At 39.2% G+C, this 116,078-nt stretch overlaps 1 protein-coding gene and 1 long non-coding RNA gene across 4 annotated transcripts; one reads left to right on the top strand and one right to left on the bottom strand.

Annotated features, from left to right (window-relative positions):
- Positions 1-23,666: 23,666 nt before the first annotated feature.
- On the bottom strand, positions 23,667-114,513 carry sema3b (sema domain, immunoglobulin domain (Ig), short basic domain, secreted, (semaphorin) 3B). Of its 3 annotated transcripts, none has more exons than XM_026155271.1 (18): positions 113,981-114,513; positions 45,739-46,257; positions 43,581-43,738; positions 41,865-41,927; positions 35,796-35,915; positions 34,712-34,805; positions 34,460-34,579; positions 34,198-34,340; positions 33,992-34,106; positions 31,538-31,607; positions 31,264-31,408; positions 29,717-29,936; positions 29,536-29,627; positions 29,113-29,154; positions 28,584-28,741; positions 28,405-28,460; positions 27,434-27,573; positions 23,667-27,212 (listed from the first exon to the last, which is right to left on the bottom strand). In XM_026155271.1, the coding sequence occupies exons 2-18, from the start codon at positions 45,926-45,928 to the stop codon at positions 26,721-26,723; spliced, it is 2,418 nt and encodes an 805-aa protein (XP_026011056.1). In that variant the 5' UTR covers positions 45,929-46,257; positions 113,981-114,513; the 3' UTR covers positions 23,667-26,720. The 3 variants fall into 3 exon arrangements, with proteins under 3 accessions (XP_026011056.1, XP_026011057.1, XP_026011055.1); XM_026155272.1 differs by lacking the exon at positions 113,981-114,513 and adding an exon at positions 84,827-85,745; XM_026155270.1 differs by lacking the exon at positions 113,981-114,513 and adding an exon at positions 52,992-53,931.
- LOC113013994 (uncharacterized) lies at positions 103,871-106,433 on the top strand. The gene is made up of 2 exons (XR_003270901.1): positions 103,871-103,942; positions 105,796-106,433. It is a non-coding gene; the product is annotated as an uncharacterized LOC113013994 (long non-coding RNA).
- Positions 114,514-116,078: the final 1,565 nt, after the last annotated feature.

Raw genomic sequence — 116,078 nt, 5'->3', positions numbered from 1 at the left:
TAACTAATGCTATTAATTACACCTGTGTTTAAGCAGAAACAATCTGTCAAAATGAACCTTTCTGAGGCAGGAGGCTTGTTTCAGTGTTTACACCCTCTGGCAAAAAATTATAGCATCATTGCATGTGGAGGATCTTCATTCAACTCCTTTACCTTGTAGCAAATAAACAAACTGTGTCACAAAACTGTTTTTGTTTAATAGTGGAACATGAAAGATACCTCAAGCACATTAAATAATTGTAATTAATGTATTTGGTTTTTTCAAAATCAAGTAGTGGAAGAGAAGCTGTTGCACCTGGCTGATTGAAAGGAGGCAAGCCCCCAACAAGAGAGCTGTCAGTTAAATCAAACTCATTGCCAGAAGAATCCAACACTAAGTGTAGCTAAAGATGTTTGTTCCCAGTCAACCGTGTCTATAACTTGGAGTAAGTACAACCGAAATGGGAAAGTTCTAGGAGGAAAACTTGCAGGTAGACAGGAGATGTCAAAGTGTCAGGATAGAAAATCAGAGCAGTACGCCCTGAAAATGGAAAATGTTCAAAAATGTTAACAAATGGGCCGTAATGTTTGTGACAGAATTATAAAAATTAAATGGGATCTACATACAGAAAACCAAAAGGAAAACCAGCACTAACATCCATACAGAAACAAGGTTACAGTGAGCTAAAAAGAGAATGAAAGGCTATCTCGCTCTCTCTCTCTCTCAATCTTGGGACTATAGATGATTGGATGTAAGTGACTCCAGTGATAAATCACAAAGTCAGCCAACTAGGCAAGGAAAAGATACCCTGATGCTGTTCCAATGACACATATATGAAGATGACTGCTTGATGAAAACAAGCAAACTTTATCAAATAAAAGGCCCGGGGAAGATGGCAATCATTACTTCAGCAGTAAATGCAGAAGTGTACACTCAGATTTTCGTACCCTTCTAATCAGAAAGCCGGTTTGGTGATGATAATAGAGTCATTTAATCAGAAAAGGCCCATTACCTCAGTGCTATGGACACAAAAAAAGGGTTAAGATTTCAATCTGACTGAAAATTTATGGTGAAAAACTGAGCTCAGCTGTTATTTGAAAAAGTTGGAATTAACCAGATGGAGAGTATTGCTTTTCATTAGTGAGCTCCATGCCTCAAACCTTTTGGGGCGTCATAAAAGCCTGAGGAGGTACTAAATTGAGATGATTTCCTCAACAGTGATTCCATTTTTTTCCCCTCCACATGATCTTGAACAGAAATGTCATGTATTAAAATAGTTGAAATTAATTTGTTTGAGGTATGATTCATGAAGCCAGAATGTTCAGCTAATGAATAAAATAGTTCTGTGTCATATCTCTGATTTATTATTGTGCCGTGATACCATAGTTTTGCCGGGGGCTGTAGCTGCTCCTCCTGAATTTGACAGAAGTCTGCACATGCTCTAAACTCCACAGTTAAAGTGCATTAAGAAACAAAATGCAAAATGTGGTTTATCAGTTATACAATAGAAAAGCCTGTAGTTCAGTAGTTGCAGTCCAGCTAGCACATAATCATTTTAAACCTGAAGGGTTCTTGAAGCATGTTTTTAACCGTAAGGATTCTTCAGCTAATAATACTTTGCTTTGTGAAGTTTCCCATTATTATGTGGTTTAAAAAAGTGTGCTGGTTTTAGACTCTGGCAGAAAGAGTCTTATTTAAATGTATATTTAAATACTATTTAAATGTCTTTCTATCCTGCATGCTATGAACTTGTAAGCTATTTAACACAATTAAAAGTTTTTAACATCAGGTGATCCATGACTGGCTGCTTTACTTTAACTTTATTCACAGACTGCAGTGAACATACTTTGACTTTGGTTGACTTTGTAGTGTTGTGGGAGGATTAGACTAATGGGACCAGTGACATAAATGTGGATAAATAGCAATGCCTTAAATCTAATCACTCATCTAGACGGCAACATTTACTGTACTGAAACCAAGACATGCTCTATTTCATACTCAGCAACAAGCACCATGGAGCACACTGGCGATGAAGCACTAAATGTCACAGTACAAGACACTGACTCTATTTTAATATTGTTAAGACCTAAAGCATTGTTTTTTAGCTCAACCCAACCTTAAAGTTAGAAAATACATACAGCTAAAAGAGGTTTTCATACTATAACAAATATCTCAGTGCAATTGTATACGCTCTTCACATGCTCATGAGTGTGTGCGTGTGTGTATGTGTGTGTGTGCACTCGCTCAAAAGTCTTCATAATAGCAGGAAAACATATGTGGGTCATTGGAGACTTAGAGACCAAGTGTCTGCCTATTTTACTGCCCGGTTACTGGTTCTGGCCATGCGTGTGATTGGAGGGTAATTGGGCTGTAACATCACTGGAAATGTGGGGTAACAATGGCTGCTTGTCGCTTCAGCAAACAGACCATCTCATAAAAATCAAACCTGCAACTGAACCCACTAAACGACTTCACACCCTGTCAATTACTACAACCACAGAGCAAACAAGCCCGAGTGAACGTTGGCTCGTGCGTTTGACGTGCAGATGAGAAATTCTAGCGTGCACACAGCTCGCTATAAAACTTCAAAATACCAGTTCTGACGTCAGTCAACGTGTAAAAGAGAGTAAAGCGGCCTCGGTTTGTTGAAGTAAGTTTGAGGATTTACTGATGTGCAAGAAATCAACAAAGGGAAACCAACAGGAGCCTCAGGAGGTTCCTGTCTGCGGATTCCAAAATGTTCAAATTCTGGACACATCTCATTAACATGTAAAAGTCTTACAGCCTGCAGAAAATAGCTTTATGCTTTGGTTTCCAGTGATTTAATGGGAGATTTCATTTAGTTGTGCAGAGATTTACCTCCAGGCTATGGGCACATCAAGCAGAAATCTCTGAGGTTGAAAAGTTAAGTTAACTTTGTCAGGAAGGTACATTTTGTTTTGAGTCTTGCATATTACGTTTAATGTCACAGCGACTTATGGAAAACTAGCATGGGGGAATATTAACTGGCAGATTAAAATGATTTTATCCAAATACAGCGATGTCCTGTTTTGAAAATAATAAAGGTGAACTGAAATAACAAGCTCAAGGGTTCAAAATGAGAGCCCACAAAACCAATGGATGCCATGACACTGGCCACATCCATCTTTGTATCACTGATAGACATAAACATGGTCAGCTATTACTGAAAAAAGAGATATAAATTTTCTAATGATCAAATTCACCTTGGCTGTTTAACCTCTATTATTGACTATATATTGATTATTGTACAAGTGTAACAAACACAATAGACTTCCCAGTATTAAACATATAAATCAAGTCTAAGCAAAGGCTAAAGCTAAGGATATTTCCAGTATATGTTTATTATATTTTACTTTATTTTACTGTCTTTTTTATATCAGTTAACTAAATTGTTGTTTTACACTTTACTTTAATTTTAGTTAACTAAAATAATCCTGATCCACAACAGCATTATTGATGCTGCTGCACTGCCACCGCCAGCCCCATCTCTCTACGTTGAGTTATGACCTACATTTGCTTCCTGTTATGACTACAGCTCAGAGGGAGCTGTTGCTGTCTCCTGTAATAACAATTAAATTCAAGTGCTAAAATGGTAAAATAATATTTATATTCTTTTGTCTGTGACATGTTCAGGTGTATCCTAGACATTTAAATCATAACAAAATCTGTCCTGTTATATAATGCTACAGATTTCAATGTGCCTCCCAACAGATGTTTAAATATAATGGCTCATCGTTCTTGGTTCTTTGCTAGCTTTGTGGTAGCATGCTGTGTGTACTTGCAAAGAGCTGAAGCTCTGTTAGGAGCATAACATGATTGTTTATGTCCCAGATACCATTTGCATTATTTGCATTTTACTATAACACTCATGTCCTACTTTTCAGTGAAAAAAAGGAAAAAAAAGAAAGAAACTACTTGCAGCAGCCAGTGGTACCTTTCAGCCTCCTAAAAATGTGTACATATGTACGAATACATATGTGTGCATATACACCTTTGGTATCAGTTTCAAAATCTTAGCATTCACAAGATTTTCTGAAATCTTGAAATCTGACCCCTGACCTTGAGTGTTGAGGTCACTGAGATCTGAAATATTCTGAGATTTTTAGTACATAGAAATTTTGCAGAAACGATTGGACTGTATAGAACTAGATATGTGTCTTTTTTTTTTTTTTAGCTTAAATGCAACTTTGCATTTCTACAATATTTTGTAAAAGAAAACTTAATTTTAATTTGAAAATAGATGCATCAACAACTACATAATTAATTCCTCTGTCACTCCTGTGGGTGGTCTTTATCCTTCAAGCTCAGGTCCTCTACCACAGACCTGGGAGCTTGAGAGTCCTGCGCAGTATCTCTGCTGTTCCTAGGTCTGTGCTCTTCTGGACAGAGATCTCGGATGTTGTTCCTGGGATCTGCTGGAGCCACTCGCCTATCTTGGGAGTCACTGCACCAAGTGCTCCAATCACCACTGGGACCACTGTTACCTTCATCCTCCACATCTTCTTGAGCTCTTCTCTTAGCCCTTGGTACTTCTATTCTTTCAGGTCTTTCAGATCTTACAATAAGTTATTTGTACTTTTTAAAATTTTCTTTGTGTATGCACTGCATACTAATACTAAAGCTTTTTCTCTCTCAGAGAAAATAACCATTACATGCACTGGTATCAACAGTCTTGACAAACATACTAACATGTTTATGAGGAATGAAATGAACTTTAACGACCAGGGCTCAGACAGTTTCCCATATTCACAGACAATTAACTATTGAAAATAGTGTTTTTGATCATGTTGTATTCGTTTCCTCTATTCACAGTTCCTGTAACCATAAAATTTATAATGTGAATCTGAATGATAACACTTTGTTATAAATTACACGCCATAAAAATCCATCAGATGATTTAAAGCTGACTGATTGAAGCCACTTTAGATTAAAAAGAGGAATGTCTGAGTTTCCATGTCTTCATCAGCTCGGACTGCATTGTTTCGCTTAGATGGATTAAAGCTTTTTTTCTAGTTCGCAGTTGAATTTTTTAGAAGCAAGAATCTACATGGATCAGCTTGGCCACCATTACAGATCTGATTCACATATGCACACATATAATGTTTCATTTGAAACTGTTGTACACAGCCCTCTTATGCCTGACTAAACTGTGACCATATGGAAAAACACTTGGCCTGTTAAAGTCAAATTTTGGGTATGTTTATATACTTATATACTGATATTAAATTAGCTGATCAGGGATATATTTAATAGCTATAATGGATCACACTGGAAGGACTTTAATTATCTTAATAATAACATGCCCACTGCTGAGCAGTTAATGCAATGCATCACTTTTTACCAGTAAAAAGAATAAAAAGGAAAAGAGAGACAAATATAATAGAACAATATTTGACACCACTGTGGTTAAATTCATATAATCAAGAGCAATCATTTATTCCAGTGAAAAGATTGCTGCTGAAGGCTGGCGGCTCCCGGGGCAATAAACATGTTTTAAAAGTAGTAAACGTTGGAAAGAAAATACAGCACACGACTGCTGTTTTATGCTTTTGCTGCATTTCTAGAAAAGGTATATATTATCTCGGTAATAGATGAACCTTCATGTTTCTGCCACCACTGTTTCCTTTTGCTAAGACCCAAAATATGTTGCGATACTGTCTCTTCAACTTTCCCAGGATGGATTTAGCCACAGTCCGGTGTTGAGGTGTCATTTGCGTTCAAATAGGTTGGGCTAAGCAGCTTTATAGCCTCTGATTTAACTTTACCACAGCACCTCAACAACAACTTTATAGCTCAGTTTTCCCACCTCACCATGTTGGCCTCAGTAGGTCCACTTTTTTGTCTGGAGGACTACAAACAAGTGTCCACTTGTTGAGCTTATTTTGCTGTTTCAGGAGCAGTCTAAACTCACTGATCATAATGGGTTAGGCTGTCTTTTAAATTCTGTGCGCTGGAAAGTGTCACCCGGACTGACTGCAGAGCATGACCTGCCCAATACTGCCACCATTTCTATAACATCATATTAAATGATATATTAAACAATTTAATTTCATTTTAATTTTTGGCTTCATTGTGATTTTTTTCTGCCTCGAATCCACGTTTTGCTTCCAAGTTTAGCAACCTGTTTACAAAAAAGAGATTTTGAAAAGATCAGTACACATTTACTATGGTGCCTGTATTATTTCAGATTATCTGCATCCCTGCTGTCCTATCCTTCTTTCATAACAGCAGCATGTTTCACATGTGGGCAGATTCACTACCGTTGAGCTTTCCGGTATTTGTCTTTGGAGAGCCATATTTTACTGACTTACTTATTTCTTTATTATGTTCTGCGTTTTGTGCAAAACATACCTTTGCAGTAAGGATATAATACAATATCTTCAAACAGAGCTATCTGCATTAGATGTATTGGCTCTCACTAGAAAATGTATGCTGATTGCACTTTGCTAAAAGCAGATGAGAAGCTTTTGTGAGCTTTAGATTAGGCTGGTAGTGATTACATTCTGAGAGGAAATCATAAAGAGACACAGGTGTGTGTGTGTGTGTGTGTGTGTGTGTGTGTGTGTGTGTGTGTGTGTGTGTGTGTGTGTGTGTGTGTGTGTGTGTGTGTGTGTGTGTGTGTGTGTGTGTGTGAAGTACTGGCATGCTCAAGCAATCTACAGGGAGCTGGCTATAGATGTGGAGGCTCCATTTTGACTGATGAAGATTAATCCACAGAGACGGGGCCGGCTGTGCTGGATAGATGGTGAAGTGATATTTCATTTTGGAACATTCTGGTTTTTGTATAACTTTCCTCTAAAGTAAAATATCACCCATCAGCAGCAAAACCAGGCTGCCCTGGGGACTTGACATCAGCAACACTTTAAAAAAACAAGTCTAAAAATCCACATGTGTTTGTAGTACGCTGAAGTGGATGACATCTGTCTTCATTCTAAAACATTTTTTCCTGTTGCTACCATGGTAGTTATTGTGAAATGGGGAGCTTTCATTCATATGTGTCAATTTAAAAGGATGTTTCTAATATTTTTTCTGACTCGTTTTTTGAACATTTTGATAAAATCCCATTTTTAGAATAACCACTTTTCATTTTCTTTTTTCTTTTTGTAAGGGAAGCTCTCAACAGACTACTTTTTTACAGCTCAACTTAAAGCAGCTATGAAAACAGAACAAAGCCAAATGAAATGTCACATTGTCTTTAACTTCCACATGTCAGGATCTCTCCCAACATGCATACATGACTGCTATTTTTTCTTAACTGTAAACCAGTGGACTGTGGATATGCACATATCATCCTAATTGTATCAAAGCAACAAGTTTGGACTAGCAGGAGAGAAATAGTACACAAAGGAAACGGAGGAGGAAAACATAATAGTATGTGTGTGGGGGTATGGGTGGGGTACACTTGATAGTAAATTTTTGAAAAGAAAGTGATGATCAAGGGCAAACAAGGGAAATGGCCAAGGGAAGAAGGAAGACTCATGAGAAATGAAGCCGAGCTTGAGCATCAGTCTTTTATGTTTGGTCTCAGTCATCCCGAAGGAAAGAAATAAAAGACATTTCAAAATAAAAGATTATTTTGTGTCAAAGCCTTTAGCAGAATGGGAGTGGGACTCTGTATACAACAGAACCATCACTCATTAATGTCATTATCCCACGGTGTTACAGGAAACGCAGTCCCTGGACGCACTTAAACACTGTGGCCCACTTTCAGCTGGACTATATATTACTTATCTTTCAGTACACAGTCCAGGTTCATTTATCTCTCACTGACCCTCCTTGATGTTTCACATAACCAAAGAACGTCCTTAGGCTTGCATACTTCATAAAACCACAAAAGAAGTCACTGATGCAACTTGAAAGGATGCTTAATTAAAATAGTGTGGAAATCGTTTTTTTTTAATCCGTGCGGACTTAAGTTTCATTTGAAAAAGAACAGAGCTCTAAAAAAAATCCTCCAGACACATAATCTGTTCGCTGAGAAGTTTTTTTTCCTTTTTAAGATTTAAGATGACAAGACTTGATTGCAGCTTCAAAGTTAATAAGACAAATAATAGGTTTGTTGCAGGGTCACCAAAGATGTATCCTATAGAAAAAGGGGGCAAGGAACATCTGGCTGAAAAACACAGAGTTGATCGATTTTCTGTTTAATGAATAATGTAGTTCAAGTTGTTAACTCAATCCCAAGCAACATTTTTTTAATGTTTTCCCCCATATTTATAACTAATATCAAGTTTAACTTCCTGTGGAAATAGATGCTGTGGATTAGTCTGTCATCACTTGCTAAAAAATTCCATTAAATGCACCTCCCTAACTGAAAACCTTTCCCATGAGCATGTGCTCCAGTTTAATTACTCAGATCTCTCTGAATTTAGTAAAAGGTTGTGTTTGGTGTAAAAAAAAAAAAAAAAAAAAATCAGATTTTACTGTCTTGAAGATAAACTAGGACTGTTAAATTCAATCCCAGCAGTTTCTTTTGTCTTATGTTAGTGAACTTGGAGAGAAGCACAAGGAAGCAAGAATCTTTTGAATCGTTTTGTTTGTGTCTTTGATGAGTGACAGGAAACCCACGACAAACCTCTTGACTTTAAGACTATCCCCGATATGGAGACGTCTGGAGTCATTCTGCTGCTGGAATCAAGTTGATCATAATTCGCTGTGACACATTTATTTGATGTTGAATTTGACTTCTTCTGGAAATCTCACTGAGACCAACATCTCTTTTGAATATGAAAAACATCATATTAGATGCTGACGTTTCCACCCACTTTCTTAGTCACACTTTATGAAGAGTCTACATGTCTGTAAATTGTGAGAATTTCTTAGTTCCTGGAAGCACAGATGGATTATAAAGGCTTAATGACTTCTGAAGAGCACAAATAAGGCAAGTGAATTCTAACTAACAACTTCAACTTATTAATAAACAAAATAAAACATCCATTCAAATCTGGTCACTAGGCAGGAGGAATAGATTAGTGGATTTGTGTTTGGGTGAAAGGTGAAAGTCTAATACTTCAATAGTAAAGCACAAGACTTTACATTAACAGTTGCTGCTGTAGATATGCTGTCTGGGTCAGTGGCAAAGGCGAGGAGAGGGAGGGTGTAAACGTTGTCCTGATTGTGGTGATAGACTTGAAGTTATGGACCTGGGTAAGATGAGTAAGGAAGCATAGGATAAATTTACTACTGCACCATTTCAGTTTATCTGCTGGTATTGAAAGAAAATATGAGAGACAGAGCAATTTGCTTCACCTCTGTGGTGGTGAGGCGCTAACTTGGCTGCATCTGGGGTGTAGTGACACTGTGGCCCGTTCCTGCTCCGCGCTGAGTTCATGTCTGGACGTGTAGACTTAAAGCAAAACAGATTATTAATAGTCCAGAATCCAGACTCAGAATATTCACCCACCCCTTGCATACCTGATCCTGAACATGATTTATAGCACATCAGCGTTTATGAGTCATCACTGAGGTTAGCACTTCATTTGCACTGTTTACCAAGCAGATGACAGGGCTTTTGTATCATCACTGTATAACGCAGCCTGTCATCAAGAGATATACATGATGATGTTTGGGCTTTTTAATTTCCTGATATTAGCAAGATTTTTTGTTTTGTTTTTGACCCTTGAACAGATGTTTGCTGCACGGATAAAAAGAAAATGTGTTTTCATGTGGGTTGGCAAGGAGAGTCATCTGTTAGGCATTGGAAACTGATTGGATCGGAGACAAAGTAATACTGTAGTTACGCAAAACACATCTCAGAGAAGAACAAACACCTGGTTATTTAAAGTGGAAGTAAACAGTACAACAACACACATGTTCGTGCCAAATGTTTGAATAAATCTGGAAACTCCGGTGAATAACAGACATACCACTGGTTGTTTACCGTCACACACACTTTCAGTCTACTTCCTGCTCTTTTTCCTGTTTGGGATCAGTGCTGCATTAGGATTTTGTCCTTTCCAGATTGTCCTTATTATGTCAAAGGTAATGAACAGTCTCAGAGCACTGGGCAGTTGTGTGTGTGTTTGATTGCTACAACAACTGTACCTGGTAAGAGAGCAGATATGGTGATGAAGAGAAGAAGAAGAAAAACCCCGCATTATTTTCCCACCGTCTCGCATATAATTCAGTACACAGTTCACTGCTGTAATGTTTTGATCAAAACATATTGGATAATTATCTAAATAAGGATTCATATAGTGATTTAATAAGCTTATCTGCTTGTTTTCCTCTTGTCCCTTGTTTTTCCTCTTTCAAAAGCCTTACAGTCCATGCAGATGTGTTTTCTTTTACATTTCAGTGAAGTTCAGCTGTGTGTTCAACTGCCATGTGCTTTGTGTATATAAGTGTAATCCATTATCCACGTTTATATATGTGCGTCTGTCAAGGGAAGTGTCTTGTATAGAACGCAGCGGTCATTCAGCTGTTTCCTTCCTGTAGGAACAGTCACACCTTGATCAACAGGAAATGTTGCTTCCTATAAGTACTTGTAAAGATATTTGTCATCCAGAGATTTGTGTGCAGCTTTGTGTCAGTGCATGCTAGTTGTTGACTTATTGCTATTTTTATGTTATATGGTTTTCTGAAACATATCATTCCATATTTAGATACATACACTAATACACCGTCCACTTAGTGTTTCTCTTCTGTGATGTGTTATTGTCAAGCTTTGTTTCAAAGAATATTTTGATTGTCTTCTTCTTTTCCCTCCTTTTAACTCTTGCACTACCTACTGCCTTTTAGTGACCTTGGTAGCTTATTTCAGCTATACCCTGTAAATGACTGAAAGTTGCTTTTCTTTTCTTTGTGTGTGTGTGTGTGTGTGTGTGTGTGCGTGCGTGCGTGTGTGTGTGTGTGTGTGTGTGTGTGTGTGTGTGTGTGTGTGTGTGTGTGTGTGTGTGTGTGTGTGTGTGTGTGAGTGAATAGCTATAAAATCTGGTACATTTTGACTGTGTAATTATTGCTGGGGATTTTAACATTCATGTGGACAACCCTCAGGACAAAGGGACTAAAGACCTGAGTAACACTCTGGGCAACTTTGGGCTGACTCAGCATGTAACAGAGGCCACACATAATAGAGGACACACTCTTGACCTACTGATCTCCAAAGGCCTGAGCATTTCAAAGGTTACTGTGTCTGATGTGGGCCTGTCTGATCATTACTGTGTTTTCTTTGAAAGTAAAATCTCAGCCCACACAAATATATCAACAACAGTGATCACAAAACGGTGTATAACTGAACACAGTAGTGCAATTTTTAACCAGGTCTTCCCATTAACACCTGACCTGCCCAGAGGGTCAGTCAATGAGCTCGTCAATAGCTTCAATGCTAACATGTTAAATGTAATGGACACTATTGCTCCCATTAAGGTGAAGGTTATCTCTGGAAGGAAAAAGTCTCCATGGAGAAACTCCACACTGGTGAAAAATGAAAAAAGAGAGTGTAGGAAAGCTGAGCGCAGATGGAGAAAAACAAACCTCCAGGTTCATTATGACATTTATAAAGAGAAACTTCACAATTATAATTTACAACTGAGGAATGCAAGGAGGTCCTACTTCTCTGACATCATCACTAAAAACAGCCATAATGCTCGGGTCTTATTTTCTACAGTTGACAGGCTAACAAACCCTCCTGTGTCAGTGGCAGCTGAACTTCATTCGACCATGGCCTGCAATGACTTTGCCAAATTCTTCACTGAAAAAATCCAAAAAATTAGACAAGCAATTGGTACATCAACAGCAGATCCAGGATATGTACTGTGTCCACCAAAAAACTGTTTAAACACCATGAAACAGTTTCAACCTATTAACAGCAAAGACCTGGAGGACATCTTAGGTCAACTGAACTCCTCCTCCTGCTGTTTAGATGTCCTGCCAACAAGTTTTTTCAAAAAGGTCTCAAAGACTTTAGAGTCAGACCTGTTACAGATCGTCAACTTTTCTTTATTATCAGGTGTGTTTCCAGAATCACTAAAAACTGCTGTAATCAAACCTATACTGAAAAAGGACAATCTTGACAAGACACAAATGAACAACTACAGGCCGATCTCAAATCTCCCGTTTTTAAGTAAGATCATTGAAAAAGCAGTTTCTCAACAGCTCAGTTACTTCTTAAAACAGAATAATTGCTACGATGCCTTCCAGTCAGGTTTTAGACAGAACCACAGCACTGAAACCGCTCTGACCAAAGTGTTTAATGACATATGTCTGAATACAGACAGTGGAAAAATGTCAGTCCTAGTTTTACTGGATCTCAGTGCAGCATTTGATACAGTTGACCACAACATATTACTCAAACGACTGGAGAACTGGACAGGTCTTTCAGGAACTGTACTAAACTGGTTCAAAACATAAGTAGAAAACAGGAAATACTTTGTATCAATAGGTAACTTCACATCTGAGCAGACAAGTATCACATGTGGAGTTCCCCAAGGTTCCATCTTGGGACCCCTTCTGTTTAACATCTACATGCTCCCACTGGCACAGATTATAAACAACAACAAAATAAACTATCACAGCTATGCAGATGACACACAAATATATATCACAATGTCACCAGGAGACCGAGGCCCTGTACAGGCTCTTGGTAAATGCATTGAGGAAATCAATGACTGGTTGTGCCACAATTTTCTCCAGCTAAACAAAAACAAAACTGAGGTAATAGTCTTTGGCGCCAAAGAAAAACGATTACAGGTCACCAGAGAACTTCAATCTATACATCTAAAAACCACAAACCAGGCGAGAAATTTGGGTGTAGTGATGGATGCAGACCTAAACTTAGAAAAACACATTAAGACAATAACAAAGTCAGCTTACTATCACCTCAAGAATATATCAAGGATAAAAGATCTGATGTCTCAACAGGACCTGGAAAAACTAGTCCATGCATTCATCTTTAGTAGGCTTGATTACTGTAACAGCATCTTTACAGGTCTACCTAAAAAATCAGTCAGACAACTACAGCTCATTCAGAACTCTGCTGCTCGAGTCCTCACTAAGACCAAAAAAGTGGACCACATCAGTCCAGCTCTGAGGTCCTTACACTGGCTGCCTGTCCGTCAGAGGATAGACTTTAAAGTTCTGATGCTGGCCTATAAAGCTCTGAATGGTTTAGGACCAAAATACATCAATGACCTCCTGACCCAGTATGAACCATCCAGATCCCTCAGGTCATCTGGATCCGGTCTTTTATCAGTTCCCAGAGTCAGAACCAGACACGGAGAAGCTGCATTCAGCTTTTATGCTCCTTATATCTGGAACAAACTCCCAGAAAGCCTCAGATCAGCTGAAACACTCAGTTTATTTAAATCCAGGTTGAAGACTCACCTGTTCTCAGCTGCATTTGAATAAAGCACCAAATCCACACTTTAAGCTTAAATTTCAAAACTTACTACTGTTCTGATTTTATCTGTTTTGATTTTATATACTGTTGTTTGTTTGTTTGTTTGTTTGTTAATTAGTTAGTTAGTTTATTTGCTTGTTTTATTCAATTTTAAATCATGCTTTTTATTTGTTCTTGTTTCTAATGTCTCTGTAAAGCACTTTGAATCACCTTGTTGTTGAATTGTGCTATACAAATAAACTTGCCTTGCCTTGCCTTGCCTTACATGTTTTCAAGTTCATTATCATGAGCAGAACTTCCTCTAGCACCACCTTCAGTTCAAAACTGATCAAACACTTTGGTCTACGATCAAACACCTGGAATGTGATAGATTTACACAAACATCATTTCAGTCAGAATCAATGTAGTCACAATAAGTTTTGTTTTGTCCATATGCAGTGGAGCATCAGCAGGATGCTAGCACAGAACATAGCAAGCATCAGTGAAAAGAGATTTGACACCTAGTTTGGAATGGAAATGAGGGTTTTCCTATCTTAGAGTAACATTGGGATGAAAGAATTCCACATCCAAGAGAGTCTGACTATGGAGATATCATTTTTAATTTGGTCTTCCCTCTATCTAGATATGGGCCTCTTTAACATCTATAACCAAGTAGTCTTCTTACCTTATAGAGGTTTTTTCTTTGGAAAATATATAGTTGTGTGTCACTTTGGAAAGTACCGGCAAACCACCTATTTCACCACGCGGTATGAACTTTTCACTTAACTCCCATTTTCCCTTTATAAAGTAAATAGTTGGTCAAATGAGGTGTGTTTCAGGGACACAGCTAACCCTTCACTGGCATAGATGATTAAATAACCTGATTTTGCTCATGGGATATTTGATTTTGGCAGGACATATGCACGAGTCCATATACTTTTTTTTTAACAGAGCTTAGAAATAGCCTGATTTTCATGGTCTGCTCTCAACTTACACACAATACATGGTGCAAACACTAAGTAACACACTCTCAGTATTAGATTACATTTGTGGTTTTGGAGTACAGTATTCTTCAAAATGAAAAGACATGCTCTGACTGGTTCTAGGTCAAAACATGATGTATAATTATGTCCAAGCAGAGTAGAACGTATTTTTGGCCAACGGTCAGCATTTCAGGTCAAACAAGCATTTGGAAGCATTTTCTGTAATCTTAATCTTAAATAGAATCAGTCTTAATAGATCTCAATCTTAATCTTGTAATAGAATCAATCCTTTTCAAAAGGGCGTCTTTGCTTTTGTATGAAGTCGTTCTGTCTCGTGTCTGAGCCACTTGTGTTCTGTAGAAACAATTTGCTGTTTGTTTGTGTTGTCAGGGTGGTAGGTTTCCATCACCACAAATCTGGCACTGGCTCGAAGTCGGTGTGTGTGCGTTTGAATGAGTGACTATGGTTATTTAGTGGGAACCATGTCTCGGTTGTGCCAACAGGCTTTTTAACTTGTTAAGGCTAATCACCAAGGTAATTACTTTTAATTAGGCTCATTAATCATTATACTTGTCAGTGAGTTTTACTGTGTGTGTGTTTGTTTGTGCGTGTGTGTGTGTGGGAGGAGGTCTTGGTTGTGGACATGGAAATGCAAATGAAAGTGTCCCTGTGGGTGTTTTTTGAGGAATGCTTAGGAAGCATGGAATATCAGGCCCACTGTTACAGGCCAGTCAATCACTGTACAACGGGAACAAGAGTTTGGTTTGCATTGCTGGTAAAATGTCAGACTGATTCCCTGTGTGACGCTGGACACCACCAGGGCTGCCCTATGCTGTAATATTTCAGGAAGCTGGTAACATGGTCCTTCAGTCTTCTGTGCACCTGATTCATTTCTACGTAACTCTTCTCATCATGGTCTCTCTTCTTTCCCTCTGTGAGTGTGCGTTTATTTCTTTCCTTCCTTTTTCTCACCTTTGCTTGAGATAATGAACTCACCTGTGGCAATCCTATGACTGACTGCCTGCTATTCAAGATGTAGGAAACCCCTCAGTTGATGCCTGATCGTTGAACTGGCAACAGTGCTGTTGGCTTCATTGTCAGTACTGCTGTATGCTCTGGTTTTTGTTGTTGCCTTACCTTTGTCTCTTCTCTGCGCAGGAATTGTGGTTATGTCTTGTTGAGTTACTAAGAGAGAGATTTTCTCATGTTAAGGGATAATCTCTGCCATAGACCCAACAACCCATTACATTAGCATTAAATGAGTAGAGGCACTGGTTGGAAGAGGCCAAACAACCTTTGGTGGAGTGAACTCATTATAGGAGCTTGCATCCAAACCACTAAAAGGTCAAACTCCTGTCAGGCTAGCTGAGTTTTGTCACTTACTGCTCTGGCTTCATCTGTTAAGTCTGACACCGTCTTTCAGCAGTTTTCTCTTAGGGAGAAACCATCCTCAGAAACCATCATTTCCCTTGTGGGAGGCCTTGATTGAGCCAAGCAGAGGACCCAGACCAAGTGGAAGCCCCGCTATTTATTTACCCCTTCCTAAACGCCTGCAGCTGTGGAGACTACCAGTCTGCCTGTGCAGCACGTGTTCCGCCTTCATGACAAGGATAGCTTGACTTCAGGGTTTCACCCAAAGAATAATGAACTATCTGAACAAGCAAATCAAGCATTAGAGGCAGCCTTACGTTGTGTCACATCCTCCAACAAATCCACCTAAAGCTCTCATCTTCACTACCACTAGGCTGAGTCAGTGATAGAAAACAGGATGGATCCATGATTTCATGTTATTTACACCGAGTTTTGACCCTACCGTCTGCATGTCACAGCCGAACTCAAGATCATCAGACTTATGTTGTATAATTTTAGTGAGCTTGTGTGAACTGTAGCTTCAGTTTCCTGTTCTTAGCTGACAGGCGTGGCACCTGGTGTGGTCTTCTGCTGCTGCAGCTCATCTGCTTCAAGTTTCCATGTGTTGTGTGTTCAAAGATGCTCTGCTGCATATCTCTGACCATTTTCATTAAAAACTGACATACTCAGATCTGACCGTCTGACCTGCCAGATTCAGCTCTGAACTTCAGCAGGTTATCTTGGACATGTTTACATAACCAGATGCGTTGAGTTGTCGCCATGTGACTGACTGACAACAACCTGCTGAACTGGTGTACCTAACAAAGTGGCTGGTGAGCATACTGTTTGTTTTTTGTTTTTGTTTACCTTACCTGTATATCCTTGAAGTTGAAGTTCTGTTTATCCTCAGATTTCCAAAGAGTTATGTTTATATTAACTCAATTTTTTAGATATTTTTTCTAAAGGTAATTTGTTTTTTTAAATTTACAAATAAAAATTTTAATGGAGGAATCTCGGCAGCACACATCCTAACAAAAAGAGATTTTATTAGTAGCACACAACTCTGTGTCTCTCTTTGGTTGTGAAAGTATGAAAGGCTTAAAGTAAAAGGTTATCCAGGTTTACAATTAATTATGTACTCAATATTCTAAACTAAGTTTGATGTTTTTTAATATAAAGATTTTAGTGATACAACATGATTTTACTGTTGCATTTAATGTAAACTATATTAAAGCCTTCAACAGAACCAGACACAGTGATCACATGATCGTAATAATGTTAATGTATTAATAAAGATTATCTTAACATTATACTTCTGAAGGGTGTAAAGTTTTGCAGCACGGTGGTGCAGTGATAAGCACTGATTCCTCACAGCAAGCAGCTTCCTAGTTCAAGTCTGCTACCAGGCTGGGGTCTTTCTCCAGATACTCTAGCTTCCACCCATAGGCTGAAGACATGCAGTTAGTGGGGTTAGGTTAATTGCTGATTTTTAATTGTCCGTGAGTGAGAGTATGAATGGTGACAGACTGGTGAACCTTCCAGAGTTTACCCTGCCTCTCGCCCTAAGACAGCTCCAGACCCTCCCCGACTAACTCTGAAATGGATAACAGAGTGGAGGATCTAAGGAAGCAAAGTTGATACACTAATAAGCTTAAAAGAAAATGTAATTTTTTGCATGGTGGGAAGTTTCTGAAATTTTGTTGATGCAAGCTATTGATTATGTCTCTGGATGTTTCTCAGTACTGGAGTGCAGTGTCTTTGTGTATGCTCTCCTCTCTCAATACAAGCTGCCATGGATATATCCTTTCGCTACACTGTTGCAAGTCCAAAAACTTTCCAATATATTTAAATATTTCTCCATCAACACTACAGAGTTGTGTCTTATATCCACTGCCTTACTTTTAGATCAAAATATTGTTTTTTTTATTGTTATTTAAAATATGTTATGAGATCACTAATGTACAGGATTCAACTCTTTTTAGTATTGGTGGGACAAATTGAATGAAAACAGTGAATATAGGGGGCATTAGTTTGCGTGTGTAGGAGTCTCAGTGATATCATGTTTCCTGTAGGTCACTGTGTGCCAGCTTCCATTCATTCCATCATGATGCTCTCTGTATAGCTATATATGAAAATACAGTTCTGTGTGAAAGTAATATTTGCTATATAGCTTTCTTGTAATTTCTTTAATTAGTCTTCAGGAATAGTTTTTCAGGCGTCTCAAAGGACATTCAAAGCTCTTCTTTGGATCTTTCCTCCTTTTGTTCTGTTCTCTGTTGAGCTGATCCCAAACTGCTTCAATAATGTTGAGGTCCAATCCATGACTGATAGTGTTCAATTGTGTGTTTTTTGCATCTAGGTATGCTTTTACTGCATTGGCAGTGCATTTGGGATCATTGCCATGATAAAATATGAAGCTGTTTCCAATCAAACAGTTTCCAGATGGTATGCACCGTGTTGCACGGTGGATCAAAATCTGACGGCACTTTTCTTCAATTTTGACAAGATCTCCAACACCACTGGCTGAACTGCAGCCCCGAACCGCAGAGCCACAGTGCCTCCACCGCATTTTACGGACGACTGTCTGGATCTGGAGTACTTAAGCAGAAATTCTGTATTTAAGTAGCACAGATACTTACATTTAAAAATACTCCAAAAGCTGAAGTACTGATTAAACGTCTTTACTCAAGTACAAGTGAAAAAGTAAAGGCTCTGAAATGTACTCAAAGAAAGAAAGTAAAGGACAATTCTACTAACCATTTTCTTCTGCACAAGTTGTGTTCATTATTAACTAGTTATCACAAAAAATCTCTGCAAATCTATCAGCTCACTTTTTTTGGAAAAAAAAGTCTTGATATCCTGTGTCTGTGTACAGAGCAGGGGGGAACCTCTAGGATCAAACTTTTCGGGAGGGCTCAGGCCCTGATCATAAAGTCATATTTACACTGCCTTGCAAAAATTATTAATGGAATATGTTGTTTGCAAAAAATATTCAGTCCTTTTCACATTTACACACCTTAAATCAATCAAGTACACATTAAAATATGACTTTTAACAGCAACCTAATTGCCAATTAGTACCCATTGTGGTGTTTAAGAAAAAACAAAAATTTTAAAGAGTGGCACTTTAGTTATAAAATCTAAGGGAAAGGTTCAGTAATGTGATCACAATATTCCAAATTGAAGGAATTGTTTATAGCAAATGAGATAAGCAGAGAAAAGTGCACAGTGTTTATTTTCAGTCTCTTAACAACACAAAGGCAGTACATTTTACCTAAAGCAATTAAAAACTCACACTTCTACTCTATGCATCAGGACATAATGCTAACTAATTGCTTTTACATTAAAGTTTTCTCATTCATATACTGTAAATCTTCCTGTTTTTGTGCAGAATAAACACAGGATATCACATTGGAGACTGTTTTTGTGGTCTGTCACTAAAATGTAATGCATGTTTATAGTGATACGAATTCAGTTAAAAGCTACATTCATGTCAACTCATATCATAACAGAAGCTACCCTAGCTATATAATTTTATTGACAGTGATTGCATGTCCACTTTTACTTGCTTCTTTTTGTCCAGTGCAGTACTCTTAGACTTTGACTTAGAGCTTTTTACTCACTGCAGTAACTAGTGTCATTTTAGAAAACTGTCTTCATTGATTGTTTTTCTCCATCTGTCTTAGATTCCCTCTGGTGTGCCCAAAGAAAACAATCCTTCTCTGTGGGAAAGAACAACTCACTTGTGGATGTTCACCTGTCTGCCTTTGGCTGCAACACCTTCTCTTGTGTAATAAAACTTCTAAACCTGGTTCACCTCTCATCATCTGCCTGTGGCTCCAAAAACCTGTGCTGGTTTTGACTTTTGCAATGAATTAAACTTGATGTTTCTGCTATTTTTGTGGAAAGCTACCTGAACCTTGCGCTATGTAAATCAGAATACATACTTTACATCTTTAAATTTTAATTGTAATAAAGTTACTCAGCTTGAATCAGTTAAATAGAACATCAGCAGAAAAAAAAGAAGTAAACCGTTCTTAACAATCCTCTATTTTCTGTTGCCAAAATGGTAGAAGGTGACTTTGCCTTTGAACAGAAAATGAGTAGGGAAGGGGTTAACGTGAAATTCAGCATGTGGGGTAATTAATATCTCTCGTACTGACTAGAGGAGTTAGTTGAAGGTTTAAAATTCCAGTGTTGCACATAGCACTGAGCAGTCCTTGCCTTATAAATATGATCTATCCTGTCTTTCTTATCTTTCTCCATCTCTGAGTGAAGTTTGCTCTCTTTTTTTTCTCTCCCTGTGAAAACCAGCAGCTGGACCTTTAGCTAGCAACACACTGTGCGACAAACTGCACGCAAAGTTTGTGTTTGCTGATGTTTGTTAAGCTGATAGAAACGCTGCATTTGAAATTACCTGCTACTTAAAACATGACTCCATTTATGCTTCTCACTCCAATTATGTAGTGCTAGCTAGATCCTGAGGTTTCGCAACCACAATTGATGAACATCTGCATTCATCACAGTGTTCTGCTAAAAAACATAAAAACACTTTAACCCCTTACTGTGTCACTTGATTTTGCCTCGTTGATCTGCCTTTCATGTGTAACTCAGGCTCAGACTGGTTTGATATATGAAGGCCCACAATGACATAAAAATTACTTGAAACAACTGTTTTAAACCAAAAGCCTGTTTTGAAGTAGTAGAAAGTACAGATATTTGTTTAAAAATGTAAGGAGTAAAAGTAAAAAGCTGTCCAAAAAATAAATACACAAGTAAAGTACAGATACCTGAACATTTTACTTAAGTAGAGTGACGAAGTACTTGTACTTAAGAAATGATCTAGCAAAGACCTGACAAAAGACCTGCGAGATCCATCCGGCCCTTCAGTTGCTTCAACTACTGTTCACTGAACCCTCATCAGAAGACCAATTTCCTCAAAACGTTTAAAGAAACACTCCACAGCATGCTATGATATGCTAAACTTTCACCTAATAGCTCTTTGGGAATCACGTTGTTGTTATAAAAATACTGTTTTATGTCACTTAAACTGTCCTATCTTTGACATTGTTCGTGGATTTAACTAAATGAGAACAAATTATGACATTTTAATAGGCTGCTGGTAACAAATTTTAGCAAAAAGTTGTCTACTATGTGTTAACAGATCACTGGCTCATACCTTTTGTTAACTAGAGAACGACCCAGAGCCAATGATTGATGCAGACACATACAGATCGGTATCTTGATAAAGATACACAGTTAGAAACATACAGTGTACATACACATGCACATAAGTACTGACCATTGCACCCTACAATGGTTCCTCAGTTTAAGAAGACAGGTAACTGTGTGTATGTTTAATCCACGTTCTTATCATTAAACCCCTGTTGCTTCATTAGTGAACCAACAATTGACTTCTTTTCTTTCAAAATAACCTCACTCTTTAATCTCAACCCTGACTCAACATACGAGTCAGGGAACACATAAATAGGAACAGAGTGGTAAATAGTAACCAGTAAAATCAGTATACCTCAATTATAACTCCACAGAGCACAGCAGACCCATTTTAACACTTGCAGAATAATGCAGCTCATTGAGAGCACTGGGGAACTAATGGGTTGCCAGTTTGAGTAATATGGACCAAATTTGCCTTCCTATGTGTTTATGACTGGTGACCGCATACTCCATTTGTGTGTGTAAGCGTCTGAAAACTTGAACATATGTGAATGTTTTTCATGCGTAAAGGAATGGTCGTGGTCTTGCTCGTTTCTTTGTGTGCGCTGTGTTGTAAGTCCCAGTGTGCATGTGTGTTCATGTTCCCATTGCTAAGCGGCCTGCCGTGACGATTTCAGGATGAAGAATGTGGGTCCACATGTCAAAGATGTAGATGCAGTTAAACAGTTAAATAGGGAGAGCTACAAAAAGAGAGGTCAACCATGCAAAGCAGCTGTCTGCTGCTTTCTCTATTCGACATGTCTGTGCTAAATGTGTATTTGTGTTTGTTTGCACTAACACCACTGATTATCTGAACAAGTAACAATTTTCATCAGCAATAACAGGACAGTCAGTGGGCTTAATAGTAGTAAGACAACAATTAGCAGCTTGTTGTTGGTGTGTTTTTATTGAGTGCTATAGTTCACTTTTTGGCAGCTGGAAATCCAAATGATGTGTTTCTGCTTCCGATTTCTAGGAATGATTAACACTGTTAATGTTACACATCTATCAGTTTTACTATATAAAACATCACCATTCAGCCTTTCCAATGTCCAGCCCTGTATGTGGAGTCTCAGTTTTATAGCAGCGTAGTCATAGCGACTAGAACAAAAATGATCGTTCTTACACTGCCACCATGTGGTCAAAACACAGATGACACTCCAGTCCTGGTAAATTACAGTTTTTTCTGATTGCTTAAGCACATTTATTGTAACTATTGGCTAATTTTGCAAAACTCTTCACACAAATAAGAAAACCTGTCAACCAATAATCAAAACATTGTAGTTCTCTTGCAAAAGCAAACACAGCTAGATTAACTCTTCACACCTTCGTAAAAATGGTGTTTCCGTATCAAACAGTACACACAAGCCATCATCTACTAAGCACACAATGCGCCAACTGCACACTGATGGTATGAATACAAAACACATCTGGCTTTTGCTTTCCCTGTGCACAAGGTAGGCTATGTCAGTTTGAGCTCATACTTCTGTCATAGATCCATAAGCATAGAGGGATCCAAACTTCAAGTACATCAAAACAAACACAAGTGTTTATTTCCAAGTATAGGATTATTTGCAATCGCCATAATGACTATATGGGTTACTTGGTCTGCAGTGAACATGCTTCCTCTGCCCCAGCATCTGGTCATCTAGCAATTCTGTAAAGTAACAATTTCAGTATTTTTACATCAATGGTGTTGGTGTGTTTCTCATTGGCATATGGCAGTGCTACAAATCTTTGTGCAAAGTGACTGTACTAACCGATTCTCATTTCAAGATGTCCTTATGGTACTTGCTACAGTGTAGCGGCTCGAGTTAGGCTGGACCCGTTGGCCAGCTACCCTCAGGGTCATTCCACGGTTGATTACATGGTCCACTATTGTAGCTCTGATGTCATCAGCAATTCTATTTCTTACTCTTCCTACCCTTCCTCTCCCCCCTCCTCATCTTCCTCTCCCCCCTCCTCGTCTTCCTCTTGCTCCTCCTTGTCCTTGTCGTCCTCTTCATCCTACTTCTTCACCTCCACGTCCTCTTCCTCGGCCTCCTCTTCTTCTCACTCTTTCTGCTCCCTCCATTGTACTCCGCAAACACAGCTTACCTGTATTATAGTGCTTAGGCTGATTGCAAAGTGAACTAATTATCTAAAGAAGTTTTCACATGTGACAGTGTGCCAGACAGTTGGCAAATTAGTGTTAATGATAGCCATACATGTGTATACTTTTGCTAGGAGTGTGTTGGAAATTTGGTAATTGAGTGTTGTGCAGTGAATTGTGCCTACAGTTTTGCAAAGTGTGTGTTACAAAATTGCAAACTGAGTGCAAAGCAGTTTTTGTGCTTTTAGTTTTGCAAACTCAGTGAGTGGTTTTGCTATAAGTCTGAATAGTTTTAGAGATTGTGCTACAGGAATCACAGTTAGGGTTTAAGCATTCAGAAAAAACTGTAAAAGTTGAAATAAACTAAATTTAATAAAAGATTGATCTAAATGTATCTCTCTGTAAAACATATAAAACAAGTAAGTCACTTAAAAATGTAATATTTACACTTCTTTAACCTGCAAGGAGACTAAAAATCAGTGTTTGAAATTTAGTTGTTTCCTTTTTTCTGTTCTTTAAAATTGTCATCATTTTTATTGGACCATCATTCTGAGGTACTGAGAACCTGTAGTTGAATGTTTTTGTAGTGTGAAGTGCATTTAGTTACTATTTTATGTGCAGCTAATTTCCTGTTTTTTCATATTTATGTAACTTCATGAAATCAGTTCATTCTGATAGTTGAACAGGAGAGATTACAAGCAAATGTGGAAGTAACTGCATATTTTTATTGTGTTAATGAAAAAAAACATGACAAGACATTTCACAAATAACTGGGAGTATTACAGTGCACCACGTTACTTTGGCCTTCGACCTTTGAACTTTCATCTACAGACCACTCTACACACAGCTGTTCCTTTGCCATTATATACAGAGCTTTGCTTCCCCCCCCCCCCGAGACTCACACACGGACACACACGCATAAAACAGAAGCATACAATTCACCCACCCTCACACACACACACACACACACACAAACACACACATACAAGCTTCTCCTTGTGAGCTGTTGAACAGGGGTGCGTCACATGACATGGAATCCAACAGGACTATTTGATTGGAGGACTGTGTGCACATCAAAGACTCTAAGTGGACACTGTCTTTAAGGAAGAGCTTCTCCATTGGCTGTAATGTACAAAATTGTTGGGGATGAGTAATTTTAAGCAAAACACAAACAACACAGATGTAAATCTACATGTATAGGAAAAATAAAAATCCACCACAACATATCAGCTTATCTTTGCACATAAATACATACGAATAATAATAATAATATTCAACATTGTGCTTTCTTTCTCCCCATCTCTTTCTTGCCACCACACCTTTGTCAAATGCATTAGCCACTAACATTGGTCATGCAATTTCAAGCACAAAACAACAGCTGGGTTAAAAGGAATACTCAGGCAGTTTGACATCACTACCAGTGTAAAAAAAATGCAGTTTTGTAAGAAGGAAAACCCCTATAGAGTTAATATTAGCACAACTTAAGTAGTTCTGTGAATAAAAAGCAGGCGTTGGCACATGCAGAGACTAGCAACATGCTCCTGCAATGAAAATCAGTTTACTTATTTACTTATGCAGTCACCCCTCTCTACCTGGACGTGGTGTCAAAATGCAGAGTGTCCCTTTTACAGGCGTCAGTCGGTTCAGTTCAGTTTAACGAGTTAATTACATCTCTATAAAGAAGGTATATAAATAACAGCAACAATGAATCCAAACATCAAAAGTCCACTCACAGGTCTAGTTTATGCCATGAAACATAAACAGACCACATATTCATCATGAAAAACAGACTGAACGCAAATAAAAAGCATGTTTTATTTTACAAGGCCAGCCAGTTTCACTTTCTTTCATGTGGATAGACTATGATACATTAAAGTATGGTACCACAGGTAGGCTTCACCTAAGCCTGTACACACAATGGACACTAGGGGCAGGGCTACACACACAATGTTAGCACAGACAACCAACAAACAAAGACTTCTATACAGACAGTACACAGCGAGAGATTAGACTAAGACATGAGAAGGAAGACCTTATAGTACTAATTGTCCATTATGTAGGGATGACATCATTAAGCAGCAGAAATCAGTAATACTAATGACCGGAACACCAAACCGAGAAGTGATTACAACAGTGTATGAAGTCAGATAGAGTTGTTTTTCTTTTCTGTTGCAGTGAAAATGCGCTGTGGTTTTTATAACCGTGCTAGACGAAGAATCTGTGACTCGCTTAATTTAAATCTTTGCATAACTATTTAAAAACAAACAATATATGCAAGAACAGTGTAAAACAAAAGAAGTACCGCTTCGAATACCAAAAAAAAAAAAAAAATTAAAATTAAAATTATAGACTCACTCATAAATATCATGCTAATATATATACCGCAACGTAGCCCAGAAACACAGGTTGTCATACTTGGAGTCCACCAATATCTTTCCTTTTCCTCTTCATCCTGCTTGCCATATTAATGCTCCTCACCCAAAAAACACCCGTCATCATTTCGTCTTAATGTTTACGCACAAAATGTTGAAATCAGCTAATTTTTAATCTTTGGAGTGAGGTTTTGGATTATGTCAGAGCTCTTCCTACTGTATTTCTTGTATTTTTACACATAACAGATACCAGGTTAGTTTTAGACATACTTATTTAGGTTATTATTTGCTTTCAAACTGATTTCTTTGTGCTCCATCTGTGTCTTTGTACTGTAAACATCTTTTTGTCATTTCATGGAATTCCAAGTAGATTTTCCTCTACTCTTTCTACAGTGGTTCAAGCCAGTATGTAAAACAATATATGTAATCACATCAGGCCAAATATGCTTGCTCTCTAAGTATGACCACCTGCTTTGCATTGTTTAATTTAGTTTGCTGTGACATGCCTTAAATTGCCCGAGGAAACTGCAAAATATATTTTTTTAAACAGCAAAATATAACATAACCAGTTATTTGCTGTGATGCCAGGATGCCAGCTCTTTCTTTTGTGACAGCTTTATGTAATATGCGCAAAACCATGGAAAGGTGACATTATTATGAATGCACTTGCTGTGTACAACACCACAGGAAGTTGTTCATTTCTATGAACAAGTTTCAAATGTTACTTTTTTTTTTAACTGCCTGTGCAATTGAACTTAAATAGTAATGTGTTTCCAGTTACTTTTTTGTACGTTCCAGTTGCTCCGTTCGGTCCCATTGTGCATAAAACAAGAGTCCACACTTTTGCTACGCTGGCAGGAAATCTTCAGGGCAGAAAAGCCGTTTGGAGTTAATCCAAAATTTTTGGGCTTACATTTGTTTCTGTGGTTCAGTCCTTTAAAACAGTGTGCACACTGTGACGCACTAACTACACGCAATGTGTAATTGGATTTTTTGAGATGTGGAAATCCTTTGCTATGAACCCATGACAGGTAAGTGAGTTTATTGCTCACACATAAAGGTGTGTTTACTCCCATGTATCTGCTAGTAAACTCACTAATCTAGTGGAACTATAAAGGGATCGTGCAGAATCAGTTAGAGCAGCACATGCAGGGACTGGCCAGTGGGATGAGGACTCAGGGATTGGACTACCATATAGTGGGGGCATCCATAGATAAATATACACAATAGAGGAGGTGCTGTGTGTGTCCGTGTGTGTAAGTGTGTGCGTATGTGGGTGTATCTGTATGCGTGAACACCTCCAGGAGTTCTTGGTTTCTCAGTCTCTGTCGTTCTCCTGCTTTCTTCTTGTTTCAGTCATTCTTTTCTCCCTCCATTTCTTTCTCCACATCGTTACTCCCCTGCACTGCGTGGCGCACGCGGGTTTGGTTTCCCATCGTGGGTCCGACGGTTTCTCCCCTTCCTTATCTCCTGAAGATGCTTCCATTTCTTATTAGGTGGGCGGACAGCAGGACGCAGAGGTGCGATGTCCTTACCCACCTGGTCACCACCGGTGTTCCTGCGTGCCCAAACCTGCTCACAAATCTGGTCAACTGTGTTTAGGTTCGGATGGTCCACCAGCTGCATGAAGTCCCGGTACCAAAGCTTTTGATTGGTCATTGGGGGTCCGCCTCCGCTGCGGGGGTCTAATCGAACAGGGGCATCGGAGGGTAGATTGGAGACAAATGAAGGTGTGGAAGGTACGAGTTCTAAGGTGATGCCTAGTAAAGTTTGGGTGAAGCCGTGCTCCATTGCATGGCACTGGTAGATGCCAATATCTCTTTTCAGGACACGGCGAATCAGAAGACCTCTGTCTGTCTGGAGTATGCGATCATCTAGACGGACCTATAAGCAAGAAAAAAATCAACTTAAATCATGAAAAGAAATAAGCTCTAAAGCTGCAAAGCTGTTGTTTGCTAAAGTAATTATAAACGAAAGAATTTGATTTCTGATCTGATCTGATGATGCAAACACACACAAAACATTTTCATTACCTATAAATGCCACAGTATACTTTAATGACTTTTCGGTCATCATCTCTGGCCAGTGTCAGCCATTCCTCTCACCTCTTCTCGTCGATTCTGTGGATGTTTCTGGAAGGTCCAGGTGATTCTGGCCTGAAGGGATTTGGGGACGCACTCTAAGAAAGTGCTACTTCCCTCTACACCATACAGCTTCTTCTCTGCAATACGATGCTTATGATGATCTGCAGGGGGCAGCAGAGACAAACACAAAATGAGTCAATGTAGAGCAGCACATGTGCTCACTAATAACAAAACATGTCCAGGTTAGAATAAGACAGAGGAACCTGGAAGGATAGGATGGTGAATCCAGAAATGTTACTAGAAAAAACAGACAGGCAGACACAGGTTTGAGAGTAACGAAATTTCTATTCTCTGTATGTCCTGTACATGTGGCAGAATTGACAAATAAAGTTGACTTGACTTGACTTGATAACATTTTCTAAAATGAGTGATATGACCCTAAATCTTAACCACAGCCATAAAATTGCACAAAAGTACTCAAAGACTTAAAAGTCAGCCTACATCAAGGCCAGAGGTGGGGAGAGGATTACACAGATTACTGGTGAAACAATGGTCTACAAACTGCCAAACAGACTCCTGATCAGCATTTTATGGTACTTTGGGGTAGTGCCGATCTCATCACAGACAATTACTCTGACCTTCATTAGTTTTACACAACACAGCTTGCATGCCAAATGATGTAATCGCATTACTCAGGAGCTCCTTCAGTTTGAGCGATTAGCCTGATTCAGTTTTGTGGCAGCAAGACAGCAACAAAATGCTGGTATTGTGGCCTGAGCGGACAGAGGTCACCAGGGGTGAAAGCGGGGGATATTTTAGATTATTTGGCATAAGGACTGTAAGATTTCAGATGGCAAGCTTCTCAGTGAGTCCAAGAAGCATCAGACTACAGCTTGCATAGTTTAGTCTTAACAAATAGGATTAACACCAGTTTTCCTAACATGTCTACAAAAATCATTGTTGTAGATATGGAAATGATGAAAGAATTGTACCTCCTGAGCACAGAGTGTTAGGGTCTCCATTTCTTACATCCTGGCGGCGAAAACGTCTGTAACAAGTTTGACATTTTAGTTTAAGAAAAGGAATGTTTTATTGCATGACAGTATTTGCAAATTCACTTTTTTCTTTTAAGTAAAGATCATCTGTTATAGGTCATGTTAATGTCGAAGACCTCTTTGTGTTTGGCAGGTAGCGAGTACAGGAAGTTCCATCCCAGGCACAGTACGGGTCTCTGGCCAGGCAACACTCAGCGCAGGCCTTCCCGTATACACTGCAGCGGTGAAGTGGAATCTGGGCAAGGCCTGTGTCAGAGCCGACATACAGCTGTTGCTGTGAAAACAAAGCAAGCAAAGAGAAGCATTTAAAACATGCTTTATTCTGAAACAGCACAACAGCTTATGTGCCAGAAATACCATCCATGTGTCCATTATGGCAATTTATGTTGGCTCTCTTTGGTTATATTGTGCAATATCCATCATCACCATTCTGATTTAGTACAGCCTCAGATACTATATTGCTCTTTCGGGGCATATAAATATATTGCTGTGCAGATAAACAGGTCGATTAATTTCTAAGTCTAGATATGTCAACCATTTCCACTGTGAAGAGGAAATAATTGACTAAAGATAATACAGTGCTGCACTGTTTGACATACTCTTAAAAACATGATTTTGGGGCTTTTAAGAATTAAACAAGCATACCCGCTTTGAGGAGATCTGCATGTTGATGATAGATGAGGCGTCCTGGGAAGGAGAAGAGATGTACCAAACTAAATAACATACTTTTTAGATTTGACCAAAATTATCAGTATGTAGTTCAATTTTATTTATATGGCACCAAATCAAAACTTCAAGGTGCTTTATATTGTAAGGTAAATATACTACAATAATACAATAAACAATGGATGTATACATGCATATGTATACAATGTTCTTTCAAACTATCCTTTGTTTTCCTCTTTAGGTCGTGTCCAGGGAGTACAGTACACTTAATAAAAGGCATGCAAGTTTGAATGATCCATTAATTTCAACACTTCATTGAGATTTAATGCTTGTAAGAATACAACATGTCATGATGACTAAATGTGCTAAATACATGTAATTTCATGTACACAGTTTTCTTACTTTGAAAACTTCCAACTCCTCCAGTAAAAGTTCCTCCATGTTGTTCCAGCTCTCCTTGGGGACACTGATCACCTTTAGTACTGTCCCTTTATCTGAAATTTCACACACACAACCGCTTAATAACTAATTTCATCATTTTCCTGTTTAACCCTAGAGTTAGAAATGATTACTGCTCATTCACCTGTGCCAATGAACATGACATCGTACTGTCCATCAGCAGCATTGACTCTGTCCACAGCGATCTGTGTAAAGCTGTAGTCCACATTGGTCCTGATGAAGATGGGCCTTCGGCTCATAGGGTAGACCGGGTTGTACATTAGAGGGTGGTGACGCGCGAACTGAATCACATCATCTGGGAAACCCTTTGTTGACTCAAAGCTGCCGAATGTCTTGCTGGGGCACTAAAGAAGGGCAGAAAAAATCGAATTAGTATTTTGGGAACTTAAAAAGTTTACATTGAGGTTAGTGCACTTTACTGAACATCAGTGGGGATACAAATAAAAAGAGGATTTTAAAAAACTACTACTACAGTGAAACTACAGTGAGTACACATTTTCTCTCAGGACCTGAATGCGTGAACGTGCATGCATGCGGCTGCTGTAAAGCTCTGCAAAAAACAGCTGACTCTGAGTCAGTGCTCTCCTATTTACTATGTTTGGACTCGGTCATTGCACAATGACTGATATTTGATGAGTAAACTTGTTTTGTCTTTCTGGATGTAAACTGAAATTAAATGCCGAACTTCTCAGCACTTTAGCTGACCTGAAGTACACAAAGCACAGTTCAACAGAGAGGTGATTATGGTGTGATGGGTCTCAAGGACTTAAAAGAGATTTACACCAGGTCAGAGTCCAGCCACTCTCTTTAATTAAAATTCCAGTCCTGGATTTTCTAAATGCTGAAAACTCAATTTAGCATCATGCAGCGTCTATTCTCATACAATTCCACGTTTTTCTTTTTACTAATTTGCACTTTATTGAGCCACACTGTTTGGTTTTTTTTTTTTTTTGTGGGTTATGCATTTTAAATCAGAATGTGCATTATGTGCACTTTTTGCGTAAATGTACTTGTAAGCAAGATCGCGTTCTTAAAATCTGATTTGTTCTGCTAATTTTACAATCCAGCGAGGTAATGATGGCGTGAGGGAGGGTTTTCTGTAGGCCAAATACAATTAGTATTCTGCATTCATACAATAGGGATTGTTCTCCAGCAGCAGTAACAGCTGAAGCTCTGCATAACAAATCATGCTGATGCTACACTTGTGTGCTTAGCTGAATGGAAAGGCCCATAATGAGCACATATTGATTGAAAGGAAAGGGGGTTTGGAAGAAAAAAATATTTAATATTGAATACTGTCTCAATGTGACTATGAGGCCATTTTTTTACAACTTTTTTGTTTTGTTTTGAGTTTTAGTTTGAGGCAACAAATTCAACACTGAAGACATACTAAAGAATATTCCACTGTATGTGATGGTCTAGCATTATTAATTTATTGGGTCATTAAATCTATGGCAATGTGCTATATATTATAGGATGTATATATGTTTTGTACTTAAAATCAGATTTTAAGTAATAACTAAACATTAACGTAATCTAAAATATACACTTCCAAGTAAAAGTTTCTCACAATTACGCAAATATGTGTACATTTACTTGATCAGCCAACACTGCACTTCTGGAAACTCTAGATACTGTGACGCTGATGCGCTTTTATGATTACTGACATACCATTCCGGGGCGGGGATAGGGCACTTTTCCCTGGAAGGGGACCCACTGGTAGTTGGGCCCCTCTTTGTGAGCAAATGGCCCCAGGAAGGCCCTCCGGATGTCATTCATGGAGTAGAGACACACAGCTGAGCCTTTAAATACACTGCTGCTGGTGGACAGAGGGAGTTGGGTTAGATGCAACAAAAACACGCAAAACACGCAAAATACACAAAAACGTCTCTCCTCACACACAGACATGCACAAACATACACACGTAATATGAACAGATTCTGACCTGGAAGTGGAGAAGACGGTGTAAACCAGAGGGTTCTTTCTGTCTCTCGTCTGCAGCAGGAAAACATCGCCTAAGGATGCACACACACACACACACTGGTCAGGTGGCAGTAGACTAACGGTCAAAGGTTGAGTGAAAGATAAACAAAACCCTTTGGCCATGTCTAAGAACCTTAACGAGACATGTTACTGATAACTGAGGGTCATGACATGGAACAAAATCCACCACAGGTTCATGCAGCTTATAAAAATCTTTTAAACAAACTGAGTTTCATTAAGTTTTTGCTTCAATTGTCAGGTTTGAGATCTCCATAATAAACAAGAGCGTATTTCTTAGTCTTGAGCCACAAAATGTGTTTCCATGTACTTTAATGAAATTCCTGCTTCTAAAGACATAACATGGTGCACATACTTTAATAGAACAAAAACTTCAGATTAACAATTATTTATTTTTACATGGATATAGTTGGAAAAAATCAAGGTCAAGACAAGAGACTGAAAGTTCATGAGGGAATGTGATGGACAGATGTGGCCAAAGGGTAATTTAGACTTTAGCCTAAACCACTTACTTTTCCTTTCACTATGTCATGAGATAAGCACAAAGACAGATCATATTATAGCCCACAGATACAGCCAAGAAAGCTCTATCGGAAACATCTTGAGAGCTGAAACTCGTGCAGCTGCTCAGCAAACCACATGACTGCAGGTTCGGGGAGTAGTTGTATAACAACAAATAGCTCCTTCTTTTAAAAATATATTCCAATAATAATTTTATTAATACGTATAAGTAATTTCTCATTTTGGTAAAAGTAAATCCTGAATTCCAGATAGAGTGAAACAAACCAAAAGCAACTTGTTTTTTATTTGAAAGAAATCTCTGGTCATCTCAGGTATAGTTAGCTAAATAACTGGCCTGCATGTCTTTTTATTACACCTAACTGACTCATTATGAAGGTGAAAACCCCATAAAAAGGTTCCTAAATGCTTTATTGTTTATATTTTAAAGCACTATTGCTGATTTTAAAAATTACAACAGAAAAATTCTGAATGTCGACTGTAAATCATGTTTGAATGTCAGGTCTCTGATAAAAACTCAGACTTTGTGCTAAAGTGATACTGAGGTCTTCTGATCTTCATGACAGACTCACTGTTAGTGTCTATTCTCTGATGGAATAACTTCCACAATTAGTTTTTGCACTGCGGGTTAATGCTAAATTTATTATAAACAGGACTATTTCAGTTTATAAAAAAAACAAAAAACAAGATGAGGAGTGCCAAACTACCAAACATCACAGCTATGTCCATTTTGTATTCACAGATAGCTTTAAAAGGCAAAAAATGTGCCTAACATTGCTCTTAGGATACTCATCAGCTTGACTTGCATTTTATAACTTCTTATGGGTATGGGTACTGGACACTGCTCTGAGGATGGGTTCAATAAAGGGTCATTTTTTTCCAGAGAAACAAACATGATTTACATTTGTCCTCTGAGTCCAAGGATCCCTCATAGAATCACACTATATTTCACCAGACATTCATTTTATTACAACTGCAAAATGTGGTTAGAAATTGGCGTCTATGCGCCAAACTCATAAATCTCCTCCTGGAGCCAAAGGATAGGGGTTGAAAGAGTGGCACCGTCATGTCAGAGGAAGATATGGAAGGTTTTGGAGCTTAAACAGACCACAAAACTGGGAATGTGTGCTTGGTGTGCAAGGTGTACAGGACAGTCTTTAGAAAAGGCTTTTAAAAATATACACATATATACATATATATATAATGAAAAGTATAACTTCTCGGTGGAAATTCATATAGGTTTACAGGAAAATTGTGGTTTCTTTGTCATTTGATATGCTTTATAAATTTAGTCTCACTTCTGGATTTCATCTCCTGAAAACACATTATAGGTTTTTGTCATATGAAGAGTTACCAGAGACGAGCCTCTAACTTTCTCTAAACCCACAGCAAAAACATTGGCTTTCGATCAGGCCAGAATCTATTACCAATTAATCTGTCACTCATGCTTGCTCCAAGTCTGCAGGAATGTTAGACTGAATGGTAATCTACAATTGAGGTCAGAAATCCTTTTTTTTTTTTATTATGCGTTCCAGGACCTTTTCTCCATTTGCCCGCAGAATGTCCTTCTGGATAAAAATCCAAAAAGGAAAATCAGCACTTTTTTTTTTGCTTTTCTGTTCTCTGTCTACTGAAAAGTGAGACTACCAGATTATAATGCACAATATCTTAGAAGCGGTGACAGGAAAAACAAAACGTTAGTAATGACCAAAGTTTTTTGGTGAAAGTGGCAAACAACCTAACAGGAGGAGGATGTCGAGTGAAAGCTTTGTTTACTTCATTTATGTTATAGCATATTTTTACTCAGCACAATTTTCATCTTAAAATAGTTCACACAGTACATACTTGTACTTCTGACAGTTTGCACAGCTGTACTTACGCAGCTCATCGAAGTACGTGTCGCTGCCATCAGCTCCTGGTACCGAGCAGATCAGACGGGTCTTCAGAAATGTTGTCCACTTGTTCACCAGGCTTCGCTGACCGCCCATATCATTCTGATTGGAGAAAAAATAGCCAAGATAAATTTAAGAGGATATTTTATTTATATTTGTCAACAATCCAGCTGGAATTGCTGCTGGATTTTACCCTGCACAGCTGTCCGATTCTGGAGTAGGTAGATTTTCCCAACCCTTGAGCCTCAACCGCTGTCTCCCGGAAGAAGAAAAAGACCTTATCGTCATCTGGGTTCTCACTTTCAGGGACCCAAAAGGACCCAACAAACTTTGGTTCTGGTAAAGAAAATCAAAGAAAAAAATTAGTCAAAAATAACCTTTCCTATCAACACAGTGTAATTCTTCATGTGAGTCGTCTCAACACATAATCTGATAAAAAAAAGACAAAAGTGCACCATTAAGCCATCTTGAATCATGCTGTTCAGTGCGGATAGAGGGGCGTTTCCCCAGGCTTCTGAAGATGGTGAAGTCCCTTCCCATTAAATCTGTGGCCACGCCTGCATACAGCTCATCACCTAGGAGACAGAATTAGTCAACGACTGTTTGGATAATATATTTGTAGTACGTCAAATCAGCCCAATTTCAAGACCCATTAAATGAACGTTCTTATTCAGTCATCTCATATTAGTTTGCATGGGTGCAATTACCGACGAGCACAGATGCAGCGTTGTGTCGAGGATCATACGGACTCTTTCCTTTCCCGTCCTCCACTTCAGAGGGGTCAATCCTGAACACGTGGTCCTGATGGACAGAGGAGGGAAGGGATTTTACAGCGTGATTATATTTGCATAGTCCTTCTATAAAATGCCAAATTCTTTATACACTTAACCCTCCTGCCATCCTTTAAAAAACTCACACCCATCACCCTAGGGACCATTCTCAGCCACGCCATAAAAAGACCATATATCCATATTTTATTCCACTTTAAATTAGCCAACCTTGTAAAACTACTTCTCCCTGAAATATTCATGTAAAGTTTTAATTATATTTTCGTTGTTTTAACCCTTCAAATCCCAGTGTTATTACATGAGCGCCCTGTGTTATAAGCCCCAAAAACCAAAAAACGAAACTAAATATTTCCACAAAAAACCAGTTGAAGTAATATGTGATTGTCATTATAAGTAGGCCTTTAGATGGACCAAAGATTGGCACCAACATACATTTTGACCTGCCATTATTTTTTTTGCATTTTTTTTGCAATTTAAAAATTAAAACTTCAAGGCCCTGAGTCTTCATTGACATCCAAGAAAAGAAGAAAAAATAAAATCATATGATGATAATTTGGGGTTGAAAAATAGCGTTTATAATGGAAGTCAATGGGCAGAAAATGGTCCCCAGGGTGATGGGTGTGGGGATTTCTGCTGCTCAGCCATTTTAGGCTGATTTAAGGAATTCACACTGGAATATTAACATTGACAGGTAAAAACTATCCTGTGGCAAGTTTGGTTATATTCCACTGAACACAGTGGAAATGGCAGCCATTTAACACATAGCAGTGGCACAAAAAGGTCCCAAGAAGGCAGGAAGGTTAAGACCATATTTTAAGGGTCTGTCGACAGGTACACTGAATAGAGACTAAATTGGTTGGCAGAGGACTGAAGTTTCTGTGTTTGAAACATCTTATTTTCAGCAGATGAGAACAGATAAAGACATTGTATAATATTTTTAGACTTTCTTGTTACACTGTTGCATAGTGAGTGTCGTGTAGGTTGTGTTTTGTACATTCCTCACCTCCATCCTGTGTCCCACCTCGACAAAGGCACAGGTGGGGTGGAAAGCACCCGTTCCACAGGCGTATAAGTGGGTGCGGTTATAGTGGTGTACAATCTTCACGTAGTTCACGCAGTCAGACTGAAAGACACACACACATATAGTACTTATTATTAACTTAAAGGCTGATCTTTAGGAAGTTTTAGGAAGGAAACTGTTTTGTGATTGGCACTCTACAAATTCTGAGACAGAGTGTTAGGTACACTACTGAAACACAATTCTTGCATGAAATACAATGCCCTTTTTTCCAAGCCTGACATAGTGGTAGTGTTTACCTTTAAATACAGTAAATAGCTGTCTGCCATTTAGTCTATGATGTCCCCAGATCCATCTCCTACTCACAGGTTTGACATCATGTGTGTCCTGGTTAATACGACTGACTAACAATCAAATGGTCAAATGAATATCCACACGTAATTTAACCATGTTTCCTAAACTGCTATAATATCACCAATCTCTATAATAACCTTGCTGTCAAGTTTCTTTGACTTATATGTATACATTTATAGAAAAGAATGCAAAATAGTTACATAAAGAAATAAGATAAACTTATATTTCATTATCCATTTTATTTTTGCCAGACTTATATCTTTTCAAACCATTTTAATCTTTGTTCTATGTCTTCTTATTTCCATTATCCTGGCTTCTTTCTAATAACAAGCGAGCATGTTATTGATTCATAGACACATCTGTTCATCTCAGAATCAGGTTACACTGAGATGGATCTCAAGAGAGTGCTGGAAAAAAAGGATTTACTGTATACTAAGATAATGGATGGTACATTTTTCTTCCTGTCTTCAAACACCACGCTTTGAGGTGATTAGCCCATAAAGAGATGATACTATATGTGGACTGCTGTGGATACTACAATTATTGCCATTATCATGAGAATCTCACACCACAGATTTATATTGAATATGAATTTTTATAAATGATTTTCTGTATTGTGATTACGAAAGTGTTCAAAACAACATGTCATCAGTACATTGTTTATTTCTTATATATTCACACACTGTAGCACACATTTAAGCTTTTATCTTTCCATTTTGCGCTTGTCTACTTCTCCCCAGACAGGTCACTGTAACATCTGTCTGTCGATTGTTGTGAGTATTGGTGGATCTAAAGGTTTGGAAAGACATGAATCTCACTGTCAACAGCAGACAGTCATAATGCAAACAGCTCAGAGCCTGGATCATTTGGACAATTAAAAGACAAATTAATCATTTTTGGAGTAAATATGCAGAATATCAGTTTCTGTGTAAGCGTTCATAGAAAGTGAATTGTTTGGCCTGCTGTTTTCCAGGTCTCCTGCACGGCAACAGTTTAGTCAGCCAATCGATTGGTTAAACACCTTTATGTGTGCGTGTATACACTACAACAAGTAAACTTGTGTATTCACACAACAACTCCATCTCTAATCCCCTGGTAGGTTTTAAAGGCTGAATGGCAAGCCTTTGTTCTAAACCACTGAAGGTTATAGATATGTGTGTGTGTGTCTCAGGGGGCAGAGAAAGGTGAGGCACTCAGCAGAGCAGGAGGCTGACAGAGAAAAGTCTTTGATGTGACAAAGGAGAGAGATCAGGAGGGTAGGGAAAAGATGCATGAGCGACCCTGAAAAGATACAAAAAGAATGAGGTGAAATGATGACAGCAATCACTTTTTCTCATTGTCTGATCAGTGTGTGTGTGTGTGTGCATACATACAGAAGGGTTTGGGTGTGTGTGTGTGTGGGGGGGGGGGTTAACGGGTTCCCTGGACAACCTTTGACATGCCACTGACTCATTAGTTGAAACAGTGAGCAAAATGAGGGCTGTGACCTTACAGCAGCTTGAGCTCTAAGTCTTGCCTTCACGTTTTATAATGCTGCATTGTTCTGCTGTAGATGTCTTTTTCTCTGTTTCTCTTTGTTCCTTCTGTTGATGATTAACCTGATCTACAGCATTAATGTAGTATTTTAGCCACTATCTGTGCTCTGTTTATGGTATTTGGCTCCATATCGATTGCTATCATATAAACTATGCTTCTTTGAGCATTTTATGTGAAGTGTAACGTGTTCTGGTTCAGTGGCTATTTTTGTGTTTGTCAGGTGCATAAAATTTAATCTACCAGGATGTCCTTGAACTAAATCAGATTTTTTCATTTGTCCTCGACATCTGAAACACTTCAAGTAAGGATTACTTAAATATATATACAGGGTAGTTTGCTTTTGAAATACAAATAAAATCCATAATACGATCAGAGAGATCAGGAAGAGTGTGGAAGTAGAAACATCACTGACTTTTCACTGAGACTGGAGTGTTGACTGTGAGACCATTTTTATGTTTTGCTTTCACTTGTTGTTTGGTTAGGCTGAGGCACCAAAGCTATTTGGCTAGCTCGTTCCACTGGCTAAGTTACCAGGGTGCCTAGATGCACTCCATCTAAGACATGACATGGTTTCTGGAGGTCACTTAACTTTAAAAAACAACTAGGCTGTTATAAAAGCTGCTGGAAGCTTGTATTTTCCATTTGGTTAAAACCAGAACAAACTGTTTGAATTTGTGTAAAAGCAAAGATTCCAAGAGATGCAGGAAGCTTTAATAAAGTTAATGGCAGAGAGGGTTTGACTTGATGGGAATGGTGATGTTCATTAGATACACAACATATCACAGTGTAATAACATAGGAATGCCTTTGATCATCTCTGTGAAACGGGACAATGCAGTATCAGGGGATACTGGCAGGCCACATTTCTCCTAAAAATGGACTGATTTCTGGAATCCAACTCTCTAAGTGATATACATAAGAGGGTGCCTTCTTTCCATTTGTTTCCAATTCTTTTCACCGTTGTTTGTGTGTGAATTCCTGCACAGTGATCGTCTACACAATGCTGGAAAAGAAAATGTTCTTTGGTGGTTTCAGACATACTTGGTGGTCACTGAGCTTCTTCTCTCAGTAGTTAAAGATTAACACAATTCAGTTTGTGTCTTCCAGAAAGACTAACATGAGTATTTGGAAGAGTTCTCCTTTTTAAATTAATTCTTCCCATTGAGCTATTGGACTTCATTCATAATCTAATTCATAATGTCCCAGAACTCATTGTGCAACATGCAGCTTCTTGGATACCTTTAAAAAAATCAATTTTGATTTACAATTGTGATTAATGCATCTTCCACAGAGCATTTTACATAAGAAATTGCTTTGAATGATATACTTATGAAATAAAGAAAAGGATTTTTATTATTAATTCCTACCCATTGATTTATTAATGGGTCTTGGAAGGCACTGAAAGTTACCAAGTGGGTACTGAAATGACAGCATAAACACACAATCTATCACTTCTGCGGTTCTGAATATGACTCTGGCCTTACAGTGACGCCTCAGAGTGCTGAGTCAGACCAAGTGTCTGGGTAAACTGTCAACTGTTTACTGCCCCGCTCTAATTCTGTTTATCTGCATGTGTCTGTGTTTGTCTTAGTGTCCTGGCACATGCAAGGTGGTTTTACTGTTTGAAGGACTGGAGGGTTGTAAATAACAATATTAGATGAGGACAGGGAATATGAAGAAAGGACCAAACATGGAAAATGAATGGAGGGAAGAGATCAAGTGGCAGGGAGAGCTTTTGACCTCTTCCTATAGAAAACACATTTCTCTGTAATTAGGGTCAATAGTGCGTGGTGGAGGTTTGGGTGAGTTTTCACACAGAAAAGGATAAAAGAGGATAAAAATAACATTTCAAAGGATAGAAATGTGAGTAAAAAAACTACTTTAATGCAAAATCTGTCATTTTCTTTGAACTTTTGTCTTATCACTTTCTTTCTCCCACAATAACTCATTATCTTCTTCATTACATTAATTCTCTTCATCACTCACAGTCTCCACAGTTACTCGCACTTTCGAACAGGACATATGCATACAGAAAACTGAACACACTCATGCACAGACAGACACACACACAGACTCCTGGTCAGGTGAAATTAGAGCCTGGATTTTTGTATGAATGGAGCCCGTTGTCTGTCTGCTACAGCTGTATAATCACACTGATGACGGGTTTGTTTTACACACACATAAAGACACATTCACAGACATTAGACACACACACTGGAAACTTACACATACAGGGATAAATGTACACACAGACACTGTCAAACACTTGAGTATAAATAGACACATTTATGGTATATCTGCATAAGCAGATGTGATTTTACTGTTTTAAACAGTTAAAGCCACGAAGTACCTACACACACACTGACCTGTACAGCTATCTAATTGTAATCTTGGGTGGTCTATAGGTTCTTGGTGGCCTCTACATGTTGGTCAGTGAAGCCAAGCCCCCCCTGCCCACACTACATCCACATGCAGAACATTACACAGAAAATCTTTTTTTGGCACTTAAATAATAAGTCAAGGGAACTTGATGATGGCGTATCTTTTGGTAAACTCTGCTGTGAGTTCTGCAGCAGGTCATGAGTTCAGTCATGGAGACTTTGTGCATGCAGTCATCTCAGAACGGAATCAGAATCAGATCAAATCATCCAAATAGAAACACTTTAACAATCAGGGTTTTGCTTCATTTCCTGTTAATCTGCATCTTTTTGCTACTGCTGCAGTTCATGTCCAAGATGCTCTTTATTAACCTCACTCAGTCCGTCCATCCTCATATAGATAATAAACATCCAATTCAACCTAATGTAACGAGCCACATTTTTACAAGCAACGGGTAAATATTTAGATTTCTGTGACCTCACTGCATTGCATCATATCGTCAAAGCGAAGGTATGTAACTGTTATTTTCTGCTGCACATATTCTTCCAGTGAGGAAGAACCCAGTGAGTTGCTCTCATAGTGAATATATCAAAGATCTTCAGCAAGAACTGTGTTTCCAACTGAGTTTCTCTGATTCACTAACCCAGTGCAATACAAAGTTTAATATTTAAGTGACATTTAAAAAATGAAATGTTTGCATTGATCCCAAACCTGTCTGGTTAGACAGTGTGTGTGTAAACACTGAGTGTGAGCTCTACATCAGACTGTGTGGATATCATTCAAATAGGGCTCAAAGAAACAAATTTGGAGGAAGTAATCTCACCACATGGCAGGTCCAAAAGTAGGAGTGCTGCACCTATTATTACATGTTATCTGTTTAAATGTGGTGTTTCTGTCTTGTGATGACTCCCATGACTCGAGTGGATTAAAAGGTAGCATTGTGTTAGGCTGGGTAGGAGTGGATGCTTACATTCTGCACTTGGAGCTCAGTAGCAATGCTTACTGAACTGTATGTAAAATGGGACATGGTTAAAGTGGATGTTATGATGCATTATGTCTCATAAAAACTCAGTTTAGCTAACAGGTTGTAGTTAAATATTCCTTGAGTAATAATAATAATAATAATAATAATAATAATGCAGTGTGTATTATTGCATAGGATGATGACAACACACTTCTAAAAACTTTCAGGTTCCACATCTGAACTGTATCAGCTGTAAACTTTTATAAATCAAAGCAGAGATCACAGACAAGATAAAACACAGGCGTAGCTGTGGGGTCGGGCCAATAAAGCCAATATCTGGTGTTCTTAAAAACTTTCTATCGTTCTATCTGAGGCTTCTGGATGGTGATAGCTGTGGTTGCAAAAGGACTTCCAGCCCCATTGAAGCCTATCTGGAAACAGCTCTCTGTCTTTACCTCTGTAAGCAATTTCCTGCCTCGTTTATGTTCCCGGTCACTTGTTTTGTGTTATACTGAATAAAAAATGAAGTCTACCTTGCAAATCTCAGTCCTTCTATGCTTCAGAATTATGGATTATCTTTGGTATGAAACTACAAGCTCATTGGTTAACTAGCTGTCAATCACAAGTCATTAGTGAATGAGCGCGTGGTTTCACAGTCAGACCTGCCCTTACTTTTTTCAACCAAGCTGGTGACAGCAAAAACATTTATTGGAAGGCTTGAAAACAGGGCTTAACCAGGTGATATCACAGTACCCACATCAATTTTTATTTCTCTGGTAAAAATGAAAACATGAAATCACAGGGCTAAGTGTAATCACTTACAGTGATGTCTTTGCCAGCCCAGTTACACTCCTCCCTCCAGTCAACAGGGGCAGGCCAATAGATCTGAAACAGGCAGACAAAGATCAGTCCATCTTGTAAATTTACTCTGGATTTTTAATTTGGCTAAATTAGATTATTTAGAGTGTACCAGAGATGCATTCCCTCATAATATAACACAGCCCAGAAGATCACTGGCTGCTCTCTGCCCAGCCTGGAGGTCACTGCAAACTCTCGGTACCTCAGCAGAGCTGGCAATATCATCAAGGACCACTCTCACCCCAGCAACCAACTGTTTGAACTATTACCGTCAGGCCGACGGTACAGGTCACATAAAACCAGGACAAACAGATTCAGGGATAGCTTCTTTCCCAGAGCTATCACTGTAGTAAATAAGCACAAAAACAATTGAACCTATTCCATACCGTCACTGTCATTATATTATGCTGCTATTCATACTGTCATTATATTAATGCTGCTATCCTGTATATATTGTACATACTATTGTTTCAGTACTTACGATTGTTTTTTTTGTACTTTTTATATTTTACATTTATATTTATTATTGAAACTTGCACCAAGGGAGTGGCACTCCAATTTCGTTGTACTCTGTACAATGACAATAAAGGCTATTCTATTCTATTCTATTCTATTCTATTCTATTCTATTCTAATATCAGGACTTAAACCATCAAGTGTAAGAACAGTTTGATCCATCTCTTTCTTTCTAACCTATTTTATCCTGCAGCCATTCAACAACATTGCAACCCCCCCCCCCCCCCAAAAAAAAAAAAAAAACAGGGAGAGCTACAGTGAATCTGCACACCCAGCTCATAAATCAAACTCCCTCATCTACCTAAAACCAACAGAGGTTTCATATCTGACAGATAGAAACTTGCAATTTACTCCAAGCAGCTGTGGACGGATGTGTTTTGTGGGTTTTTTGTGTGTAACTCTAGTGTCTATACATTTCAGTTCTTTTGCCAGTGTGTGTACTGTATACTCAAGTCTTTTTGCAGCTCTGATTATACTCCAAAGGCAAAGGCCTCACAAAGTGTACCTTTTTGATGTGAATCATAACCTCTTTTGCATAAATGTTTTTTTCTTATCTCCGTCCAGCTCTTTGATTTTCTACCTTCCTCTATGGCTACAACACTTCTCTTTTCCCCTCAGGTCAGACACTTAAGTAGACTCATATGTGCACGGATGTTATTTTCTAAAGGGTGTGTTTGTAAAAATGTTTCCACACTTCTGAATATTTCCTTCAGGAATGCAAGAATACAAACCACAGGTGACTAACTTTGTGAGTCAAAATAATAAATGATTCTTAGAAAGTAAACAATGTTGCAGTGGTTGTAAGAATGACTCACTTTCATCTTCTGCCAGTATAATCACCTAAGATAGTTAACAAAAGGTCACAAAATATTTTCATGGCAAATGTATTTGGAGTTGTTGAGATTTATCTCTTCTGGTAATGGTTTGTGTATTACCAGGGAAAATGCTGTGTTTATAAAACAGTTCCTTATTTTATGGATAACTTTTTAAAAAAGCCTTGTGCACATGAGAATCTAAAATTAAATCTACTCATAACCGTTAAAACACAGAGTTGAAAATGTTGAAATCTCAGCAGCAGTAACTTAGTTTTGATCAACAGACCGCTCACACTCCCACATGTTTTACAGCTGTACAAGTTTGGTTTTGGGGGTTGTTTCTGGCCAACCTTGTGTTCTTGTTTGGCGATGTTGTCCAACGACAGAGACAGCAGGAAGTTCTTGGCTCCCACAAACAGTCGACCCCTCTCTTCATCCAACAGCAGGGCACTAAAGCAGCAGGAACGCTCCAGCTCAAACCGTCGCACTCCGTGGAACTGCTGCAACTCTGAAAATGTAGATTTACAGGGTGGACCTCAGTCAAACACTGATATGAGTCGATGATTTCCACATAACTTAAAGATAAAGATATTAAGTATGGGAGAACCCGCCTATGCATTTGTGTTAGTGTGTAGGTGCCAATGTGTTTGCCTGTATTTATGGAGAAATGTTCTTATATGTATACAGAAAAGAGATAACTCGGATAACTTTGCAGGGGCTTTAGTTTTGGACCAGTCTTTTGTTCTTTACTTGTCTTTTTTGTTGTATAGCGAAGTAAACTTTTTTATTAATTATGTTCTTCAGAAAGTAAGTAAAGAATCATAAAATCTTTGCATTCAAAGCTGTCATCGGCGTCTTCAGATCCACATCAGTTAGTTGGCTACAGGGCTTCCACAAGTCACGCTGCTAAAAAAAAAAACCCTCAACATCTTATGTATTTCAGTATATTTCTGAGCTGTGTCCTAAGGCCAGTGACTTGTGAAACGAGCAGGATGAAATCCTCTGACAGTAATGACACTATATTAGTTTCAGTGGAAAAACTGAATGTCTTTACCATTTCCAAACTGGCAAGAAAAAGTTCTAGAGGAACAGTGCCCAGGAAAATTTAGCTTGTATTTGTAAATTTAAACTATAATAGTCACCCCAAGCTTAATGGAAAAAAAAAAAAGAATTAAAAACTGTTCTTGGCTTGAGGAAACTAAGAAATAAAGGGACTACATCCTCCCCTACGTGCTCAGCTCAAACTGGGAGCTTAAGAAAACAAGACCAAAGCCCTCCTCACTTCGACATTAAAATGTCTTTTATTAGTCTGCCATTGTTCTAATGTGAATTTATAACTTTAATTAAGTCTTTGACGCCACCCAATAGCCGCCAGCATGACATCAGGGACTTTTATTCAGCCCCACCATACTGTGGTGGCAATAACCCTGGGCTTGAGGGCATAGTGTGTTAAAAACATGCGTATGATACCTGCCTTCTGCTAAATGCAGTTACTTTTACTTTAAGATCCAAGTGTATTGGTGTTTAATATTTTACTGCTCCTTTCTTGAGCGCTGGTACAGAATATCTGTCAAGAAAATATTATTTGACAGCCCAAATCTACTTTAAGTAGCTGAGTTAAGTAATGGTTACTTCATCCTTTAAACAAGTAATAATGCTTTCTACTCAATAAAAAGCAGCAGTCAAAAATGCCATTTAATGCTACATTGCTAACTTAAAACAAAAAATGTAGTATTAATTAATATACTCTCAGATAGATCAGCTGTACAGCATGTCATTGTGAAACGCTTGTTTTTAATGTTTAACATATTATGTTTATGTTTGCTAAAATCCTAACAACAGCACCATTACCAAACACACAGAAAGGCATCAGCAATTTAGCTTCATTGCTAAAGTGGCTAAAATTGTTTATAGGACTCTACTTTTATGTCAAAGTAGTATTTTAATAACCGCCTACAGCCTAATTAGGAACCAAGAAACTCTCACTGTTGACACTCATTTGTCATTTGTGTTTCAAATAAAACTAGAATAGTCTTAAGTCTTCTCATAATAAATGCTTCAAGTTACCTTCAGCCCAAATTCAGGCGGGTACATGTCTCAGCTGTGCAAACGGTCTGCAGCCAGCTTCATGGCCTTGGCCAGTTCATTCAGGCTGTAATTACCAGCTTGGTTTATGTGGCTGTGTTGGGCATTGAGCTGCCTTCTTCTAACATACAATACCCAAGATGAAACACAAAACCGTGCTACTGCGTGTTTAAGTTGTGTGTGTGTGTGTGTGTCTATGGCTGTGAATCACAGCAGCCACAAATTACAGTTGGCTACTGTTCAGCTGCATATACTTTCAAAAGGATAAAGCTGAATATTACATGAAACAGAGAAAGTGGGGTGTGTGTGTGCGTGTGGTTTGTGTAGATACTTTTCTAACTATTACGGGCAGTGGAAGAGAGAAATTGCCTTTTTTTTTTTAGAAAGAACCAGAACTTTTATCCTCAAAGCTTTTGTTCTTACCTTTATATGATAACTTCATGCGCGGTGAAGTGGATGATGAAGAGGAGGAGGAAGAAGAAGAAGAAGAAGAAGCTGAAGAGGAGGTGCGGGTCACGGTGCTGGAGGACACATGGGCAGCGGCCAGCCCCAGCAGGAACAGAGAGCTGCAGGTGACCATCGTGGCCACCACCATCATCATCATAGTCATCATCTTGGCAAACGTAAAGCAAACTCCTTTCTTTCAAAAGCGGAGTCTGTCAATTTATTTATTTAAGTTTTAATGTATTAATAGAAGCTATAGTTGTGTCCTGGTTCTGATTCAGTCTTCAGAATCTGTGTGACAGAAGCAGGGACCGGCCTTTGAAGGATTTATTGGAAGGATCCTTGAAAAAGTGTTGGCTTCTATTTTTTTCTCTTCCAGTCTTCTTTTTAGAGTCTCAATAATCAGCGTAACGTCGTTCTCTTGGGACTCTGAAGGATGATCAAGCTGAACTCTCACATCAACGATGGGCCATAAACATTAAACATGGACACATAGACCTGAAAATAAAGACAGAGAAGTAACAAATTTAGAAATATGCACTGCTAGCACACGTGTGCTTATGCCAGGGATGCCCCCATGCACAAACACACACACACACACACACACACACACACACACACACACACACACACACACACACACACACACACACTGCTGTCTGAGGTATTTTTAGTCAGACTCAGATTGATGCTCCTGCCAGGCTATGCTAATGCCAGCCTCCATTATGGCAACACTATAATCTCTTCACATTACAGCAAGACTCAGGGACAGTATCCAAAGCGCGCGCGCACACACAAACACACACACACACATAATCTCTGACCTTGTGTGATGAATACTGTGTGTGCGAGATAGAGATATGCTTTGCGCACTGCCAAGCCAAGCGCAAACTCTCCATGTCTGTGGCACTGCCAGCTCACACACACATATACGCATCCAGCACTCACACACTCGCTTGCTTGCTCACACTCTTCCTCGCTCCCTCCACACTGGCAGACAGTGTCACTGAATGAGATCTCTTCATTGTGAGGGACTAATGAGCCGACAGTGATGAAGATGGATGAATGGATGAGCACATCAGTTCTTACAACAGTGTCACTTGTGAGCGAATCCAGCCTCACAAAATGAGCGACTGTTGGCTTCTGATATCAATATTGACTTACACAGTAATAGATAAATGAAATTACAAGTTATTTAGAGATTTACAGTGTTGCTTTTTCCCCAATCTAGTTTACACATGGCTTCTATAATGGTTTTTTTTCTCGGTCTCCTGATGTATTGGATTTGCGGAAATTAATGAGACAGACTTGCTATTGTTTCTGAAAATTCCCCAATAACATCTTACGGCACTGTCAATGCCAAAGCATGAGGGAGGTCAGTGGCTTGTAGTCCTACATCTATATGAATGTTGTGCTGCAAAAAAAAAAAGGGAAAAAAAGTGCGCAGTGAACACACACCTCTCTTTCAGTACTTTGGACTCTGCAGGCAGCAGGAACAATAAAGCCTTTCAGTAGAAACAGTCTCCTTTATTATATTGCACCTCACAGTTGGCACTCAGTAACAGGCAGACAGTTGGCTTTTCCCCTCTTTTCATTTTCAATCTTTACTTATTTTCCTCCTTCTAACAATTACCTCTATCACTTCCCTTCATCTGTCACCCTCTATAAAAACCCCTCTTGTGTCTTGGCAATAAAATCAGCTGTTCAATAATAATCTGCTCTTTACTGCAGACTAGATCTCCCTGTCTTGACTGGGGCAATATTAGACGTAAAATAACAGTGTCTTTCTTTGCTTGGGATACTTTAAATGAGGGGTAAGGCCAAAAAAGATTTGTGGATATATTTAAACTGCAGTCTATTGCTAGCCATATGTTTTCAACTAGAGCCAAATCAGCTGACTTTGTAATGCACTATAAAGGAATACAACATTTGTTTTCCACTAATAACTACAAAAGATGATCCAAGAGAGAAAAAGATATCAGTCAGAGCAACTAAGAAAAAGAAGAAGCAGTATTTCTCCCTGGAGTAATTTAGATTTGGCAGCATGGCGCTGTACACAGCCCTCCTCACCTTTCTACGACTACAGAAACAATAAGGTGGGAAGAATAGACTAGGCATCTGCAACAACAGACATGATACTGATTGTCAGACACATATGGGTTGATTTTGGATTGTAAAGTGGCTTGCAGATGCAGGCAGAAGTTTAATATCAGAATCTGAGATTTGTCAGCCATTAGTTGTAGTGGGATGCCACTGACCTCAGTGTACGTAGAGGTGTTGTGTCTACGTTCCGCGAGGATGACTGTGTGAACAGAGTGAGGCCTGTCATCACCAACATCATCTCAGCCATATTTAAAGCATGCCAAGCTTTCAAATACTCACTTTGCTCTAAGCTGGAACAACTTTCTTATTAGTTTCAAATTCCTGGTTATCACTGAAAACTAAAGAATCACTTTAAAGCACAATATACATAAGATGAGAAAACACACATACACTATACAGACATAGACCCGTCTGCGCTGTTGGCACAGAGTTTTATGAATAATGGAGCTATTGAAGCGTAGAGACAGGAGAGCTCTCATAAGCTCATGGCTCCCAGGCCACAACACAACAAGACACAGCTTAACAGGAACATAAACTCTCACATACCCTCCAGTATCTAAACACACGCACATTTGTGAATGGACAAAAGCATACATGCAAGGCTATATCCCAGCACAGCCTGCTATCTGCTACTTTAACTCGCTGTTTTCGAATTGAAGAGGTCTTGGGTGATTTCACAGATGTTCGCTGAGTGCAAAGTTTCCCAGCTAGCATTAAAGAAGTGATCACAAGAGCACTAAACTGTGCTGAGGTCTGTGAAACAGAAAGGCCGAAGCACAAGGCTGCATGTCTATGCACGCTCAAGTTTCTGCACTGAACTGCAAAGATGCTGCAGTATTTCAAGGGGAAGGACATCAGCACTCTCATCAGCTGCAGCTACGTGACACAAGAACAGAAGCGAGCACGCACACGCGCGCAATTCACGTCACACTCCCTGGAAGCGACAAGAGGAGCAGCGAAACCCTCACACTCCTGTTGGCTGCTATAAAAGGAACGACTGGTCCCATTGTTCCTCCGAGACACCCCGAGCTGTGTGTTGCAGTGTTTGTGTGCATCCTATAACTCTTCATGAGTTGAAGAGTCTATTATTGTTCCTCTTCATCACATCACATCACAGCCCTGTGAGCAGGCACACACACACAAACGTTTGTATGTATTCATAAACAAGGATGTAGGAGAATATATCCCCACCTAAAAAACTAGCCCTTCTCAGCACACACACACACACACATGCATGCACATGCAGAGGCAAACACAAAGTCCTTGCATGTTCCATAATGGATCTTAATAATAAAAAAAAGCCATTGGGGCCGCTGACACTTGCATTCAGTTCAGCTTCAATAGACATGGAGCAGCAGCATGCCAAGAGGGAATGGATTAAAAGTAAAGAGAAAGACAGAGAGAGAGAGAGATTCTGGGGGGGGGGGGGGGGGAGCAGGCTGTCCTGTCAAAACCAGAGTAAATTGAGATGGGCAGACAAAGCAGCCCGCCTCCAGGGTGAAACGGCTTTTTCAGAGTGGGGTTAGAGTGCAACTTTACTGTATTGTATGCAGTAATGAATAAATGGATATCTGCAGTTTAACCTGTAGACCACCACTGCCACAGGTCACAGTGGAGATCAAGAGCAAGCCGAGCCAGAGGGGGAAACAATGAGGGTCAGATATATGAAGAGACAGGTAGGTGAAAAGGAAGCAAAGACAAATAAAAACATTACAGAGGGAAGAATGAAGAGATGACAAAATGATGTAGAGACAGAAGGCAAGAAGTTGTTGAGAGGCCGGTTAAGAGAGGGGAATCACAACAGGAGCAGAGCAAGGAAAACGTGTGAAAAGAGTTGAAAGATGAATTGTGGATGAAGCAGTAAGGCAATGTGAATGAAAGGGAGAGGAAAGGAGAATTAGAAGTCTAAAAGGAGGGAGAACGGGGAGGGGAGAATTGAAAAGGCAGGGAAAGACAACAAAAGAGAGAACGTGGAAAGGAGTGAACAAAACAACAGGATATAGACATTTCTGCACTTCAACCCTGCAGCCAGCCTGCATGCATGCAGTCTTACAAAAAAGGAGAATGCAGCAGAGGTAGGGAGGGAGGAATGGAGAAGAAACAAGTGAGGCAGGAGGTGATGGAGAGAAAGGAGCCAATTGTTTCTCCCCTAGGGGAAAAAAAGAGTTCCCTGGCCTGTGAGCAATAAGTCTAAGCCTCCCTGCAAGTGAGAAATGAAAAGCGGGAGGGATGGATGGATGATGATGAAGAATAAGTGGAGAGGGTGAGGAGGGGAGGGAGAGCTTTACAGAGCAAAATAGCTGTAACAGCAGGTAACTGGTGGCTTTTGCACCAGTTAATTTGCTAAGGGGGCGACAGATGGGACGAGCGACGGGGTGAAAGAGAATACAGTAAGATTTTTTTTTAAAAGTTCGTATGTAATTCAAAGCTCTCACTTGAATTCTCTGTTTCTTACAAAGTGTGTTTTACATATGAATGAGGAATACGGCAGGAGAACAGCATAGGAGTTCCATGTATTTTTCCATAGTTCCATCTTATTTTATGATTTTTAGCTCCCCAACTCGGTCAGGTTTAAGAAAAGACTTGGCTCACTGTGAAAGAGATACTTGCTTATCATCACGGTGATGAGTCCCCCTCCCATCTATACTATCTAATTTGATTGGTTTTCTGTGGAGCACTGAATGCAGGAAAGCAGTCAGTGCTATGGAAAACATATGTTGGCACACAAAAGCCTTTATTAAAAGTCAGTCCAGAGAAAGATCTGCTTCTCTCCCATTATCACTGACAATGCAGCTCCTTTAATCTATGGCTATTTATAATTATGTGTACTGCTGAATTGTGAAATAGTGGAAGTAAATCAGAGGAAGGGAAGGAATGCAAGAGAGAAGACAGTAGAGGATGGACGCAAAGAGCGAGAAGAAGGTTAAGAAGAGGGCTGGTAAGGTGAACAGATAAGTCTTTTCCAAAGAAACCAAGATGTTTTTCCAGAAATACTATAAAGTCTATAGTTTTGAAATCATATGACCACATAAAAGAGTTAACTGCATTCTCATTGAAACATGTCATTTTGACATAATAAAACACATCTGAAAAGAATTGAAGCTGGAAGCACAAATGTTATGCCACCAGCTGTTTTCCTTCTGGTTATTTACTGCTGTTTTAATCAAATTCAGAAATTGTTTTGCAATAAATTTGACTCATGTATTGATGAAGTGATCATAATACGTGTCAGAACGCAAAGCACTAATAGTCTGTGTCACATTATTTTTCTCGGATTAAAAGGATAAATATTAACTAGTGACAGCTAAGTCACTAGTAAGGAAATGGTATTCAGGGTGTAAATGTGATGGTTAGAGTGAACCCATCCAGGGACCGAATGCATCTGTACAATATATAGTAGCATAGTATAGTGAGCATGTCAAATCGTGGACCTCCAATCTAAGTTACCACCTTGGCATTTAAAGAATACTTTTTAAAGCACAGTTGTGTTTTGATTCAGTTCTGACTGAAAAATTTTGGCTTGCCAGTTTTTGCCCCATTTCCAAGAATGAAAAGAAGCACGGAAGCAGAAAGTCTTAGATGTGTGAACGGGGCAGGTGATGCAGGGAGGCGTTGCTTAATGTAAATGCTGCAGACTTTAACAAACAAATTCTACAAGAGTCATGCAAAACTGTGACTTTAACCATGAATACAGCTGTGACAGCGCTTTGGTCTGAAGCATGACAGCGTTTTGCTTTTTCTGGGAAGGACAACGAGGTGCGCAGCGCTTCATTTCCCTTGATAACTATAAAAATAAACATTCATAAAGACAGACCACCTATAGTGAAAAAGCAGTAAGTTGAAATGATGGTTTTCTGCTATAATTATGATATAAATGGCCCATAAATGTAAAAAAATTACAATAAAAGTTGAGTTGAAAAACTTTTAAAGTACATAGGAAAAAAGGGCACAAGCCTGAGTCATATGAAGGCTACAAAAGAATTTAATAAGCATCTCAGAAGTTCATTCTTATTTGAAGTGTTTTAAGTCTTTGGGCAATGCTAGTCATAGAAGCAAAGTGAAGCTTCACACACACACACACTCAACAGAAACAAAGTAAGCCCTAGCTTTAAGCCAAAAGTGAGCACCGGTCTTTATGGGATTTAAGCTGAAACATATTGAGAAAGAAAAGCGAAACAGTCTGAAGCAGAGTCCTCGGGTCCCTTTAAAAGAGTGTAAGTGAATGAAGGAGCTGGAGATGCTGTGGCAGTCCGCTGGTCCTGAGCCATTTGGCCCAGCATCACAAATGGAAAACTTCCCAGTCTACAAACCCCATGGCTAGCATTTATTCAGTTTGACTATTCTTATTATTCAGAGTGTGAAGGGAAAAAATAAATATTGAAACTGGAGTCACTAAAACTTGCTAATTGGGTGTTTGCTGTCCTCACTAATTATGCTCATGCTCATACCGGTCTCATTTGTGAGGATGGATAACTTTTCAGTCTTTCACCAGTTTTGCCTGTATCGCCGGGATGGGAAGAGGTGATTGGAGTGATACTACTGAAGAAAGAAATCTGCTTAATTACTGTGGGAAAATTGCCTTGCGGTCATGCAGCTTAAATCTCTCATCTCATGGAAGAAACTCTGAAATAAGAGATAATGAAGGAGTCACTAAGGCGAGGGCAGCCTGCTGGTCCCTGGTAGCTATCCATTTGGCTGTGTTAAGCCCTGAAGCAGCAGTAAGGCGAGACCTTACAGAGCAGCCTCTGGTCTCCTGACTGGATCTGCTCCAAACTGTTCCCAGAGGAAAGACAACTCAGTTGACTCTCTCAAATGAAACAACAGAGCAGATTTCAAGTAAACACTCTGAGAGAAATCCCACATGTCATCGGCATGACTTTTAGAAAGATATTTTAGTTTTGAAGTGGTGCGGGATAAGCAGTGCTGCACGTGGTGGTCATGTCACAGGCACAGCAGGCTCAGGGAACCGGGAACTTAACGGCACAGCAGGAGTCATGATTTCATTATTACTTCATCTACAAGTTAAGTCCGTTTGTGGTTGGAAGTGTCTTTCACTAAACTGAACTAATTTTATTGACTTTACGGACTTAAATGGTGATCTTACTGGAACAGAGTCCAAATTAACTTACCTGCCTATCCGTTTCCAGGGGAACCAAATTCCACAGGAGTTCAGAACATTCCAGGTCGGGATCAGCATCCACCTGAGCCCAACATGCCTCTGGCAGCGCAGACAGTATCCATTGTTACCACACTGTTCTGTTTCATTTTACTTTCTCATAGTCTTTCCTCTACTTATATGCAGAAATCACTGAACACAAACCTTTTCAGTTTTTGTTGCGTGCTTTCAAAAACCCATTCCCAAGATTTTTCATATCTGATTTAAGCAAGAAAGATAAGACAAGTTATGGAGTAATGAAAAAACAGTTACTGACCAGTCCAGAAAGTGAGAGCTGAGATCAGCTAAACAGGTGGAAATACCTGAAAAATACTTTTAAGAAATCTGATTAAAAAAAATAGAAAAAAATAATTTATTTCCAGTTATGGGAATGGTGCATGAACAGAAAGAGAATAACAGCAGAGTTCCACTGTGGTGCAAAATATGTCCAGTGAGTCTTCAAAAAGTCCAAAAAGTAAGTAAGTGAAGTTAAAAAGCAGCAAAGCGAGATCTGAGTATTCCCCCTGCCTGCAGTCAGCTCCACTGATGAACGGCTGCACTTCAGCTCTACTTACAAAAACACACAAGCCTGTACACACACATAAAACTCTTCTTAACACATGCATGCAAGGAGTTCACACATACACGGAGTTTTCGCAGCAGCTGAGCAGAGTAGACTTGCTCAGAGGCAGAGCGGGCTGGGATAATGGACTTAATTCAAGGGAGGGAGAGAGAGATAGAGGGAAAACGTGAGAGAGAGAGAGAGAGAGAGAGAGAGAGAGAGAGAGAGAGGGAGGGGTTGAAGAAAAGGTGGGAGGTTAAAGGAGGGGCGTCAAAGGGGGCAGAGACACACACTGAGCTGTCCGTAGTGTGTGTGGATATGCTACTGTGTATCTGTGATGGGACCTGGCTGAAACGTTTTCTTTTTCAGAGTCCATCATTACCATTACCAACATTTTTTCCACTGTTTCAGGTTAAACTGCTTCCACTTATTCTACAGCTGTTCTAATGCAGCTGTTCTAATGCAGCTGTTCTAATGCAGCTGTTCTCAGTCTTTTTCTGACACGCAATGCTTCAGAAGCCAAAAGCCTCGCCACCCACCTGATAATTTCTTTAGAACTGATGTTAAAATTTTGCTTAAATATAGTTGGCTAAACCAGTTTTCATACAAAAATACATACTTGTTCAATTGAATTTTACCATTTTTTTTGCCTAGCCATCGACACCCAACCTGAATGGCTCTCTGCAACACCAGTGTGGCCCAGTCCACGGTTTGAGAGCTACAGGTCTAATGGTATGAGCCTTAAGAATTCATGCTACCAGCTGTTATCCCAATAAACCAGTCAGATTTTCTTCTTTTCACATTGCTTTTGCGTTGCATTTTGTGACATTCTATTAAAAACTGTTTGGTTTGGTTTGGTTTGGTGCGTTCCTGGTGTTGTTACATGCACATAAACATGCGAGCTCAGGTGAGCCTTGAAACAGGGTTATATGTGCTGTGAGACGTGACTTGACACTTACAGTGAATGACTCATGGCTTGGTTTACTGATGCATTTAGATAAGAGATCAGTTAAAGTCACTATAAACACACAGAGAAACAGAGATTTCCAGATACATAAGAGTGACTCAGGCTGATGCGGAGAACACGTACGCTGAAGCTGGTAAGAGGGTAATTGGCACACATTTATAGAACATGAGGGTTTACATCATTCAGACACATATCAGAGTTGAAGCTTTGGTCAACCATTCATGATGCCCGGGCTTTTGAATACACAAATTCATAAATATGCTTCTTTTTTTCAAACAGCTTACATGTGTTTTAGGTTTACAGATGGACCAAAAATGTATATTTTGCAAAATCTTTAGTGACAGTCTTTGATGTGATGGTGGGCTCAGAAGCCTTGTCTTCTCTCTCTCTCTCTCTCTCTCGCTCTCTGGGGTCAGTCTCTATATGGTAAGCTACAATGTATTCCTTTGATACATTTTCACGGGGAAAAAAGTATAAAAGCATTCATTCAACTGCAACAACTCCTCCAGGACGATGTTTTCGTCCGTCCATTCAAACAGAACGGTCAGTACATCCCAAATACTCCAAGGCAGGACCAGAGCGTTGTTGGAGTTTGGTCATTTCCAAAGGCTTTTTAATGTATTAAGCTAATCACAGAGCTTTCACAGCCTCCTTTCAAAAACCTGAAAGCTCACAGAGTTTCACTTTTGACAATTTAGATGTTTGATACCGATAAAAGATGTGAGTATGTAGTTAAATGTAATTCCTGACATACAGGATTTTCAACAAGGACATACAAGACTTCAAGTTACTACTGACTAGCTGGAAATACAGTGCAAACTGACTGATTACAGTATATGACTTCTATCTGCATCAAATGTTTCCTTCAAGAAGCCACTGAAACTTCAAGTTTGGAATTCAATTCTAATTTAATTTACTGCTGTTAAAGTCAATCTCAGTAAGAGTAGCTACACTTTAGAGCTGAGCTAATGGAAATTCTAATAAACAAAGAAATAAATGAAAAGTTTTAACGAGAGAAGTTTTTACCAAGGCAGTACAAACTGATGCCTTGCTAACTAGGTGGGCAGGACAGTCGCAGAGGGTGCCATTTCTTTATTTAGTTAGTTATTTTTTCAACTTCTAATGTAGGAGGTTTTTTTGCCCATCAGTAAGATATTTCACTCATAAGATGTAAAGCACTCTGTAGGGCCTGTCTACTGAAAGTGTAGCACTCACAGTCACATTGTGTTGTGCATCTTCTTCTCTGTTGTCCCACTCCTTTAGTCTTCATTCCAGTCACAGGTGGCATACTGTGCCTGGCAACCCTGACCCACACACACTCATACACTCTCTCACACACCTAGAAAACCCCTTTCACCAGGTCATGGGTCTCACATTAGGGGTTCACTGAAGTTTGTGTGTGTGTCTTGTCTCCCTGATTGCTCGCAGTTTTACAAACAATGCACACTTATCTTCAGCGCTTTAAAGACTTTCATGCACACTGCCATGAGTACAATTAAAGCTATATGTATGTTTTCAGCCCACCGCCCGCCCCCTGCTGACCCGTCTGTCATAAACTAGTCTGATGTCTCTACAGGCTGTGCAGTGAGCTCTGTGTCCCAACAAAGGCTTTTGTCCCAGCTGAAGCTTGTGAGCTATTGAAGATGAGGGCTCAGTTTCCTAATAGCGTCTTAGTGAATCTTTGTTTTATTACAAGTCACTGAACTGAAATGATTTTTAGATTGCCCGGGATCACCATCAGACAAGTGTCTCCCACGCAGGGGTCTTCATTGTGCTCTGCAGTGCTGTGAACAAGTATTTGGCCCATTTGGAGATCTACGTTTCTTTGCATATTTGTCACACTTAAACGTTCCAGATCAAAGAAGCTTTACTATTAGGCAAAGATAACCAGATGAAATACAAAATGCAGTTGTTAAATTGTGAACAGTGGCACCAAGAGCAACATCTAAAGCACTGCAGGCCTCACTTGCCTCAGTTAGTGTAGTCTACATGATTCAGTGATAAGAAAGAGACTGGGCTCAAAGGAGAAAAACCACTGCGGACCAAAAACAACACAAAGGTTAATGTCACATTTGCCAAAAAAAATATTCTTGATAATCCCCAAGACTTTTAGGAAAATATTCTGTGGGCTGACAAGACAAAAGTTGAACTTTTTAGAAGGTTTGACTCCAGTTACATCTGGTGTAAAACACAGCATTTCATATAAACAACATCATAGCAGGGTGGTGGTAGTGTGATGGTCTGGGCTGCTTTGCTTCTTCAGGACCTCCTATAACTCGCTCTAACTGATCCAAACATGAACTCCTTACCAGTTATCTCAAATGCTCGACTGCAGTTCTGGCTTTGCAGGTTTTACACTTAATGAACGTAATCATCTAAAAAGTGTTTTGTATTTACTCAGGTTATCATTGTCTAATACTAACATTTGTTTGATGATCTGAAACAAGTGTGACAAACTATGAAATCATAAATAATTAAAAAATGCTTCTTCATGACACGATGCTTATTACTCGCAGTAAAATATAGATACAGGCAGTAATTTAGATTCAATAGTTTGTTACAAAAACAGGGTTTGCTGAGCTAAAGTGTGTTAACTGGATTGAGTTTCATAAGCTGAGGGTGGGATTTGGTTGTGTTAGTTTCATGTTGTGTAATCAGACTGGAGAGCCTAGGACTTAATTCGGCTATTGTATGTATTTAAGACCATTTAAGCAGTGCACGTTATGTGGGCATGATTTCTAATTTGACTATAATGAAATAATTAATTATACTTTGACAGATGTTCCTTTCATACATAGTTATTCATAGAGCGACACATTATTTCTAATCCTCGCCCTCATGAAAGATTTCTTAATTTGATGAATCAGAAACATTTATAGTGTTTTTGAAATATGCTTAGTGCATATTTTATGACACAAAAATATTTATCTTTTTCTAAGATTACAGAAATGGATCCACAGACTCCTGGTTTCTTAGGATGATTAATTAACTTTACCATGTCTCTGTGTTATATAAAGCACCGTATTTATGATGGACGGCATGATAAACCATGACCACCAAAAGCTAACACTTTGAATTACATCAGTCCTGAAAAAATAAGAAGAAATTGCTTAAGCCTGCATATATATCACCTTTATATTGTAGAAGATTGTAGTTTTTAGATGTAGTTTCTTTATGGAAACATGTTACTCAGCTGTGAGAACAGCACTAATACTGATGTGGAACAACAGAAGCTGCCTAAAGCTCTGCTGCCTACAACTTCTGGTGCTTGAAAAAAGTACAGCCAGGCTAGAGTCTGGCTTCTTGTCCTTAAGGCCAAACCCCAGAATAAGTCTGCAAGGTAGCCAGATTATTTAATGGCATGAGGCATCCACACTACTAATATTAATGTAGCGATGAAACATTTCTGAGGAAGGATTTCTGAAGGAAACTGTAAAGAAACCAGCCAGAAACAAAGAAAATCTGCCAGTGCTTCTACACTTCATTGAAGTTCATGACGCCATACTGACTTTAAAAGGTGCACCCATTAGCATGAGTGCTGAGGGAAGCAGTGGGTTGCTGTTGGAAGGAAATTACTTGGCCAAATATTGAACCTTGTGGTAATTTCAACAATCTTAACAATAAAATGCATACATGTTCAATGCAGCAGTGAACTTCACTGGTCCTGGGCTTTACAGGGCATCTTATAGCTGTGTCCAGTTTGAGCAGCTTCCTGTTTCTCAAAAGAGAAGGCAAGCACTGGCAAGTAACTCATTTTAGTTCAGTTAACTGGACATGGCTTTTGAAAAATCTTAATGCATCTGGTGAATTGTCACTAAATTGTCACACAGTTGCAATAAGGCCACATGACCGTTTAACAGATGGTCGAGTGTTTATCTGAAATCGAGACTGGAGAATTGTTTCAGCAGAGGCTCCTTTCCTACTTATAGATGAAGATGGGTGAGGAACCCAGAATAAAACTTCACGCACTTTTTGGCATTCACTGCGACCAGTGACCATACATCCATTCTCCTAAACAACTCTTTCAATTTATCTGGAAACTGAGACGAATTTGCACACGTGCATTACACTGCTGCTGCACCCTGACGTGGAATGTTATGAAAATCCTCGAGGACAGATGCACGGTCCAATAGACTCTTCAAGAGTAACAGGAAACAATAGTTTCAATTGGCCTACATCCACAGTGGACCAACCGTACCCTGAAAACTGATCTGAGACTAGAGTGACACCTGCTAGCGGCGTCGCATCATAAACATTTGCTCAACAGATGCATAAATATGAGGGCCGAGATGCCACGGCTGCAAAAGTAGAGCATAAAAATAACACTGATCCAAAACAAGAGCTTTGCTTTTTCTCTTTGTGTTTTGAAGGCTATGTGCGTGTCGCGCACTGACCCAACATAAAACAAATGCCAGGACTAAGTGCACTATTAGCGTCATTACAACTGTTGAGTCCATTCTGCCAGTTGTATCGCCATACCGATCTTATCTATTTGCATGTGTGTGTTTGCGTATGTGTGAATTTATGTTTAAAAGCAGGAGTTGAACCATTTGTCTACTGTTCAGCAACACTTGTAGCCATATACAAGTGTTTCTAAACAGCAGAAAACTCCCATTCTTGCTGGGAATTATGGTTTTTACTACGACTTGAAATAAAACAAAGATGATAAAGAAAAAAAATGAACAATAGAGCCTAGGGGAAAAAGAGAAGATAAAAAAATTTGGATCTGTCTTTATGTTCATGTTAGCTAACTATTAGCTGTATTATATGTGCCCCAGTGGGTTATCCATGACACGGTCCCCTGACCTTCTGACACCGTAGGGATTACGGGGGCCCCACTGGGAAAGTGGCAGGAATGAAAGAGAGAGAGAACGAGAGCGAGAACGAGAGAGAGTTACAGTTAGAGGGATGCTAGCTTCCTTTGGGGCACAAACCTGTAATCCTCCCTTTTTTGCTTTGATGTGATCACACCCAACTGAAAGGATGAAGGAGGGCGGGAAGTGGGGTGTGTGGTGTTGGAGGACTGGTGGGTGTGGGGACTGACTGGAGTGCCAGGAGGCTCAGAGGTGGGACACACACACACACACACACACACATACACACACTCTCACAGGCATGCAGTCACACACCATCTGGTTCAGAGGGTCATCGGGTGGATAAGACCACCATCAAACATAAGCAAGGCTCTGGTGACACATTTTCACACACACACATTCACATAGTGAGCAGGCTCTGGAGGTCACCGACTGGATTACAGCACCTTGCATGACCAAGGCTTTGTCTTTTTCACACAAATATAGTTTTACACACACACACAGCTTGACAGCACATCAACTACTTCTCAGTGGAATGCACATTTCTGCACTAGTTCCCACCACTATTAAATCTCAATGACTAATCGGGAGATAATGAAGGTCTAGTTCAACTAGTTTTGGACAAAAAGATAAAAAAATATATATATTAAAATCATTTTCAGTCAACATTGATTGTGACAGTTGCTATTCTGCACTGAGGGCACATGTCGCAGTTGATGTATTATTTTTTTAATGTAATTATAAGTTTTGGGTTGTGCGCTCTGTTATTGGATTGTCACACTGACAGTTGAAATACTGTATTATGATGAATCAGCATACTCACTAAGACATCGGTGCACAAAATCGGACTAAAGGTACTAGTTTTTTTATTAAATACAGACGAATGTTACAGTCATATTTACAGGCACAGGGTGCTTCTGAGCCAGATGTTCTACAAAGGGCCCTGTAATTCTGAGCTCCACTTTAATCAAAGTGGTGCTGTCGGTGCACTGTTACTATTTCGGAGGAAAATTCTACAGATCACAGTGAAGATTGGATAAAAGACAAAAAATGGGGAAATCACCTACTTAAAGACAGCCTTGAAACTTCAGCCCGCACGCAGACAGTCAAACACACATTTTTTAGAAGCCCGCACATGTATCAGTGCCTGCATGCTATAAAATGATGCCACAAGTTATTTTTATTTACACAGAAGCTTTGAAATTCTGCCTTTAATATTCTGAATATATTTCTCATATCATGCCTGTCGCATGGTCCATTCATATACATCTCATACACATACCTCCTCCTTTTGTGATTCAACTCAACCTGTTCCTCGAGTCTGATGTGAATCTCTGTGATAAAAATGAGGATGCAGACTTTTTCTAGTACAGAAAATGTTGCTTCTAATGAGTCACTGCGGCAGATAAGATCAGCGAATTCTGCTTTTAGCACACATTTCACATAGTGCCAAATATGTTAGTGGATGTTACATGTATATATTAGGATTAAAAGCAAATCTGTAGGCCAGCATTTGCTCATTAAAATGAAGAATATTTTCTCTGATAACTGTAGTGATTAAATGAACCAGTGGTTGCAGCCGATCTGGGATCTGTAATATCGTCCCACGGACATGTCTTTTTATTACAAAAGTTGTCCAATTGACAAGCTGTTGTTGACACAAATTGAGACTTAGAGGGACTTGGATTGCAGAGACAGTTTTGCTGACATACAGGCTGAAGGAAATGTGGCACGCAGATACTACTGCAGTACTGCTGTGCTGCCTCGTTAGAACCTGAGCCGTGACAGCAGTGAGCAGATCCAGTGAAATGATTCCTGATCCTGATGGGCACTGAGCCACCCAGACAGGCCACTCTCAGCATCTTCGAGGATTTATCACACACTCACATAAACGCAGCCGCATGAAAAGACACACTTTCTTGAGGGGATGTGGAAACACTAGAATGTGCAGTTATTAGTGTGACAGTTTGCACATTTGCCCCACCCCAGAGAAAATCTAACAAGCTAAGTAATGAACAGATCTAATGGCACCAGCTGACAAAGTTGCTCAATTTAATATGTATAAGTAGAACAAAGTACTGTATGAATGCCATTTTCAATGGGTGAATATAACTTGCAATAAAAAGTATTTATTCAGTCACACTACAGTGAAAATAGGACAGAAACCTGAATCACTAGACAGACAGTACTCATCCACTGATTGAATCATATTTATCTGTATTCTGCAAATTGATTCGAGTAGACGGGCAACCAGCTGGTTCCAACAGCGTCTTGGTGATCACTTTTAATCATGATTGCACAAGTCCCTCAGTTTGTCAGTCACAGACAAATTGTCAAAGGTCCGCAAATAACTCCATTATAAATGCAGACATATAATGCAGAGTTACTCTGCACTGATGGGCAAGACTCATCTCTGACTTAAACTGGTTTATTCTGATTATTTCTGCATGAAAGAAAGGTTTCTAAGCATCTGCATCATTTTTATGTTAAGCCTGTTTCCATCTGTGGGGAAATTTCTGGATTTTTGTTTTAAATCTATGAAGTTTTTCCTGAATTCTGAATAAAAGTGGTCTATGCAGATTTCTCTTTGCATTTTCTTGATTTATCACAATTATTTGCCATATTTTTAGAAACAGGATGCATGTAACTGACCGTATTCAATCATAGCAGACTTACTCAGTCTTACTGTAGTTTTACTGCTGTCTCAATCGCAATAATTCTGGTCATCCCACAAATTTTAATAATGTGTATTAGTCCTATTTTTGCTACTGTGTGACAGTTTTGCTTTTCAGAATTTTTATTAAAGCTTGAAATTTTTCTTCAGTGCCACTAAATACATATATAAACACAATGAAGAAATGTCTCTGTACAGCTTGGCTATACCTTACAAAATCCCTTTTTTAATGAAGTGTATTATAATTAACCACATTCTGAGTAACTGAGTGAGTTTACTATTCATAATCCAATTTCCCGATTTCAAGGTTATGCATGCTACATGCTATTATATACGGAAGAGGATTAGGGCCACTGGAAAAAAAAAGTGGGCACATCTTTTTTTTCCTTCTTTTCTGAGAAAAAATTCAGAATTCTGACTTTAATCTCAGAATTCTGAGATTAAAGTCAGAAATATATATATATTTATAATAAATATATATATAATGCATTACAACCCATTTTCAGTACCTTACACTGTGAACAAACCCTTGACTTTCACAAAACTTGACATGCCAGACGCAGAGGGCCAGAGGGCAACATTGAAGGGCTTCAGCTTTTCATAATCAAAATTTCACTTTTCTGTAAATTAGGCAGTCAAAACAGCTGCTCACAAAACAAACAATTAGACAAAAACACGCATATACACTTATTTCTCAGGTGCACTGACAGCTGTCTGTGTCTGTCAGGGAAGAGAAATCCCCACCATCAACCAGTAATTGAGGATAGTTAGAGGGGGAGAAAAAAAGTGTGTCGAATGAATAAAGGAGTGGGTGGGAGATGCAGGAATGGATGAGTGGAAGGTTAAATGAAATGTAATAGTTATACAATTATTATTAAGGCCACCCATAACGTATGTGGAAATATAAAGACAAATACATGATAATCATTCATCAAATTGAAAAATTAAGAAAGTATGTAAATAAAATAAAAAAGGAGAGACTTGCTGCAGACTTGTGCGCCTGTTGTGTTACATTTTAAAATGTCCACCTCTCCCGCACTGCAGGGCTTTTCACTGCTGAAGGTGGAAACATGTCATGACACACGAGTTTCCTTGGTGATATCCATCCTAGAGCGAACACAACTCTGTAGGTCGACCACTAATGCACTGACAAGGGCATGATCTTGCACCAGACCGCCACCCATTAACACAGGCAGCTGTTTGTTCAAATGCACAGCCAAGGCGCAGTTTATGCTGCAGGCAATCGAAGGATATTTCTCTGTGATGTTGAATACAAACTTTACTTGTACAGCAGAGGTCTTAATCTTCAAAACCTAAAACATTTCAGTTTCAGACTATTTTATTTCATGGTACTGTAAGTAATATCATGTGAACATTTCAAGGCCATTAATTACTGTCTTACTGCAGGTCAGAATGGTTACAGAAAAATACGCAGCAGTAATACTGGGTTTCTCTGAGTTTTTGAGACCAAGTTCTAATTCAGGAAGACAGCAGTTAACATCTGCATAGGAAAACATGTATCTACTAAAATAAATAACTTCAAATCCAAAAATGTACTTAGTAAACATAGCACTGCCAGAAAGCTTCCCTGGCAGCACAAGAGAAATAAAGAGTTATATTGCTAACCTCATACATACATGTTAGGGGTTACAATCTGACACACAAAGTATCTAGTAGTGCATTAAATATGGGCACCAAAAAAACTTGCATAACACCAAGCAGAAGTTTGAAAAATCAAAATGTGAAAACACTGTTACCATGCTAAGAAACTTTCTTTTGCAGCGGTGAACACAACGCTCTGCCTCACAATGTTTTTTAGCTGCTCTTTATTGTATGCAGATGATACAGTTCTTTTCTACTCTACATTCCATCAGCAAGTCTACAGTAAGCCAACAGGATCATGGTTTAATTCGTCCCTAAACTCCCCTCATGCTCTTTGTGCTATTTCATAAGAGAAGATCTCCAGCAAATAATTGGTACTAATAACATCTGACAGCAATAGAGTTAAAGTATTTGCAGTGATTTTTAAATCTGTGTGTCAACCTCACTTGCGCCACTTGGCATTAATGTTCCTTTAGAGTGCAGCATGTTGTCTTTGCCCGAACTGCTTTCTCATGCATGAATTTGATTTACAAATTATTATCCCTCTGCTCCCTTAAGCAGACACTTGCTCTTTTATAGTAGAAGCTTTTGGTTTTTGAATCCCACTCACTGCAGCTGCTTAAACGCCAAAGGACACTTTGTGTGTCGCCAGCATTTGGCACGCTAGGAATAGAATGGGGTGGACACACTTGATGTCTGATTGTAGAGAAATAAAGTAAAAAAAAAAGTAAGTAACCTTTTCTTCTTTATTATGTTCAGCACACCATCTTTTTATTCTGTTGACTGGCAATGACAACTTCTCACACAACCAAGAATTTAACAAAGTCATAATGAGAATTTGCAGAAAATTTTCCACATGTTTAGGATTTGAATGCCCCTCAAATTTTAAGACCTTGTACAGATCCTGAACAGAGAACAAAAGATTTTTATCATCGTGCAGCTGAGTGGCAAGGCTGTTAAAGGAACTATTGAGTCCATATTTATTCCAGACACGAAGCAGGGCAAATAGAAGTCTGTCAACCAGTTTGACAAACACACAGACACACTGTACAGCAGTAGAGGACATAAGGTGAGATTTTGGGTTACCGGGGGAACAGGAAATCACCTCATTATTGCAGGGGTAACAGCTGTCATTAACATAAACACTCCCCCCCAAAAAAAGAACCACATGATCACCCACTGATGTCTAAACACACCAAAAATCTGGAATCCATATATTCTAGAAAAAAGTGTTTACCAACTTTCATTTTCATCTTATGCCAAACTTAGATAAAGATAGAAAAACATGTTCTGCGTTGGACAAGCATATCACTTCAAGCTGTCCGGCCACAGCTGGCTAACAGGAGGCTTTACTGAAGCATCACATAAGTAACTCTGAGTTAAGGAAAGTTACAAATGTGGTGCTTCTGCTCGTGTCTGTAATCTTGTCATCTTTGTGTTCCTTTGATTATAAAATAAGTCAAATATTTCCTGCCTCATTCATGTGTCCCAGCTATTTTAAGACTAAAATTTATGGAAATACCCTTGCTGCTTCTATTTCAAGAAGAACCTGCTAGTTTATTCTATTTATGGTGCTAAAGTGGGTTAAATATACAAGTATATAATGAAATTATTTCTACACCACAGCATCTGTCTGCAGGCTCCCTCCATGCCTCCTGTTTGAGGTTCCAGGTAGCCAGCCAAGTGGAGGAAGATTAGTGTGTTCTAAGTAATAGGCTGCCCTAACCAAACAAACTGTCATTTCTCTCTGTTTTGGCTGAAAATCTTCTCTTTCCTCCCCTTTTTTTTTTTGTCCCTCCTGCCACTCCTCCCCTCTTTTCAGAGCCAACGTGTCAAGGAGAAAAAAAACAAAGCTGTTTAAACTTGGAGCAGGGAAGGAGGAGAGGAGAAAGGTACAGAGGGAGGCAATGCTCAAATCCTATAAAAATAATATTTCTTCCAGCAAAATGGTTAATCCTCTGTAGAGTCATCTTGCTGCAAAAATAGGTAAGCATAAAGTTTCGCCAATGATGTGTCCTACCTTTACACATGTCATACACATGTCATAACTTTTCATAACTAGAAGTCCTCTGGTTCAGACTACAGACTAATCCTCACTGTTTAATTCGCTTTTCCTAACATCTTTTCAACACAAGAAACACATCTTAATAGTAAAGTAATGACACCAAATGACCTTTAAGAATCAATGCTAGAAATAAAGTGGATGCGGCATGATTTAGAGTTGGCATCCTGAATATAAGTGTTAGTGGCAAGAACAGCACAAACCATCTCAATTATTGCACAGAACACAGCAGTCAATCATAAGATTTAAGAGCTGTATTACTTCATAATTTTCCACAAACATGCCAGGACGGCAACATTACACCCTGCCTAATCTGCTGCACGATCTTGTTTGGACTATTTCTATTTCCCTCTTGCATTTCTCAACAAGTGAGTGAAGTCAATATAAACACGTGCATTGAACGTGAGTGTTTTTTTTAAGTCAGTCAAAATCTTGGATTTAAACGTGAATCTGTATGGCAAATATAAAAGAAATGGAAATGCAAAAATCTGCAGACCAGAGGGAAAAACATGGCAGGCACCAATCAAAATCTAGGTCTGGTCTCAGTGTGGTGTCACGACCACACTGGGACAGGACACACTGACTCTTCAAGTCAGCAAACAGCTTTACTGTCACCGTCAGGATGGGTCACACGTAATAAACATCCGACAAACACACGCACAGTCCTTCATTTTAGCTTTTAAATAGACGAATTTCACATTTCTTTTGAAATAATCAGTTCAGTCAGGTTGGAAGTAAACATAAAACTTGGAAGACACTCCCTCAGAACCTATACAGAGACTTCGTTTCATCCAGCAGCTGCAGGGTCTCTGGAGGCCATCTGTCTCTGATTTAGTGCCATCCTTTCATAGTGTCAGTATTCTATCAAAGTTGAGTTCTGTGTGCAGCTCTCGCTGAATTTTGTTGAGTGGATCATTTATGGAACACCCAGATGTTAGCAGTTTTTAAAGGTTTCAGTGAAATAATTTTATCCAAAAAAAAGGATTTTTTATTTGGGAGGAAACGCAAGTAAGGACACCTGGACACGACACAAGACCTTTCAGTAGTGCCTCACATGGTACGTTATCCCCTTTTCTGTATAAATGAAACCACAAAGCCATTTTCACCAACACACTGCAGCCAACTTGGCTGAAGCGACTACTCCCGAGCACATTAAATACACAGCCTGCAACCTCCCTCCTGCGACCGCAGCACACCCGCTCCCATAAAAAACATAACAGTACATCTTCGCCTCATGTGCTTTTGCTTAAATATGAGTTGCCATGTTGGCTACAATTTGTTGGCTATATCTCTCTTCCAATACGATGCACACAATCTGAATTAAACACATAAGAGATAGAGCAGATGACGTGGATAAAGAGGAATGTGTGTCTGCGTGTATGGGAGATGGGTTGTTTTTAGTGTCAAGATCATTTTCAAACTTGTGGGGACCAGTGTTGGTCAAGTTACTTGAAAAGAGTAATCAGTAACTCCCCCCAAAAAGTAATCCCGTTACTTTACTGATTACTTATTTTCAAAAGTAATTAATTACTTAGTTACTTAGTTACTTAGTTACTTTTTAAAAACACGATTTACAACCTGAAGAGGTGATAAAGTGATAGATCTTTCAGCCCAATTCTACTTTTTCTACATAATCCATCATACAAAATGTAATCAAATGGAAAAGTCTCTTTTTTTAACTTGTTTTATCAGTTTTAATCTTTTAACTTTATGCATCAAGCAAAAATTTAATTATATGCAACATTCTGTGACTTGAATAAATTAGTTTAACATTTAAACCTATTTTCTGCACATTCCAGCACATAAAATAAAATGTTTTTTGTGTTTACACTCACTCTTTCAAACAGATGCAAGTAAAACACAGCAGAAAATAAATAAAGTCAAAGACTCAGCGGTCCTTTTGCTCTATTTTCACCTGTAAAGCAGGAGCAGGGTAGGCGGAGGGTTACCCTGGTGTAGGTGTGCTGCGGTCAGTTGAAGAATCCGCGCGAGTGTCTCTGTGAGTTTCCCATCACGTCGTAGCTACTCGGTGCTTGCTCGGAAGTTTAGGGGTTTTTTGCTGTAAAAAGAAGTTTTCTTCCCACGCACGATGGACGCTAATGTTTTTGTCACTTTTTATGGAATCAAACTCAAAGTAAGGTCAGTACTTCCACACTTTAAACGCTGCACGCTCATACTCTCTCCCGCACTCGATATATTATCCATTGTTGATCTGCACACAGCTGCTGTCACCAACGTCGCACTTGCTTACGTCACTGTCATGAGACATTCTCGCAAAAAAAATCACGGTTTTAGTAACGCAGTAACGCAGCGTTCCTACGGGAAAGTAACGGTAATCTAATTACCGATTTTGCAATAGTAATCCCTTACTTTACTCGTTACTTGAAAAAAGTAATCAGATTACAGTAACGCGTTAACGCGTTACTGCCCATCTCTGGTGGGGACAGCATTGGAAAGTGATGTTGAGCTTTGCCTAAGACCCAATCAGGAAGCGAAGGTTTGGTGGTCACTTCACTGAGTTCAAAAGCATCAGTTTCTTCATGTCTACACATGAACAAAGTCAACACAGTTTCCAAATAGCTTCATGCTTCAAGCTGTTTTTCTGCAAGCTCAGTTTTCAGTTTCCTTAAAAAAGTGTCTACCTTTAAAAATAGACAAAGTTTTGTTTTTAAAAAATTCTGATGGACATGTGGACAGGTCTTAAGGTTACAGATCAGTGCGGTTCATTATTTACATTGTGGGGATAGATTTTTATCCACCTCTGGACCATTTTTAGTGTTGCTACTATTTCTGGATCTCTCTGTGGAAGTCCCTTGCTCTCCAGCTGTGTCATAACTGTGATGCCTGAAATCCATTTTTACTTTTACAGCATGGATGACGTTGCAGAGAGACAAATCTGATGAGGATGCTCCTAGTCTCAGGCCTCATTTGACACACTTCATTTGGCTTGATAGTGTGGACCCTTTGGCAAGTTGGTTGCCAGAGGTTGAGCGTGAAGCACGCCTTGCATTCCCAAGTGCACAGGTCATCTGGTAGGAGTATAAATAATCACAGTCTGACTCAAACGGTTTGCAAATATTGCTGTCTAATTTCTGAACACAGGTTATCAAAACATTACAATCAAAACAAGTCTGCAAATCTTTCTTTTTGCAAAAGGGACTCAAGACAGCTGGTTGCCCACTATACTGTATTCAGACTATTTTGCTTTATAAGAGGAAGGTTGATGAGCAGTTGTCATTTTTGCAGTTTAATTGCCATCTTGCAGCAACTTTGTCACTTTTGTGGAGATACTTATGAATTTCTCTTTCAGTTCGAATCTCCGGTTGGGCTCTGGCTGTACATAGTTAATTTCGATACTTACAGATTTCTAATTATCATTTATATATATAACAGATTGTATGTAATTGCCATGTTAATAGACCCCATTCAGCTGCTTCTGGCATCAGACTGACAGCAGACTGACTCAGTCTTATTGCTCCTTTAATGCTGTGTTGATGCACAAAAATTGGCATCAAACTGCAGGCGGTTGCAGACCTCTTCCTTGTCTTCAAATGCAACAAGATCTTAAGTTCAGTGCAGAACTTTTTGCTGTGCCATGTTCTCCAACAAATGGTTTCTCTAGTGTGATTGCAGCAGGAGTGAGCTGTGTGTGTCATCTCAAACATCTGTTCTTCATTAGTGGGATTCTCCCTCTGATATTTTCTCTGTCCTGCTTTCTTTCTTGCTGCACGCTCCTCTGTTTGCTTCAGTATTTTCTACACTACACTCACTTTCCCCTTTGGCATCTGTGCTTTGACCATTTATCATATTCCGAGCTTCTGTTCTCTCCAAAACCACAATCTGATGTGATGAATTTTAGGAATGATTTAAATTAAAGTGATTAGGATAAACTTCCCCAAAGAAAATATTTAATGTAACATATAATATTCAACACAGGTTCCTAAAAGACTCTGTGCTGACAACCAGTAACTAGGGGGTTACGATCTCAAAGCCGCTTGACGTAGGTAAGCTTACAGAGGATGAAATGCGATGCACAATATGTTACATTAATTTCCCTTTTCAGATTTTTCCACATGATAGATAACTGGCACGAGCCCAGAAGTGGTAAATTTCAATTTTCCACTCAAGCTTTCAGACGATGTTATGACAGTGTGTGTTCCTTCTGCGTGTGTGTGTGTTGGATGCAACCTCACATAACCCTTGCATATGCTGAGTGTTTTAGGATATTGAAAGAACATTGCCTGTGGTTTACCAAGACTTGGTCAAAGCCCTTGAAATAAAAAATGTGAATTTTCAAGATAGAGATAATGAGCCAACATATACATTCTTTCTTTTACCGCAAACTTTTTCATGTAATGCAGCACTGTGCGATTGTGTGATTAGCTTGCTTGCTAGGGTCTGTCTCATTTGTAAATGTTTTTTAGTGGCTTTAGTCTTTATTTCTATTTTTAAAGATGTAAAACAGTTACATATAAGCGGTTTGGCTCATCAAGTATCCAATAAACAAAGTTTTCAAGCATGCTAGCGTGTTCATGTTTTCCCCGCCCTTTTGTGCATCTCACGAGTGTAACTTTCGCAAAACCATCACATGGTGGGCTTATTCTAAATCTAAGACTAATTCATAAAAGGAGATGCCCCATGAGTGATGTCCCACGTGTCAAGGCCACCACAGCAAACTGATAGCGAGCACGTTGGTCAGCACAGCAATTCGCCCGCAAATTGCTTCTCCACCATTATGTTTAAGGAAAGATTGTAAAATAGGTGGTGCCTTTCAAAACTGTAAATATGTGGTCAGGACTTGTCCAATAATGGTTAGAGGAAAAAATGAAGGAGCAAAGTTGTGAATAAGTTGTACAGTGGGTAGGAAAACCACACACAGACACATGCAGAGTCTGGCAACGGTCCACTACCACAAGAGCATGATGCCATCTAGAGAAGATCAGAGTAGGTTTGACTCCCCTTTTCCTTTTTCTTGAATCTCTTACGTGTCCTCTAAAATGTCCTGAACCTCTGCGTCTTCCTCTTCTTCACAAATCATTTCATTTTTTCCCCTCCTTGTCATTCTCATTTTTTCCTTCTTCTTGCACTCCCTCTTAATCTTCCTCTGCCTGCTTCTCCTCCGCCCCGAAAGATCAACTTTCCATCGTCGGTGACTTTTTTTTATCTTCTCCCTTTCCTGTCTTTTCCACTAAAAGAGTTCGTACAATAAAATGAAATGAAATAAGTATAAATTAAACTAACTGCAAATGCAGCCCGTATCCACTGTGGTTAATTATTTCTGCCTTTCATATTGCCACGGATTTCCCTGCGTGCAGCTTCTGGCCAGCGGATCCACTCACTCCCTCAGATGGAGAATGCATCAGACACCATAAGATCTGCGGAAACTGACAACCACTCGGATCTGCGCTCTATCCAAAGCCAGATAAACACACCACACCTGCAACAAAGATTTGTTAAAGATAGAAGGTTTTCAGAGCTTAGAAGTAATTTAGTTAAAATATCCATCTTGAATAACAAAAGGCTGTAGACGTGAAACACGGGCCGCACTGCTTTTATGCCCCTTCTACTTCATAAGAGACTGAACTGAATCCATATGGACAGAATTCAAGGAAAAGAGGAAGCAAGATCTTCCAGTTAACTCTGTTATTTTCTGATCTGAATGGATATAAATATCACTTTAAAAGTCAATCTGAAGTCTTACTTTATGTCAGTCTGTTGTTGTCTTTGAAAAGACTACTGAGGCAAAAGTTTTAAAAAATAGTATCTTTAAATCTGAAACAACCTGTCAGTCCCCAAACTTACGGCAAACTGGTGCAATTAATCAATTCCTCGAAATAAAGGCCAGATAGCATTACATAAAGACAATCCTTATTATGAATGATTATTTCCTCTGCATAGAAACTTGTCATAAAAACAGATTATTCCTCTTATCTGTAATTTAATTTCCCATGCCCTTTTTTGCAGTGGCTGACGGGTGATATAATGGAACTACTATCTATGCTCACCAGAGAGTATGTGTGGCTAAAGGCCACACATAGTTAATTAGGTTAGCCAAACAACACACGCTCTATAAACAGAGGTGGGCTCTGACGACAACATGGAGGAATGAGAGGAGAGGACGGGATGATAAAAACAGTAGAAAAACTTTGAGAAAGAGAAAACAGCTGGCAAGAGGAAAGACGGGAGACTCCGAGGAATAACCAGGGAAAGAATAATAGTGCCGACTCATAAATCATTTTATTTCTCCACTTTCTGCCCTCCTGACTACACATCTCACTCCTCTTCAATCGTGGCGCTCTCAGGCTGCCAAATATCAGAGTCCCACTTGGAGCACCACATAACTACATCAGTTAAGGTAACAGTCTGTGACATGTTACTGTATATTGTGAATGTCTGGATTCCTACTTTATTTCACCAGCTGCTATATAAGGTAATATAATCGATTCCCAGTTCATGCTTTCCTGCTTTACTGCTGTGTTTGAGAGTTTATTGCCTTTGTTGTTGGCAAGTGAAAATCGCACAGTATCAAAAACACTTGTAGTGCACTTGTGATACATTGATAAACAACTACTGCAGTGGTCTGAAAGTATGCTGCTGGTTTTATATGTTAAAAAAGCACTTTTGCTTTCTTTTGAATGAAACGATTGGCCGGGATTGGCTGACAGATGACACCTGCGACTGAAACTCCACAGCGTGAACTCATTTTATTCTTTGTGTTAAAAATACTGCCGTACTTTGCAAACCCTTTTTTGTGTGTGTGCCCCAATGACAGTAATGCCAGTGCAGTGTTTATTCCAAACACTGAGTGCCAAGCACTGAAATAATAAACCCCAGCATAACCTGGTATGGCTGAATAATTATGTCAGCCACGCCATCTTTAAACTAATGAGCTAAAAAAAAAAGACACAAAGAGGTCAGAGCAGAGCAGAGGAATTTCTCGGGTTTTAATATAAGTAGTTCACAAAGAGATTCACAGAGCAGAAACCTCCCTCTGATCCCCTCTACTGGACCATTAAATAGTTTTTACTGCACACTTACAAAACCTTGTGTCTCTTAATTTAATTTAATTTTTATAATTTGATTTTGTGGGTTTATTTGTTGAAAAAGTGAAATTTTAGTCACTCTGTTCAATAACCATTACAGTTCAGATCATCTGACCGAGCAGTTTGTCGCTGCAACTATACTTTGTAGTGGTAACTGGTCTCCAACAGCAAAAGATTAAATGCAACCACCGGGCAATGACCAATTTTTCCTAGTCGTCAGAAAGTTGCTGTCTTGTTCCTACTCCAGCGCGGCTGAGTCATCCCTGATTACTGCAATCATGCATGCACAGTGACACTTAAAGGCTTCATACTTACAAACTTCAGTTCACTTCCCTGTTGCAAACATAGCAATACCCCATTTGGCGAATCTTCTTCAAATAAGCACCTAGTGAAAAATTGGTGCAGGAGCTCTTGCTCTAGCTTGAAGGGAGCCATGCCTCCCTGCATATCATTTGGTGAGCCATACAAAAACATAATTTAACTTTTATGAGAATGATCTAAATATATTTAGATCATTCTCCAACTGTCATATAATTACAATTCAGATGAAAACACAAAGATAAGCTTACAAAAAACTACAAGTAGTACTAATTTCCCTCAGTGAATGTGGCTCTTAAGACTCACATCTGAGCAGCAAAGCATATATTTTGTATTATAATCTGCACATTGTACCGAGTACACACAAATTTAAAAGCTGCACATGCATACACAGAAGCCTCAGCAGTATCTGCTTCACAGGGAGATACTTAAGAAATAAAATGTGTGATTACTCGGTCCTCACTGCTCCCCTCATTCACCCTGCCTAATTCATTAACACACTTAACAGTTTCATACATAACGAGTTCATTACGAACACTGGCACTAATTGGCCATGCCAAACTGCATGTGTCCCATGTTAATTGGCTCTTTGATTGGGGCTTCATGGAGTTAATTAGCCAATTAACCATCTCGGTCTGCCAGCTAAGCCTCGCTGTGGCTTATGCTCCTGATTTTGGGTGGATCAGACAACAGTGAGGAGAGACTCCAAAATAATTCACTTTGACTCTGGAGCAAAACATGGAACACCAGTATCACAAGTTTTACTCATTTTCTGAAAAGCGTCATGTGAGCTTAATAATATATGGCAAGGGGGTGGAGAGTAAAGGAAAGGAATGGGTCAAAAGGTTAGCGGTGCAGTTTCAATTTCTGAGTTAGCAATTTAAATCCTGAGACCAGAAGGAAACCTCTGTCAGAGGAACATGAAACTGTTTCCCTTTGATTTCACATTTTCTGTAAACATGATCAAGAAGGCTAATTGAAACATGAAGGGGCAGATAGAGGCTTTTCCTTTGCTGCCCTCACTTTTAATATTCCTTTAGAAGAATATCACAGTGAGGTAGGCTAACTGAAGGTCCACCGTGCTTGTGGCCATTTTGGAGAAATGAGTCTGAAACACATTGAACACATCCACCGATTGTATCTCATCAACTGCAAATGCAACTGACTTCACACTGAATTAAAATATCCTGTTTCATATTTGACCAAGAAGTGAGAGTGAAATAAATACTGCATACTGGGCAGTATTTGTGGTGTATTCATTACTGCAGTGTCCACAGACAGTGACAACAGAGAAAATGGAGAGTATGAATTATAAAATCTTCAAAATGTTCCTTTGTAATAAATAAATAAATGAATGACTAAATAAAAGAACATAACTTCAGCCATATGTAACAATCACATTCACGTGTTGCATCCTTACCAGTATGTCAGTATTTGCACATTTTTCAAGATGTTTTATGACATTTAATTGGTTAATAAACCACAAAATATCCTCTGGCAGTGAAACCAAACAGGTGCAGCACTTGTTAAGAAGCTACTTTGAAGATGCTGTACATCCACTACTGTCAAAACACTAGCGATAAAATCCTAAAAATGTAATTGCTTTAGTAAGGATGAACAGCCTTGGATTTGAAAATGCTTAAAAGGGATGGCAGATGGGATTTATAACAAATCCAAAGCAGCTCTGGCTCATTTCATTTCCTATAGTGACAACGTGAAGTATAGTCGTCTGCAAAGAAGCTCCAATATGTCAGACCTGACTCAGGAGGGTGAAGAATTAAAGGTTAACGGGCAGAAGAAGACTTTTTGCATTGTTGTTTGTTTGTTTTTTGCTTTAACTAAAAAGTCTTTACGAGAGTAAATAAATATCAGAAAATAAAGCTTCGGAATAAATTAATTGAAGAGCTCTTGCGATTTACAGATTTGTTTCCAAAGACCCAGGAATGGTGTGGAAATTTTAGAATTGCGATTGTAAAACCAGTCAACAGTAACACATTTCAGCAATTCATCCCAACAGCTGTTCACATATCTTTTCACGGCACTCTTGGGAATATAGCCATTCCAATGATAGTTTTCTCAATATAAGCAGTAAAAAGTGAAACCTGTGAACGGCCTCTGTCACATTCCTGCTCATTATCCTCTCAGAGGTACTAGTATATAATCCGTCACTGCAAGCTGGGATTCGAGACCACTTAGAAAGATGACAGATGGGATGGGACGGAAATCCCCTTATCTTCAGCTCACTTCATTTCCATAAGTGTCAACATGTCTGAAATCTTGCAGAAAAAGAAGAAGTTACAGCAAAAGCAGATTAGATGCATGTGTCTGGTACATTAAGTCAGCCAGTGTTGCATGCTGGGGTATTCACGTGGCAGTGGAGCATTAATGGATTCCAGCAACAACACAGGGTATCTGCCGTCAGCAGTTTGGGAATATGCTGTGTAAAGATAAAGTCACCTTGGGCTTTCATTGAGAAATAATCTGAAATCACGTGTTAAATTCATGCATACACGCTGTAAACACAAGCTAACATCTATAGTCGCTGAGGAATGCATGAAACACGCTGGGGGAGGAAAGCAGCAGGGAGGTAATAAGCTTCACTGTGTGCAATGGTGTCATAATGAAGTGACACACACATACGGTGGAAGGAATTGCACAGTACTGTCACTAACGCTCTCTTTCTGTCCCTTCATCCTTTTGTCAAACAGAACGAGAGGAAGAGAGGTAAAGCAAGTAGTGAAAATTAGCAACTCATTCCAAGCCCAAATTAAATGAAACACAAAGTACTATGAGGGAAAATGTTGTGGCAATTTGAATTATTTATTTATATTTGCAATCTGTGTTGCTGCAATCCCAGCAGTGTCATTTGTCATTGGTATAGGAAGCGGATCAGGACCAAATATGAAAAGATATCCATGCATTTTGGAGCTGCTGTGGCTCAGGAGGTACAGCAGGTCATCTGTTAATCAGAAGAATGGTGGTTCAATCCCTGCTCCAGTCTGCATGCTAAAGTATTCCTGGGCAAGAATCCCAAATCCTGAGTTACTCCTAGTGTGTTCACCACACATGTTAGATAGAAAGTGATGATACAACGGGCAGTTTGTGCTTCTGTAACCTACAATGGCAATAAACTACATAACTTGGGCCTAACCAGGTAATGTGTTCGGCATAACCATGGTGATTTAACAAGGTTTAGAGACAACTGTGTTAGTGACATTCAAAACTTTGACTGTAACTGGCTGCAACGTACGTCACTAATTCATTATTCTCACTTCGTGGTACGCCCCTCTTGAGTTCCCAAACACTTACAGAGGATTGTTAAAAGAAGAAATAATACTACACAGTGACAAATGTGCCCCTGGTCAAACTTGTTAAGTCAAATTCAGCATATATTTCTGACTTCAATGTAATATGGTGCCGTTTTACTATTTTCAGTTAAATATAAGGTTTAAGGAGTTGCAGGGTAATGGATGTTGGTTTTATTCAAATTTTCCAGTTTTTTTTATGTATTTTGCTAATGTAAAATAGTACAGTAAAATAATATATTTAAAGAGAGTATGAAACAAGAGCACGAAAACACTGACAGAGAGTAACTATGTGAATAAGAGAGCAACAATGAGGGCCAGCGTAAGGGAGGAGGATAGAGAGATACTGCGTAGTGGTGAGTATGGGAGTTTTTCATGGGAGAAAGAATGCAGTCAGGAATTCTTTTAATTGTCCAAACTGCGCCTCAGGCCAAAGCCTACTCACCCATCCTGACACTGTAGATGCATACATAGCAATCATTCTGTCTACACAATGCTTCACTGCCAACCTCCAGTAAATCCCATATCTCGGAGTTTTTCCTGGCCAACTGTGAGAAATCAAAATGATTTCAGAAGCTCCTTTTACATGGCCTTGGAAAGGGTGGGATGTATTGATTTATCTAACCCTCCTATCATTCATGAAGAAGGCAGATATGTGGCTTTATTTTTTTGGTTTCTTGCTTGCTGCTGTTTTTTTATTCATTTAGGAGTTGTTTTGACATCACCAGCCAAATGTGAATCGGCAAACTAACTTCAAATTATACAAAATTGTAAAATTATTTATCTAACTGTAGAGGGTAAATTACTGACGTTAATTCTAATAAGAAGCTGGAAAAAGTGTCCACCTTTAGCACCGTTATTCATCTGTAATCAACAATCTTGAGACTATAAACAGTAGCACTTCAGTGTGGTAGCTTTTAAGTTTCTCAGTAACACTTAACCCTTCCGGTACTTCATCTTGGCCTCCTTCTCCCACTCAAAGCTGCCCTTGGGATAGGATTCACCGTGCCCAGGTGTGTGCCTCTGAGATCATGTGTGTGTTGCGTATAGAGTTACTAAGGGGCCCCAGAGTACAGCTGTCTTAGATCTGCTTAAATCCATGAAATGCAACACTGGTAGATAACTGACACTTTCTGTTGACACACTGTCATTGTGCCCTCTGCTTAATGCTGAGCAGAGCAGTTGCATTTCATCAGATACAGGTGAATCTTTGGTTGAGTTAGACACGAAACTGCTAATATGAAATCACAATCATTTGAAAGCAGACTCGACTCGACAGCATACTGGACTATTATACAAATGCACCCACAAATGTATCGTACACACACAATTAAGGACACAGGCACAGAGGCGACATGCAGAAACCTGACAGGTGATGTCACCTTGTGATGTCCCCCTCTCTCTTTTGTGTCTCTCTTCCAGTTTAAGCTGCACACACTACTCTCTGCCTCTCTCTATGGCAGGAGTTCATGTTGCAAAGAGGGAAATTACCTTTTTCACACACAAGTCACACAATACCAACAAACCATCAGGTATGCCCTTCAGTGCTGGCTTCCCTCCACTTCTCACAAACTCCTCTCTTTTCCATAATTACAAGAACTCTGCTGCTGCTGCTGCTTGGCACCTCTCATCAGCAGCAGCTGAGAAGGAATGAAGAAAAATGCTTTCATTAGGTAGGGAGAGATAAGGAGGGAGGAAAAGTATCAAAGAAGTAGAATATTATAATGTGAATGAGAGGTTTGGACTTTCAGGCCAGAGATTTGCTTTTTAACCACCTACAGTATAAACAACAGGCTATAAATGTCTTTGTGCAACTCTCTTTAGCCTCTCTGGGCTTTTGTGCAGCCAGAAGTGACCACATGCAGAACAGAGAGGGGTCTACCAAATTGGAAGCATACTATCCCTGTGATCCTCACTCTTCTTCTCCACTATTTGCCAACACTGCAGTTTTTCCACGTCATTATGATATCCCTCGTGACCTGTGCTGCTGATATGCTAATATGATATGGACATATGTCCATACTACCTTTACTGTTCATTTTCAAGAGCTGCATTTTACGTATTTTGAACACTTATTTCTAATGGTGCACATGACAAATGCTTTAAATGGATGCAGGATATGAAAGGCAGCCATGATGATTATGCAACTGCATTTAAAAGCAACATCTCCAGCCTTCTCTCACTTTTTTCTTCTCATCTCTATTTTCTATTCTTGCCTCTCCGTGTCTCTTCTTCGTATATTTCTTTGCCTTTTCCGTCATCCGTACTTGTTCTTGGTGCTTTTATTATTTAGCACCTGTCAACAACGGAACAGAAAACCATGTCATGCAAGCTGTCTGACGTAGAAACACACAAGTGCTAAAGCTGTAGTCTTGACAGAACCACGCTTTGAATGCTGACGCACACAGACCTGCATATACAGGGTTCCAAATACTGTATACATGAACACACACCACACACACCTACACCCTTCTGACTTATCTGATGCACATTAGCTAATGTGGAAAGACGGCTGGGCTGAATTACCACTACATCTAATGACTATTTCATGTCAGGATGGAAAAGAGAGCAGAGAGGAGGACAAAAGGCCAGAAACTAAATACGGGCTTGGATTCAGCAGATCTCTGTACTTTCTTTTTTTCTGATCCATTTATTTTTGTCTGTTATCATAAAAAACTTATCTTGTTGGCCCTGGTTGTGTTTTCTTCAACATCAGATAGCAGGCTTGACTACTGCTGCTCATTGATTTTGCCATAAGATCCAAACTAACAAGATTCAAGTTGGTAGTTCATCAGTCTTCAGATGAAATCACACTCCGATTAGGGGGAAAACCCATTAATGGGATCATCCCTCATTCGAATTAGCGCAAACGAGATACTCTACATACTTGGCTTCCTATCATTTTACTTGAAGTTGTTCGGCTGAATGGTTGTCAAAAAAACACCCCTGTCAAAACACAAATAACTTGGACTTGTGCACACCCACTTGCCTGGACGTGCGCACACACACGCACACGCACACACACACACACATGCATATGCTGTTCTCAAACTACACTGTAAAAAAAAAAAATTTAATATAAAAGTAGTTTACTGTGTATTTTACAGTTTTGTACTGTTCTTCTAGAATATCATTAAATTCACATAAATAGACTGTGATTTTACATGTCAAATGTAAATTAACGTAAAATCAATGTAAATGTAATAAAACTTAATTTTCTTGTTTTTTAAATGTATTTGTCTGTACATATGCATATTTAGATTGTTAGAATACATTCACAAATGCATCATAATTTCACAAATATTTGTCCGTTATTTGAAAGATTGAACTGTTAAATTAAAATGTAATATATGTAATATATATAATATGATAAAATGATTCTTAGAAACTTTGTTTACATCAAATAATTATTATTATTATTGTTATTTAGGGCGATCGTGGCTCAAGAGTTGGCAGTTCGCCTTGTAATCAGAAGGTTGCCGATTCGAGCCCCGGCACGGACACTCTCGGTCGTTGTGTCCTTGGGCAAGACACTTCACCTACCACCTACTGGTGATGGCCAGAGGGGAATTATAAAGTGGAACTGAAAAGTGCTTTGAGGGTCTCAAAAAGCGCTATATGAATGCAATCCATTATTATTTAAACCAACTGTTAACTGTATATTTCTGTACATTTAAGTATTATTATTCATATTGCCGCATTCATTGACCTTGTTTATAGGTAATTTCATTGTTTAATCACATTAAATTGTTCCTAATTTAATGTTTAAAAGCACTTGAAAAAGGCAAAATCCCATGTAAAATTAGGGCAACAAACTGTATTGTCATTACTGAAAATAACCGTATTTTCATGAGAAAGTTATTTTCTGTTATTTTCTGGTATTATTTTGGCGCCCCAGCTGCCGGAATATCACTGTTTTTTTAGGAATTTTTTTTTTTTACGGTGTATGTTATCAATCTTGTGGGACTGCTGTGTGGAAGTGAATGTTTAGCGGCAGAGTTTGAGTATATGCTCTTGGAAAACCAATAGACCATTGGTTGTAAAAGAAAAACCATGTCCATCCAATACTGGGTGCTATGATTTCACATGAATGTACAGTCACTTGAAAAAGGTTTTCACAGGATTCCATGGAGTTGTGTGAAAAACTAGGTAAACCTTTGCTGCTTCCACAGGAATTAAAAGACTAATTAGCAGTTAAAGTTCATGCAGCACATTGAAGTTCAGGACAGCACAATGCCAAAAAGACTATGAGTTGTTTTAAAAGGTTGTCAGGAAAAAGGGTCACATCTCTAAAAAGCTCACACTGACTGTCAAGCAAAATGTTGAGAGGTGATGATTAGAAGTTGTATTGTAGCCGCAGTACCTGGGCACCTTGAAGTTACTGAGTCAACCATGAGCTCCTCTGTACTAGTAAAGTATTATAGAGTCAAAGAGGTCGCCTGTCTGACAGCTAAAGCTTGGCAAAAATTGGGTCATTCAACAGAATAATGATCCCAAGCAAAGCAGCAAATCCGCAGCAGAATGGCTGAAAAAAAGATCAAGGTGTTGCAATGACCCAGCCAATGTCCAAACCTCCATCCACAGTACAAGTGAAAAACCAACATTCCTTTGCAATAATGTGAGAGATGGTTAAAATTGGTTAAAATCATATTTCAAGTTACCCCTGCTCAATTGTCATTTTTCCAACATAAGTAAGAAGATCAATGATCCCTGCAAGTTGTACAACAACTGCTCTGAATTGGGAAAACAGTGAGTGCGTGCGTGCATGTGTGCAACCACTATTTTATTATTATTATATTACAATCATGACAACAACAGAAAAAGTTCTACTCAAAAGCAATGCTGGTTATCTTAGTTATGTTATCTTTACACGTGAGTTAAACAAAGATTTTGAACTTCTTAATTAAAAGCACACACATGTTGACTGTACATGTTAAGCACAGGGTTCTCACACTCTGAGATGTTTTTCTACTTTAAACACAAATAGATTCATAAGAGTCCATTGAAAGTACTTGTCTGCAGCATGAATGTGTGTCCAGGTATGTAGGTGAAACCAACATGTCACTGCTTGCTCTCCCCCACAAACCCCTTCCAATTATATTTTCTGCACACAGACTAAGCCCCCTGTAGGACGACAGTCACTACCTAAGTCGCTGGCTTTTTGTCAAAACCACAGAATTTGTCAAGAACACAGAATTAGACTTTTTTAACTGGAGTAAAAATGAAACTAAATTTTCTAACATACATTCACCATATGAACTACACTTTTGCATTCACTGAAAGGCAATTAAGTGATATAAATGAGAAAGAAAGATAAAAAAGAGAGTTAAAGAGGATGGACAGGGTGTGTTTATGTTGCCCTCAGGCAGGTATCACTTTTATGACCTCTTACTCTGACCCTATCAGCAAACACTTGCCCCAGTTTTTACCCGCCTCATTACCCTCCTTACATCATTCATCAGTCTTTCCCTTCTTTCCCATTCCATTTCTTTTTGGGATACAAAGACTGAAACTGAAACAGTAAGAGAAGAGATAAAAATCATGAGAGGGTAGATGAGAAAAGGCAAGGAATTAAGAAAATACAAAGTGAGGAAAAGGTCTTTTCAGTAAAGAAGAGAAGAAAAACTTTCCTGACTTTCATGGAGAAGAAGCACCAATAACGTTCTGTCCTAAACAAGGAATTTTGCTTGAGAATAATGTGGTTTATCATCTTTACGCCAAGCAGCAGACAACCTGCTGCAGCAAGTTTCTAATCTGTCACTGTTCTATCCTCGCTCGTACTCACATCTTCCACCTCATTTTCTCCTCTTTCTCTTTTCTTTTCTCAAGAAAAGGTTGAGAGCCTTTTTATGTAACAGGACTTCTGTCCTGAATAGACTATGTGGTTTGACCTTAACCTTCACAATTTTAGACAAGTGCAATCTGACTAAAGTAACTACTGTCACTAATCACACACACACACACACACACACACACAGTGAAGGCCATAAACCTATCAACTTATTATAATACCTTACACAATTTCTGTCAGACATGGTGGTAGAGGCTTTGGAGCTGCTTTACCACCTCAGGGAGAACACCTTGTAATCAGTGGAGAATGTCAGGAGCAGCAGTCCATCACTTAAAGCCTAGGAGAGGCTGCTAATATAAGACAATTACCCAAAGTATACCCAAAGAATAACAGAAATTGTGAAACAGAAGACATGTAGATTTTTTTTTCCAACAGTTAGATCTTAGTGCTACACAATCTTCACTCTTAAGATTAGGCTTAAAACGTTCCTTTCTGATAAAGCCAGGGCTGGATCAGGTGACCCTGAACCCTCCCTTAGTAAAGCTGCCATAGGTCTAGGCTGCTGAAGGCTTCCTATGATGCACCAAGTGTTTCTTCTTCACTCACTTTATTTCACTCATTATGTGTTTATAGACCTCTCTGCATTTAACCATTAGTTATTATTCATCTCTGGCTCTCTTCCACAGTTTGTCTTTTGTCTTGTCTTTTTCCTCTCACCCCCAACCAGTCATGGCAGATGGCTGAGCCTAGCTCTGATTGAGGGTTCTTCCTGTTAAAAGGGAGTTTTTCCTTCTCACTGTCACTAAGTGCTTGCTCATAGGGGCCTGTAATCCATACACCACAGATATGAAATATACTGTTTATGTAATACTAGTTTTGCCAGACTGTGTTTGTCTATATTTGTGATTCAAAGGAAGCTTAAACCAAAAATCAATTAAAAAAAAAAAAAAAAAAAAAAAAAAAAAAATATATATATATATATATATATATATATATATATAATTTAATTAAGAAAAATATGATCATAGGGAAACTTTTTCCTGTAAGTTCCAGTAATTAGTAAAACACCGTGCTATATCACAAAAACATGCATTGAAGATGCATTTGGGTAAGTTTATTTGGGCAATTTAATGCATATATGCAATAAGAGAATCTTCCTCTTTTATCAACATGAAAATTCGTATAGATGCTCATTAAAGATGCGCACACACACACAGACACACACACACACTAGATCATTGCTAATGAGGGATGCAGTGAGCAGTATATAAACATATGGGATTTGAAGCATGAAAGGCTTTCCTGTTTGAAGCTGCCTCACCCACACATAAAGCACTGGCCAACTCTCTTCCATTTTATAGTTAGTGGTTACATTAATGACTGTCCAGACTGTGAATTTCTATCTCATTTAAATGTACATTTATTCATTATTCATGTGGGGTGTTTAATGACACATCGCAGCGACAGAAGTTATGTGAGTATAGAAAAGGACAAAAGCTTTACTGAGACACACAACGAGCGCCCATCTCAGCATATCTGTATATGCTTTTTTCTGGCAAACGACCCAGCTGTTATAGGTTGTATCATTTTGTTAGTGCAAAGTTATTTTAAACCATATTAGCTATAAATTAAGTTAAGTCAGTAAAGGGGTTATGGAAGTCCTATTGGGATATAAAATACTGTGTTACAGGGCTGCCTGGGGCTCTCCCTCAAGCTGGACTTACCAAGAATCCCTTTACAAGTCCTTGCTAAAGTATCTTAATTGTCCTTTCTAAGCGAGAAAAAAAGCTGTCCTCCTGCAAGCTCCACCAGATGTCCAACCTCCTTATCAGTGTCCCTGAAGGCAATGGTATTTTCCTACAGAAAGGATATTGGATTGTCCAATGGGATGAGAAAGCTACTCCCCCACACCTTTCCTATATTCTAACTTGGGGCTAATTCTGACAGTTTCCTGAAACTTTCCGGAGATGTTCACACCCGTTTCACACGATGATTTGCCAGGTGTCTAGAGGTCAAGTAATTCTTCAGAGCAGCTGTAAACATTTTTTCCTTCTAGCATGAGCAGGTGATAATGCTTTACTAGTTCTTTAAAGCATACCCACATGTCAAGGGATGTCGTAAACCCTGATACTATCAGCGTGTTTTCATTATTCTTACATAACCAAACCAATCAACATCTGCCTAGTAATGATGTGAGATGATTATATAGGAGAAAACAGAGTAAATAAACCAACTAGGAAGTAAAATAATGATAGTTTTTGTTACAAACATTTCTTCTGGAAATATCTCAGGTTCTGCACTTTCATGCAGTAAAAGAGAAACTGCTTCCTTATTTCATGGTATTTTATATCTTTATTGCATGGCTTTGCACGAGCACATTCGAATTGTTGTTTTGTTACTGTGAATACAGACTGGCTGAATTTGAAGTTTCTGGGGAACACTAGCACACTATACCCTTGCAGTCCACAAGTGCATTCTTAATTAGGGCTGTCAAAATACCAGAAATGTAGTTCTCAAACCCCCAATTTCATACCAAAACAAAATTATCATGCCATCATCATTCTGTATGCACTTCAGGATAAAATAAGAATGATAATACTTTGGATGATGTTACTGTGAATTAAACTTATTCAGCTTGAATTATTTGAACAGACTTGGATGTCAGACTTACATGTGCTTCGCTAAATTGAAGTATTTCTTCCCTTGGTCTGTAAAACACGATAGTTGTTTGCTATCACAACAACTGCATTAGCTGCCATCTTACATGTGGGCTTTTTATATTCCATTTGTAGGGTTTTCCTATGTTTGTGGCCTTTATTCTTCTTCTTTTCTATATAAGGGTCGACTAGAACACTTGTAGCTGTATGCTGCCCCCTTCAGTTCTGGAAGAATAGCTGTCTTTGTACAATACCAAAGTAAAATAAGTACTGACCCGTTATCAAAATTTGGGCATTGAAAGGGTAGTGGAAGGATTGGTTCTGGTGACACCCCTGTTGTTAACCTGGAGGAAAGGCGATATTGTAACTGGGCACAATAATAAAAAGAACAGCAATCAGTTGCATTTCTGGTATCGTCAAAGCAAAGAATACAATAAGATTTTGGTTGGCTACCTCTTATTGCTTTGCACTGCTCGGGTTCACATTTGGTTTTTCAAGCAACTTAAAGAAGTCCAGACGCTTTTCTTTCCAAGCTCCTTAGACAGCAACATAGTAGTGACATAGATTCTACTATGTATGTGCGCACCATTACGTTTTATGGATCTATGTACCAGTTGTCACGAGTAGATGACCTTTAAAAATTCTAGTGAACTCTTTGTTTGGTCATTAGTGACACAAACTACCACTTCCCACTACATATAAGTTCACAACTTACCTGAAACAGGGCAAAATTACTGAAAAAAACAACAACTGTTAAATGGTTCCCACTTTCTTTTTACTATAGTTGTCAAGCCATAAAGATAATAAAATACTTGTTATGACATAATAAGTATTTCACAACAAATATGAAAATATGTAGAGCAGGCATAAACTCTTTCCACATATTGCACTGTAGGTAACAATTCTCTTCTTGTCAAATGTCCTTTCCACAGCACAAGCTGACTCCAACCATCCAGCTAAAGTACCTGAAAGAAAATTTATGTACATCTGAAAACACCATTTCACTGACAGCTACAGCTCTTACTCTAAACCAAACAGGTCACATAGCACTTCTGCTATGTGCAATGAGTATGCACACACAACAAAAGCATGAGCTTTGGATGCACAACCAATGCACTGTATGATAAATAACGTGACATTTAATATGTTGCTATGTTCTCCAATGTAGAAATCGAAGATGTTTTTGTTATTTCTACAGATTTTGGAAATCAGAAAGCATCTTTGTTCTCCATCAGTCTGCATGTTAGCTGGGTAAAGCTTGGTTTGTAGGCACACATGTGCATGCACACACTCACACACTGAAACACGCCCATCAAAGTCCCCAGGTGCGGTTTGTGAAGATGGAGGCTCTCTGAAGGTGAACCCCATGGTGAGCAAAGGCGGGGTGCTGTGTTCTATGTGTGTGTGTGTGTGTGTGTGTGTGTGTGTGTGTCTCGATCTGCCCTTTTATGTGTTCAGTTGTCTATAATATCTGTATTTTAGGCTGTTAGTGATCAGACAGCTAACTAAAAGAAAAATGAATGAAACAAAAAAAGAATATACGGTATATATATTTTTATTTTGTTTCATTTTTTGTCTTTCAGTTAAACTAACATAACTTGAAAAGGATAAATACATACAAAAATTTAGAGATAAAGGGAATTGAAGAGAAGAGATAAGGTACACTGATAGAGACTGAGGGCTTTAAGCGAGGGGGGTTTAGAAGAATGGATGTATGCAGCTTTTATCTGGAGGAGGGGAAGCCAAATTAGAAATGTGGCATGATCCCCCCCCTCCTGGGAGTGAGTCAATTAGCCTGCCTGGAGGAGCTGCCAAGAGGCTTGGGCTGGGGGGATGGTGCTGGTAAAGAGGGTGGTGATGGTAGACATGGGGGCGTTGGTCGTTGACGAGTTCAGACAGGACAAGGCATCGGTAGAAAGGAGGGTTTCCATGGAATATGAAGAGGGTACGAAGCTAGAATAAACAGAATAGATCAGCGTGCATCTTGCTGCGCACTGAGAAAACTGTGAGAACCTGAGAAAGCTGAGACTATGAGAGGTGAACGGTGATATATTTTGATGTCTGTAGAGCAAGTGCAAGACCTTCCCACCGAGCCTACAGTATATGTAATTGCAGTTGTTCAATGAAAGACTGGGCACTAAATCCCAACAGAGACAAGGGTGGGGTGGGAGTGGGGGGGTTGTACATGTCTACCAAACACAGAAATATATCCTGCTTTTGAATATTATCCAAAAAAAAAATGTTAATTACATAGCAAATATATTCCGTGTCTAGTTCAGGTAGAGCAGATTGTCCACTAATCTCAGTACCAGCAGTTCAATTAGAGTCCCTGCTGTATACATGTCTAAGTGTCCATGGGGAACATGCTGAATCCTAAATTGCTCCCAATGGTCAGCCCAGTATCTTTCATAGTCACTCACTGTCCCCAGTGTGTAAGTAGATGAATGAGCCGAGTGACAGAATAGATGCACTCCATCTACCCTTCACTGCAAGCCTCCCAGCTGTTTCATATCTTCGTAGTTTTTTATTAAAAAGTGTAAAAACAATAAGCCAAGAATAGACTGATCCAAGACAGACTGATCTGTAGTAAAACCAATATCCTTAATCTTTTCAAATTCTATTCAAGATAACAAAAATAACTATTTCTTGATTAATCCTGCAGTTATAATCCTCATAAAACATAACAACCTTCCTCTCATTGTTGGGTCGGAGACCGAGAACTGAGGATTTTGGGGGAAATCCAAGAACGGAGTGATGAAGAATAAAAAGAAATATAGGGATGATAATGTAACAGTGACAGTGCGCAAATTTCTTGCCATCCATGGAGTGGATTAATGTACCAACATCACCACTGGCAACTAGCCTCTCCCAAAACAGTGACATAAACAGATCCTTGCAACAGATATGCAAACTTGGTATGTCTTTATGACACTGTATTTGCTATCCCAAGCAGCTGCAGAATAGCGTTAAGCAGAATTACAGGTGGTGAGAAGAAGGGGGGCTGAGAGAAAGGGTAAAGAAGGAAGGGTAGATATAGGAGAAAGGGTAAAAGAAGCCTGAAACAGTATGGGTGTATGAGAGAATGCATGGAGGAGAAGAGCGAGTACAAAGGAGCAAGAGGCTGATGATGAAATAATCATTGGAATGACAAAGAGATTAAAAAAAGCCAAAAATAGTCATTTGAAAATTAAATGTCTGTCTTTTATCATCAAGTATGGTCATTAGGGTTGTTTACAATGTTAAAATATAGGTGTGGTTATATGTCAGTCTGGTGATTGCTGTGCAGTCATTCCCCAAAACCAAATCAGCCAATCAGACACAGATAAAATAGGGAACTCAGGAGAATCCCCTCCAATGTGTGTGTGTGTGTGTGTGTGTGCGTGCGTGCGTGCGTGCGTGTTCTCGTTATTCATACCTGGTGGGGACTTGACCCTAACTACACACTGACCCGTGGGGACTCATTTTACCGTGGGGACCTCAAGTGAGGTCCCCACGGGCACAGGCCCACCAATAGCTCTAAAACAGTATTTAAAGATGGCTGGTGAAGTTTTCTAAGTAGGTCCCCATGTGGTCAATTTCCAGACAAAATATGTGTGTGTGTGAATTCATGTGACCCTAATGGTCACACAGCGGTATTGCAGTCCCCATTAGGTTGGGTGTTCTGGAACTGTGTGTAGTCATTTGTTCGCTCTATGGCGCCCCCTATTGAACAAGACCAGTATTACGCTTTGAAAATGTATTGTAAAAAGTGTTCCTTTTTTTAGCAAAGATAGACATTATTATATAAATATGTATAAATAAAGTAATTGCAAACATGCTCTGTTATTAATTAATGTAAATTTTAATATTAAAATATATTTGCAGTTCACTTATATATGAACAGAAATAATGTACAGTATTTTAAATATTTTCAAGTCAAATTAATTATGGTAAGTAACTCAGTGAATAATTATATTGTTGCAGTGAAACTTAAAACACAATTTTTGAAAGAGGAAATAAAGTAACGATGTTAAATAGGGCATTAAAAAACATTAACAATAAAAATAAAGTAAAATACGGAAGTAGCAGTAAAATACATACAGTATGCAGATGAAGGTATTGGGGTATTTGATACACTGCTCATAAATTAATTAGAGGAACTCTTTGAAAACATCAGATCTCATTTGGAAATAAACATCATGCTGGATATCCATACTGATATGGAACGGGTAATGAGTTAGGAACAAAAGGATTCTACATCAGTTGATGGTAATTAAAATAATCAACCTAATTCAGAGTCACCAAGAAATTAAACTGAAACGCTGATGCAGCAGGCTAGATCAATTTGCTGAAATTGGTCATTGCAGCAACTCAAAATGGTACTCAGTAGTTTGTATGGCCCCCACATGTTTGTATGCATGCCTGATAACTTTGGGGCATGATCCTTATGACATGACACGTGGCGTCAAGGATTGTCTCCTCCCAGATCCTGACCAGAGTTTCACTGAACTCCTGAAATTTTTGGGGAGCAAAACATGATGTCCCAGAGGTTTTCTATTGGATTTAGGTCAGGCGAGCGTGGATGCCAGTCAGTAGTATCAATTCCTTCATCCTCTAGGAACTGCCTACATACTCTTGCCAGGAGACATTATCATGCACCACCTAACCACAAATGTCTGCATAAACCTTCATCTCACTGCCAATGTTAAGCTACACTACCACTACAGTTATTCTGTACACATCTTGCTTGCAAGAAGCATGTAAGCATACAGTCGCATTCAAACACTATCAATGCGCTGCTCATGTGTGTAATGGGTCTTTTTCCTCAGTCCTGGGGTTGTAACACCACAACCTCCTCAGTCCATGATCAGAGAGTGTCTATTTGACAATAACCAAAATGTCTTTGGATAGTCTTTGTGAATGCAAAAAGAAAAAAAAAACCAATGGTGTTAGCTGGCCAGCAAAATAAAGAGAGTGTATGGCACTGAATGCGGGCGTGTGTGTGAGTACTTCAGTCCAAATAATCGAGGTCCGGATGGATGAATGGATGGCAGCCGCCGGTCCTTTAATGGCACCAGCGAGACAGCACAGTAGTAAGGCAGCACAGCAGTAAGGCAGCACAGCAGTAAGGCAGCACAGCAGTGAGGCGTCTGGCAGGAGAACGAACAATAGTCTTTTTTTAAGGATACTGCAGAAGGAGATATTCCCCACTAGCTCACCCAAGCTTGTTCTCTGGCACAGCTACAAGCCATGTGAGCTCTTAGCCCCTCAGTGACATATGAACTTGGCTACCAACGTCCGCTTAGCATGATGGCTAATTGTCAAGCTTGCTAGCTTATCCCCAATTAGCGATTAGCACCTAAATAACCATTACTACACATCACATCATAGCAAACACATGATAACACATGGAATAGTATAATATACATACGAAAAAGATTTTTACCTGGCAGGAGAACGAACAATATTCTTTTTTTTAAGGCTACTGCAGCAGGAGATATTCCCCGCTAGCTCACCCAAGCTTGCTCTCTTGCACAGCTACAAGCCATGTGAGCTCGTAGCACCTCCCGCTAGGTGTACTACCACAGTCGACTTTAGTGATCAACATTGGTGATTAGCTACTGCTAATTAGCATCTAGGCTAATGTCAAATAAAGCACATCATTAGGTGAACTCACTTGCTCAAACTATCACAAGCCACTCATGGCAGTTAGTGCCAAGCACACACTGGTAAAATACAACATTAGTACCTCCATCAGGACACCTGTAATGCCTTTTCCTATACACTCATCTGTTGAGTCTTCTGTACTCTCTCTGGACCTCTACTGTGTGGATGTGTGTGTGAATGGGTGAATGACTGAATATAGTGTGAAGCGCTTTGGGGTCCTTAGGGACTAGAAAAGCGCTATACAAATGCAGGCCATTTACCATTTTACCATTTTACTCACATCTTTGTTCTCTCCGGACCCTGCACATGTGCCATCTTCTGTTGGAAGTTCAAAGCCCCCAGGGAATGAAGCCCACACCACCATCACTCCCCATTTTCTGTGGTCATCTATTGAGTTTTATTCAAATATCTTAAAACACACCTTGCCTTCAAAATTCCCTGAATGGGTTATGAGTTGTACACAGCAAATAGTTGGTGCCAGCCTGGAACCAGCTGTCCTGGCTAAAAGCTGATTCTCTAGCAGTGTAAATGCAAACAAAACTAAGTTCCAAGTTTAGCATGAATCGATACGTGAACTGGCTTTGTGGAAAAGGGGTAATGGGCTTTTTACATAAGATTAAAGGGCACCATGAAAGATGATTAATTGGGGTTATCTTTTTAATTCAGTTTTTCCCTGTGATTAGTTCATCGCAATGAGGTGTCATAATGTACTCTCTGACCTCTCTCTAGCTACTACTACTACTACTAATAATAATAATAATAATAATATGATATGGTTTATTGATCCTGTAGGAAATTAGTCTCTGCATTTAACCCATTCACTCAGTGAAGCAGTGAGCAGCCACCAATCCAGCGCCCGGGGAGCAGTATGTGGGGGATGGTACCATGCTCAAGGGTACCTCAGGGTAGCCAAAGGATGATTAGCAACATGAATTGATATACTGTGATTTCTGACAACTGTCACTCTATGGCCAGTATTAAATTTTCCTATCCTGATCTGAATCTAAATCTAATCCAGCATTGTGGATTTAATATGTTCTGAGTTCTTACTGTTAACAGTCTCTTTAACACCAAATCATCCAGATTGTAGCCTGTTTAAAGGATATGCAAGATTTTCTGGATGACTTCCCATTTAGATATACAATACAGAGCTTGGCTGTGGCTTAAAGTGTCTCTGTGTGCTTTAAGTCATGTGCTGAATTATCAAATTAAAATTGAATGTGATAAAATACTCTTTTTTATCACCTGTTTTTATCCTCATCTTTCTTTCATCTGCCACGTACTTGCATTTAGTACATACCTGCATCTTGAAATGTAATATGAATGAATTTTTAGCCAGAAAACTTTTCTCTTTTTTTTAGTTGGGGTTAGTTCTAATGTTCTTCAAGCTACATGCCAGTGGTAAATGAACATAATGACACAGATCTAAACCATTAAGTTCTGTTGTTCTAATAACATAGCAATGTCACTAAAACTTGATATGTAGTAATATGGTAAATGGTAAATAAAGAGAGGGAAGATGTTCAGAATTGAGGGAATTGTATGACCAGAAGGGAACATAGCAACCAATTACCTTAGAATCCCACATACAAAAAGAAACAAAAGCATACCTTGCTAGGTGGCCAGCACTAACTACAGCCTGACAACTGAGGACGGTGACCTCATCACGTGCTTCAAAAGATTACCTATACTCCCCATGCCAAAGAACAAGCCCTCATGCCTTAACGACTGCCGGCCGATTGCGCTGACTTCTGTGGTTATGAAGGTGTTTGAGAGGCTGTTGAACAACATTATCTCCTCCTACATCCCCAGCAGCACAGACCCACTCCAGTTTGCATACCGACAAGATCTACAGAAGACGCCATCTCCCACGTCCTGCACACCACCCTAAGCCACGTGGACATGAAACGGAGTAACTATGTGAGAATGCTGCTTGTAGACTACAGTTCAGCATTTGACACAATAGTGCCCCATAGACTGTTCACAAAGCTGGGGGATCTTGGACTTAACAACAGTTTGTGTGCATAGGTGCTGGACTTCCTTACTGGTAGATCGCAGGTCGTGAAGGTGGGTAAGTGTGTCTCTGACAGCATCACTACCAACACAGGAGTGCCACAGGAGTGCGTACTCTTGCCACTACATACTCCCTCTACACCTCTTGATTGTGTGGCCACTCAAGGCTCAAACGCCATCGTGAAGTTTGCTGATGATGCTGTGGTGTTGGGCCTCATCTCCAACAACGATTAGACAGCCTAATGGACGAGGTGAAGAACCTGGCATCTTGGTGCAGAGAAAACCACCTCCAACTGAACGTCTGCAAGACCAAGGAGCTGGTGGTGGATTTTAGTAGGAGAAAGCGGCGAGACTACAAGCCCCTGGCCATCAACGTGGAGAGGGTGCTGTCCTTCAAGTACCTTGGGGTTGACATCTCCTTAGAACTGACATGGACTGCTCACAGTCCAAAAGGGCTAGGCAGCGCCGGTATCGCCTGAGACAACTGAGAAAGTTTGGAGTCTCTCCAGGGATCCTTAGGACTATCTATTCGGGCGCTGTGGAGAGCATCCTCACACAGAACTTTACATCCTGGTATGGGAACAGCTGTGTTAAGGACGAAAAGCCCTTCAGAGAGTGATCTGTGTGGCAGAACACTGCTACAGGTCTGCTCTCCCTTCCCTACAGGACATCTACAACAGGAGATGTAGGTCCAGAGCAGCTCGGATTTTTAAGGACTTGTCCAGGACTCCTAAAAATAATCCAGCACATCACACCATGGTGTAAGATGCTAGCAGGCAGGGTGTACATTTTAATTTTTTTTTAACCAAGTAACTCATGAGATGCCAACATCAGGCAGAATGAGCTTCAGAAATACCAAGGGCTATGAGAAGAGCTAGGAAAAAGTGTGGAGGGAAAAGGCAACGGTGGTCCCTGTGGTAATCAGAACCCAGTGACCCCCAGACTGGGTTAGTTGCTCCAGATTTCAGGAACAACATCCAAGACACCTAAGATACCACATAGGACCCTGATTCTCACAGACCTCTGGTAAAGGCCCCAACTTTGAAGGAAAAAAGACTATATATATGTGTATATGCAGGCCAGCCGACAGATCTGGGTGGGCCCGGGACAACGCTGTCAGCTCAGTTTCTATTAATCTCTTTGGTTTTTGCAATTGCTGCAGGTCACTGAGGTAAGGAGTTGCCTTGTCATATAAGGCTTTAAAAACAATTACAATCACATTCGCATTATCCTCTATTCACCTGTTGTGTCATCCACTATTGTTTTTGGTTTTTACAATAAACTTAGTTTACCATTTATTGAAACCTGCCTGGCATCACTTTTGAGTCCACACAATTCTGTCCTTCACAATAATACCTGTCTAGTGATCACAATGGTTGGTAGTAGTTGATTGGTTTACATTTTTGTATTGTTTCTATTATTTATTCATTCCTGCATTTAATTAATTTTGCTACTGCTTATATTTTGTGTACATTTCAACTCAACAAATATCAGTTAGGAAATTGCATTTCTAATTAAGCAAGTAATGTGTGGATTTATCTCTTCTCAGCAATCATTAATATATTACACAGATCCTGACATTTGAGGTCCCCATTTTGACCATGCCCATACCCCACCCACCTACTGACTACTGCAGCACGTCAAGATGGCGGAGTGACATTGCAGTTTGTTTTAAAACATAAACAATAATTTCATACGTCTACAGTCTGACATTTTTATTTCAGTTATTTGTTAACATACATATTAAACCAATTTCAGTTCAGAAATTGTATTTCTCACTTAGCAGGTAATGTGTAGAGTCATTTACTTCGTTCTCAGCAATTTACACATATCTTGACATTTTTGGTCCCCACCTTGACCATGCCCATCCCCCACATAGATGGCTGAGTGACGTTGTACTTTGTTTTAACACACCAATGACCCGTCAGTGTCCGGTGCGCTATGTGTAAGAATGAGCGGAGTTAATCTGGTGTGTGCCTCGTCCCAAATCAAGCGCTCCTTTTGTGATCACCACACCTGCTCTCCTTTGGCGCATTGACAGACGACAGACATGCTTCCGACAGCAAGCACGTGCGATATGCGGAGTACAGCTAGCTGTGCAGCATTAACCAGAATGGTAAGTTTTGACTTATGTCACATTATAATATTGTGCTTTTGGGTTAATTTGCGTCGCGTTTGCACATTATATTAACACACAAAGTGTCGTGTGCAGCTGTAACTTAATGGTATGACTTGATGGTTAGCTAATGTTAGCTAACAACGATGCTAACTGAGTTGCTGTTAAATCTTGGTCTGCCTATGCTTTTGTCAAGTAAAATAAGTTTAAAACGGTGCAACAATTGGCTGTAAAAATACTACGGACTGTGGTGATTTTTATTTTAATGCATCTATAGTATTTTCAAAATGAATTTCTGTTATTGGTACTTAGTTGCTACGAAATACTTTCCTTCAACACAGTGTTACATTACGCAAACTACACCGTTACAGTAAACCGTTAAAACCAAATCATCAAAATATGCTGTTTTATTGTCTTGATATTTCAATTTATACTAAAACTGCAATGGTGTTACGGCTGTAGTTGATCCGCGATCCCTTTTTATCACTCTGCACAGATGCGCGTATATGCACGGATTAATTCAAAATTGTAAAGCTTCAGCATCATACATCGTGTTTTAGTGGAACTACTACTATTTAAAGTAGATTTAATGTTTCTCTACCTCGTCTTAGAGCTGCAGTGAAAAGATACCATGTAGGAGGGTTATCACGTGAACGGCGCATAACCGTGACCGTCATGGTCAGCGGAGGAACGTGAGCTGCCTCGCGCATTATTTCATAGTATGTGATCGGTGCACAGGTGATGAGCGACAAACCAGCTTGTATTTAATTAGCACATGAAAAGAGCAGTGAGTGAAATTAGCAGATGTGAGAATACAGTTGAGATTTATGCTCTGTCCTCTGTCTGTGACCGAGGGCAGGGTTCAGCACCCGCACGCAGAGCGGGCAGCAGGCAGAGAGAGCGTAGGTGAGCTGAGACTTTAGTTTGTGGGACCTGACATGTTACTGCACACAAGACAAAGGTTAAAAAAATTAAAAAGGTATTTAATAAAACGCTTCTTAAGGAGACATGCTGTCAGAATAATGATAATGCTGCGTCTGCATTCACCTACGTCACCAAGCTCGTTAACCACAACAAGCTTGTTTGTAAATTGTTAGGAACACGCTAAAACGAAAACCCGACTGTATGTACATCTGTACTGCATCTATAATTTACTACACACTTTAAAATTGAGCTGGTTCTGGTCACTGTGTCTGACAACAGCTCGTAGACCAGGGGTGGGCAATTCCAGGCCTCTAGGGCCGGTGTCCTGTAGGTTTTAGATCTCACCTTGGGTCAACACACCTGAATCACATGATTAGTTTGTTGCCAGGCCTCTGGAGAACTTCAGGACATGCTGAGGAGCTAATTTAGCCATTTAAATCAGCTGTGTTGGTTCAAGGACACATCTAAAACCTGCAGGGACACCGGCCCTTGAGGCCTGGAGTTGCCCACCCCTGTCTTAGACAATGAGAGCAGTCCCTCCCTCTGCCAGGTGTAGCATCCCTGCTCAGCCATATAAGAATGGTAATATATCACAGGACCACCTGTTCAAAACATCAACCTTGTATGTAAGGGAAAGAAGACAAAGCTATTGCTGTAGTTTTTGATGATCTGTTACATCCCTCAAAATTCTAATAAATCGCCATAGAAATTGTAGTAAAATATTTCTGTCATTGTACTGCTTTAATCATACATCAGAATTTAAGTTAGTAGCTTTGTCACTTGACTGTATATTGGCAATGACTGTACTTTCATAAAGATTTCACAGACAGGGAAATATTAGGAAATGTTGTGGGTAATGATAACCACCATGACAGGCTATGATGTCACAAAGTAACATACATCAATATACTGCCAAATTGTACAACTGGAGCTCACTGAAATACAGTGAAATTTGATTATGTTGGTCCTTAAAGTTTGACTAACTGTTTCACTTGTGCTGATAGGAGGATGGCCCAAGCTTTTCATCTACCAATGGCAGTGCTGAATGCACAGGTAAGAAAGCTCTGTGTTACCCTACATTTTGCTTTTTTTCTTCATTGTTGGTAAAACTGTAAATTGGCTTCTGTCATTTTTAAATTGCAAATTGTACAATTGGTTCCAAACCTGAATATATCAAATAAATGCAGTTATAATTCTCATTGAGATAGAACTGCAAATCACCAGAGAAATGAAAAGCTACAATTCAGATGTGTCTTCAGCAGATACTCTGCTGTCACTGTAGGTAAATAACATGAAATAATCATTGTTTTTTGCTAGAAATAATTTTATTTGGTGTAAGTAGAGGTTGTGCCACAACTATTCTTTTCCAATAAATTCAGCCTTTCAAGTGTTTAGGCTATTTTAAGGCAAAACTCAATATATTGTAAATTAAACACATTGCTCAAAGACAATCTCAACTTGCTATTGTTAGTTCATCTTGAACCAAGTCAACATTTTTAATTTTGCAGTTGCTGATGGGACAGATGCCTTTAACCCTGCACACAAGAAAGAGGTAGGATATGCCATCTTCTTTTGGTTCTTAAATGGACCAGTAAACCAGCTGTGCACTTAAACAGCTGTGATAGACATTGCACATGGTTAACGCTGACATACTCACTTTACATTATTATTTAAGGAGCAGTTTAGGGTTGTTTGAGTTCTCATCTACACCTTACACATTATACAGCTGTCAAGCCAATATTGCAATTAATAATCCATTAATATTGAAATTTCCACTATTCATTCAGTGTACATCGTGCTAGAATGACTCTAAGAATGATTGCTGAAAATATCACATGCACACATTATGTTTTTGCCGTTGAAAATAAACATTCTGGGATTGTTTGATGTGTAATATGTACAGTTCATTCAGCTTAAAGTAAAGGTTAGACTGCAGTGTGTTCAGACGGTTAAATTGGTAGAAGGATTTTAAGTAGGCAAACTCCTCCAGTTTGGACCTCAATATAAAAGGTAGTAAATTAGTTTATGCACTGCAGATACATATTCATGATTTCTGATGTGATAAATATTCTTAGTATTTGTTTTGATGATTGTTTCCATATATTTTATTTATGTCAATATATGTACATCTTGTAATGTGAGAGCTAAGTGGAATCAAATCAAATTGTGGCCTTGATTTTTATGTTTTTTCTTAATTTTAATAAAAAAAATTCCAAATGTCAGCCACATTAAAATGTTTGAGGACACCGTAAAAACAAATCATTCATTGTAATACAGTTGTTTATAATTAAATACAAGGTATGATTAGGCCTTGTCTTAGCAGTAAGGCTTCTTTTCGTACCTAGGCTTTTTGCTGTTTTTCATTCCCTCTTTGTTCTGTCTTTTGTCTCTCCACTACTATCTAATAAAGCAAAAAACAATAAAACAAGGGTTTTGATTTATTTCTTTGTTTGCAGGTTAAAAGTCGTGGCTTGCTTCGCCTCGAGAAACTCAGGAGACATCATAGTGTATGTGAGCAACGCTACGAGAGGGCACAAATTAAAAGGTTAAACGACCAGAGGGAGAGGACCTTGTTTCTACACCGTAGCCTCGATACGAAGGTTAGTTGTACTACTTCTTCTTTTGGATCCTCCTTTAAGGGGTCGCCACAGCGGATCATCTGCCTCCATCTCACTCTATCCCTAACATCCTGCTGTCACACGCTCTCTTGACTTGTTAGCACATCTCCTTTTCTGTCTTTTTCTTCGTCTTTGCCACCTCTCTCTTGGCTGTACTCCCAATGCTCATGTCTACTTCCTTAATCTCTCTGACTATCACACTTTTTCTTTGCTAACCTCTTCATTTGGACATTTTCCTTTCATCCTTTCTCTGTCTAGAGGATACCCCAAGCGCTTTCTTGGCCATTGCCCTCCCACTTCAGCTGTACTTTCCCAGTCATCTGGTAACTCTTCCATACTGCCCAGACTGCCATATATACCTACATTCTCCCCTGACACCACCTTACAGTCTCTTATGCACCTTCTGCGCACTTGTGTGCACCTATCTTCACTGTCATACATCACAATATGTTCCTCCCTCTTCTTGAAGTATGAGTTAACCACAGCCACTTCCATTCTTTTGGCAAAATCCACCAACATTTGTCCTTCTGCATTTCTATCCTTAACACAATACCTAGCCAACAACTCCTCATCACCTCTGTTTTCTTCAACTACATGTCCATTGAAATCTACTCCAATCACCAGTCTCTCATTCCTAGTAAAACTCTCTACCACTTCATCTCACTCAATCCAGAACTCCTCTTTCTTGTCTACCTGACTTCCAACCTATGGGACATACACACTGACAACATTCAACATGGCCTCTCTCTTCAGCTCTACCACACTATTCACATACTCTTCCTTCAGGATTACCCCTACTCCATTTCTCTTCCTATGAACACCCTGGTAGAACTGCTTGAATCCACCTCCACTGCTCCTGGCCTTGCTTCCCTTGCACCTGGTCTCCTGCACACACAATTAATCTACCTTCCTTCTTTCCATCATGACTGCCAGCTCTCTGATATGTGTACTTATTGATTTAGGTATATTACATCTTGCAGTAGTATAGCTTAGATGTGCTACACTGAGTCATACAGAAGATGATTTTCATATGCTATAGTATGATTTTATTGCTTCACTTGCTTAGGTTGAGAAAGGTGATCATAGCAGTGTATTGTGGTGACAGCTTGTCAGACTGCTGATAATAAAATCTGCAGTTAATAATGGTGCTTTATGTACAGTGCAGAAGCACAATGAGAAAGCAGTATTATGATAACTCAACATGCTAAACAGTGTAATACTCAGAAAGGTCTTTCCACCCTGCCGGAAAGTGTGAGCCTTTCACAATGACAAAAACAAACAAACCCTTGTTTAGAGTTTATATTTTGCTGGCCAAATCAAAACTGTGACCCATCTTATCTGAAATTGACAACAATTGTGATATTGCTAGAGCAACTGCTGCAAAAATGCATAAACACACATAATTACAAATCTGTGTTGTAGCAATAATTATTCTGTAATTTATATTTATGGTAAATGGCCTGTATTTGTATAGCGCTTTACTAGTCCCTAAGGACCCCAAAGCGCTTTACACAACCTGTAATCTGTAATTGTTATTTGTATCTTTTTCTGTTTACTTTTCAGATGGAACAGCAGTTGTCCAGTGACAGCGACAGTTCCATTATCATTAAACCCACTTCAGCTGATTCTGACGTGGATACAAGTGTACCTGAGCTCAGAAGGACAGACAGTGTTATTGTAAGTTTATTCGTACAACTCCACTACAGATCTCAGATTTTTGTGCACAGAGCACAAAGTGAATAGACGGTAACAGTCAAATTTAAAACTAAGTCTTGTGAAAAAATATAATTACAATAACTACCTCCTGTACAATCATGTCACCTTGGATTACGAGCACGCCTTGATAGAACGACTGTAAGCTTGAGACAAGGGGTTTCTCATTTATCAATATTGTCAGGGACACTGATGTTTAATGTCTTTTCTAGTGTCTGAAGTTCAGAGGTTTTAGTGCTTCAAGTTCACAAAGGTTTTCAAGGTGTTACAGTAATAACAGTTGCTTAAATTCAATTAGCATTGCATTTGCATAGGTAGTAATGTATGATTGCATTTAGTTAGCAATAAAAGATTTTAAGGAATAGCTTAAAGTACGTAATGACTTTTGTGATCAACTTTATATTCTGTATGTTCTCATAAAAGGTGATACCTGTTATTTTTAAGCCTACGTATATTTTATCTGTGACACATTTTAAGTCTCTTTTGTGTAGTGAGGCAACGGGATTCTTCATTGTGATAGGATCATTTGTATCATTATTTCTTGTAAGGTGGTTCCAAAATGCCCATTTTATTTATGCGCTATGAGTAAAATTTATTTCTTTGAATTTGATAAAAGGAGCTCAACAAATGACTGTCATGCTTTTGTCGCCTACTAATTAAGCATTTGTCAGTCTCATCCCCTGACAATCCTGAAATTCAATGCACTACTAAAATCTTCAGTTTACCTGGAATACAGTTGATACTTGAGTAGATACTATTCTACCTTACAAACATAAAAGATGTTCTTCAAAGGTAATTGATCCAGGTAAAAATTATATCATATATTTAAATAAAGAAAATCAATTTCTATAAACATTAGTGTATATATATACAAAAAGAAAACGAAGTTCAGCAATTTCCTAGAAACAGTGTTAGCTTAGAGATCACATTGTCCCAGATGTTTAAAACTAACCTAAGTGACTGTTAATGAGTTGACATCGCAGCTGTATTGACAGTCTTTGGGTAATGACAGCATATCCAGACAAAGCCACCCAGGGTTGTTTGGTAAATGTGATGCAGCAGAGGAAAGATTACTTAATATGACTAGTTCAAATTAAGTGGTGACATGTGTGGTACCATAAATGGTATTAATACAACTGTCAATACCAGTACAGCTGTTACAACGACTAATGTACTACCTCTGGTCTTGAAATGTAACTATTTTCTTTCTTTCTTTCTTTTTTTAGCTTACCAGACAAATGCTTGGATGCCCACCTATATCAAGTACGGACATCAGTGAGGAAGAATATGTTCCTCAAACTGCTGAAGAAAGTGACAGTTCTGCAGAAAGTCTCATACAACACAAAAGAAAGAAGAAAAAAGCACGGAAAACTACTTCAGGTAACTCTCAGGAAGATGTCCGACAACTGAAGAGAAGGTGTACCCGAACTCAATGCAATTCCTCAAATTCAAATGCTAAAGAATCCTCTTCACTTGATTCAGAAGACAGAAACACATCTGCTTCATTTGATGACACCAGAGAGTCCTCTTCACCTGATTGTTCTGATGTGACGGTTATGACACTGAAGAAGAAGAAACATGGTGGCAGATTGTACAACAAAAAGTTCTACTGCAAGTTTTGCTGTAAACCTTTCAGCAAGATGGCACGCCATTTGCAATCAAAACACAAAGATAAACCAGAAGTGGCAAAAGCAATGGCTTTCCCAGTAGGGTCTAAAGAGCGGAAAATACAGTTGAGTTTATTAAGAAATCAAGGAAACCGTGCCCACAATAATGAGGTGATTAAAAAAGGACAAGGAATGGTGATACCTCGTCAACAATCCAGTGTACCTGTGAAACCCAGTGATTACTTGCACTGTATTAATTGTCAGGGTTACTTCAAGAGAAGGTCACTATGGAGGCACATGCAGAGATGTCATCTCAGCAGGAAGGTCAAAGGTTTAAGGCCAGGAACATCTAGAGTCCAGGCTACGTGTAAATATGCAGAGCCAGTCCCAGACAGTGTCAATGCACAATTTTGGAAATTGGTACAAGTCATGCATGATGATGAGATAACAAATGTTGTCCGCAAAGAGAGTTGCATACTGAAATTTGGGGAGCATCTTTTCAATAAGCATGGACATGATGTCACTAAACACGACTATATCAGACAGAAGATGCGTGAGACAGGGCGACTGGTGCTCCAAGGACAGAAAAATGGCAAGTTGAAAATGGTGTCTGATTTCTTTGTACCAGGTAATTTCCCTCATGTTATTGCAGCAGTGAAAAATGTTGCTGGCTTGAATGAGGAAACAAACACATACAAAACACCATCTTTGGCACTGAAGTTAGGCCACAATCTCAAGAAAATAGCAGATGTTCTAGAATGTGAAGCAATGATCGCTGGTGATGAGAATACTATTCGCAATGTAAAGGTGTTCAAGCAAATCTGTGACACTAAATGGAGTGAGTGCATATCATCTAAGGCTCTCCGAAATCTGACTGAGGCAAAATGGAATACTCCACAACTTCTTCCCTTTACTGAAGATGTGAAGAAGATGCACCAGTATCTCAACATACAACGGACGGAGTGTCATACGAAGCTCAAAGAAGAACCAAATAAGAAGCACTGGGCAGAACTTGCAAAAATCACATTGTGTGAAGTGATTATCTTCAACCGTAGAAGAGAAGGAGAAGTTTCCAAAATGACTCTTAATGCTTTCACATTGAGAGACACTTCATTGACTCATCCAGATGTTGAATTGGCTTTAACTGACCTGGAAAAGAAGCTTTGTAGGCACTTCCAACGAATAGAGATAAAAGGCAAACGTGGAAGAAAAGTCCCCATACTCCTCACACCTGATATGATGACATCAATGGATTTGCTCGTTGACACTCGCCGAAATTGTGAAGTATTAGATGAAAATCCTTTCATGTTTGCGAGAACGAAAGCACTTACTCACATCAGAGGGTCAGATGTTGTTCGACAGATCGCGCAGAGCTGTGGAGCAAAACAACCAGAAGCATTGTCCTCTACTAAATTAAGGAAGCACATGGCCACCATGTCCAAGATCCTTAACTTAAAAGACAATGAAATGGATAATCTGGCAGACTTCCTTGGCCATGATATTCGAGTGCATCGCGAATATTACAGACTGCCTGAAGGGACGTTACAGCTGGCCAAGATAAGCAAAGTCCTTATGGCCATGGAACGAGGACAGCTGTCAGATTTCAAAGGAAGAAATCTTGACGAAATAAACATTGATCCACAAGGTAAGAAATGTGTTAATAAATTGTGTATTTAAAATCGGAAGTATTTCAAAAATCATGCAGTATTATGCAGATGGCGCATGAGGGATGAGAGCTCCCATTGGTGTAGAGTAGCTAAGACTGTGCGTCCGTAAGCACGGTGGATGATAAGTTCTGTTCTTCCACACTGTCTACAAATGTTTTATTACTCATGAAAGGAGCTTCTTTCTGAGGAAAATTGGTAGGAGGCCTCAAATAGGAGACTGAAAAGGGCTCATTTGTAAAAAGCCTTTTCAGGTCACGTGTGAAATGAAACCCACCTGGTGGATACATTTGTGTTCTACCAACTTTATGCAGACTGAAGAAACTCTCTGGCAGAGTAATAAAACACTTTAACCTAAGAAGAAGTCCAATTGATGCAGTTTCTAGAAAACTGACGACCTTCAGACAAATACGTATACATGTATACAGAGCTTTAACTACTGCTATCCTCCTCTCCCTAACACCTATTGTGTGATACTTTGTAACATTGCTTAGGAGCAGTCTTAATGTTTTTTTTCCCAAATGGTTGCTGTGTTTCCCAGAGAATGTAGCTGTTGACAGTGATGCATCAAACAGTGAAGATGAGGATAACACGAGTGTGACAGATGCTGCGTCATCTGCTGCGTCATCTGCTGCGTCATCTGCTGCGTCATCTGCTGCGTCATCTGCTGCGTCATCTGCTGCGTCATCTGCTGCGTCATCTGCTGCGTCATCTGCTGCGTCATCTGCTGCGTCATCTGCTGCGTCACCTGCTGCGTCACCTGCTGCGTCACCTGCTGCGTCACCTGCTGCGTCACCTGCTGCGTCACTCTTATCGACAAAATCTTCAGGTATGTTGCTAACTTGGGGATTACTCTGCTGTTGCTAAAGTATTACCATTAACATAAGGGCTATTACAGGTTAAGAACAAGAAAAAGATACCAGATGTAGGTTGCAGTCATATCATGGATTCACGCTATAACTTGTCAGTCTCTGTCACAAATGCAGCTGTGGAGGTAATGTCAGAGGTGAAGCTTTTATCACCTCCTTTAAAAAATGTAAGTAGTTAAAAAAATGTGAGTTCTACTTTAGATATACAAAGAACTTTAATATCTCTGGTCCCTTATGTAGATAATGAGATGTATAGCAGAATTATGTCACTGAACCGCTGGCTGGCCAGGAATTGAAGGAAGCTGGGATTTCAGTTTGTGGATAACTGGGCTTTTTTCTGGGGCCGCCCTGACCTGCTGAAAGCGGACGGTCTGCATCCTACTGGAAAAGCTGCTGCTATTTTATCCAGTAACATAGACAGCGGCTTATAGCAGGTTTGACATTAGGCAATTAGCATTCGGCAGGTCACAGGTGATTAGAGAGCCTGCTAGGTTTATTGGTAGTTTACTGCTGGAGTCTATTAGCTTAGCTAACATGTCCTGTCAGGGAAATCTTTAAAGTATAGTAAGACTGCAAGAGTAACCAGACCTATAACACTGAGATTGTCTGCCACACAAACTGTGAGTCTTGTGTAGCCTGGAAAGTTTAAGGCCATAGTTTATTACAATTTAAGTTGAACTTGATTAGCACTTCAAAAGAGCAGTGAGCGAGATCAGTATATCTGAAAATACAGTTGTGGTGTTTGTGCAGCAGCCTCTCTCGTGTTCTTTTTGGCTAAAGGCAGAGTTCAGCTCCCCCACACAGTACTCTTTCTGTTGAATGCATTATAGATTAAAATATACACCTCAACCAACAGTCAGTACTTTTAATTGATAAAAGACATGTATACATAAATAAATACATAATGGTAATAATACATACATAAATACTAAGAAAATATTAATTAGATAAACACGCAGGAGAAGTTAAAAACAGTACATTTCAAATTGTAGGTAAATCTCTAAGTGGATGTTTTGGTGTTACTGACACTGTGTAACCGATTTAAGTTGGTTTTCATCAAAATAATAACACTTGTCTCAATGTTTTGGTATATAGTCTCCTGTAACATCTAAAAGAAGGTAGAGGTTGCAACAGATTGTGTCCACATTGTGATGGGTCTGTAATGCTATTTCCGAACTCTGAAGATATAGGTCCTGTGATTCTCTCTGCAGTCCTGACTGTTCTTTGTAACCTTGTTTAGTTCACTTTTGTGGCTGATTCACACCGGTGATGTCAGAACAGAACACATTATTGCAGTGTAGAACTGGATGACCAGCCCTTGTCCCATTAGTAATAGAAGATGTTGTGTTTTATCTTTAGTGTTTTAGTGTGTTTTCACACAGTCACAACACCCAGAGTGCTTCATTTACAGCAACTATGTTCATAGTTAATCTGCCAGTCGTGTTCTTTAAGTAAACTAGTAAGTAATTAAAATGTGAGTACCAAACTCAGTTTTGCTCCCGCTTTATTTTTAAACACGCATACTTGTATGCGCCCTATAATCAGGTGCGCCTTATGTGTGTGTTAAATACAATAATGGCACACATAACTGAGACTGCGCCTTTTAGTACGGTGCGTCTTATGGTCGTGAAAATACGGTACTTATACTTGAGGAATACCAACAAGTACAAAGTATAGTCCAAATGTACCTATAGCTTTTGATATACTTGTCGACATACTCCAAATATCACATCTGGTCATAAGGGGAGTCATGTGATTACACACCAACTTGTTCTTCTTTTTGAATAACACAGTTACTGTCTACTTTATTCAGGGGCATCACAAACCACAAGAAGGAAGTGGACTGAAGCAGAAATAAAGGCTGTGGAGAAGACTCTAATGGAGTACATCAGCTCTGGAAAGGTTCCTGGGAAGGCAGAGTGTCTCAATTGTATTGAGAGTTCACCATTAGCATTGAAAGAGAGACGTTGGGAGGGAGTTAAGTTTTACGTGAAAAACCGAATTGATGCTTTAAAGCGAGAGTCAGTGAAAAGAAGGTAAGAAGCTAATGTCAAACAAATGGAATATAAACAGCTTCAGTTACTGTTAAAATTTTCTCATGTTTAGAGAAAAAAAAAGATTGCTCATTTCTACCAGGCAATTGTTACAGTGCTGGGTTGGGGACCCAGTGTTCTTTGTTATTATTTACTTTGAAGTTCTGTGCCTCATGTGGATGTGTTTTGCTTTGCCCTCGTCTTTGTGATTTGTATCAGCTGTGTTCCTCGTGTGTTCTGACGCTCCTTGTGTGTTCTGACGCTCCTTGTTATTCCCCTGTGTATTTATGTCGGCGTCTCCCTCAGTTCCGTGTCGCATCGTACCCTCACCTTGCTGTGTTTCCGCCCGTGTTTCCTCAGTTTGTATTCTCAGTTTAAGTTAGTTTGTGTCCAGCAATAAAGCTGCTTTTTCAGCTCACTTTCGTCTCCGTGAGTCTGCATTTTGGGTCCACCATTTCCTGCCCGTCTACACACAGCCATGACAGCAATGATACATTAGTATTGAAAAGATTGTTTTCTTTGCTGTTCAGGTTAACTTTGAGCAGGGAGAGTTCTTTTTTTATACTGTGTGTATATATAAAAGAAAAGTTGGAAAGCTATGCTCTTTAGTTGAAACATTTTTTTTATTGAAAGCAGAGGCCAGTGCACAAATTGTCCAGTGAACAAATACAAGGGGTAATGACAAAATAACAAAAACAATATAAAACTCAATAAATGAAAATTGTAGCAGAAACCATTCTCTGAAATCCAACCAGCACTTGAAAGCTTTTTCATTATACCAGCTTTGATTACTCTGGGTTGTAAATTCCTATATATACACCCTCTAACTGTAAACGTGCAACAGTGTCACCTGGTGGTGGTTTGTGAAAAGACATAAAAGCTGTGTCCCCACCAGGTAGAAAAACCTGACAAAAATTGGATTTTTTAAATTTAACAAATTGCGGTACCAAAATAGATGTTTGATCCCTAAAAAAATTAAGAGTTCAAATTATGCCTTAATAATACCTCTATTACGTTTAGAAATGTTGTGTCCCCACGCGTAACCTCCTAGATGGAAGTCCCCACGTGACTGGAAAAACGTGTATGTGTGTGTGTGTGTGTGTGTGTTTTTCATGAGTTTACTAAATGAGATGCCAGACGGTTCCTGCGTGTGGTATCATCACCAGTGGCAGCAGAGTGTGGCAGGTAGTTGAGTGACAGGTTAAAGAGGAAAGGGGAAGGAGAGAAGAGGCTGTACTGCTCACGCTCAGTCTTGTGTCACAAGGCACGCCTGCATCTCCTTCCCTTATCTGACAGGCACACTGCAGAACAGCAAAATCCTCTGCATAAGCCCCTCGAGCACTCCACTGGGACACTCCAACGTGTATGTGTATGGAGAGAGAAAGAGTTCCTGAAACTGTAAGGTGTGTGTGTGTGTGTGTGTGTGTGTGTGTGTGTGTGTGTGTGTGTGTGTGATAATGCATGTGTGACAGGGACGGTGAGAAACTCGTTATTTTCCTGTCTTCCTGTGTAAAGCTGACTAATTCCACCTCACCTTCCAAATTGCATGACTGCTCAAGGTGACAGGACAGGACAGGACTGGAGACCCACACACTCTCTCACATGCATGCGTACACACAGCTACACAAATCAAGAGAGCAATTACAGGTTAGTCTGGCAAACAAGAAGCTCTTCTGCAACACTGATAGATGGGCTGGAGCATGTGGTGAAAAAGAAGAAATTAGGAGGGACAGCAAGTATTTGTGTGTGTGTGTATTTTTGCGTACAGGAAGGGGAATCAGAGGATAAGGCCATAAAAGAAGGAAAGGTAACTCTGGAAGAAGGTTTAGAGGGAATGATGTTGGGTTTTAGAATACATTACAAGCTTATATTGTTCAGTTAAAATGTTGTATATTCAGTGTTTGAGGCAGACTGGATCAGATGGTGTTCGACTAATGCAGGTTTTCTCCTGCGCTCATTGACAAAATGGTGCAATGACTGATACTCAACTATTTGACTAGTATAAAATGTAATTCTGTAATTCGGAGTCCATTACTCTGCAGAACTAAGTACAACAATCTGACAGAGGAAAGCAGTACAGCATATTAAACCATTAACCCAGTGGAATCTAAATGAAAAATATGTTACTCAATCAACCTACGGACACATTTTTAACAAATCGATTGCACCGAAGAGCTTTAATTCTTTGATTTTTAACTTCTTAGTCCTTATAACTGTCAATAGAAAAACATATGGCTGGATCATACATCATTTTGTCTTCAGCCGTCTACTGATTGTGAGTTGACCGTGCTGTCCCCAGTCTAACCTTTACTTTAGGCCATCGGGGTGTATAAGTGAGCTCCTTTTATCTGATGACATAGAGCCACGGCCCCATTAACCACCCTGTATCTGCAACATCTGTGCACACAAGCAAACCTAATTAACTCCACTCTGATCTTAATTAACCTTATTTAGACTTACTTTACTTTTCTAAGTCGATCCTTTCATATTGGCGCCACCGTTTTTTTTTCTCCTTTAGCTTATAGTTGTTAAACAAATGCTGTGTGTTGAGTGTTTGTGCACAATGTCTTATCTTTTAGGATCACGCCACCTTGAAAGGCTGAGCTTCATTCAAGAAAATCAGGTACCTACATGCTTTATCTACCTTTTTAACAAAGTGATGAATTAGGGAAACTATCCTCGCTGACCTCAAGCTCAACCCATTTGTTATCCAGCCATCCGTTAAGGTCTAGGCTAGCCACACATATCAAATGACACCCTTAAAACACGAGTTTGATCATTTTCCACAATTTCCATATTTTTTTGCAAATCTCTTGTCTATGTGTTATAACGCACATATTTCATTTGACGCACATATGACTGGGTAAACTGTGATATTAAACTTTAACGACATTTGCAGCCGACAATAAGTCGTGTACATAGGCATTCATACTCTCATAATTGTAGCACTAATCCATTTCTAAAGCACACTATGTAATATTATATGGTTTACCATATACTTGAAGGACTCTAACTAACTTGCAGCATACTACAACGGCTGTTTCCGTTAAAGGAGATTTTGAGCTCTTTCCTCAGCAGTGTTGTAAGTCGCAGACTAAATGTTTGCTGATGTAGAAGAAAAGAGCAATTTTCAGACGTGTGAGAAGATCAGGAGACAGCGTAACACTTAGAATCAATTTTTGTAATATGCTCATTTTCACAAATGCATCACAGACACACATTGATATGCACACAAAAAAGGACACACAAATTTCCACATATTGTACATGTCCATATTTGCTAACAGCAAATTGAATTAAGAGCTAAACACAGACTTTCTCTTTCCCACTTTGTCACACACATGCACAGATTACACCCTTCATTAGCTGCTGCATTCAGATTAAGGGCTAGTATCATGTTTAATTAGAAGGTTTGAAAAAGAAAACATAAAATAAATAATAAAAGGAAAAGCTGATAAAAGTTTGATGCTAACAGCCTTTTGCTTTTTATTTGAATGGGACAACAACCTCTTCTCCTGCCTGTCCCCTCTGGCTATATGGGGAAAAAGTCAATATTTCAAGAGAGCAGAGGCACTCATTGAATATTTCAAACAAAGACATCGCTGCCTGGCCTCTCTGTCTTTCTTACACACCTAGACTCATCAGGTCTGTCCAGTTTTCTTCTTACTTCATACACATTAAGAGAACACGTGATAGAATAACAGGATCTATGAAAGCAATGGCCTACACAGACATATCCTATAGGTATTGTAACTTATCTTAATCCTTATATTTTTGCTTTATACATTTATTACCTACTTTCCGCTGACCTGGTAGATATTTCCAGCTTAGCACAAGGTTAAGAGCAAGGTTAATGTGTTTTTCTGTTCAGCAAGGGTTGAGATAGGGGTTAATGGGTTTTAAGGTGTGGCAATTGATCAGTGTATAACCACCTTAACCATCAGTTACCTTGGTAGTTGATTCATCAGCAGACAATCAGCAAACCCACCTTGAACTCTAGGTTAAATACATTTTGTGCACTCTGATGTTAAATCATTATTAGTTTATTATTATGATTATTATTATTGCGTTTTTTCCATAAGATTTTCCAAGCTTTTATCTCTATTAGTATATCTGTTTTTAGTCTGTAAGTTTTCTGTATACAGTTTACAGTCAGCCTAAGTGAAAGAGTCTAAATTGCACAGATTTAAATCTACTCTGTGCAAACAGAGAGGACGTTTGAGAACTACATTTTCCAGCAGGACATTCAATTTGTGAGCAGAGACGGCGTTTCAGAGGTTCTTCACTGAGTCTGCCTCTGTCTGTCTTAGTCAGACAAATGTTTCATCAGATTCAGCTAACAGCTTAATAACCAATCACAGTCTTTAACAAATTCAATACAGAACCAGTTTCCTTTGTTTTGAATGGAAAGCTCTTTTGTCCAACACTTTATTAAGATTTTGTCAACTATGGAAATGTTTCTGCTCAATATCAAGACAAGCCACCAAAGCAAAGCGTAACTGCCTTTGGACTTCAACAAGCTATTTTTGCACTCCAATAATGTCTTTGAACACACAATGGATACTGTGGAAGCGGATCCATAATTTTCTAAGCTGAATTGGACTTGGCCGTTCATTGTGATGACTCAAACACTCCTTTTCTTCTTTTTTTTCTTTTGGTTGACATGATGTTTGAATAAGAAGACAGGCAGCATGCATGTACTTAGTTTTTCAAGCTTTTGTATTCAGTCTGGTTGGATCTTTACTGTTTAAAACATTTCTTTTCTAACAGGAGAACACACAATATTTAAGCATATCTGACACTGGATGATCACTTAAACAACCCTGTAGGCATGCACAGTGTACTTACTTACTTAACTCACCACAACACTGGACCTATATTACACACTGGTAAACCACAAACACTAGACTGCTGTATGTTCCTTAAAGTGAAAGGCCTAGTCACAAAAGTATCACTCCATATCTGTTTTCACCATAGTATATGTTATCACACTGATAAACAAATAACTGAGTGCAAATCAGAGATATATGACTAATGCATTGAGTGACTGGTTTTCAACCATTGCCCAAATGGACAGTTTTTGTCCATCATAAACATAAATATTTCAGTACTTCGGCAAATTCTTCTCCCATGCCTGAATTACCAACAATGCAACCTGATCGGTTTATTTAGAGAGTTTAGTATATTAAGAAAGGGATACCTCAGGCAGAGACGAGAAGGAGGCTTGAAATGTCTGGGACCCTCACTTCCCTCAATAAACAACACATCCCAAAACAATTCACTGTTGTACCTATCATCCTCAACCACAATGAACACTTAGTTGTGACCTCGATTTGCAGTCCCCAGTGGGCATTTGTGGTATTGCGACAAAAAGTTTCTGTAAAGCATTTTCCCTTTAGACTACCAGTATGCAGAAGACATATGCAAAACTTTACCCCAGCTGCAAACAACATAATTTATTTAAATCCATAGAGGTTTCATATTTTCACACCTTCCCAGAGTCGATCATGTGAACAACATTGGCGGCTCAGCACACCAACATTAACGCGCACCAAACTGCATAATGCACATATGCAAGCAAACATGGAAGTGATAAAACTTTTTTTTGGCTCACGCATTAGGCAAGCGCTTTTACGTAAGCGAGTGGGTGCTATCTTTGAGTTCAATGTCCACTTCCCATAAGAGAGAAAAGGGGGCTTTATACTCTTTTCCTTCATGGAAGCAAAGACGGCTAAACAGGTTCTCTGTCATAAAACATCTTTTTTACTCAACCTGCATCAACTCGAGGCCTCTGTTTAAACAAGACGCACTTGTTGGCTAAGCTATAACTAAACTACTGCTTATCGACTTAGACATCACAAAAACACAAGAACAATGTGTGTACAAGTTCAAAAATGATTACTTAGCTCTTAGTTGGACGAAGACTGAAAAGGTAAATTAAGGTGTAATGTGTAGACTTAATGGTATGGTAATGAAAGGGTTAGTATGCAGGTAAAAGATGAGGGGGGGAGGGCTTATAAAGACCCGTGACACCACGGATTATAAGACTGAATAGGTAAAATGACAGACAAAATGCACACCTGTGAGCTTGAAAACACGCATACACCCGCTCACACGCAAAATACCAAGGATACTGAGTGAGAAAGAATACTAAAAAGTAGGCCTCTGAGGTTACATAAAACAAGCTTTATGAAGGCAGATGAATACACTGTAAAAAAAAATTGCAATATAAAAGTAGTTTACTGTGTATTTTACAGTTTTGTACTGAGAATATCATTAAGTTCACATAAATAGACTGTGATTTTACATGTCAAATGTAAAATAACATAAAATCAATGTAAATGTAATAAAACATAATTTTCTTGTTTTTTAAATGTCTGTACATATGCATATTTATATTGTTAAAATACATTCACAAATGCATCATAATTTCACAAATATTTGTCCGTTATTTGAAAGATTGAACTGTTAAATTCAAATGAAATGCTATGGAAAAATATATAAAATGATTCTTAGAAACTTTGTTTACATCAAATAATTATTATTATTAATGTTATTTAGGGCGATCGTGGATCAAGAGTTGGCAGTTCGCCTTGTAATCAGAAGGTTGTCGGTTCGAGCCCCGGCTCGGACACTCTCGGTCGTTGTGTCCTTGGGCAAGACACTTCACCTACTGGTGATGGCCAGAGGGGAATTATAAAGTGGAATTGTAAAGCGCTTTGAGGGTTTCAAAAATTGCTATATGAATGCAATCCATTAATATTTAAACCAACTGTTAACTGTATATTTCTGTACATTTAAATATTATTATTCATATTACCGCATTCATTGACCTTGTTTATAGGTAATTTCATTGTTTAATCCCATTAAATTGTTCCTAATTTAATGTTTAAAAGCACTTGAAAAAGGCAAAATCCTATGTAGGGCAACAAACTGTATTGTCATTACTGAATATAACCGTATTTTCATGAGAAAGTTATTTTCTGGTATTTTCTGGTATTATTTTGGCGCCCCAGCTGCCGGAATATCACTGTTTTTTTAGGATTTTTTTTTTTACGGTGTAGTTAAAAAGACAAAGATAAAGAAAGAAGAGAGAGGTGGAAGAAAGTAGAAAACTGCAAAAAACCCAAAAAAGGTAGAAGTCAATGAGATTAGAGGACAAAAGCAGAAGAGTATGGTGGGATGAAGGTCAGAGGGGACAGCAGGTGTAAAAGCACCAATGGCAGCAGTGATTTCCAGTCACTATTATTCCACCACAAAGCTTTAAACTTTGCACAAAGGCCTTATCAGACCTTATCATGTTCTCAATTTGAAACAGAAACTTCAATGTTACTGATGAGTGCTGCCAGATTTCCTGCAAAAGCAATAATAATTCAGTCGAAATCCCCCACTTCCACTGATGGACCGTCAGGAAATAAAACATCCAAAACACACAGACAGTCCCACATGCGTGAAAACTCTTTTCCTCTCCTGATTCCTGCTCAGATGAATCGCCCACTGATCAAATCCAATTAAAGACATGCCCAAAAAAGCCTTCTCACTTCCTCTGAAAACAATATGTCCAAACATACACACGCACACGCACACACGCACCATCAAGCAGCATTATTGTGTTACTCATGGAACTCACCCTAATGATTAACACAGATATGAAATCACAAATACAGCAGAGTGGCCACGCATTCAGATCTGTTCCAGTACAAACACCTACACAGGGCATTCCCCAGCTTCAGTACTTAACAGTAGTTTAAAGTATCTTTTAGCTATTACTTATTAATTCATTTTTAAAAATGAATAAAAAATAGCAGTACAATAAAAACAATAATCCCACCTATATCAGATTATCATTAAATCAGAGTCTCTAGAGTAAATACTTTACTTGTAGTCATATAAACAGTGACTCTGTCTAAAGGACAAAGGGAGATGCTTCAGTTTCAGGGATTGTGCCATTTCATGAAAACCTCACCTTCATCAGCAGCTTCCTCTGGCTGTGTCCCGTTTCAGTCCTCAGTCCCTCCGAGCCACGTTCCCCTTGGCAGGTGCCATCATGGTCAGATAGTCCACAGGAAATAGCTAATTTTAAATTTTTGTTGCTGTCAGCCTTTCCTTTTTTCCTCCCTTTCTCAGTCTTGTTTCGATTTGTATCACCTCGAGAAAAGCAGCACGTGTGTGTGATAGTGTGTGTGTGTGAGCTCACAACTCCAAAGGTCCTGGAATTCCTGAGTCCTGCGCTATAGAGCGTGCGTGGCTGAGCTCCCTCTCCGTCTTTCTCTCCCTGCACTCTTTTTCTTTTTTCCTTTTCCCCGTCCGGGCAGAGAGGAGGGGAAGACAGTCAGGGGGTGGGACAGAAGACAGAAGCTGCTTTCAGCCAACTCTTTCGCTGTCTGTTCCTCTATCCCCTGCTTTCCCTTCCTCTGTTGTGTGTCTCTTTTATTTCGCCTAACTTTTGCACTCTGTCTTTTGGCGTGTTCTCTGTGACAGATACTCTTTCATTGCTCAGCAAGGCGTGAAAGCAAAGCTCTCCCTGTCACACTCACACCCTCCTCTTTCTTCTAATGCCACTCCCTCTTCCACAGTCCAGAGGTAAAGTCGCCCTTGCTCTGTCAACGAGCCACAGTGTCTTTTTCTCACCGTTGTTATCCTGCACACCTTATCCTCAAAGGTTGAGCCGGATCTTTGTGTTTGTGCGTCTAAGTGATCCTGCAAAGTTTTTGCCTGATGTAGTAGTGATAAGGATGAGGGCGAGAGGAGATAGGGGTGCACTTAAAACTTGGATTTCATTTTGGTTTGAAGTTCCCTCACGGGGGTCACACAATCTTAAACATCTCACCCATGAGTGCACTGCTCTTTTGCGAATTTGTTGCTCTTGGTCAAAGCTTTTCAATTCAACAGTGACACCTTAATAATCAAATCCTCAATCCTTGTTATGTTGTGGCTCATGTCATGATTTCAGATGATGAGATTAAATTAAAATAAACCCAAATATGCTCTCTCAGAAGGCTTTTAAAAATATTTGGTGAAATTCTGGTAATAACGAGCCCAGGCTCATTTTAAATCTCAACACGATTGTGCAAATCAGCCACCGCCATCACTTAAACCCTTGGGAATTTTTCGTTATCTCCAGTCCTCGCTGTCTAACACTTATGGAAGATGCACACGTCGGTGTTGTCTAATCGCTAAATTGTTAGTGGAAAGAATCTCAGGGGCACAATGATAAATATAGAGGAGGAAGAGAAACTAAGTAATACTCTTTTTTTTGTTAACCATTGAGTCTACACTTAAAGTTAATGATGTACTTATACAACAACCGCACTCCTCACTAAAGCCCTGTTTTAATATTTATATCAAGGTAAAAACCAAAGAGGAAAGAGAAAGGGAAAACATCCTGAGTGGAAACCTACATCTCATGGGACATACTGACAAAAAAACATGGACTAATTCACTGTATTTATAATCAGGCTCCAGACAGTTGGATGCAGCATGGTATCAGTGTGTGTGTGTGTGTGTGTGTGTGTGTGTGTGTGTGTGTGTGTGTGTGTGTGTGTGTGTGTGTGTGTGTGTGTGTGTGTGTGTGTGTCTGTCTACGTCTGTATTAGTTATGTAGACACTGGCAATATGGGCATTCCCACTTACACCTGGAGACACAAGCCCACACATAAAGTATGCACACAAATACACACTCTCATTAACACACATACACAAACACCTGCTGATGGTACATTCATCTACGCACAACTGCATGCAAACAACCTCACACAACACACACACAAACACGCTGTGCAGTCTGTCTGGCGTCTAGCTGGCACCATTCGGACAGCCATCTCTAGAGGCTGCTTACATAGCCAATCACAACTGCCAGTCAGCAGCTTTCATTATCACACACATGTAATACACACATGGCAGGTCCTTAGAGAGTCCACACTGGGGGAACAAGTGTGTATACACATGTTTTTGTGGGTACTCAAATGCAAATCTGCAAATCAGTTTGTCGAATAAAACGAAACAAATTAGACAACAAAACACAACCGAGTGTGATGTGATAATGAGGCAATGCAATCACAGAA

Source organism: Astatotilapia calliptera, chromosome 20 (genome assembly GCF_900246225.1).
Source record: "Astatotilapia calliptera chromosome 20, fAstCal1.2, whole genome shotgun sequence".
Classification (NCBI taxonomy): Eukaryota; Metazoa; Chordata; class Actinopteri; order Cichliformes; family Cichlidae; genus Astatotilapia; species Astatotilapia calliptera.
Note: the sequence above shows the minus strand (reverse complement) of the source record. Positions and strands in the feature narration are given on the sequence as shown.

Coding starts and splice junctions, on each gene's coding strand:
- sema3b (XM_026155271.1), bottom strand. CDS start 45,928: ATGATGACTATGATGATGATGGTGGTGGCCACGATGGTCACCTGCAGC. Junction 31,409..31,537: donor ACCGTCTTCTCCACTTCCAG/GTCAGAATCTGT, acceptor GTCCACCAGCAG/CAGTGTATTTAAAGGCTCAG. Junction 28,461..28,583: donor TACCTGCCAAACACAAAGAG/GTCTTCGACATT, acceptor AACTTGTTACAG/ACGTTTTCGCCGCCAGGATG.